This window comes from Megalops cyprinoides, chromosome 17 (genome assembly GCF_013368585.1).
Source record: "Megalops cyprinoides isolate fMegCyp1 chromosome 17, fMegCyp1.pri, whole genome shotgun sequence".
NCBI lineage: Eukaryota > Metazoa > Chordata > Actinopteri > Elopiformes > Megalopidae > Megalops > Megalops cyprinoides.
The window spans coordinates 25,678,346-25,822,524 of NC_050599.1; the positions used below are offsets into that span (position 1 = coordinate 25,678,346).

At 44.0% G+C, this 144,179-nt stretch overlaps 4 protein-coding genes across 9 annotated transcripts; 2 read left to right on the top strand and 2 right to left on the bottom strand.

Annotated features, from left to right (window-relative positions):
- The first annotated feature begins 3,666 nt into the window (after positions 1-3,666).
- On the top strand, positions 3,667-33,098 carry LOC118792185 (RAC-alpha serine/threonine-protein kinase-like). 3 transcript variants are annotated; one of them, XM_036549946.1, is made up of 14 exons: positions 3,667-3,812; positions 13,310-13,472; positions 24,892-25,020; positions 26,285-26,396; positions 26,612-26,732; positions 27,214-27,345; positions 27,470-27,535; positions 28,162-28,230; positions 28,520-28,645; positions 29,271-29,399; positions 29,663-29,877; positions 30,370-30,457; positions 31,140-31,242; positions 32,976-33,098. In XM_036549946.1, exons 2-14 carry the CDS (start codon positions 13,427-13,429, stop codon positions 33,053-33,055), a joined length of 1,416 nt encoding a protein of 471 aa, XP_036405839.1. In that variant the 5' UTR covers positions 3,667-3,812; positions 13,310-13,426; the 3' UTR covers positions 33,056-33,098. The 3 variants fall into 3 exon arrangements, with proteins under 3 accessions (XP_036405839.1, XP_036405840.1, XP_036405841.1); XM_036549947.1 differs by having other exon boundaries at positions 13,313-13,472; XM_036549948.1 differs by lacking the exons at positions 30,370-30,457; positions 31,140-31,242; positions 32,976-33,098 and having other exon boundaries at positions 29,663-29,881.
- Positions 33,099-37,976: 4,878 nt separating this feature from the next.
- Positions 37,977-71,907, top strand: LOC118792186 (centrosomal protein of 170 kDa protein B-like). The gene is made up of 19 exons (XM_036549949.1): positions 37,977-38,233; positions 42,533-42,670; positions 46,917-47,006; positions 48,745-48,823; positions 50,481-50,539; positions 51,175-51,304; positions 56,135-56,248; positions 58,754-59,266; positions 59,603-60,630; positions 62,609-62,785; positions 63,599-63,743; positions 63,903-65,465; positions 67,188-67,449; positions 67,829-67,970; positions 68,967-69,101; positions 69,751-69,839; positions 70,362-70,455; positions 70,564-70,615; positions 71,317-71,907. The coding sequence occupies exons 2-19, from the start codon at positions 42,566-42,568 to the stop codon at positions 71,520-71,522; spliced, it is 4,983 nt and encodes a 1,660-aa protein (XP_036405842.1). The 5' UTR covers positions 37,977-38,233; positions 42,533-42,565; the 3' UTR covers positions 71,523-71,907.
- Positions 71,908-77,659: 5,752 nt separating this feature from the next.
- Positions 77,660-91,353, bottom strand: LOC118792196 (adenylosuccinate synthetase isozyme 1 B). Its single transcript, XM_036549961.1, has 13 exons — positions 91,062-91,353; positions 84,358-84,460; positions 84,159-84,221; positions 83,977-84,027; positions 83,780-83,846; positions 83,069-83,176; positions 82,144-82,225; positions 81,846-81,972; positions 81,033-81,187; positions 80,329-80,453; positions 79,781-79,878; positions 78,669-78,818; positions 77,660-78,474 (listed from the first exon to the last, which is right to left on the bottom strand). The coding sequence occupies exons 1-13, from the start codon at positions 91,245-91,247 to the stop codon at positions 78,422-78,424; spliced, it is 1,368 nt and encodes a 455-aa protein (XP_036405854.1). The 5' UTR covers positions 91,248-91,353; the 3' UTR covers positions 77,660-78,421.
- Positions 91,354-92,846: 1,493 nt separating this feature from the next.
- LOC118791916 (inverted formin-2-like) lies at positions 92,847-121,891 on the bottom strand. 4 transcript variants are annotated; one of them, XM_036549442.1, is made up of 22 exons: positions 108,773-109,173; positions 107,752-107,867; positions 106,349-106,508; positions 105,442-105,475; positions 103,853-103,994; positions 103,044-103,176; positions 101,418-102,095; positions 101,068-101,207; positions 100,896-100,957; positions 100,706-100,808; positions 100,451-100,536; positions 100,185-100,285; positions 99,872-99,942; positions 99,179-99,286; positions 98,994-99,064; positions 98,750-98,870; positions 98,120-98,284; positions 97,759-97,861; positions 97,513-97,665; positions 96,589-97,251; positions 96,004-96,060; positions 92,847-93,328 (listed from the first exon to the last, which is right to left on the bottom strand). In XM_036549442.1, the coding sequence occupies exons 1-21, from the start codon at positions 109,158-109,160 to the stop codon at positions 96,005-96,007; spliced, it is 3,654 nt and encodes a 1,217-aa protein (XP_036405335.1). In that variant the 5' UTR covers positions 109,161-109,173; the 3' UTR covers positions 92,847-93,328; position 96,004. The 4 variants fall into 4 exon arrangements, with proteins under 4 accessions (XP_036405335.1, XP_036405336.1, XP_036405337.1 ...); XM_036549443.1 differs by lacking the exon at positions 96,004-96,060 and having other exon boundaries at positions 92,848-93,328; XM_036549444.1 differs by lacking the exons at positions 92,847-93,328; positions 96,004-96,060; positions 96,589-97,251; ... (12 more) ...; positions 101,418-102,095; positions 103,044-103,176 and adding exons at positions 121,471-121,704; positions 121,812-121,891 and having other exon boundaries at positions 103,591-103,994; positions 108,773-109,177.
- Positions 121,892-144,179: the final 22,288 nt, after the last annotated feature.

The window sequence follows — 144,179 nt, forward strand, 5'->3', positions numbered from 1 at the left end:
AATTTGCACAATGAGTTGTAACCACTGTAGATTTCCTGGTTGAATAGGAACTGATAAGCAAATGGGGAGTATCAGTTATCAGTGTAGCAGGATGCAAATCTTTTCCAGAAGAGTTTCCTGAAATAATCTTTCAATCCATGACCAGAGAGAATCTTCCAGGAAGGATTGTTCTATTTCTAGATGAGCACAAAACCCCATGAACTTGAAGGCTTCAGAGCAGACAGATTCTACCTGTATCTAGCCTGAAAGGCATGGTCTTGGCCATTCCAAGCATTTATAAACATGTCCAACAAAACAATTTCCCTTTTTTTTTACTCCTTCCTTACTGTTATTTGATGTGGGTGGCCAGAGTGGACCAGTGAGAATGTGATTTATCAGAGTATATCTAAGAATTCATTTCAATATGAGATGATACAATTTGATATGTTACAGTTCAATACAGTATGATTCGGCATGACCTTTTAAATTATTCTATGCTTTAAAAAATGTATAGAAGCATTAGTTCATCTATAATGACTATCAAAGTTTAAAGATTACTCTAGTCCTCCAAATTGTTGCATTACCATGAGTAAAAAGACATACATGAAAAAAATCAATGGTATGGATTGATTCTCACAATGCAACATCAATATAGCTGTGCTGTTGCTTTTGTACGGATGTATCAATTCAAATCAATGTATTGTTACATGTCTACTGTCATGTACATGTGCGGATGATTTCAATGCATCTTATTTACCAGATTTCAGAGAAAGCATCCTGATGTGAAGCTGTCAGTCTGACAATGTCACATTGGTGCTGGTGTGATCGGGAAATTGTTAAATTGTTTCCCTTATTATTTCTGAGCCAATAGTTGAATGGGCCCCAGTGAATACTACAGCGTGCTAGAGAGAACATCACTTCTCCCTGCATTCATCAATAAAATCACAGAAAGAGAGAGACCAGAAAGGTCCTTCTCTTTTAAAGCAGTGTAATGTAATGTACTTAATGCAAGGACCTTAGCAGCCATCCCAGCACTTTGTCAGATTTAATTGTATATCTGTGGTGGAGCCATGCTTGGATTCTAGAACACTAGGAAGCTACATCAGAGACTGTAAATCAAGGATTATGCACTGAACTGCTAGCTGGTTTGGGTCCAGCAGGTGAATAATTTTTGAACATTCAGAGGAAAATAACACTACATATATCTCAATGAAAATCATATTTTATTAATCTCAACCCTTGCCCAAACCCCATGTGATCCAAGCATAGACCTGGTATTTCACAAAAGCCTACAATCTTAGTGATTGCATATTTGAATCAGATAGTATTGCCCTAAGGTACCATTTTTTCTCAGGTAAAATTTTACAGGTGCTGCTAGTATGCTTGTTGGATCCCCAGAGAGCTATCACAGAATATGTCTCCCAAGAAAATTAAATGATATGCAGTGCTGCATGACTTTGTCTCTGGTTTTATCACATTTTCATCTGAATAGGTAGGGTATTCAAAACAAAAAAGAGAGCAAAGCATCAAAGGTTTTGTATTGATAGCTTGTGGTTGAAATGGTCTCTAGATTTTACTTACAGCGTTTTTTGTAACTTTAAAACTGATATTGCAGTAGTGAAGGGAAAGGACTGTTCTAGAATTTTACACCATCATAGATTCTGGGTGGAATTAACGGCAATTTGCTGAGAGCTAAAAATCACTGAAGAACGATGTTGACAGTGAACACAAAGACAATCATCCGTTAGCAGTCGCATTCGGGCTCCCCCTAGAGGATTCCTCTGGAGATGTCAGAACAAGTGATTAATATTGGTACGTTCAGAACACCTTCAGCATCATGCAATCCAGCCTAATTAAAGTGTGGTTATAACAATGGAAAAGTCAAAAAATGGTATAAACACTAAGGGGATGGGGCTGGGGAGTTGTAGTATGTGCTTATTCAAGAAGAAAGGCCTGCCAATAACTGTAGTGATAAGAGGTGTTGAACATGAACATGGCTGAGCCCAATACAATGGTGTTGACACAGTTTGGTGTCTAATTTGAGCATCTCTTGATTGCCCAGAGAGCTTTCATTTTAGGAATCTCAAAAATATTCAGCACTGTCCTGGGACCCACTTCAATGTGATGGCCCTGTGTTTTAGTAATTAGAAAGAACTCAGCTTCAGATGACCAAAATATGAGTCTCGATCGAACGATGTGGCAACAATGCAGGAAGAATCGATATCCAGGATGATCGAGAAAAGCTGACACCGATTGGTTTCGGCTACAAAGAAGAAGGAGAACACAAATGTTTCCACGGTACTGTAAAGGTCAGAGGGTTTTAAAGGGAAGTTGCGCTTTGTTAAAACATTGCGTTGCCACCACAGTTGTTGCTCAGCCATGGGGAGGAGGCAATAAGGTCTGACCAGTGATTTTTTAGCTTTATCTCAAAGGTCAACAGCATGGTGAGGTTTACATGAAATTGCTGGATGAAGAGGCACCTAACCCAGATCAACACAGAAAGAGGCTGGCTGGCCCCAGTGGCATTGCAGCTTGCCCTGAAAAAGCTTGTCTTCCATTAATAACTCCTCAATTTTACTCAGCGCGGCCTTGTGTTTTTTCACTTTTACTCGCTTTGTGGGGGCGGAGTAGCAACTTTCTGTCCTCCAGCGTCTGCTGCCCTGTCTTGTTGTTTACTGGACACGGCTGTACCAGGGGATTTCCTCTCATTGTAGAAAAAAAAACAGCTTCTCAGCCAAAGTGATCACCGCAGCTCTTTTTCAAAGAATTTTTGACTGAGGAGCGAAACTGAAAGTGAAAGAGCCTGTGCACCCTCCCACACACACAAGTACACACACACACTCCCTCTCTCTCTCTCTCTCTCTCTCTCTCACACACACACACACACACAGTCACACTCTGTCACAAACACACACACAGTCACACTCTGTCACACAGACATGCTCACTCACATACACATACACTTTCTCTCACACACACACGTACACTCACTCACTCACTGCTCACATACACACACACACACACACAAACAACATACATGAATACATATATGCGCATATAAATATCCACGATCTTAAACACAGCCACACATATGAAAATCTCATGTTTTTCTGAAGGGTAAAAATGTAATTTAAATATTTTCTTAAATATTTGATGACGTGCTACATTAATTCACACAGTACTCCTGAAAAAAATGCACAAATTTCAGTATACACAATGCAAAGCAACGTTTTGAGTTTTCAGTGTCTTTATTTGTAAGCAAAGCAAACCTTTTGAACTACACTTTTGAACCTACCAGCGCTGGATGAGGTTGAGGATGGCCACACACACGAAATACCTTACGCAGAAAATCAGTGACCACGTGTACAACATCTTGTTTACCTCTCAACATCACCTTTGAGAAAATTCTAGTCGGAGTGAATCAGATCTGGACATCTTGTTTATCGACCTGAATGCGAAAAGCCCCCTTAGTACTCAGTAAAATGATCAGATATGAATCACTGGGATATGCCATTTGCTGTGCTGTCATGTTTTGAGAATCTAAGCGGTTCGAGTAAGTTCATTCAAGATACAGCATTCTACGCTGTGCTCGACATGGGTGCAAATCAGGTAGAAAATCTCTGAACACGTCGGGCTTAAGACCCGGGAGGAAGCTCTGTGACACAGGAGCGGTACGGACAGAAGGCTTGGGAGATATAGTGGAAGAAAGGCAAGAGAATCAGAGAGTAAACGAGAAGCAATTTACCGGGAATACTGAAGGACACAACAGCCTAATAAGTCGCAGCGGGCTTCCATAACAATGACCCGGAGTCACTTCTGAGACATTCGTCCAGGTAAAGACTTGCACTTGGCTTCTCATGTTTTGTCGGTGCCCGACTGCAGATATCGCGAAGGTAGGTCCCATTATAGTCGATGGGATGCAGCTATCTTCAGCCAGCTGCCTTTGGTAGGCCGAGAACCCACTAAAACAAGCAAAATACGCCAAAAAGTGAATATCGAAACACACCCAAGCGCAGTTTGTTTCATTCTATTTTGTTATTCCATGGTGGAGTTAGTTAAGCAGGCAAAGTTTGCTCTACGGATACCTGTACAGTTTATCTTAGCAAGGGATTATTAAACACTTTCCGTGATCATTTTGTTGTTTTTATTGTATCGTGCACCGTGCTGCCAGAACCCCCCGAGGCCGTAAATGCTTATCTCCGTTTTCACAATTTTCCTTAACAGATTACGTTTCAGTTAGTCTCGATAAATCGTTGGCTAGCTTGACTCCTTCGAATGTAACAGCAAACTTCTCTGCAGTTGCTACTTTAAACAGATCACAAAGTACTTGGTAGGAGACACATTACCAGGCCGTTTAGATACATATCTTTTCCGTGCGCATCAATATGTTGACGACTTTGGTGCAGCAGGACTGAGTGATGAATTTGAGCTTTCGAGCTTGAACACAGTTTCGATCAAGATGTTTTTTCCCCTTAACTCTGAGAGTCTGAGAATAAAGAAGCAAAACATCCAAGGGACGCGAATACAATCTGACTGGCAGAGGAAATGGCTATTTTAGACAGCAAGAGGATACCATTGACGAGGTAGAAAGCCAGCAAGTTGTTCACATTGCTGCTTAGCTTGAAACAGTTGTAACCAGTTTCATATTTTGATTTTTGATCTTAATTTTGAAATACAACCTATTTAAAAGCTGTACCATTTGATAAAACGTTAGGCTGTCAGTATTGGGTACTCTCTACACAGTAACTGTTTTTGTTCGAGGAAGAGCAACTAATCATTACGTTTCAGCATTTTTCTGTGGTAGATTTTTAGTTGCCGTTGTTGTAGTGGTAGCCTACGATTTAATTTGATAACAGAAACATTTAGTTGTGCGACATGTCACGATGGCTTCGGAGAAAATCATGAAGAACACTGTATCGATAGGGCTAGTGAGACTAGTACGTCTTCCATACACGAAATACTCTTATTTTATTCCGAGACAGAACCCTTACAATAATCTTAAACCTGTAGTTTATTATTATTATTATTATTTTTGGAACGGTTTAGGCGTTGTTTGCCGTTTTTTTAAACACTGTTAGCTGATTAAAGGCATGGCTATCTCGACTGATTCAGATAGCACAGTAAGAGCAAATATTTAGTGAGTGTTAATGCTTTATTAAAATACACTGGCAACATAACCATTGATGCGAGCAATATAATAAACAGACCTTAAACAATCAAACAGGTCAAAACTAAAACAGCACATCTCTGTTTTGTCTTTCCGTGCTCACACTAGTTGAGTGCAGGATTTCTCTTCTGTGTCTATGATAGAAGGTTAATTTATTTAAGTTGTGGGTTATACAATGTGAGATTTCCTAGATGAAGGATAGATAGATAGAAGGATGCCACACTGTGCAGGACTTCAAAAGCCACATCAGGCAATAAAATATTGTCCGGTATAGTACTCATAGGTCTGTGAGTACTCCATTGTTTCTGAACAGAGGTGGTCCAACAACAAAGTGGCTGGTTCCATAATTTTGAAATAATGGGTGTTACAACCACAATGCTGGTATAAGGTCTAAATTGTACAAGGTTGCTGGGGTACACACAGAGGCATTTTGAGTCAGTTTATGGTACCTCTTTAAAAACAGGTTAAGTATAACCTAAATAGTTAGAGAAGGTGTCTCCAGTTATTGTCCCATCAGCATTAGTGCTAAGCTCAAGGACAGTGAACACTACGCTGTCTATTATTTACATCACACAACTTTGGCAACAAGGGAGATGAGAGATCAGATCTCCAATAGTGAAGTTACAGCCGCTGTATTTTTAACCCCACAGAATTGCTCTCCCTCTTTACTCATTAAAGAGAGAGAAAAAGGGAATCCCAACTGAGGAGGTGGACATTAGCATGTAAAGGCCCCCTTTAGCATGACTCCGGAAGGTTTTTTTCATGAACGCGGGGTACGTGCATTCCAACTGTGGAGATAAGCACAGAGGCAAACTTTTGCGCTCACATTTGAGGTCTTTTTTTGAGTCACGAGTAATTAATGTGGTGGTCTCTCCAAATCATTTATCCCCCATGAAGTGCAGCAAAGGTTGACCACTTCAAAGAATTATATCGTAAAACATCTAACACGCACCCGTGAAATTTCTGCCTCAAGGATTACAGCCGCAGTAGAAATGTGAGACCTGATGCTTAGATATGAGGCGATCATGCTTGCGTGTGTCTGATTTTTATGCAGAATGAGCTTCTTATGGAGTGGCATCCACAGACGAAATTTTACCACCTTGTGCCAACGCCTTGCAGAACAGTTTTGTAGTCGTGTTGTCAGTGGTGCCCCCTATCTTGGGACACAATGAAAAGGTCCTCCACCACCTTTTTTGGGGTGTATTGTCTGTTGTTTCTAGGGAATGAAGCATGTTCGTTTCAGGGAGTTTGGGGGGGAAGGGCTCCCAAGTTGGGGTGTCCCAGGTTAGAGAGTCGCAAGTTAGCTCTGTCACAAGCTGATGTCAGGTTTATTGCAGCTTCATTTCCGTGGTGGTAAGACACTTTCTCAAAGTGTTTTTTTTTTTTTTTTTTCCCAGCCTTGACGTTTTGTGATTTGAGAGGTGGAGGGGGGGGGGCTGACCTTTCTCATCGCGTTGGAAAGGTAATGGTCGTGATGACCATTTCCCATCACTTGGGGTGGGATCCAGAGAGCCTCGTTAACCTCCCACCCCCTTACCTTTAACACACCATAGCCACACATGAGAATCCAAAAGGATGATGTTTGAAACGGGCCGTGGCACAGTCGGGCTCATTGTCTGCGGCGGCGCGACGTTGTTGGGAAGCGTTATCCCGCGATCGGGGAGGAAGATCCTCACTCTGACCCCTCGGCTCGCATCATGTGACCGCTCCTTGAACGTCACCCTCGGGCCTGCCTGTCACAGCCCTGCTTTGTTTTCCCTCCGCGGTCGCTGTGAGGAATAGTCAGTTGCCACACTGTCCTCTCAATTCTGCGTAAGGCTACAGAGTCAGGGAGCACAAAGGGTGTCAGTCAACATTCAGGCTCTTTAAGTAGTTGACCCAACATCTACACAAGGCTGAACAGTGTCTGTCTGGAAAGGCTTTAATGACTTCCCAGCTCATGACTGTGCTTGGGTAATTACCACTATATTTGTAAAATAAATTATTTTAAATAAGACCTTAACATGTGAAAAGGACAGCTATATGGCACAGCTTTAGACATGGAAACAGGAGAGGGTAAGTGTGTTTGTTAAAGTATCTGTCATACGCTCACTGATCCTTCTGTGATGGAAAACCTTCCGACATCTCCATCATCAAGAATGGATGGAGTTAATGTAGCACTGTAGTCACAACCAATAATTTGATATATATGTGAGGTATAAGAAATATTACCTTTGAGACCAATGCTGTCAAAGCACAGTTAGCTCAGAGTGGGGCTTTTTTCCAAAATACAATTTCCAAATGTCACAGACTTTGACTGGAGTGCTCCTTTAAGTAACCAGGCAGAATCGCAGTTTAAAAGGCGAGGAGACTAACTCAAAATACCCAGAAGAACCTAGCAATTGCAAACAAAACCTGAAAACACCCCTCACCCACCCCCTCATTTTTCATGTTGGACTCAAAAATGCGGCTTCTTCTGCATGGTGGTCCATGTGAAACCGAGGGGATGGCGGTTGCTAAGAAACTCAACATTAAAACAAACAGGCTAAAAAAGCTGTAATTAGGAACGGTGCTCAACCGAACCCTGCTGTCCGAAGTCGTTTGGATTCATAGGATCGACCAGGCAGTTTCTGCTTGTGTTTGATTACAACTGACATTAACTTAGTGCACAATCTCTGAATAAGAACAATGTCTGCTTCAGCTCTAATAGCACGGTTGTCACTATGTACAATGCCTTGTCAGTAGAGGGTGTTAGTTCCTGTTAGTCTTTTTTTTATTCCTTTAAGAGACGTTTTTAAGGGGAATTTTTCAATTTTGCAAAACACTGTGTTTGTCTTACCCCTGAAGGAATTGAGAATGGAGAAGGATGGGTTTTTTTTTTTAAATATACATTTGCAAAATAAATTGGCAGTTGCTGTGTAGCAGTAATTCCCCATTCAGCAATGTAATTTTATTTGTCTGCTCTCTATGTTGCTATTGAAGTGGCACCCAGGGCTTGGAATATATGTGTCACCAAAATGGTGAGTTCAGATTTGATTAGGCCTATAGCATTAGGCCAGTGCTCTCATCCAGTCTCATCACATGGGATTTTTACTGGATTACACCAGGTTATTCTCTTATTTTAGAGCTATGAGGGGAAAAAATGGGCCATTGGAGGTTTGAACCCAGGTTGAGCAGGAAGTGAAGATGCTCTTGTGCAAGCAGTAGATTTGACTATTGTTTTTTTTTTTTTTTTGCGAAAGTGAAGACACTTCTCTCAGCCTTTTCTGAGAGAAAATCCACTAGGGACTTAAACCCGTGACGCTCTGATCAAGAGCTCCTTCCCCGCATGCCCTCACTCGGCGCACACAAGACAGCAGCTGCCTGAAAGTGATGATCTAGGACCATATTCCCCAATCACAAGTCTAGCCATAGCTGTTTCTAGCAAGACAGCAAAACTGGTCCTAGATCAGCATTTACGGGCAAACCTCTGCCTGGAGGCTTTGGCTCAGGCCCATTGAAGCCCAGCCTCGGTGACGCCGCTCAGCGGACGGTTCGCGGATGGCCCAGAGCCTGGCCCGGACTGGAACGGAAGTCTCCAAACATAGCGTCGCACCACAGCCCGGCATGAAGGAGCGGAGGAGACGGGCGCGCCACAGAGGGACGTGGCGATTATCACGTCCGCTGAAGCTGGCTGTGATCGGTAGCCCTAGAACGCGGATACACAAAACAGGTGGCCCCTTTGCTCTCCTATATGAGTTACGGGTGCTCGTGCAGTATTGCTGGCGATCACCAGGGGCCCTTGTTTCTAAAGGGCTACTTGCCAGTGGCCGAGCATTGGCTGTCTGTTTCCACTGCCTCTATTTCATATGGACCCCACCCATGCATTCATGCTGGCCTGCTCTCAGACACATGTTCTGGGGGGAACCTGTTGTCCCGGTGACAGCACCAGCAGCCTTACTACATAGCTGCCTGTCACAATCTGAGGGACAGCGAGTGACGCAGAAAGAGCCCCATTAATAACCACCAAACCGTTGGTCTCCATGACGACATTTAAAAAAAAAAAAAAACCTCTTTTCTGCCCTGCTTCACGTTCTCTTTCCCTTTTTTTTCAGAAGCTGGCCCTGACTTTTGTAAGGTGCTGCCGGGAGCCTTTGTTATATTTGTGCGTCATTCTTTTATCATTGCTCTGTATTGCAGGTGGGTTAAATGGGAGTAGGGTGAGTGGGGAGAGGCATTGCCCCCCCCCCCCGGCCTCAGGCCTCTGTAGCTGGGCCGCGGCAGTTTGCCCGCTGTGCGCCGCCGGTGGCCGCCCGGCGTGAGAGCCCAAACATCGGCTGCCACGTGACCCCCCTGCGAGGGCATCGGGTTCACCCCCGCGCCGCCAGCCGAGTGCTGGCTGCCTCCCAGCCTCTCTCCCAAGCCCACAGCGGCTTTTGGCAAGGGGGAGGCGGGGGCCGTGCGCGCGTGTCTGGGTGTGTGTGCCTGTGTTTGTGTGCCTGTGTGTGTGTGCCTTTGTGTGTGTGTGTGTGTGTGTAGAAGAGGGTCAGGATTTGTGTCTGTGAGTAAGAGAGTGTTTCTGTGCCTGTATGTGTGTATATAGAAGAGTGTCAGGATTTGTGTCTGTTAGTAGGAGAGTGGTTATGTGTGTGTGTGTGTGTGTGTGTGTGTGTGCTTGGGTGTGTAAGTGTGTGTTTGTGAACCATACCATACTGTGTGTGAATGAATGTGTAATACTATGTGCAGGAGACGTTACATGTGTGTAAAGGAGGGTGTCTGCATAGCAGTATGTGTGGATGTGTGTAGGAGAGTGTGTATAAGAGATGTCTATGTCTGTGTGATATGTCTGTGTAGAAGTGAGTATGTGTAAGAGTGTGCGTTTCTGCTGGAGATGTTACATCTGTGTTGGGGAGGTTATCTGTTGTTGAGAGCGTGCTGAGAGAGTGTGTGTTTGCCGTAAGCTGGGGGACATGTAATCCCTGGCATTTGATGGTGTTTTGAGAGGGGCTCTTGCAGCAGCGAGGCGTTGGGAGTCTGAGTGGCAGGAACGCTATGTTCTCCTTCAGTGGGTTTCCCTGCCTGGCTGCTTTCGGTCTGAACTGCTTCCTCTGTGATGCCACCGCAACAGCCTCTCTCTCTCTGTGACAAGAGAAAATCGAGGGCCAGCACCGCGGTGTAACCCAAAGGTTGCTGGTTCAAATTTCAGGAGGGACACTGCTGTTGCACCCTTGGATGAGGTACCTAACCAGAATTGCCTCTGTAAATATCCAGCTCAATGAATGGACAATGTATAAAAATGATAGGCTATATAGGTCAATACGGATGAGAGCGTATGGTGATCAAATGTAACGTAAAGATAATGTATATATATCTATCTATATATATGTATATATCTGTATGTTCCTCCTTATTCTCTCTCTCTCTCTCTCTCTCTCTCTCTCTCTCTTCCCTCTTTGACACACTGCATAGTGTTGCATTGCAGTGTCGCACCGGAGAGTACGCTGCGCTGTTGCAAATCTCACCATGTCGGTGGGCGTGACCAATAAGAAGACTTGATGATTCAAGATGTCCTATCGCAGCGAGCGTCGCTGGCTCTTTTGCCTCCCTCCAGCCCCGTCAGCATTCTTCCTGTTCAGCGTGCGCACTCTGCTGCTGGCATAGGCACTGCAGGGGAACCGCGGGGAGGGTGTCGCGAGGTCACCGTCTAGGGAGACTTCCTGTGAGGCAAGCTCCTTACCGTTGTGGGGCAAGCGGCGCACAAGTGAGGGGGGCGTTCCCTACAAAAGCCCTGTGCAGATTCCCTGAACATTACAGCAAACAGGCCTGTTAGCCATCTTAATCATGTAATGATGATCATATAAAATATAGCATGCACATGAATATCTAGAATGGACATGTGCCTCATTTTTACCAAGGATTTGCATTGGCTGGTACCTCAGTGTGCCAGCTTTCAAGTACAACTGCAGGAGGGAGAGCAGCCTGTAACTGAAAAAGTAGGAGGGAAAACCTGGAGGTTTATTGTTGCTGGAAGAGTGGAGATGTCTATAAAGTTGTGTCAGCATGCTCTTTGTGGCTGATTACATTGGAAGCTGATGCGGCATCATATTTGTATGTGGACACACAAGCAGTTATGCTTAGTTGTGTTAGAATGTTAGGGTGTATGTGTGAATGCAAGCATACATACAAATATGCATATTTGGCTACGTATATGTGCATATGTGGATTTGTATGTGTAGGTATCATATGCATGTACTCAGGGAAAGACAGTCAGTTATATAATTATGGTGTGTATGTATGTCCTAGCACGAGATTATGGAGAAGTATACTACATTACTGGTGTCACATGGCTTAGTCATTGTGGCTCTGATTTACCTGTTCCTAGTGTTCCTTTAGCATTTTACCACATCCACATTTTATTTGCTCCCCGTTTGAGGCTTTGAGTACAGGAAGGAAATGGCAGAAGCACCATCTGAAGACTGTGTTCCACATCTGGTCAAACTCTTCACACCTTCAATGGGGTGGCAGTGTTTTTTTGCTTCTCACAGACACCAGTAGAGAGGAGAGAAATGTAATTGTCAATCATAGCTTCTCATAATTTGTGTTTATGGTGCCATGGAAAGGATACATAAAAAAAAAGATCATGCCATCTGGAGCTAGTCCAAATTGGCATTACTCCCATTAAAAAAAAAAAGAGAACTTGTCAATATTTTCCCCCTGGCCTTGCTGACATAACCCTATGCAGCACTTTCGCTGAAATCCTCTTACTCGATAATTGACTGTGATGTGACTGACAGAACGAATTGTATGAAAGCCGCTTTTTATGTCCGGTTGAATGGGAGACATATTAAGCCCTGGGCTGTTTGATATGTGACTAATTCAGTACCTGGCAATAGCCTGGCCAGCCACCGTGCTTCCTGTTTATGCCCCCGGGTGTCGGTAATGAGAAAAGAGCCCATTGAAAATGTAAACAATGGGATAAGAGGCTAAGGGATGGGGCTCTTTTGGACAAACCGAATTAGCTGACGTTCCACGTATCCTCGCTGCTAATGAACAGGCGTATCTCCCACGCGTCACGAGCTGCGGGAAGATAGGTCCCAGAAACCTCCATCTCCATCAACCCTTTTATCCAGACCTTTCCATTGGTTGGTGTGTTTTGTTCTGTTTTTTTTCCCCCTTGCAGGCTCAGTGAATCTCAAGAATGACTCTCACATTAGTCACACCCGTAAATTGGGATATTAAGCTTTTAGCACGTTCAAAGGTGGCTGCAAACCTTTTGTGGAGGCAGCACAGCACAGTGGTTGAGAGCCCAGCCTTGTAATCCGATGGATGGATGAGTAAAGCTTCATGCTCGGTGCAGCACCTCTGACAAGGGGATCTGATAAGCAGGCGCGCACGCTTTGATTCTAGAGTTCGTTCTTTTCAGAAACTGTGGTCTCGGGCTTGGTGATGCAGCATGCCTGGAGAATGCAAGGGAAAGCACTGGTCTCTCTGCTGCTTGTAGCCCTTCTGTGCTCTTAAGGGCAAGTATTCATGTGAAATTTACATTTTAGACCTTGATGGCTTTAAGGAACAGCATGGTAACCACTGTGGCCACACATTCCCTAAAAATAGAGGAAGCTGCTTTCCATGAAGTTTCAGCTCTTTTACAGTAAGAAGGCACTATGTTACGCATAAGAAACAGAATGCCCCCCCCCCCCCAACATACGGCCTGTGTGAACTTTGCCTCGTAAAAGGGCCAGATTAGGATGGCAGGTATTCTATCCGCCACTTTACACACTGGCAGCACATATTCAATATTCTGCAATGACTTTTGTCCATAGTAAACTTTCAGCAGTGTTAGAATTTCAGTTACTGCTGAATGTGTGATGTGTGTGTATCAATGCAGTACTCTTGTTGTTAGATATTTCCAGGGGGTTATTTCGAGGGGTCAGGGACTAACTGTTCAGTTTTTCAGGACAGTCTGGTTTGAGATAGAGTCTGCTGCAAAATGCCCCTTGGTATGACAGCAGAACCAGTGAGAACAGACTGCTTCATTCTTGTACTCAACAGCACTGGGGGATCCGCGGGGTTTCTGTGCGAGGCCCTCCTAACGGATGTGTGGTTAATGTTTGGATGGGGGTGAGGGCCAATGTTTCACCTGTTGGTGGGGTTAATCTTTACCTGTTTTTTTTTTTCCTCCTCCTTCCCAACCCTTGTCTTGGGTAGCAGTCGTTAACCTGTGGGAAGAGGGCTCCCAGTTCTTGACCCGGTCAGAGTGAAGAGACCAGAGCGCCGTCTCCTCAGTTTTCGGATTCCGCGGACGGACTGCCCCCACGGGCCGCCATGAGCGAGGTGCTGATCGTGAAGGAGGGATGGCTTCACAAACGAGGTGAGCAGCATGCCACTACCTTAACACCACAAAGTTACCTTATTATGGTATGTGTAATCAGCAGGCGTCCCTTATCCACCTTACCTTTTACACGGTATCTGCAGGTGGATATTTTCTGAAGCAGGTGGGGTAGAGGTTGTGTCTGACATGGGATTTGAACCAAATGGTTGGGTACAAGTACAGAAGTTTAGAAATCTTCTGAAAGGTCTGTGTAGAGGCTGACCTTGTACCTCCGCCTTGTGTCTCCTTCATCAAGCGGCACTGAAATCTACTGTGAACTCTACTCTCACAGATAAGGAGGCAGGAAATGTTATTCAAAGAGAGGTTTTCAGGTAATGCTTTCCTTAAATGGAGCTTTAACTCAACACAGCCCTCACAGCGATGGTTATTAATTGGGGCTTCACCATTGGGAAAAGGAAATTCTGATATGGATAAGGATATGTTGCCTTTTAACATTACACACATTTTTCATTCTTTGAAATCAAGGAAATCACTGAAGACAGAGCCTCTCGTGACAGCACTTAGGAGGTTCCGTCTGCCGTTCCGGTCTGTCAGACTGGCCTTCTGTTCTTACTTGATACGTGTACCTTCTGCTGATGACGGATGTTTTCGTGATCTCTCCATTTCAGCTGAAAGGCGGTAGCAAACCTCTTTTGTTCCTTGTGGGTTGTGGGCTTCAGCAGTTCTCCTGGCAGCCTCGCGCTGCGTCCTCTGCCTGCGGAACTCAGGTAGAGATACGCATCAGCGCAGAGGAAGGGGAGGCTTCAGTTTTCGCCATGTCCCTTTAACGCGGGGGCATTCGAGGTCGCCGCGTTACAAACACATCGAGGTCAGCGAGTGCAACGCGTGCTACCGCGCGAAAGCGCCGCTCAAAATGCGCCACGTGCCCCCCGTGCAGGGGGGAGTCCGCCGCAACGCCGCGCCGTCCAGCGAATGGCCGTGGACTTCCTGCGCGACGTTTTCCCCTGTAACCGTCCATAAGCATTTTATTTACAGGCTGAAAGGATTAGAGTATGCATTGGGGGGGAGTTAAAAAAGATTACGTTAGAGCAACGTCATTCAGTCTCATTGCACTGCTATGCCATCAGCCGCTCTACCAGTAGAGAGACGGGATAAAGGACGGCTCAGTGAGTCTAGACGCAACAAACCAATGAGCGCTGTCAACTGGGATGCTTGCCGACCTCAGTTCCTCCTGTACCCCTACCAGTCATCCCGTTTAGAACAGCACTGAATGTCTACCTCATGTTGCAATCATACATATAGAATGCTTTATTTATGTGTACTGTGCTCACAATCATACAGATCTCTCTGCACCACGAAATTGAGCTGGCAATGTCCTGTTTGTGACTGTGAAAATGTCTTCTTGCAAAGTATCAGGCGTATGCCACTATGTCTTCTTGCAAGTATCAGGCGCATGCCACATTGTCACTTGAGGTAGACATTGACCTCAGTGTACAAACCATGACCAATTTGCATTGTTGCTTCTTTCAGAGCCTCTAAGCTTCCAGAGAAGTTGAACCACACAAAGCCAAGACTAGAATCCTGAGGGTTTGAATATTCCGCTCTTTGTGTGTGTTGACATAAGTAGTCCCTGCTGGTTGATTTGCTAAACTATGGACTGTAATTCCATTTGCTCTGTACGGGGGTCAGACAAAATAATGGAAACAACAAATGAAAAAGGACGCATGCTTAGAAGTAACTAAATTGCAATTAAAAGGTTGTCTCAAAAAATGTAAATATTATTTACCAATAGGTTTCTGCTATGAAAGGCATTTTAAACTCAACAGTAATGTACTTAATGAACAGTAATGAATATTTAAGATTCAAAGTAACTACAGATATCTAAAATTTTATAGCAGGTTAGATAGTTGGTGTCTGAACTTCAGGTATGTTAGTCACATAAACTGCAAAATCAATGTGTCGGGGAACAATGTTGAAAAGTCATGATGGCATACTGAGAAGGAGGTAAAACTGAGTCACAAAAGAGGAACAGTGGTCTCAAGTCAAAGCTCACTGACAGGCATAGACAGACACTTAACTGGGTAGTCGCTAAAAACCACAAAAAAGTGGCATAAAAATTACTGCAGAACTCAGTCTGCACCTCAGTGACCCAGTCTCAACAAATACTGTATGTCATGAGCTTCATAAAGCTGATATTTATGATAGGGCTGCCATTAGGAAACCACTTGTAACCAAGACCAATGTGCATCCAACATATAACCTGGTGTAATGAGCACAAAATCTGGACCTCTGAGCAGTGGAAAAAAATAATGTGGTCTTATGTCTTTGACTGTTTTTCCTACATCTGGATGGGTGTATGTTTGGAGAAAGCCAGAGGAAGCCTGCAACCTACATTGCCAGTTCCCAATTGTTAAAACATGGTGCTGGATCTGTTATGTTATGGGCAGCCATCTCATGGGGGTCATTGGGTTCGATTACTGCTCTGCTCGGTAGAATTACGGCCAAGGAATTTGAAGGCATTTTAGGTGACCAGGTGCACCCTATGGCATACACATTGTTTCTTCAAGGTGTTCCCATATTAAAGGTGATAACGCCCCCATACAGACTTCCAAGCGGGTTCAAGAAAGGTCCAAGTGGGTTCCAAGCGGGTTCAAGAGAGTACCAAATAATTTCTTTGAGAGCAGCAGTTTTTCAGCAGTTTAATTGTTAGTTGTGTACTTCTTCACATAATTGGTAATGATTGTAACTGCTAAAGATTACTGCGGAGAAAACATTGGCTTGAATCTGTCAGAATGGGCACTGGTGTCTCAACAAAATGCTGTATGCCTTGCTCTGTAGGTGTGGTATTTGCACGTGGGGTCCATGTCAGGTTTCTCTTGTTGTATAGTCGCTGAACAAGTTGAACAGTGGTCTGAATAGCATCTCATATTGCAGAGCCTCAGTGTCCTGTTACAAGTGGGCCACAGTCTAGGAGATTCCCCCCTGCCCCGGGCACTTATTAAGCACTCCACTCTGCTAATTGCTGCCTTAATTAACCACTTCAGTCCTGCCAGCTCTGAGACCATAAGTCACTTGAAGAGAGCTGGAAAAATTTACAGGGCTGTACGTCGGCCCTCTAGGAGCAAAGTTTGGCACCCTCTCTCCAGTCTGGTGCTTTAGTGCTGCCTGGTGCTAGGCCTGTTTGTTTTCAGCCAGCACCTGCTTCACCTTTGACCCCCCCAAGGCGTTCCATAAACAGAAAGAGCCGCGCCCTTCACTGCTGCCTAACCGTCGCTTGTCGAGCTGTGTGTCTGCGCCGTTGCCATGGTTATCTCCAGATGGAGAACAGACGGTTTTCGGAACAGAATGACCAGCAACATCTAGAAACGGGGGGGCCTTCTACTGTACAGCACTCCTTTTCTGCAGGTGCACTCCCCAAAATGGTCACTGATTGAATAGGCACAAGGCTAGAGGCTGATTACAGAGGTGGTAAAGCTTTTGAGGACACTCCTGCATTCTTGCTCCAGGTGGCGTTCTTTGAATGCCTTTCGGCTTGGAACGGCCCTCGATTCTGTCCCTCCTCAGCCTCGGATCCCAAACACACAGTACAGGAAGAGGGTTAAAATTCTAGGACGGAGAAGAGAAGGTGCGGTCTGCCGACGTGCAGAAACCCGGTGAGTTTGAGGGCGGCCACTTTGGCGGACAGACAGGGGAGCGAAGTGCCGTGGCGCATCCCAAAACAGTGTCCCGCGGGCGCGGCAGAACACTGGGGGGGGAGGGGGGTGGGGGGGGTCAAGCGAGTTCAGCTATGCAGACAGACACGGTCGGTAAGCCGTCTGGGCTGAGAAAGACCTGGAATGCAGCACGGCTTTTGAGTTTACACCGGTCGGCACGGCTCCCCGCCTTTTATTTTGGACACACAGGATTGGGCAGCTTTTGTGGCGCTGACATCATCCGTGGGGAAACTGCTTTCATAAACCTCAGGATGGTTCAGTTTGGTCGCGTTGGAAATTTACATTTGAGTTTGCACAGAGGCGTGGTATTTCCACTGGGCAAGCAGGTGGTTACTAATTGTAGCTGCACTGATTTGAAAAATGAGCAAAAATTCCTTGTCACATGTGTGATAAAGTGGACTTGTCAGTCACAGTTCAGAGGATTTAGAACAACCAAAAAGGTCTCAAAAAAAGCCACCTGCTGAAAAGAATAAGACCTTTTCTCAGGAACCTTTTTTAACTCGCTATAAAAAAAAAGTAATTTTTATTTAATTGCTCAGTTGGGCTTTTTTAAGTGAAGCTGATTCTTTGAGAGTGCTCCCTTGTTCATTTTTTTCTATCTGTTAACCCAAAGTCCATCACACCAAAGGAGCCTAAATTTTGCGGAAAATGAGGTTCTATTTCTTTCGATCGATAAAGTTTACAGGATGTACAGCTCATTCAGGGACTTGAGCGTTGTGTTCTTGCAGAGTTCTTGCAAAGCCTCGAACCCGGCATGACCGGTGTACCCTGTGTACTCATATCAGATGGAGTTGGGAGCAGTTTGAGGTTAGAAGTTTCATTGAGACCAGCTCTGTTAGCGTGAAGAAATCCCCTGTACCATGCACCGTGGTTCAGTTGTGCTCTTAATCTCTCTGATGAAAATGTACCGTAAGCCTTTTCCTCTAAATCAGTTTTTTTCGGTGCCATAGATAGCTGAGTCAACAGGATGAGGAAGTATGGGGGAGATGTTTTAAGACATGGGATCGTTCGATGTGAAATCAGACCCACTCAAAAAAAAAAAATGAATATCAAGATTTTCTTCATAATTTAAAATTTTAAATTCTTAAAATGTTAACCCTTATAAGACAGGCATTTTTATGAGCACAATGAATTTCACAGTGATTTCCGATTGTCTTTTAAGGTAGCTGAAAAAATACAAGTAATTTCGTCATGGGTACGGAGAGGGAAATTGATTCAGAGCAGCATGTACAATATAAGTGTCAATGTACTTCAAAGCTTTTCAGAACCCATCTTGGTAGGCTGTTTGACAAGCATGATTACATGAGCACAGCACATTTCGGAATGGGCTCTCTTGTAGTTGTGTAAATACAGCACATTTCTTAGGCTAAAGGGTCTGTAGAGCTGTAAAAGGTAAAGAACAGGACTCGGAACCCAAAAACGTTCCCAGTTTGATTCCCCAGAGGGGTTCTGCTGTTGTACCATGGGACAAGCTACTTAACCTGAAATGCCAGCCGTACAACTGGATAACATGACATCGTATGATATGTAAGTCACTGTGGGTAAGGGCAATTGCTAAGCTACTGTAAGCAATATAATGAAATTAAGACTGCGCTTCTGTTCCACCATGGTGCTTCTGTGCCTCCATGGTGCCATCACAGAATATCAGAATGGCCACCAAGATGATGGCGATGGTGCAACAAGCTATTCCTTCCCCCTGACAAGCTATTCCACAAATGGTATATGGCCCACCCCTTTAGCTGTACACAGTCCAAAACACATGACCACATGCGGTGGGCAGGGAGAGCCGGGCTGGCGAAAGGCCACTTTGAACTTCACTTCACTTTGTCACTTTGAATGGGAGGGGAAAGGGGGGGGGGGGGGGGGGGGGTGTCAGAAACACAAACCCTGAGTAAAGAGGGAAATTGATTCTGAATTTAAAACCAGACAGTTCCTATGAAACCACATCCTCTTAATAGCTGCCACTCTGCCAGCGTATCTTTTCGACATGTTTACTGTCTTGCTACATCTGGTTTCAGCGGAAAACAGGGGGAGGTATTACAGAATTACAGGCTGTTACAGAACTTACCAGAAGGTTATGGGTTTGAATACTGGGTAGGGCGCTGTTGTCAGTGTAGCATAGTGGTTAAGGAGCAGGACTCGTAACCGAAAGGTTGCCGGTTCGATGGGACACTGCTGCTGTACCCTTGGGCAAGGTACTTAAACCACAATTGCCTCAGTAAATATGCAGCTGTATAAATGGACAACATTGTAAAGAACTGTAACCTATGTAAGTCGCTTTGGATAAAAGCGTCTGCTAAATGAATAAATGTAAATCTGTGTGATCTCGTCTCAGATCAAGCGCAGCACCGAGGCGACTCACAGCGACGGTGGCTACCGCGGCGCGTGTTTGTTTGCGTTTGTTTGGCGCCTGTTTGTTCGCGCGGGTGGGCTCTCCGTAGACGGTGGCTCAAGCGCTGCCTCGAGAGGAGCTGGACAGTTTGGCCGAAACTGCGGGATGAAGCGCAGCTGAATCAGCTTGCTTTTCGGCGGCGGCTTTGAAGCTCATTCTCCTCCACTTTGATAAGCGTGCATCTCAAGTCCAGTCTGGCGTTTGCCATATAAATCTGCTCCTGGCCAGCCGTGGTGAAATGCAGGTGTTTTTCGAGTATTTGAGAGGACATTTTTATGTGCGTTGTGCTTGCGTACAAATCTCATAAATGTTTCACAGATGCCTTCTCAAAAAACTTTTCTAATTATTATTTTGTATTATTATGTATAGTTCTGTATGGAGTCTTTGCACCTGTGCTGGGCTATCAATGAAATGTAGCCTGTGGCTAACTTGAGTAAAATGCAAATAAACCTAACTTTGGATATGCATATCAGTTATGTTAAAATTGCTTCAAAAGAATTTTTGGAGTTCAGAAGGAGTAGCAAATATTTATTATAGTAATATAATTTAATTTAATATAATTTGGACATGGTGCTATTTGCAGTTTCTGCTCAATCAGGCGAATCTCTTTGAAACGCTGTTTTGGAAGTGATACACGTGAACACGGCTTTGCAATGAAAGTGACTAAGAGAAAATATGCAGTGCAGTACAGAATTACTCATGCTTGCTGGATCTATCTCAGTGCTGTATAGGTAAGGGATATTCCCTGCCGACCTATGGCTTGCTGGGTAGCAAACCGACCAGTCCAATACTCTCATAAACCTTTTCAGAAATGTTTTCGAATGTTCCTTGCAGAATGTTCAGTTACACTCAGGTACATTCTGAATGCATTGTCAAACACGTTCCTGAATTCAGATACTCCTTTCCATATGCGGTATTTCAAAGAATGTATTTCTACCGCATTTTGTAAGAGGAAAGTATCAGAAATCCCCGTGTCCAATACTCCACGGGGTTATAGGAGAAGGAGGCCCTCAGTTTCTCCATTACCGTGTCTCCTGAGGTCCCGCTCTTTTTAACTCCCTCTCACTTCTGACTCGTCCTCTGTCTGTCTGTTTCCTGTCCCGTGTCCCAGCATCACACACATGTACACACATGAGCATACTCGGTAAGTGTTTGGGGAAAGAGGGTGGACTCTCCGTCCCTCTTTCTCCATCACTCGCTCCCTCCCTCCGCCCTTGCTTCTACTTTTACACTCTGTCCTTTCATTTGTTCCTCTGCTATCACACATCCCGGCCCCCGGCCTTACAGGGTAAGGCCATCTCTCGAGGAAACCAATGCATTTGGCGATTTCAGTTTGCGTCAAAACAAATAAGGTCAGTTATTTTCAAGAAATGCCTACTCGAAAATGTCAGAGACCATCAGGCGATCTCATCTAATCTTTTTTCTTTTTTTTTCTTGTTTGATTTTGGACTGCACAGATGAGTCAGCTACCGAACGCAGGCGCTTAAAGTGGAGTTTTGTTTTTGATGTTATCTGCTGCTTGGTCAGGCCGTCTGGTGTGTTGCTTCCTGTTTTGTAGAATGCGCCTGTTGATTATCAGAAGCAGTGCTCTTTCTGAGTAGTGGCTGTAAACACACCCAGCGGCGGACTGTTTCAAAGTGCCACGCGCCGTACGTTTTCAAGCCTGCTGTTAAATATAGTATCGTTAGGGTGTAAGTCACAGACAGTATTCCAATAAAAGGCGTTGGCTCATTTCTCTGAACGTGCCTAACATTGGTGGTAGGTCTACACTGACTTTCATAGTGGGTGATTGAGAGTCTCGTAAGTGTGCAATTATTTAAATCCTTGCGGGGATCTACATGAAGGAATCATTGATTTGGGGGGTGGGGGGGCGGTTATGGTCACAGCAAAGCGACCTCTCTGTCAGTTAAATTTTAGCTCTCGATACTTGTCTAATTAGACAGTTGTAGTTTCAACCCGCCCTTGAAACTCAGGCAAGCTTTGGGAAAGATTTGGGTTGTGGTGCTGTCAGGGGTGTGGGGGGGTTGGTGAATATCTAAACTCTGGCTGGGTGATGTACGACTGATGTTTTGCACCAGGTGAGCATTTCATCACACATAAGCTGATATAGAGCATTGGGGACATTCCGGCCTGTTAACATGTGGCACGGTAACATGACTAGATGTAGTGAGCTGAATTTGGACCATGCCAAAAGCAGCATGGAAGCAAATAAATGCAGCAAGATCTTAAGTTAATAACCACAGATCACAACCAGAAAACTGCCCCCTAATGGTCCACCAACACGATCTCTAGCCGCAATCTGTTTTTCCCAGTGGGGTCTCCCATTGGAGCACTGGCCAAGCCTCTGCTTGGCTGCGATCATTAGACAGGATGGAGGCAGGAGTGCCATAGCTGCTGGCTGACAGACACCGAGGAGGAAGCGGTGAATGTAAAAAAGTAGAACTGATTAGAGTAAAGAAGGAGGAAGGAACCGTAAAAAGGAGAAGGATGAGGTCAGACGTGTGTCCATGCAGAGACTGCCCAGACTGGGCAGGGTCAGCATGCGCAAGTCTGCGTTTCTACACCTAGGTGTGGGTCACTGGATTAGCAATGCTATGCCGCGAAAGCCGTCTGCCACACTGTAGCTTGGCTTGGCCAGAGTGCCACATGAGTTTAGCTCAGTTAGAGCCCTGCACTGTAGGGTCGCTCAGAATGTTGAACTGTAGCTCAGTTAAAATGTTTACTGTAATGTTCTGTAATGTTAGCTTGTACTGTAATAGAGTGCAGTACCCTGTAGCAGGCTCTGTTAGAATATTGACTAGCATAGCTCTGTTTGAATGATGAATCGTAGCAAAGCTCAGCTAGACTCCCACACTGTAGGGTGGCTTGGTTAGAATGCTGCACTATAGCACAGCTCAGCAGGTGGCTGGAGATATGTCTGCGTCTGTCATTTGCACCTGCATGCAAAGAACTGACCATCTGACCAACTTTGTCAGCCTCCGTTTGAGCCTTTTTTATTTGCCGGCCGATATTACACAGAATGGAAAGGAAATACCTGCAGTATCTAACAGCTACTAACAGTAGCAGCCAGCACACAGGGAGGTAGATGCAAGCTCTTATGAAAGAGCCCTCTCTGAGTGAAAGGCTGTGGGAGACGAGAAGGGGATGAAAGATTGGCAACCTGGGGCTGACCCCCTTCCCGCACACACACACACACACACACACACACACACACACACACACACACACATGCACACGCACATGCACACAAACACACACAATCACACAAGCACACACACACTCCTCCGCTCTGATCCGTTCCCCGCAGCACGGCAGTTTTTTTTTAATTAACGTGGTAGCTCGTTTCAGGGGAAGCGCGCCTCTGACGCAAAGGCACACAGCCGGCGCATGGACGGGTTGCAGGATTTCTGAGAACAAGGAATTGGATGGAATTGGGGCCACTAAGTTAATCGACTGTCCTGGACCGAAAATGCGATTATTAAAATGGGCAGCCTCGCACTGGAGTGATGCGAGCCCTCGAACGGTTGAGAAACGGGGAGTGGCTTTCGGTAAGGAGCAGGCACGCGGCAGTGAAACTTACACAGATCTGTGGCAGCCGTAGGAACCTTCAGAGCTTCGCCCACTGCTTCTGCAGCGAGACAGGCTGCGCTTATCTGCAGACTTTCCCATCTCCGCTTATTGAGACAGCCGTGCTCCTGCCGTAATTTTAATCAAGAATATGCTGAGCGCTGCTTTTCGGGAGCCTATTTAGCTCGCCGAGCAATTTGCCAGTCAAAGTGAATCTGATGTTTTGCGATTTCTCTGCCTCCCACTCAGATGATTTCAATGTTAGTAACTGACATGAAGCCACGGTACTGCTTCCCCCAGAGGGGGCTCCTTTCATGTCCTTCTGAAGCAGGTCAAGGTCCTGCTCCGCATGAGCCCTTTCTCCTCGTGTCTCACGTCTCACGAGCTGTCATTTTACCATCACCAAAGTGGGGCGACAGCCTAATGCACTTTTCCCCCTTCAGTTTTCACCAGGTTTTGTCAGAGGGGCTTCGCCGCCTCTGACCCGCTGAAACAGGAGTCATGTGACACATGTGATGGAATGACTCCCGTTAAGCCCCAAAGACGAAAAAAGAAACAAAGGCTTGTCCTCAGGGGTTTCCGAGCAAAGACCGGGACTAGGTGTTCACGCATGTCTTCTCGAAAGGCGAGTCGGTGAGGAGAAATGATTCACTCTCGCCTAAACAGATTGTGGCCTTTCAGCCCTATAACCTCGGAGGCAGCCGCGCTCGTAATTGGGTGGCTTTTACTTCTGAGAAACAGGAAGTGAGGAGCGGGGCCTGGATTAGCTTGGTAGTTGCCCAGAAATACTGGGTCACAGGAAACCAGCCAATCAAGGACAGATTGCAATGGCTACAAGAGGTTTGCATCCTACCTCTGCAGTTAAAAGTAAATCACACCGCTCATATCTGAATAGCCAGGCCTCCTTCAGAATGAGCTCATACCTTTCTAAAAAGTACAGTAGCCGCTTGTTGTATTTCGAGATCATCCAGTAGGGTGTATCTTGACACACCCAGTAGTTCTGTTGTATTTTGTAAATGCGTTGGTGTTATTGCTTCGTCAGAAAGGATTAATGCGTAGGGGATAGATCCCTTTTTGGAATTCAGCAGGGTGGGAATGAATCACAAACTCCTCCCCATCATGCTAGTGTCTGAAGCGGAAAAACAGTCATGGACCTTGTGCCTTAAATTGCTTAAATCTCTGCCACTTTAACCTCATGTCTAGCAGGGCCAACACACCAGTGATGGCATCTTCACTGGGTTTAAAAAAAAAAAAAAGCCTATGCTGTTTTCAGTGTTATCCTAACCATTGCCATGTGACTTTCTTCCTGCTATACAACTACCCAACATTGCTTAGTACTTAGTATCTTACCCTGGTAAGGTAGTAAGGTAAAAATCCTTCATTGCTCATGGCCTAAACCACAGGCCCAGCTCAGAACAGCTCGTTTGACGATCTGATGCAGTGTGGCAATTGCTGCCATTGTGAATGCATTGACGGTGTGCATTGCCTTTGAATGTGTAGGAAAAGAAAGGGCTACAATTTGAAATGTGTGTCATGCAATATCACATGACACTGTTTATTTTATTAGCAGGTAATGTACTTTTCATTCATGGTGTCTTGCAGAAGTAACACTTTTAGTTTCCTTTTTTATAGCCATATATTCTGGAAGCAGGTCAAGTTAAGTACCTTCTGCAAGGGCATAATATGGTGCCCTTGTTTAGGTATGGAACCCGCAACCCCTGGGCTATGAGCCCAGAGGTCTAATATGAGCCACGCGTCCTAATCCCACTCAATCCTTGGCCCGCAGGAGAGTACATCAAGACCTGGAGGCCGAGGTACTTCCTGCTGAAAAGCGATGGGAGCTTCATCGGGTACAAGGAGCGGCCGCAGGACGTGGACCAGCTGGAGACCCCGCTGAATAACTTCTCCGTTGCGCGTGAGTCCACCTCCCCGTCCCCCCTCGCACCCCTTCCCTCAGGGTACCAGATGCCTCAGGGTTGTAACGATCCATCACTTCCACTTCCACTGGTCTATTCATTTACTTTCATTCATATCAACCCAGTCATTTGCATGAAACTTGAGAGCGTCCAACATTAATAGTCATGTTGGAACATTGAGTGTCATTTCACTGGCGTATAATTAACTAATACCCTACATTTGCTTAAAAGTACAGAATCATTTTGAGGTTATGTTGAATCATATTTTATCAAAATGTGTTGTATCTGAGTGAATTCTTTATATAAGGACATATATATATATATATATATATATATGTATATGTGTATATGTGTATATATATATATATATATATATATATATATATATATATATATATATAAAATATATATTCTGATATGTCTTTTTTATCTTTTCTTAAGTGCTGATATTGTGTCATATCAATGTTAAGCAAGAGGTTTACACCCCTAGACATAATTGCAATCCTGACAGAGAGGCTGTCAGGATTGAACACCCACAGAAGGCTGGTGCACATGAGATTGAACGAAACAGATTGACTGCATATTATATTCTAAACCAAGTGGTAGCACTTTTCATTTGGCACCTGAAACTCCTGAGTTATAGGAGACCTCCACATCTGAGGTCTCCACTGAACAGTGAACTGAACTGTGCTGTTGCATGTATTGAGGAAAGCCATTGTGGCCAGTCAGCATCGGGAGGTGGGTTTCAGTTTCCACCTGATCCAACCTGAATATCTTTTATCTAACATGCCAGAAAGTCTCAGGTTATACAAGCCTTTATAAAATGGAAGGCAGAGGGGAAGTTCGGCTCAGGAAGTTGGATCTGTCCACAAAGAAGAACAATGAACTGTGACAACAACAGGCCCTCAGAAATATCCAGATACATGGTCCATTTCATGGGCTTTGAAGGACGACCCCTTATAACAGGTTGGAGCTTTGAGTATGAGAGACCAGTAGGGACTGCTTTAGCAGAGGCGGATGTCTGACCCTGGTGAGGAATGTGTTAACATAATGCTGACAACCGAGATGGGCAATTTGTTCAAAGTGATGCAGATATTAAGTGCTAACGTAGCAGAAAGTGTTCAAGCCCACTAAGTAGCTCTGGGCGGCGACCTCTCCAGTGTCAGAAGGGTTTGCAGTGGTCCTGGTTGCACCGTGGTGACAGTGGGGATGAGTGATGGTGATGATGATCCCGTCTCCTCCCCCCTCCCTCTGATTGGCCAGAATGCCAGCTGATGAAGACGGAGAGGCCGAAGCCCAACACCTTCATCATCCGCTGCCTCCAGTGGACCACTGTGATCGAGCGAACCTTCCACGTGGAAACGCCCGAGGAGAGGTGACCACGCCCCTCTGTCCTTTCACCAAGGCAGAATCTTGCACCGTTGGTGCACACACACACACACACACACACACACACACACACACAGACACACACACGCTGACACTCTCAAGCACCAGAGATAACTATCCCTGTTATAGGCTGTGGTACTGTCAAAAGGTTTTAATCTCTCTCACTCTCTCTCCTCTCTTTTGCTCTCCCTCTCTACTCAGGGAAGAATGGACCAAAGCCATCCAGGCTGTGGCGGAGAGCGTACAGGAGAAACAGCAGACAACAGAAGACAAGGATGAAAAAGATAGGGACATGTCCCTGACCAAACCCCGACTCAAAGTGGTGCGTACCCCTCCCCACTGTCCTTCACCACCCCCCTTCCCAGCCCCAATGTTGCCCAATATCCTCCCAGCCCCCCCCCCCCCCCCCCCCCCCCATGCCAAGACACACTGACCAGCTGAGGGGTTGGATTACGTTTCCTTTCCACCTCTCTCTGTCCGAAATCAGGCACATGTGTGTTCTATTGTGGGGACACAAGGGTCCCCAGAGCACTACCATAACTGCATTCCACATTTGTTCAACTCCAAGGGGTCAAAGGTTAAGAAGTGAAGTATAGGCTAATGATGACCGAGGTAGTGGGGAATTGCCCAGTCAGCAGCTGGAGGATTTGGTTGCAGACTTAAAAAATATTTGGAGGTGGTCACGGCGCATCGAGCTGCACAGGGCTTCTTTTGCACATCTTTTGCGTGAATCCATAGCAGTAACCTGATCTCGCCCCCCCCCCCCCCCCCCCTTTCACCCCTGCCCCCCTCTCCTCACCCAGACTATGCACGACTTTGAATACCTCAAACTCCTGGGAAAAGGCACTTTTGGGAAGGTCATCCTGGTGAAGGAGAAGGCCACGGGCCGATACTACGCCATGAAGATCCTGAAAAAGGAAGTGATAGTGGCGAAAGTGAGTAGCACCCCCTGCAGTGAATGAATGACAGAGTGTGTTGTGGATTGTTTTATACTGGTTTTTTCCCCTTTGCTGTGCATTGTGGGTGACTCATGAGGTTCCCGTTTGTGGATTCTCTCAGGATGAAGTTGCCCACACGCTCACCGAAAACAGAGTGCTAAAGAACTCCAAGCACCCATTCCTGACGGTGAGAATAAACCACAAACTAGGCCTCACTGTTACTGAAGTGGACCCTTCCCCAGCCGGACTGAAGCCTCACGAGGCTGCTCTCAATACAAACATCTTCAGATGGTTTTCCTAAATGGACCAGCATTACGCACCCAGTCTCTACAGTAGTCATGATAAGGGAACTCATTTGACAGCTGTACCACGAGATGCAGTGCCAGTAAGCCCAATGTCCTCTGCTGAAGTGAAGAGTATTATGTTTTTAAAGTATTGTGAAGTCTTTCTGTTATTCTCAGCTGAATACTATATCACATGAGTTGGTTAGATCTCTGTGTGATACAGTATTATACTTTTTATTGAGTTTCTGATAGGGCAGAATAAAGATATAGATATGAGCAATAGTAGAGAATGATATAGAGGCACCAATAATATAGACTGTAGAAGTGCAATAGAAAGATAACACACCAGAATAGTTATATATATAATTATAATAAAAAATACATAGGTATCCACCTGTCTTTTAAAGGTTGATTTGCTCATTTGCCATTATGAAATGAATCCCATTGTATAGTTAACAAGACCGTTAGTTGGTTCATTGTCTGCTCCTTCTCTCTTTGGTGACACGAAAGGTCTCTTTCCCTCTGCCAGGGTTTGAAGTATTCCTTCCAGACTCATGACCGCTTGTGCTTCGTCATGGAGTACGCGAATGGAGGGGAGGTGAGCCGTGTAAACTGTCAGCCATTCTGGCTCTGCCAACACCCTGTCCCTGTTTTAAAAGTATGTGATATGCCAAGCTTTTATCAGCCACTGCCATTCTCAACTTCAGACTCTCCCGGGGGTTTATTTTTCAGATGGTGATTGGCTTTTTTTCCAAACCACGTAAAATAAATTCATTTTTGTCTCCATTTATACATACAATATCATTTGCACAGCAAACTACAGATAATTTCTTGGAGAACACCTCTAGATGACCTTTAACCCTGGCTCCTCCCCCCGCTCTCTCCAGCTCTTCTTCCACTTGTCCCGGGACCGGGTTTTTTCGGAGGAGCGGGCGCGGTTCTATGGGGCGGAGATCGTCTCTGCTCTGGACTACCTTCACTCGGAGCAGAACGTGGTCTACAGGGACCTGAAGGTGGGTGGGCAAGGCTCTGCCTCCTGAGTAGAAACAGCAACAGTTAAGACACCGAAATACATGAAGGAAGAACAAAAATGGTAATATAAAACTGTGTAAATATTTTGTGTGAGCTTCCTTTTACAGTATGCATATAGCCAATAACCTTTGATTGGTTCAGATGGTGGTCTATCATCATCAGATTCCTATTAGGGAACTAAATGGCAAACATAAATCTGGTTAGGTGTGTAACTGACAATTAATAACCAATCCACTTTAGATCAGAATCCACGCCAAACTAAAGGGAATGGAGTCTTGTCCTTGCCAAAAGCAGTTTATTCCGAATGTGCACTTGAATGTTGTAAGAAAACACATTCATTACAGGAATGTTGCTTTTTATCTTTAAAAAAACCCTCCCACAGACCAACAAAACCCTTTACTGATATATAGATCTTACCGATAAAGGGGCTAGGCTTGCAATGTGAAGGGTGGAGGTTGGATTCACAGGAAAGGTTACTACAGTGCTACCCTTGAGCAAGGGCTACTTGAGAGACTGCGAGGACTCTCAGGTAGACGGGGGTCCCAGGCAGCCAAGTGGATCTTGAGGCCGCATCGCTGACGATCTGGCCGCTGTTGCCCCTGACAGCTGGAGAACCTTATGCTGGACAAGGATGGACACATCAAGATCACGGACTTCGGCCTCTGCAAGGAGGGCATCAAGGACGGGGCGACCATGAGGACCTTCTGTGGGACGCCGGAGTACTTGGCCCCGGAGGTAATAATGACGATGACTATGGTAACGGTAATGGTGTGTTTCTGTCAGCCCTGAGGTCTCCTTGTCCTTCATCCTCTTTCACTCTGCGTCTAATGTGTGGAGCCTCAGGCTGCAGTGTATTAAGAGACAGGGGGTGCAATTTCAAAGCACCCTATATTTTTGCCTCTTTACCCAACCCCACCACACGTCACTCCACCCCACCTCTCTTAGACCCTTCATGTTGTGACCACCTTTTCGCGTGACCCCTTCCTCCACCCCCCCAGGTGCTGGAGGACAATGACTACGGGCGGGCAGTGGACTGGTGGGGGCTGGGCGTGGTCATGTACGAGATGATGTGCGGCCGGCTGCCCTTCTACAACCAGGACCACGAGAAGCTGTTCGAGCTCATCCTCATGGAGGACATCCGCTTCCCTCGCACCCTGGGCCCCGAGGGCAAGTCCCTGCTCTCTGGCCTGCTCAAGAAGGACCCCAAGCAGCGGTGAGTGGCTCCACCCCCCGCCTCTCCACAGCAGAAGGGTGATTGGTTATCACTCATTCGACTGAAAGTCCTGACAAATCAGAAGCAAACATGGTTCAGTGTGGGAGAATTTCTCCCATTCTATACAAAACAATATGACTGTATTCTACTCAAAAATGTGAGAAAGTATACAAATGATTCTTCCCAATATTATTGTTGTTCTTACAACTGCAATAATTTTTATTACCCTCTTCTTTTAACCCCCCCCCCCCATTTTTATTTTGTTCTAATAAAAATGAATTTTATTATTTTTTATTTTTATTATTATTTAATTGTACTGTATGACATTAGGGATAGAAGTTTCAGTTTGCTGATTTACAGATGGTGTAAGGCAGAGGAACCAGGTTGTTCCTGGGGTTGTAGTGTTCTAGTGGAGTTGCTGCTTGTGGTTTGTACCAGAGGGTGTGGCGTGCCTGCGGTCCACCTGACTCTCCTCCTCTCCACCCGCTCCAGGTTAGGGGGTGGGCCGGATGACGCCAAGGAGATCATGCAGCACAAATTCTTTGCCGGGATTGAGTGGCAGGACGTCTACGAGAAGAAGGTGAGGATGACATGCTCGCTAGCGACCCAGTCAGGGTGTCCGTAATGCTGTTGCTAACCCTAACCAGCAGTATAGCACATACTCGGGAGAATTGTTGGGGGGATATCAAAGCCTGCACTGACATGCTTGTTTGTCTGAGTCAGCTAGACCAGGAAGAAAATGCTGTCCCACTAGTAAGTATAGCACTACCGTTCGGGGCATATTTAAATGCTCTCCTCTAGACACCACCCTGTCAAGGGAGTTTACCTCCATGCAATACTGGTGACATCCCTGGCTCAATAAGTTGTGCATAGCAGTAGCCTCCACTGGCCATCCTGGAGACCCACGATCCTGAGTTGCCATTCAATCAGTAGTTGTAACCTGGAACAGTGGGGCATTAAAGTTCCCATTCAAACCGCAGCTGAAATGATGTGACTGAGCCCTGGAATGAAATGCAAGGCCAGAAATCCGTGGATGCACTGTGGCCAGCGCTGCTGTCGGTGAAGCTCGCCGGGTCAGGGTTGGATGATTGACAGGACCAGGATCCAGCCAGCTCTCATTACATTACATTACATTGTAGTCATTTAGGAGATGCTCCTGTCCAAAGTGACTTGCACAATTTTATCCATTTATATAGCTGGATATTTACTGAGGCAGTTGTGGGTTTTGACATCTCTCCCACTCTCCCTCTCTGCCCTCTCAGCTTGAGCCGCCCTTCAAGCCCCAGGTCACCTCGGAGACGGACACCCGCTATTTTGACGAGGAGTTCACAGGCCAGACCATCACTATCACCCCACCAGGACAAGGTACCGTTCAGTCCAGTAGCCCACACGCACACACGCACACACACGCACACGCATACACACACACCTCTTGTGCCTTCTAGCTTGTGGAGTAAGTCCACCCTTATGGTTTGGGTCCTGTGTAACATGGGCAGGGGCACACATATCACAGTGGACAGACCGTTAGATGCGTTTACCTCACCAGGCAAATGAACAAGGGTCCTAAGCTGAGCAAACCAATCATTCTCTTATCGTCTTGGTGACAAAGGGCTGAGGCCACGTTCAACCACAGACATTCGTGTGCTCACCTGCCCCACTGCACCAGCACTACCACGGCTGTCTGAAAAGAACAGCAGAGGCTGGGTGTCACTCAGGTACATTGCCACCTCCCCCCCTCTGAATTCCCAAAAGCAGCAGGAAGATTTCACTGCGGATCTAAATACCAGAGCACAATGCAGGCTTCTTCCTCGCCATCGTCAGTCTCCCAGTTTGAGCTGGCACGTAGCCCATCTGCGCTTGCCCGCATGCTAAGTGCGGATGGTGCCTGGAGTCAGTATGACTAAGTGCTGATCGCGATCGCTGTCGCACGGTAGCACACCTCCCACACTTCTCCCTCCGTCCTTCAAGCCTGTGAGCTTATGTGAGGGGAAATATTGCATGGGACTTTTCAGATTTGTAAAGGCATCAAACTCTTATGGTTTTTGAATTAGTACGAGAGAAAGGGAGAGTGAGCAGAATTTAAAGTCCCAGTTAATTTGCCTCCCTCTGAAGATATTTGTCAGCACGTGTAGTCACACCTTTGTCATACATTGTATTTTTTAGATGTAATCACTCAAGTCACTGAAACACAGCCTTCCTCATTCATAAAACATGTTACTCACAGATTTTACTCCCAGATTACCCAGATGACACTGGAATAGTTTTTCAGCAGTCTTGGCCTTGATCTTGCTTATTATTAACTAATGAATACAAAAGGCTTGCATCCGAATGATGTTTCCTGATGTGCCGTTTGATGATTATTGAAAACAAGGGGATGCTGTTGTCTCAGTGCCTCTGAAAAGCACATAACTGGAGGGGGGCTGCCACCTAGTGGAAATAATGTGTAGGACCATTATGGGTAGTTTCAGGGTGGAATTCAGTCTTGCTGCACAGTGGTTTGTGTTTTAGCTTGAGTAACAAATTTATGCTCATTCATTTCACTTAATTTATTATAAATATGGCAGATTTTGAAGCTTCTCAGTAATTTGAATTGGAAGAGGTGAATGCAAGCACAGTGTGGAGGCACAGGATCTGAAATGTACAAGCAAAAACCTCAATTTTGAAAGGAGAACTCCTATCCATATTAATAGTTTTAAGACATTAGATAGATTCCCCACTCTAGTCTACTGTGGGCAGCTAGAAGGGGCCCACATGAAGTCCTTATCAATCTGTTTATTGTAACATTTACTCAGAGAGGCAGTAGCTCCACACAGCATGTCACTTGCAAAGTATTGTACCATTATGCACACTATGCACCAAGATTTATGACAAATTATGTACTGTACAACATTGTATTTGATAGCACTGTGTGTCCTTGATTGGATTACTCAAACCGTTGGAAGGGTAAAGGTATGTTAGGTAACTCAACACTGATGTCAGCGATGATGTAAATGTTGCTAAACCTGTTTTTCTCTCACTCTGTCTCTCGTTTTTCTCCCTCTGTCATTTCTGCCCCCTCTCTACCGCTCACCTTCCCACCCTCTCTTCTCCTTTCCTAGATGAGAACATGGAACAATTCGACAGTGACAGGAGACCTCACTTCCCCCAGTTCTCCTACTCAGCCAGCGGAACAGCCTAGAGGGTCCTTTCCAATTCCCCCCGGCTCCTGCCATTTCTCACCCCCCCCCACACCCACCACACCCCCAAAAACCAGGTCAAAATCTCAAAGGGCATCTCTCACTCTTTTTTTCCCTCCAATGTCACATGTGTATCAACTGCCATTGTTCTGTGGGCACTTTTTCCTGGCATCTTCTTGCCCGGGAAGTCATTTGTCATGATCTTGGGGTGAGGGAGAGGCACTTAGACAGGAGCAATGGTTGCGACCGACCTGTGGCCTTCAAAGACCATCCTCCTGTGAAGTTTACGAGAGGTAACACTACCGTGCATTTCCTGCGTTCACTCACGGACTTGGCCGAACCCCACTTTTTTAAACCCGGAGTATGGCGAACCCAATAGAAATAAAGCCCCTGCAGCAAAACGGTGGCACTATGGCTGACAGTGGATGATGTATGATTTTTTTTTTGTAGTTTCTTTGCCTTCATGAATTGGATTGCTCCCTGTTCACAAAGTGGACCTTTTTTCTTAAGCTACCACATGCCATTACAAATTAGGAGAGCTTTTAAGAATTGTTGAACACCAAATGTCAGAATTAGTTCTTTTGCTGTTTGTGTGTTTAAGAATTGTTTGGACCAACCCTTTCTTTAGTTGGGATACCAGGTCGCTTGCTCTCAGTTTCTCTTTGATCAGAGGTTAATGTAATGGTTCAGTCCTGCTCGGGTTTCAGTTCAAAATGGAGCCATTTGTAAGGTGCCCCTTAAGTTGTCCTTGAATGTTTTTTTTTAAACAATAAAAAGCTTTAAGTACTTGTAACTCATACAGAAAATGTTTGAAAGGCACCATCACTTTCCCTTTGCAGAAACAAAAGAAGACAATATCAGTACTGCCTAAGTTTGCCCCCCAAATTCTTAACTGCAAGTTAAAGACTTGGCTTTTTTCCCCAGCGTGCACTCCCTCCTCCACCGGCATGCCATTAAGCCAAATGTGCTGGAGGGCTTTGGCATCACTGGATTCCCAAATGCTTCCTGAAGACCCAGTGCAGCTCAAGTCATGAGATGCGTCCCTGCAGGCAGTTTACAGCTCATTGTGATCCTTTCAACTTGCAGATCTTGGACCATTGTGAGACTTAAATTTAGGGAAATATGCTGGGTGACCAGATGACCACCATCAGTAGTATTAGTTTAGTCTGAGCAAATGACATAGATTGATAGGTTGTGCAATAACAGCCCAACAGCACATTCTCGCTGGAGGAAACGCAGACGCTGTTAGGAAGTTGCCCCCTAGAGGGACGAGGGTGGAAAAGCACCTAAAAGTCTCTTTTTAAATGAATGTGTTCAGATATAACTGTGACCAAAGTACAGCTAACAGCCTGATGTTTACCCCCTTATGTATGGCATAACAGATAAGACCTTCCTAGTCGGGCACTGAAACCTGAAACTCCTGGGTCTAGCTTTACCTGCTCTCAGGGTGGCTAAACAAGGCAGGCCAGACGAGCTGCTTGTAAGCCAGGCTGGGAACACCCTAAGCCTGAGAGGTAGGCCAATAGTGTATTGCGACAAACGCTCACGCAAGCCACACAAACTACCGTGGGTATTCAAATGACCCGTTCCACTCCCGCCCAATTCCTGCTCGCACTCCTGTACGGCCGTGTCCGTTCGCTCGGTATCTTTTCTTTCTGTTCTGGGATTCTTCTTGCGTCGGGGCACCCCGCCCCAGCGCAAACCGCACAGCCTCAGTGAGGTCATTGTCACAGTTTGCACGCTCCTTTTTGGAACACACACACACACTGAAGCTGCTCATCCGGGTTTCATTCACAGCAAACACGCGGACGGGTCGGAACAGCCTGCCCGTGTACTCCATACATTTCATCTCTCTTTTTTACATGTATATATGAGCAATCATACGGACAGGTCTGCAGCATCATGCATTTCCCAACTCCTCAGCAGTGATGCATTTGTATATTTATTGGCTGTGTTATGAATTTCTGCTGGAAGTGCAGCCAAATCAGACATGTACTGAAACAAGAGGTGTAAATGCCATCAAGAAGATCCTGTCATTAAAAAAAAACAATGATCTTTGGTTACTGATCACAATTTTGTAGTGATGGTTGAATACAGACGTGACTCAAAATTAGCCTTCTGTTACAGTTTTCACACTGTAGGGAAAAGCAGCACCATTTGGTCTGGATGTTTTTGGACATTCTTTAAATTATTCCTCTCCTATAAATTATTCTTATTCAGTTTTTTTTTTTTCCTGTCCGATATTGAGTGGTAATTATTCAGTGCATTTTGACTGGTTCTACAATTGTTAATGAATGTAAAAGCTTTTTGTGTTTTTTTTGTTTGTTTATTTGTTTTTGGACTCTACTCCATCTCATTTTGTAAGTTTTGTGTATTTACTTGTTGATGTCACTGAAAAATTATTATTTTTACTGAAAGTCCTGCTTATTTGACCTCCTTGTGTAACTGTTGCATGACTAACAGTTCCAGATTCATCTTCTCAGTCTCCCTGGTGCTCAGTTGGACCTTTGAAGTTCATAAACCTCTGATTTGTCATAGATTTCTCAGTGTTGTATGTGGGGAAGGGGAGGGGGGCCTTTTTAAAAATGTATTTAAAAGATATTTCTTTCTGCCCCTGCGCTCACAGTAACTGGGAGACCAAATTGAGAATATCATTTCCCCCACTTCAGGCTTATTTTGTTTCCTTTAAACTCTAAAATAAAGGGTTATGACTACATTGTCTCCCCGTCTGTTTTTCTTGACTTTTTATTCACAATTAACTTTGATTAGGCTTCCTTTGGAGATGCAGCATTGCCATGGAGATTATAATGATCCTGTCCCAGAGGGTGGAGTTAGAAAAGGAGCTGGACCCACCCTTCCCTTAGGATAGAGGCCCATATAGAAGAGTCACTAGGCAAGATGTCCCAGTGGCAGTACCCACAACGCACCGCTTTGTGTCTGGGTGTTTTCCTGCTGCCTCTTGAGCTGGGGTTTGGATGTGCATTCCAAGGGACCATATTATCTGTTCTGGTTGTATCAAACCACTGTGTGTGTGTCGTGGGTACTAGCCATAACACATGGAAATCAGTTCTTGGACTTAGATCAGCAGAAATCGTTGCAACAATAAATTGGATTTATTACTGTTATGCATTATAAGGTTAAGTGAAGGCCACATAGTGTGTGCCACTAGGTCTCAGTATGGAAACTGCAACCAGCAGCAGGTAGCAAAAATCAGACACTATGGAAAATTATTACCTAATCGATTGCTATTAAAGTCAGGTTTGGTTTGATTGTGTTCCAAGGCATATTAGACAAATACAGTCTTACAATGATTCCAACGATTTACAATGAATCAACCACCGGTTGTAAAAAGAAGAAAAGTGATTTGGCAATTGTAAGATCGTGCATAAATATGAATCTATTGAGTCACAGTATAAGCCTAGTTTGCTGGCCAACTATTTCATTTAATAGCGTTCCTAGGACAGTGTAATTTAGCCAGAGCAAAGCAAATTTCCACTGCGCGCAATGTGGCATAGTACCAGCACATCCAGCACTGAACACTGATCCAACACTGTAAAGATGTATGTTGGAATATAATTTTGATATCAGATGATTATTGAATGTTGGTCTATTTTGTGCAACCTGTCTCTGAATGGAAGTTCAGGCGACTTGATTTTTTGCACGCCGCACGAATGCAGAGTGACCCAATACCTAGAGCGTCACTCGTGAATACAGCGAAGGTGTTTCCTCTGGTGAGTTTGCGATACAGGTCCATGTAAACACTTTGCACACAGCGCCAAGAGGCAGTGATCTCGTGGATACAATTGGTTTAGAACACGAACATTTTCAAAATGTAGAAATACTGTGTTTTTCGTACGCTTGTTGGATTTTGAACACTGAACTGAAACTTGGACGATTTTTAAGTTTACTCCTCGTGGTCTAATGATACAACCATTCATATTTTGCCAGCGGGAACTGGTTTCAAACAAATTCTACGGAACTCTTCTTTCAATCAGGCACAACTTTTGTTCTCAATATGTAGCCTGTCTGACAAAATTTACATCAACAAACCAAATCTAGACTGTTACTGGATACAGCAATCCATATGCTAATCTGCTTGTTATACAATGTTACTTTACTGTTACCACAGTTTCTTTCATTTCAGTAAAATGTGGAATTATTATTCCTGATTATTCGATGAATAAAGGGATGTTAGTAATATAATGCAACATACGATATCGATGTAAGCATTAATTGAAATCAATGGCATGCAGTATTATAATGGTGATTATGAAACAGTTGTTCGGTGTTCGCTTATTTCTAAATTTAAAATATTCAAATAAGAAAATTATGTTCGATACTACTACTGTTACCACTAAAGTAATATTGTAATAATAATAATAATTGTTCGTTTTTCTTTAGATTGGCTAAATTAACTACCCAAGTCAACATGGGCTTAGATTAAACAGTACCGGATCAGTGCTGGCAAGAATGATGGTTACCCTTTTTGTGGAGTGCGCCTCAGTCAATACATATGAAATATGCAATGTAATAGGCAGGCTTGGCCACACGTCCTGTTGAAGACGCTGTGTGAGTCTGAATGAATTCAATTACTTCCTAATAATAATCAAACAACTACAGTCATCTACTCACCTACCCATTCTCATAAAATCATTAATAAGTGTCCAATAAATGATACAGCGTCTCTGATATATTTTGTTATTGAAAACAAAGACGATGACGTCATCACTCACGGTATCGGTTGGAACCCACGTGAAGTATTGCTAAAAACGAGACAAACTAATCCAAAGCGTGGGGATGGGCAGGATGTGATGGGACACCGTGAAACTCGCAGACCTGTTTTGCCTCATTCAATTCCCGACAGGTGCGGAAAGCATCGCGCCTGGGCGTTGGGGTTTGCCTGTGAGGTTGCGTCAATAACCTGCTAACCGGAGGCGGTGCTGCTCTGCGCGCGGTGTCACTTGCACAGTCAGAAAATGCATGGTCTGGCTGCCGAACGAAGGGTGTGTGTTTTCCACCTGGACTCGCTGTCAACGGCGGCATTCATTTTGTGCGTTTGAGAAGCGGATCGCGTTGCTTTCTCTCACGGTCGCGCTGACGAGAGGCTGCGCTTTTCCAGCGTTTTAATGCTGATATCCTTCGGCGCTTTTAACAGCAAAGTGGAATCTGGATCTATATAGGTAGGTCGCGGAATGGGCATGATGAGACGCTGGGTTGCAAAGGAGGAAAATACGTACAATACCTTCTATCGTGAATGGTGTTTGGCCTTCTTACATACAGACTGGACGTTTCCAATTCAGGTTTACCAATGGAAGTATAAAGCTGCATTTTTCTTACTGTTTTTTTTGATGAGGAATCGGGGATTTTTAGACGGGGATAGCTGGAATTCGGGAAGAAAAATCTCTGAACGCAGAAAACGCGTTATTTCGCACCTATCGCGTCTGGAGTGCAAATTGAGTAATGTGCACTGAAAGGAGAAGCAACTTAGCTACTGATCCCCTGTTCTTGAAATGAGGTCCACTGGGGTCTTTTTCCTAAGTCGAGTAGCTGGACTGCTGTTTCATAATACGGCCAGGGTTGGGCTCGCGAAAAGCCTGTGTCAGGGAGCCAGCTGTGTGTGTCTGTCTGTTGCGATGCGACTCTACGGGACCAGCAACACTGTCTGCTTGGCTTCCTACCATCCACGTCCTTTCCCAAGTGAACTGTATTGTGTGTTGCATACAGTCAGTGGCAATACCAGCCAAAGGCCACCCAGCCGCATATTACGACGTTTTAAATCTAACCGCAATGGTGATTTCCAGTTACTGACAATGTTAACGAAGCTATAGCCAGACACAGCAAGGAGATGGTATTCGGAGAATGCATCACGTGCATCGTATGACACAGTAATCCGTCGCTAATTGGGTGTGGATACATGTAAGACTCCGATATGAAAGATTCATGCGTGCCGTTTTAGAATTGGCTTGCCCGTACTATCCAGGTTTCTTTGTGGCTAGCAGTGTTTGGATTGCGGCTAATTACTGCTTGACGGAGTTTCAATGGGTTTATGCGACGCTATCTCATGACTGAGTACGCTGAGAATAATTGAGAATAATTGTGGTTTATCAATTGCTGTCTCACAGTTGTCAGCTGTTTTCGGGGTTTAATGATGTGATACGAATATCATATATACGTGATCTATCTTATCGTCTTTTAGGGGGAGACACCAAATTTGTATGAAATCTAAATATAGGCCTATATGTATGTTCAGTGTGTCTGTGGCGTCTCTCGAGCTAAACAATTGTATAATCTTATACTAAGATAAGGCTTTTTAGTCTTTCCTAGGTCAGAAGCTAAATGTAGTCAGTGAATGAAGCTATTTACAGATGTGCCATGTGTGACCAATTCCTTAGCTACTGATCTCTGATCAGTTTGGAGTGTATCATATTCATTGCCTGATTGCTGATCCAGGGTCAGTAGGGAATGCATATTGCCTAAGGGCCAAGTGGAGCGTAGTGAAAAATAATTACCAACGCATCCATTGGAAGTGACCCCCGGAGTTAGTGGTGTGGATTTATGTGTGGTTGCTAATTAAGATGTCTGGGGTTCTACACGCAAGACAAATTAACAATCAGTGCTTTTTGGTAGCACAGTTGGAGCTCCCTTTCAGCTTTTCATTTGGCTCTGTTAGAGCAAAGGGAAATATGTAGTAAATGTTTAGTTATAAAGTGGTTTTCAGTTGTCCACTTCCTCCTCGTAGATGAAGATCTTGTCCCTCTTCCGCCGATGAGTGCCTCCTCTGGTCTCTCTTATAGCTTCCACATCCTGTCTCGTTTTTGCTCATTGATAGATCCGTCAATCCTCCTTTTAAGTCTCTGTCATCTGTGGATTGACAGTACCAGTCATGCTGGGTTAATTCCAGTCATAGGCAGTGCTTGAAATGATCATTCTGGGTTTTTGAACTCTTTCTGCCAGAGCACTGCTTCCTTCCAATTTTGCCCTGTGCTGTCCACAAGGCATCTGCAAGTCTTTAGTCTTTGTTCTATCTTAGGGTCAATGGAGCCATATATTGGATGGTAACTTGAGTCACATGGTCCAGGTGTTGGCCACCCACAGGTAAAACCACCACGACCCAGGCCAGACCTGGCTGTTGTGGCCAGTTATCTCTGTATAGGCCAGCTGGGCCTATGGCATTATACACAGGATGTCCTTATAAGGACATTTCTCTCTTATGGGTCGATCAACAGGAATGTGACTCACCAATAAGTCAAGGTCATCTCATAGGGCTCCGTTCATTTTAGCAGCAGTTCAAAGCAACCTTATCTGAATGGAGGCCTGCATGGGAATTGCAATTTTCAGTTTGGGGAGTTTAGGTTAGGGCTGTTCTCTCGCTCAGGGACTTCACGATCAGTGTGAACTTGTGCTGATTTCCCCAGCCATTTCTCAGATTAATATTGTAAATTCACTTCCTGTTAATCCTTTGATGGATTCAGTCCCACAACCAGGTCTTTTACAGTACTCTGTTCTACCCTGGGGAATATTACATTACATCACAGTGATATTGTTATTGTTATTATTTGTCTTATTGTCACTATATATTATAACTAGTGCTACCACAAATACATATGATACAATACAGCCTTCTGACTAGTATCTTAACCAACACTGCTCTTCAATTGTATGTAATGAGGCCACAGTAGCTTCACAATTACAACACCTTTCCTGCATTGTGTTGTACATTTATTTAGATTTAATCTGAATTGGAATCTTTTTCTGTTTGCCATTTGGGGGCCCAGTGATGTCTTTCAGGTGACATCGGTCATAGAGTCATCTCTCATCACTTCCACCGCTGTTCACCAGTCTGCTCTCAGAGGGGGTCTGGGAGTTGTGTGTCACACACATGGGGAATCAGTCAGTTTTAATCTGGCAGCTGTAGGACTGAGCAGCCTTATTATTGAGTTCCACTTCACGCCCTTGAAAATCTCCTGTTGCTGTTCATAGGCAGCAGAGAGGCATCCAGGTCACAGATATTCTATAATGATTAGATATTCAGCTCCAGCTGTCCTTCCGTCCTCTATCTAGGGGGTTCCAGTTGGTAGCAGGTTTTCGGTGTTTTGGTGCTGTCTGTATTCCTGTGTGTGCTGCTTCACATCACACCCCTTCAGGAATGTTGGTAATGGATCAGCAAATCGCAAGAGTCAGCAACAGCAAAGACAATTGCCAATGCGACACTCACTGAGCCAACTATCTGGCCCATAGATGGCAGGAACCTGAGCCACCGCCCTAGTTTTAGGAAGGCAGAGGTAGTTGCTTCTTGTGAATTGATATGGCCAGCCAGACTTACTCACCACCATTGTGTGAGTCCCACGTTCTGTCAGCTTACATACCTTGCCTCTGGGTAGCCATGGTAATCACTTTTCTCTCCTCCTTGGACATGTGACGTTTCATTGGCTTCTTGACACACTCGGGACCTCTCCATACATTCCAAGTGACTGCTGTATGTGATTGCTGGTGACTCAGACGGTCACAATATGTTATCGCCCCCATTATTTTTGACACCTTTTAAAGGAATTAACTGCATTCAGTTCACAACTAGCCATGTCAGTAATTAACATGTTGTGGTATGCATTTTTAAAAGCCCGCTTCATCAGTTATTCTGCTCTGCCTGTCTGTGAGTGGTTGTCATGCAGCTCAGGAGCTGCTGCTTTGGGGAACATGCCTGTGATCATGGCCATTCTAATGCAAAACATTTCTTTGCGTGCCATTTTCTTTGTGTGGCATGTAATGAATAAGTCATTAATGGTTGCACGCGTGTCCTTTCAGAAAAATCACCATTCACATTGTCGGGAGTGTCTTCATGATGAGGCTCTGGTATACTGTAACTGAGAGTGTAGTATAATTACAAGACTTGACAAGATGGATTAAGCTGCTGTAGGAATGAACCTGGTTTGATGTTTTTGCGCAGTGAGGAATCTTAATTCTGCAGTGCCAGAATGTTAGCTGTGTAAGGACTCAAACCATCCTCATTAAACAGCACCTAGATGTAGTCAGATGAGCACCTTATTTCAGTCAACTGCAGGTGCTAACAATGGCTTAGAGGTGCAGCTATGTGCCTGAAGAGCATTAAGGCCTGTGTCACATATTATTGTGATAGGATTCATTTGTTTATAATGGCCCAAAGGCTTAAGGGCAGATGGTTCAATGAGACTGATCTTCACAGCACAATATTGCTGTATTTGAAAGTGTTTTGAAGTGATTTAATGTCTCTAACCTCACTATGAAGTCAGTGTCAGTGTGTGACTGACTGTATTTGTTATATCCCTCTGATTTTTTAAAGAGACAGATTCACTCCCAGAAACTGTCAGGAAAGTTGTGTTATTTTCATGTGTGGCGGTCTTTCCCTGTACACTGCTTGCCTGCTTCCGCTGTTAAAGTTGCCAGGCCTGCTCTTTGCTTCATGTCTGCTTTGTACACTGATGTGCATGTTCCATGTTTCCCAGGATGCAAAGCGGTTTCCGGGCGGGCCTCTGAAGATGAGCGTGACGTCATGGTTCCTGGTGAGCAGCTCTTCCACGCGCCACCGGCTCCCACGCGAGATGATCTTCGTGGGCCGGGAGGACTGTGAGCTCATGCTGCAGGTGGGTTATCTGTGTGTGGCCCCGCCCCTACTTCCACGCCCTACTTCCACATTTTACTCCCACCATGGTCCCCCCTATCACACAGGTCCCAGTGGTGGCCAGTGAGCTCTAAACAGGAAATGCAGACAACTCACATAGTTCTCCTGAACCTGTTTTTTTTTTTGTTTGTTTTGTGTGATTAAGTAGAGACAGTCTGAATAAGGATCACCCCTTTGTACATGCACCCATTTGTTTTTGCCTTTTGTTCTCTGCCTTTTGTGGCTATATATTCACATTTATTACTTTATACAGTTTTGATATTATTTAAATACTTTTATTTGTAGCATCTCCGATGTTTTAGTTACAATGAAAATTATTTAATGAAAATGATTTATTGTTATCCTTCTTCGTTGTCAAGTCCTCAAAGGTGACACAACCACATTCAACACAATTATGGACAGAAAAATGGAAAATCAGCTGTTAATGGCCAATTCTCAGTATAATCGTGGTGGTTGTTAAATCACCCAGACCAGGTTCAGGACCAATTATCGTTCAGAAGGAAGTTGTGCATCTCTGCTGTTTGTAGTTCCCTGAGCACCGGTGCCAGGAGCCACATGCTGCTGCTGTAAGGCTGTATCTCTTGCGCACTGGGCTGACTGTGCTAACAGAATGCAAGGTCAGGCGTTCGTATCTGTGCATGTGCCAGACCCTGTCACTTTAGAGTGTGTGTACATAAAGCAGTCTGTGGGAGAGTGCAGTGGGGATTGGACTGTGTGTGTGTATGTGTGTGTGAGTGTGTGCGAGTGCGTGTGCAGAATCAGCTTGCATGCCGGGAGATTTCCCTCTGGCATGGTTTTTAAACAAGGAGACAAATTTCACATGATGTCCTGCCCCCTCTCTTGTTCACTTTATGTTTGCTAAGCTAGAAGAACAGCTGTTTTAATTCATGGGCAGCTGTTTTTTCTCTCTGGGAGTTCTCTCTGTCCATAGTCATACTGCTGTTGCAAGGTTTGGATGAGCCTTGGTCCATCATTGTTAACAACAGTGTCAACTGTTCCAGTCTAGACTGGCTGAGAACATGTTAGCATGGGGAGGAAGTGGCCCCCAAGCACTGGAGGGTAAAGGAAGTGGCGTGCTCAAACAGGAACGTTTTGTAGAAATCACGTGAGATGCCGAACTGGTAAGATCAGCTTTGCCGACCTGAAAGTCTCGACCTGCAACCGTCTTGCAGGAATGTAATGTTCTGGTGACTTACAGTAGAGGTGACTGCATGCGATGGATCTCTGGGAATAGTTCAACCTGGCACTTCCGTGAACCTCGCTGTTTTATTGTCACTGAATTAAATCTTAATAGATGCACTTCGTTACGACGTTCGGTCACAAAGTCTTCATAAATCTGTACCAGAGGGTGAGTCTACATGTGAATAGAGGCCATTTGATCTGAGCTGTACCTGCTGGGTCCTCTGGGTAATGATGTCTGCTCTGGTGGGACTGGGCATGCCCCTACACGGTGAAACATTTCCCAAAAATGCGCTTTGTTTTTTTGGCGTTCACCAGTGCCATTCCTGTCGGTTGCAGCTGCAGCACGGGCATAGAGATCTCCTCTCGTGATGCAGAGCTGCTGATACTGAAGGTATCCCAGACAGCAGTTGCCAATAGCAACGAGACGGAAGGGCACTCACTTCAAGGGGGGGGGATAAGACAATGCGGTTTATGAACGAACCTGGGGGGCGATGGCACTGTGAGGAAATGAACCCAAAGGAAAGAGTTTTTTGGTCGTACCATGGTTTCACAAATCAGCCTCACTGATGTGCGATTGGCGCTGCTGATTTGGTACTTCTCCATATAAGCTTACATAAATTTTACGCTTCATTTCAAGTAAAGTGTTACTGAGAGTTGTGAGGTAGATTACTGCCGTTTTTAAGAGAATGACCCAAAGTTCCCATATGTACACGGGAGCAGAACGTTCCAAGTTTGCCTCCTACCCTTGGCTGTAAGATATTTAATGGGGAGACTGGGAGAGGTTTGGCCCAGGTTGTGAGTCTGGGTTACAGTGAATAGTGCCTAGGGTTCTGGAGTCTGATATTTTCTGGTTTCGTTTGCATTTCCATTTTAGCTGTTTAGCAGGCGATCTTATCCAGAGAAACTTACGTGGGTTACCATTTTCGCTTGATCCATATATACAGTTGGATATTTACTGAGGCAATTCTGGGTTAAGAACCTTGCCTAAGGGTACAAGAGCAGGGCCCCAGCAGGAAATCAAAACTGTTAACCTTTGAGTTATAAGCCCTGCTCCGTACTACTACACCACAGAACTGCCAGAATCCTGTTTCATGCTGTATCTTGTGTGGGACAAAGTCTGAAACTGCTTTCAGAGCCTGGAAATCACTGGTGTTGCAAGCCTCAGCCGAATGAATGATTGAATGGATGAATGAATGAATCAGTGTCAGTAATATACCCTCTAATGGCCCGTCGCCCTGCTCCTCTCTCTAATGAGCAAACTGAAGTGGGGGCTGAGTGGAAGAAGTACTTACCCTGGCTGTAATAACTGCTGGTCTTGTGTGTGCTGTTTGTTTGCCGCACACTTGAAAGGAATTCAAATTTGCGGACTAGTCTTGTCATTTGAAGCAGGGCCCCGTGACAGAGGCGATCTGATCAGTGTAGGTTCTCCTTTCATTGAGTGCTGTACGGATAGTGACGAGGCTGGAAGATGATATGTTCAGATGTAGAGGCAGCTGGATATTTCCCGTATGCCTAGTCATGCTGTTTAATGTCTTTTAATATTTAGGTTGTGTTTATCTTTTTTTCATTCTTGAGGTGCTATCCATGAGAATTTGGCTTCAGAGTGCACTAAGCCAGAAGGGTAATTGGGACAATGACTTGTATTAATTTTCAAAGCCACTTTCTCCAGGAAGTAGGTCATTTTGACCCTTTGAACAGCTTGTTGAAATTTTGCCCCTTGACAGCAGATCTTAGATCAGGATACACCCCCCATTCTCAGCCCTAAAATTTTACGTCTGATCCAGGATCAGTTGCAAAGGGCAGAAAGTGTCCATACCGTCTTAACAAGGGCAGTGGCTATGGATGGGGCACTTGCCCTGGGACCGATCAAGGCCGTTCTTAATCAAGGATTGCTGAGAGATGCCTACCAAAGCATTGCGTTGTAATGATGAACTATCGACTTGTTCCTGAGAGAAGTGAATCAGCTCTTTAACTCTCACAAAGCGAGCCTGCCATAAAGAAATGGTGCAAACCACCGATAGTGGCAAACAAGGAAGAAAACTGCTGTAAATTTAACAGAAAGCACTTGAATTTTCTAAAGGTGTGTTGAACTGTGTTTCACGTCATGAAGTAAATGCAGCATTTGCTCTGAGCAGCTGCTGTGAATTAGATGAGGAGTAGCTTGGAACTACTGTTGCCTAGCTGCTGGCTGTATCCCATCAACACAACGTACTCACCATCATGGTCAGGCCACAAAATGAAGCCTTGGCTTGGTGGGCAATTTCTAACAAATGAATCTGAAGTGCAGATGACCATTGGTATTGAAAGCCCTAAACGAAATACTGAAACTGCCAGGGAAGTGCATTGGTTAGGGCTTCAGCTTTCACGTGACATTTTTAAACAGCAGAGTCCATGGATGTATGCCCGTACAGCCGGGGAAGGGCAGGCAAGGTTATGGTTGAGGGTTTGGCATTTGATGGCCATATCTGGCATCTGTATGTGTGTTTGTTAGCACGAAGAGGACAGGGGGAAAGGGACCTCTGAATGTCTTTTTTGGCATCATGGTCCCTTGGGTGATCATTCTGCCCTCAACCAAGTGTGGCTCCTGGAAAGGGTTTCAAACCTGGCAGATATACAGATGAAGTTACTGTCAGGAATAAGCTAAGGCTGCTGGCGTTAAATCATGCTATGGGAGTTGTAGGCTTCCTCATTTTATTTCCATTCGTAGGTGGTACAGTTTAAAGACAGAGATCATTGGAGCATACAGTCTTATCTAAGGCCCTTTCCTTGCTGTGACCTGCTGGGTGTGGTTACTCTAAGCTTTGTGCTGTGTATGGATAATTACAGGTTGCACTTCACAATAATTACTGTAAGGTGTGTGCTGTATGTCTGTGTGTGGATTTCAGGGCTGCTGTTACCTCTAGTCACTATAAGATGTCTGTGTGTGCTTTGGGTGGATGTCAGGGCCTGACAGTGTGTGTCTGTGGGGGTAATGGGTTTACCAGAGGTGTGTTGAGATTAAAAGCCTGCTCTCCCATAACTTGCAGTCCCGCAGCGTGGACAAGCAGCATGCCGTCATTAACTACGACCCAGCCACCGACCAGCACCTGGTGAAGGACCTGGGCAGCCTGAATGGGGTAAGTCAGGAGGGGGCAGGGGTGGTGGAGAAAGGGCTCTGTTCTTTGTTAAAATAGGATGCTTTTTCTCATGCACCAGCCAAACATGGTATTGTGGATCCTTCTGTAGTCTATGTGTCCTCGCTGTAATGCAGAGGGATTAAATTAAACATTATTATTTAATGTGGCTTTCTAAGCCACGCAGTACAGAATGCAGTGAGACTCTATTATCCCACATGAGGGGAAGTTTGCTTGGCCTTGAACGAGACAGCATACGTCACTTGAATGAATGCAATCGAAATACCTACACATGGAACAAGAGGTAAGAAGCTTACAGTACATTGCATCAGCGCCGCTAAAGATTGTAAAGGATTACCAACAGATTCCATAGAAAAATATGCCCATTCTTTAGAACACAGTTTAATCTGTCCAGCTTCTCATTATACACTCAAAAGGCTTCTGACACAAGACTTGCCGTTTTCATCCTCCACTCGAGCAGTCAACCCCTTCTACTGTTCTGAAGGACCCTCAAGTAGAGTGTCTGATACCCGCCTGATAGCATTGGTGTAAATTTGTCTGTGATACCTGTTTTTTCTTCTCACTCTGGTTTTGAGTGACAGATTACCTGTTCACGCTTTATGTGGCACCACAGGTGCGTCTCCGCCACTGACTTCACACAGAGGCAATTTTCATCTGAGCCGCTGTACCTTCACAAGCCTTTTTTTACAGTTGGCATTTTTACCACACAAAACAAGTAAACGTGGTAGAAAAGGAGGCTTAAGAAATGGACTGAAAACATAAATCAAGGTTCAGGACACCACTTTCCTCCATATTCTGGATAAATGCTCAAAGCACCAGACAAGTCTGAACTGAGAGGCAGTGTGGAATTTGGAACTGAGTGCTGGATTCTACTGCGATCTGCCTGGTAGAGCTCATGGAGAATGACTCTGTCTCAGCTGTTAGCCTGGAGGGAAATGCGCTACTAAAAACAACCAGTAATGAAGCTAATCAGAAGAGCCCTGAAGTCCTTATCAGTATGTGGAAATTGGTTGCTTTTGATAAAGCAACTGATGCACCTAGAGAGCACGAGCTGCTGTTACATCTTGGGGCTAACAGGTGCAGCCGTTGAAAATTTGAGTGTGTCCTTTGCGATGTGCTGACACAGACCTTGTTGAGTTTGAAATTGACGACGTGGAAGGGATCCAAGTCGCTTTTGCTGTAGTCGGCCACATTATGTCAGCCACATATTAGTCGGTAGCATGCAGAGGTGGCAGAGATACAGGGCTTTGGCCCGAGGGGCTGTGGGTTCAATGCCTAGGACACCATTAGCAAGGCACCAGTAGGTTCCCCATCTGTGTACCTGTCAGCAAAATGAGGATAAACAATAAAATGGGAGGGAGAGAAAGGTGATGCTTTCCCCTTCACTGCCTCCTCTCCTGTGATTGGCGAGTTTGAGCCCCGCCCCTGCAACTGTGCCAACCTTTCATGCAGTACAATGGAATAAGTGAATAATGGGAAGTGTCTCAGCTGGAAAAGACTTTTCTTGGTGGTCAAACATCCTGCTGCTGTCATCAGCATATTAATTATTATAGTACCTTAGACATATAATATTTGACAATGTAGGGCAATGAACAGGCCCTTGTCACCCAAGCACTTTGTTAATAAATACGTTTACATGGAGATTCCTTTGCTTTGTTAATGCATGATGTGTATGTTTTTATCTTTATTTTTTAATTGCATATTTTTTTTTCCTTCACAGACCTTTGTGAATGATCTGAGAATTCCGGACCAGACCTACGTCACCCTCAAGCTTTCTGATGTCATCCGCTTTGGATATGATATCCTTTTATTACGCCCATGTTTGGAGACTCCTAAGTGGCTCAGCAAGTTGAGGTGCTTTTTCAGGCTGGGTCCTATAGCTCAGACCTGGGCTTGAGTCTGAGCTCTGTCATTTGATGACAGCGACCAGGAGTAGATAGCAACAGAGCACAACTGGCTTTGTTCTTCTGGGGGCAAGGGGGGTTTCATTGGCCAGGGTCCGCTCCTCTTATCATTCTACCACCCTCTGTTGGCTCATGAGGTGGCTGCGAGTCGCTCGAATATCTTCGAAGGCCATTCATCTTGCTTCAGCGCTCTTGCACTGGAAAAAGAGTAAAAAGAAAATACAGGAAAGTAGAGACGTGCGTAAGAGCTCATTTTCTATGCATGATAGTGTAGAGTCCCTCGCCTCTCTGGTGAGTGCATTAGAGAGAACCAATTTCTCATTTATTTCTTATTGCTAGTGTATAATGAAGTGCTGACAATGGGAGTTCTTTTTTTTTCGTTGAGAAGCCAGGACCAGAGCTTTTGCCGCCAAGCTAGTAGTCCTCAATGACACAAACTCAGTTCAGAAGAACAGTTGGTGTGAACTAGCACTCTTTTAAGCCTTTGTGTGTCTGTGAGCAAACAGATGTACTTGGTTTCCTGTTTGCGGGGGAAGAAAAACCTTTCTTAGACCTGTGCTCTCTTTTTTGCTATGTGAAAATTGGAACTGTGAGTAATTTGGCATGCGGCGGTCACCCAAGGGAATGGATTGGATTTTTTTTGCACAACATGTATATTTACTGATAAAAAAAACTTACTTTACACCCAACGAACGTCACTGTCTGAGGGCTAGAGGGGAAATCAGGTCCTGCTGGGCTGGATTCAGTGTGTAGATTACATACGGTCGTGATGGTGTGTGACCCTGGCTTGCAGTGGGATTTGTATTAGAAAAGGGAAAGCCTTATGGGGAAAATCATGTTAATTTCAGAGTGGGCAAACATTTGCAAAGATAACACTCTGTGAGCGGCCCTGCGTGGGAACTGCATTAAGCCTTCATAAGTGCAACGCTAGCATTGTGATACATTAATGAACACTTAGACCAAGTGACATAGGCAGTCATGTATCCCTATCAAGTTACGTCATTATGACGTAAGCCTACATTTTTACATTACATCATTGTCATTTGGCAGATGCTCTTATCCAGAGCAATTTACACAGTGCATCTAATAAAGTGGAATGAAAGCTGGACACCACTAATGACACAGGAACAAGCTTCAGCGCTGAACATAGTGCTGAGATCACAAATGTGTGCCTAGATTGACATGTAATATGTACAATTTAAGGACTATGACATTCCAAATATAATGCCAATACATACTACACACATGCAAGTAAACCTCCAGGTACCCAAATACATAAAACTCTGAAATACACTTCCACATATAAAATTGCACATACACTTATAGTAGCAGAATAGCATGGTATTGTCATTTATGAAATGAATAGTGACATAACATGCCCTGACAGTTGTGATAGCCCTATAATCTGTGTCAGGTGGCTTAAATTTTTCATGAAGGTGTTATGTAGCTTTTATGTAGGATACTGTAAGGAAGTATAGAACAGTGTAGTGTTTTTACAGAAGTATTTATGTTGCATATGATTCTTTGGATTGGGCCTTAACCTATTGCTTACATTCTCATGTGTACGTTCTGGAGAGGAGCCAACATCAGGTTCCAGAGGAGGCACTCAAGGTGAATGCACTTCCGTGCGTGTGTGTGTGTGTGTGTGTGTGTGTGTGTGGAGGGGAGGGGAGGGGAGGGGAGGGGGGGAGTTCACACGTGTGCACTTTATATCTGTGTCATTGTGAAAATCATAATTTTTCTTCACTTAATACTTTTCAAAGTAATTTTGACATTACTGATAAACTATTAATGACATGCTTTTTATCATTCTATGAAAAAAAAAATGAACCATAGACATCCCTCATAATGTGTCATCTAATGCTTGCCCTTTTAGCAGTTTTATTTCCGTTTTAAATTTGAAATCAATGTACAGCTGTTTGATATCAGTGGTTTTGCTGATTTGTTTTGTTTTGTTTTACGTCTGTCTTTCATTGTGTGTCATCATATTTGTATATTTTGAATGTCCTCTGGTTTCACCTTTTGTAATGCCACATTAGCTGTTCCCATAGTCTCTCAGTCATTCATTTGTCTGACTCTTCAGTGCTCTTTGTTGTTCTCTGAGCTTTTCTCAGACAGGGTTAGGACAGGTTGGGTTGTTCTCGAGTGTTCTGGGGTGTGGCTTTGGTTGGCTGGGTTGTTCTGAGGTGGCCAGGGTAACAGAAGTCCACTTGGTGTTAACTGCTGATTGCTTTCTGCCATTTCAGCATGAGAAGTACACCAGCCACCTGCAGATGGGGCTGAAGGCGTCCGAGGGGAAGAGGCTGGAGCTGTTGGATGGGGGGTCAGACTCCGCCCGGTCCAAACAGGAGAGGTCTGACCGCAGGGCCCAGCAGGGTAAGCCCTGCGACCGCGAACCCGACCTGTTCTGATCGTGACATATCACACCTGTTTGGTGGAAGTGCAGTATATGGCAAAAGTTATTAACAGAACCCTGACTTCTTGAGTACCTGAATTCTACCAGCGCAGCTGCTGGGTCTCTCCCACTCACAGTCCCCTTGTTTAGTTTGGGATTTCTTTGGCTTTCATCCTGCCTTCTCTGCGGTAGCCGCCATATGGCTGCTGCCACATCCAGATTGGCAGTAGCTTAGTCTGCCAAAAGAGTAGGTGAACCACACCGGCATCGTATGGTTGTGCCTCTATCTAGAGCCGGAATGCACACTGTATCTACAGCAAAGTGGAATATACTGAGGTCAATATGAATTATTATGCTTAATGCTTGTTGTAGTGGAAACATTATTTAGCATAAATATAAATTAACTACTGCATAATGAAACCCCAAACACAGGTCCCTGATGACGCTTTTCAAGGCATTTTTGAGATATTTAGATATTTGTTATTTAGATTATTATGGTTGTGATTTTCGCATCAGGCACCTAGTTTGAGCGCCTACATTAGTTTGAGATGGGTGAGCTCCCGTTAATGGTCGATTGGTTCATGCAAACGGTTTCCCCTTTCTTTATTTCATTTGATACATTAACATCTGACCCTGAAGAAGTGTGGCGTGCTTGCCTGAGGGCAGGTATTAACACAAAGTCTGTTGCTGGCACTGGCTCCTCTAGAACACTGCCTGTGTGTAAGGGGGTCTCCAGGGCCAGATCTAGGCCACATTTTGGTCCCCAGTGCAAACCTATGAGCCAATTAGCACCGCTCAGACAAGCGAACCAATTGCATATGTATATAGTGGCATAGTGGTTTGTGACTGTGAGGTTTCAGATTCATGTCCCAGTAGAGGCATTGCACTGAGTAAGGTCTTTAACCTGAATCGCTACAGTATAATCCATCTGTCTGACCGGATGCAGCATAAATTAAACTGAAGTTCTGCCTGCTAAGCAAATGAATAATTAACAGAGCTATTCTTTCACAGCACAAATCTGGTCGTGAGACACTAAAGTTTACAATGCCTTCAATATTCACTGTTACAGAAGGGGGTATCATGACTGCTGTCTAAGCAAGGAAGCATTTAGAGAAAGGAGAATAGCTTGGAAAATGGGGGTACGTTGCAGAGAGGGCCACCAAATGTGCAGCTGGCAGGTTCAAAATCTGGGGGCAAAAGGGGGGGGGGGTAAAATGGCATAAAAGAGAAACAAATAGGACACAGCTCCTAACCATTCCAATTTAATAATCCGTAATTAATTCTAATCAGTGTGCCAGTAACCATTAGATTGTGCATGAGATTGTTAAGCAGATATCATGGAAAGAATGGGTAAAATTGTAATATCTGGAACTGTGCACTATTTTTTAATTACTTTATTGGAATTGTATAGGAGTAAACCTTCAGGCCAATATTAACCAGTAAAAAGTGACTGACAGGTTTTGAACCAGAATGAATGAGCATCAGAAGGAACATCTCTGTCCCTTTGGGTGCATTAATGTGGCTCTCCTGTAAGTGTGGCTGTAGGAGAAGTGATGGCAGTTGCAGATTAATGTCTTGTGTGCCACACACTTGCGTGGTGGATCAGCCTGGGGCTTCAGTGCACATTACAAGGGCATTATGCGTTGTGTCCAAGACTCCTTTGATTGCCTCATATGTCTTCCACAATGCTGTCTGTCTGGATGGGGCCAGGTGGCGGTTCTGAGTCCTTCTCAACGTGCTGGCCGTCTCGGTCACCAGCCTCATCATCATTAGAGCTCCCGTCTGGTGACAGGGGAGAAACGGTGTCTCCTGTTTGCTGATGACGGTACAGCGCTAACCATTCGGATTCAGTCTGCTTCCCGCAGTGATGTGGGTGGGGGGAGGGGTCGTCAAGGGTGGGGTTTGGAGGATGTGTCAAGCAGGCTGCTCAGCTGGTCGGCGGGGCGCGTCTGTCACACTTTGCTGCTGTCCCGTCTCACCCCCCCCACCCCCGTCCCCAGGAAAGGACGTAAATGGAGAACGACCTAAAAACTGTGTAAAAATAACATGCAGACAGCAAATGATAATGTCTTGTGACGGGTGTGCTCTTGTATCAGCATGTCAAGGTGAAGCCAAAGAAAAACATGCAGTTGTTCTTATCCCTGCTGTTGCCTTAAATGAATGATCTACCATTGCTGCTTGCCATTGTAATGGTAACGTAATGACAGTAACATTTCTAAATGAAGTACCTGTATGCAGTCGAGTTACTCTGGTTTAATCTAATTGGATTTCTTAATCTAAGCATTTTAGTGGGTGGTATACTCTTTATGGGACAAATGATCAAGGTCAGGTTGTTCTCCTCTTCAAAAGGCTGACTCAAGCTTTCCTTCCTCTGGTGTAGATGACATGTTTGTTTCTCATCCCATTCCCCCCGCACACAGTGCAGTCCTATATTTTTCATAACCTGTAACATCAGCATTAATGTGTTTACTCATATTTGTGGCAACACTAACATACTACTCTCCTTAAATTCTTTTTTCTTCAACATTTGCAAAGGTCACTGTCTTTCTCCCTTCCTCCCCAAAACTCTCATGCTGCCCCTCTCTTCCTTTCCCCATCCCCCTCTCCTTTACCCCCCCTCCTTCTCCCCCGTCCTTTGATGTCATGCTTCGTCTCCATGGCAACTGCTGTCTCACCCAAAGTCTGTGTCCCGTGCTCCTGTTTTATTTCCTCCATCAAGCCTTTTTTGCCAAGGGATGGGAGCACACCTCATGGTGGTGTCCTGGTCCCCAAGCTGGTCCACAAGATGTTAGACATCACCAGAACAACAACAGCTTTTGTGGAATCAAACCCTTTGTGACGATGTTCAACCCCTCCTTTTGAATCACTGCAAAGTTCCTCTGTTATCTGCATCTCTGAAATTCATATTTAAATAATCACTGACTCAATCTCCTTCAATCTGCAGTCAATCTCCTTCTCTGGCAGCTTTGGTATTCAGTCACTGAAAGAATATGCCCTCCATCACAGTGACATGAAAGTATTGTCAACCATATCAGGAGATGATTTTTGAAATATGCCTTAGTTAATTTGCTCAGAAGAGACGTAATGCATGGCCTACAGCCCTGGTTTTATCAGATACTTTTCTGTCCTTCATAACTGCCAAGGCCATGTCAGTATTTGGCATAGGGACTGACATTTGGAAAAAACTGAGCTTCCTGGCTCACTGTACATAATTGAGTTGTGACCTTAAACACAGTCAAGTCTAAATAAAACAGGGCGGTATGCTCAGTGACTAAATGATAATGTTGTAATTGCATATTCCTATGTGTTCCGACAACACACTTTCATTAGAGTGCAGTGTCAGTACATATCCTGCTCTTTTTAATCTAACGAGGACGTAAAACACGCAAAGGACACATCTAACTGAATCACAAAGAAACCATCACGTAATTTTGCCTGTCTTGTGATGAAAATGTTTATTTTACAGTGAAAATGTAACATAAATCTAACATTAATTTTGACAAAAGTTGGTGAATATGATAAGATTTATACAGGAGAGTGAAAATGCACACACATACATAACATTCTTTGACATTTAAAACACCTATGCTGTGTGTCAGATTGCTTATTACAATGTCTGGATTTATGTTTGTAATTAAACCATGCAATAAAACATAAAGCATAACTACATTAGGTTTTTGTTCCCTGTTCCTAAAATGCTTCTTCATCCTTTCTTTCTAAAGTTCCATCACATTCAGATTTAAAAGAAAGTGTTGATCTAAACGTTAATAGATTGTTACCCTTCCTCCACTGCCATTGGCCCCACTGAAAGCTCATGGTTTATTTGACGTTGGTGTTGCAGTGCCACGTGGGGGTGAGCCTCTGACCTGCATTGATCTTTGAGGTCAGCAGCATGCAACCGTGTGACATTTGTCCATATGCATGTGGCACGGCCCAGCCCACTCCCTCCTGACCTTCGCGTGCAAAGTTCTTTGGTGGTAGAGGTATAAATAGATGCGCTCTGGGTGGACTTGGTGTGACAGGAGGCACATGAAGATCGATGTCCCTCCGTTTGTCTCCGGCCGTCGCCTCTGGGAGGAAAAGATTTGGTCTAATTACTTGCTGTTTCTCCTCCCTCTCGGCGGACTGTCTTAAAGCCACACTGTTTCTATTACCACACTCCTCCTTAATGTCACGTGAAACATTGTGTTTTCTGTTTTAAACGGTGTGCGTTAGTGGTCTTGTGGTTAGAGTCTCCCCTAACCCCAGAATGTGTAGGCTTAATTCCCAGCTGAGTCATACCAGCCTGCCTATTTGCCTCACTCACACTCAGCATGGCAAGAAATGGATTGTGGGTAATGACCCTTTGATATTGTCTAGGGGATGTACAGAATTCAAGATAAGCCCTGGCCCTGTCAGCCACTCAGGTTCCTTGCTTCCTCAGCCCATTTATATGACATGCAGACTGCATCCCCCCCCCCATTCAGATTGGAAAGGGTGAGTGAAGATGGCTTACTCCTTTGTGGCAGTCACTAGTCCTGGTCCCTTTAATGAAAACCCAGTCATGTGTGCCAATGGGCGGTAAAGTGTCAGTGTAGAGGATTGCTGCAGTGTGATATATTTATTGCTCTTCTGACACTTCTCTTGTGTGTGCGCGCGTGTATGTGTGCGTGTCTGTGTATTTGTGCATGTGTGTGTGTCTGTGTGTGCTTGCGCCTGTGTGTTTGTGTGTGCTTGTGTCCCTGTCTTTTTCCTTTTGTGTGTGTGTGTGTGTGTGTGTGTGTGTGTGTGTGTGTGTGTGCGTGTGTGCGTGTGCGTGTGTGTGCGCGCAGACCCTCCTGTATCCAGGCCCACCCCTCTGTATGGCCAGCCCTCATGGTGGGGGGAGGACGATGCTGGGAACAAGGTCCGGCACGAGGGACGCAGACCAGACGAGGGTCACCCAGGTGAGTCCCCGTCAGGTGGGGCTAAGCGTCATGTCACCCTTCCGGGAGGGTTTCCATCGCCATGGCCTCTCTTTTGGCGCTGTATAGGTTCAATGTCCTCCTGCCCTTCAGAATCCGCTCCGGCTCAAACGCCACTCCCCCACCAGCCCCTCACAGCTCAATCTCAGGGCCTTATGAAATGCCTTTAATCATTCAGCCCTTTAATCATTTTCTATCCGTTCACCTTCAATGGGCTGTTCGATTTCAGCTTGTTTCCTTTGGGCTGACTGCAGCCCCTGAAGTTTCAGTTTAACTGTCTGCTGGGAAAAGGATGAGCAAGACTCCTTCCACACCAAGTCAAAACAAAGCTGGGCTAAATCAGCCTTTAGCGAAGCAAGGTCACTCTCATGTATCTGAAAGGACAGGTTGCACTGCACCGCTCAGTGCACGCTAAACACTTTGGACAGTCTCAAAGTCAGAGTGCCATGATCTGGTTAGAGCATAATGTCCGGGGCAGTATTTTTTTGACATGCCTCAAATCTCTCAGAACCACTGAAACAGCATGAGCTGGCCATAGAGAACTAAGTTGCTGTGGTTGTGTTATAATGGTTGAGTAAACCACTGTTTAACGTGACTAATCGGGTACAATGAGAGGGAACAAATGTTGTACTATAAATGTTTGTATTCATCAACACAGACAGAAATGTATCAAATATATATCATATGCCCATTGCCTTGTATTTCACCAAATTAAATTTTAGAAAACTAACAAGAAAAAATTGTTGATCTTAAGTTCTCAGTCTCAAAACATGTATGTGGAAAAAAGCAATCCCACCAACAAGAACAGAAATCTGCAGTGTCAAAAAACAGCCAGAATAGGATAGATTTCATAAATCTCCCAAGTCTTCCAGCAAAGGTCCACAGAGTTCAATAAATATGATCCACAAAGCAACGAAAAAGATCATGTCAGAATAAGAGCAAATATTCTCCAATGAAATCTCCCTAGGCCTTGGTGAGCAATGCAGTGGCAGTCCAAAACTAAGCCTTTGGCAGGAAGCTGAATGCCAGGACAAGATAATAGGTTTCTTTTCTTTCAGCACATAGGTACAGTGAAAATTTCTCTTTTTTGCCACCTCCATTTCTACCACACGCTACTTATTTTTCTTCGTCTGCTACATGCGCATGTCTTTGGGCATAGCCAAGCCAGTAACTTGGGTGGGTCCCAAGGGCCCAGCCTACGTGATGAATCCTGCATACCCTGCCTCCACAAAGCAGGCTTGATTGAGGTGAAGAGAGGTGAACTGTCTACTCCTGTTGGACCACTGTTGGAAACTAAAAACATGGGCGTCCACTAACAAGTGAATATCTCACTAATGAGAATGGCAGTCCATAGGGTTTTCGCTTCTTTCATTGGGAAGAGCTCTTCCCATTTGCTGCAGTAATCTACAACCACTAGGAGGTTCTGGTATTGCCTTGTTTTAGCCAGAAAAATGGTCCCATTGTGTCCACTTAGGCAAACTTAAACTGAGGCATCTCTGCTTTATAGGCAGAGATGATCTCCTGTGTCAACATGAACAACACAGAACAAATCAAACAAGCGATCTCTAGCTCACAGTAGTTTTAATTACTGATGGAAGGCCTAGTGCAAGGTGGGCGGAAGTGTGGTCTACCTGTTACAGGGCTTATAAACAGATGGTTGCATGTTCAGTTCGAAGGCAAGGCACCACCACAGGTTGAGCAATTCCTTAATCTGAACTGCTTCAGTAAAGACTGCACTGTATAAATGGATACCATGTTGGATGGAAGCCGTGTAAGTCATTGGGGGGGTGGCATCTGCCAAGCTAATAAATTCAGTACTAATGAACAACATAACTCACCGCTCACTTACTAGCTGACGGAGACCTTCAAAGCTGCATAGTCTTTCTCGGCGGCCATAAGGATTCTGCATCTTTTTTTTTTTTGTTGATTTTTAGTAATGCAGCGAGAATGTTTATTGCCTGTATCTCTGCAGAATACAGAACACAGAATACAGATGCTCTGTTAAGCTAATAAACAAAAATGTCATAGCATAATGAAGGGCATATGCTAAGCATGTCAACAGGATGATTCACATCACATATTCTAACTGCCCAGCAAATATAAAGCAAGTCTACTGTGTAAATGATTGTGTGGCAGTGTAGCATAGTGAGAAACAGGGCTTGTAACCGAAAGGTTCCTGGTTCGATTCCACGCTGGGGAACTGCTGCTGTACCCTTGGGCGAGGTACTTAACCCAGAATTGCCTAAATAAATATCCAGCTGTATAAATTAATGACATACAAAAATTGTAACCTAGGTCAGATGCCCTGGATAAGAGTATGTGCTAAATGCCAATAATGTAATGGGTAGGGAAATTGCGACAATAGAGCAGTTGTCTGTTGATCTTATGCACTTTGTATACATGCCCTGGGAAGGTGAAATGTCACTTAGCTGAACCTCCTCAGGTCAGCCTATGTGCGATAACACCCTTTTTGTTTTGTCCCCACAGAAAGCCCAAAGGAGAGCTCTGGTCTTGAGTCGGACATCAGCGCCTCCCTCTCCGACTACCCGGTCTCCCAGGGCAAGTCCATATACTCCTATGGCCGGGAGCCCAGCTACTTCGAGATCCCCACCAAGGAGTTCCAGCCACGCCCCAAGTCCCCTGACGGGGAGGTCCAGGAGATCCCCACCAAGGACACGGATGCCCTGCCCCTGCCCACGCCCACCCTCACCAGCCCCACGCCCCCTGTGGTGCAGAGCCACGCCTCCTTCACCATCGAGTTCGACGACTGCAGGCCAGGCAAGATCAAGATCAAGGACCACGTCACCAAGTTCTCTTCCCGGCAGCACAAGCTGCCCAAGAAGCTGCAGGTCACCACGCCCACCGAGGTGATGTCGGCGGAGAGCAAGGTGGCCGATTGGCTGGTGCACGGCGACATCAGCATGATGAGGAGGAGGACCCCGTGCGAGGATGTGTGCAGCACTAAGAGTGACCTGGCCATGCACATCAAGACCCTCAAAGGTCAGGGCAACAAACCCTAGTTAGCATTATACTAAAAAACAATTTGTGTGTTGTTGTATTCTTGTTTGTTGTTGTATTCTTGTCAAGCACTGGAAGGTTTTTGAATGAAAGCACAGTACCACAGATTCCTGACAAACGTGACTTTATTGAGTGCATAGCTTCAACTTGTCAAGATTTACTCATCTCTGACTGTCTGGCTCTGTCAGTGTCAATATCAAAGCTAGGGGCATGATGTAGTGTATCATATGACCAGTCTTAAAGATATACAGTTAAGCATATTCCCGCTATGCCACATGTTCATTGTGATGTTAAACATATTTGCATCTTCATGTGCAGGACATCATCATGATGATGGGACCCAGAGCGATTCTGAGGACCCCATCCTGAAAGGGAAGCAGAGCAAATCGCAGCAGCCAATTCGGGCTCAGCAGACATCCCCGCCTCCCCGATCAGTCCCCTCCCACGAGCCAGCCCCGCCCCGGCAGTTGCCTCCGCGCCAGCTGACTCCGCCCACTCCCCCGGCCGCCCCGGAGGCCCCGTGCCGGTCCCCGCCCGAGTCCGGCTCGCCCCCTCAGAGCCTGGGCAAGCCGCCCCCGCAGGAGCTGCACAGCCAGCAGGCGTTCATCATCGAGTTCTTCGACGACAACCCGCGCAAGAAGCGCTCGCAGTCCTTCACCCACAACTCTGCCCACGCTGACTCCTACTCCGCCCTCAAGGCCAAGCTGGAGAGGAGGAAGGGTGCAGAGAAGCCCGTCCTCGCAGCGGCGGGGCAGATCCCGCCCACGCAGCAGGTCACCATCCCCCTGAAGGGCCACGGCCACAGCGCCCCTCAGAGGGCCAGCTCCCTGCACCGGGAGAGGACGGACGATCGGCTCGCCTCGGGCTCCGCCTCCAGCATCACCATCAAGCCTTTCGGCAGCGTGGGCAAGAACTCCAAGCTGGCCCAGGAGTTTGCAGCCGAGTTTCTGAAGGAGACGGGCCGCGCGGTCACCCCCACCAGGGAGAAGAGTCCACCCCCACCCATGTCCGCCCCACCAGTGATGGACACTCCCTCCCACATCCACCCACTGTCCCCCCCTCAACCCACTTCAGCCTCCCACCCGTCCACCCCATTCCACCCCCCCACCCCTGCCATCCCCCATCCCCAGCCCTCTGCCCGCACCCCTACGCAGGCCCCGTCCCCCATCCATGCCCCTGTGCCGACCCTTTCCCCTCTTTTGCCCCTGGGTGCTCGCATTGTGGACCCAAAGACCTCGAAAGTGCGGGGTGAAGAAGAGGACAGCTTGAGCGATGCGGGCACCTACACCATCGAGACAGAGTCCCAGGACAAGGAAGTGGAGGAGGCACGCAACATGATCGACCAGGTCAGCACAACCAAACCCATGTGATTCACTGCAGTTCCTCTGATTGCATGGTCAGGTCAAATACACTAGATCATTGAATAGCTTGGAAAACTTTGGGATAAGGTTCTTCCTAATCAAAGGCAACAAAATTCAACAGTGTTATATGGTGTTTACAAACCTTGTACATTTTTAAGCAGTTAGACCTCAGATTTGATGAATTAAAACTTTACACCTACTGCTCTTTGAAAAGCTTGACACGACACCTCATTTTTGTCTCATTATCTTTCCAAGATCACAATAATTTAACACAGAAGACAGTATCCTGAGCACCAGATATATTTAAAGAAAGCCATTTTGCCAACTCTCACCTCACACATTTCTCCCTGTTCTTAGCGAGCATTACCTCTGGCACAAAGCATTCTTTTTTTCCCTCCATGGATAGCATTTCATGCTAAATGTGTAGAGCTGCTACGTGGAGTTCCCCAGCCATTACAAGCACTGGGCACTTTAAGTCCAGTCATACTGCTAAAAGGACGCATGTGGTTTAGAGGTTTGCTCAGGAATTAAATTTAATCTCCCAATAATCTCCTGCTGACATGCGCAAGCATATCCTCTGAAGCATTTCTTTTCATGGGTCCTACACAGTCTCGCTTTTTTTTCTTGCTGTTGCAGCAGAGCTATTAGCATTTCAAGGCACGCCATGTGATACTTAGACTTCAGCACGATATCACTTTGTGTGATATAAAGAGTGAATGAATCCTTAAAGCTTTGGGAACCACCCTCTCCTTTGCACCCAATATGCACAACACAGAAATGAGTGTTTGTTTCAGATAGTGGTATAATCTCTGCAATACTCTTGAAAGGTTCTGCAAAAAACAGGTTTTAGAGGTGGGGAATCTGGGGGATCCTCTCCCCTGAGACAAATTGTGCACTTTGGATATTATTTGCTGCAAATTTCTGCCATCTTACATGCCAAAAGTTGTCTCTTATTATTTAATACTTACAGGAGGAGGTGTTTAAATTTAACTTATTTTTCTATTTTTGTTGTGGCAAATCCTGTAAGTGAGGAAACACAGACCAGTTATGGAACACATCTCTAACATATAATAGTGTAATTAATGCTCTAAAGGTTTCACCTTAAAAATTCTCTTGTGACTTTTGTGGCAATACAGCTGGTGAATGATGTGTGGCCCATCATGACATTTTTTCTTGGCTTGGGAAGTTATCCATGACAGTTTATGGCCTGCTCTTTTGGAGACGCTGCCCTCTGCCTGTAAATGGCAGATCTGCATCAGCTTGAAACAACATGATGTTGATTTATGGTAGATGTTAGACGGCTGTGATAGGAAATACAGTCAAGGACTAGACAAATTGCACCAATGCCAAGGTGAACTTATTGTATATTTATGTGAAATTGCACTCTGTATAATGAAAGTCGGGCCATCGCCTTGCAGCATAATTACCTCTTTGTTGTCTGCAGCTAAAAGTGGAGAGCAGCGCGTCTTCTAAAATCGCACTTTGCTTGACACTAACTTTTACACATTATCACCTTGTAAGCCATGCTCACTGCACTACATCCCCAGAATAACAGAGGCAGGCTAAATATATACCCTTCAGTTAATGTTCACTATCAAATCCCAGGGTATCCCAACGGTGTTCTGTGTGTGGCTAAGTGCCACTTGAAATGATAAACCAATAAAAATGGCATTTTTCTCTGTACCATTCCTTTGCTAAGAGTCCGTATTTTGAGAGTGTTACTCAATGTTGGGGCTTCTGAATGGACTCTTTGAATATATGTTTCAAAGATGATGCCCTGCAAAAGTACTTGTAGAATGTGATTGGTTGACACCCCGGGGGGGGGGGGGGGTAGGAGAGACTGAGACAACAGATGATGTAATCCACCTCTGCCCTTGCTCTGATTGGCTTGTCTTGCAGCCTGACGTGAGTTGCTTGTGGTTGTCCCTGCCTCAAGTACTAACAGACGTTTTGTGTCAAACAGGTTTTCGGGGTTCTCGACTCCCCAGAGTATAGCGGCGTGACCTACAGGCCTGTGATTAACGAGGGTGACCTCGGCAGCCCACGGCACAGAAAGACCAGTCCTTTGGATTTAAGGACAGTCTCACCGCAGGGGTTCAACTCTGCCTCCCTCAGTGGCGCCCCCACTGGCCCACCACAGGTATAGTCTCAGCATTCCTAATTTAAATTAAACTGGGCCAGACTCTGCCACACTGATTAAACAACCATAGAATCGGAGGGACATATGAATGTTGCTTATTTGTCAGCATGTTTTTGTCAATCCACCATTTTTCCCTTTCTTTACCATTCTGTTTCTTTACCGTTTTGTTGTTAACAATTTCCTCCATGGTGTTGGGGTCTTTTCTACATCAGAGAGAGTCACAGCTCTTGTAGAGAAAGTTAGGTAATTATATTGAGGTTGGAATGTTTTTGTAATTAAAGTCAGGGGTGCAAGGAATGTTATGGAATTTACTCATTTTCTCCCTGGAACACAGCCTGTACACATTTAGCCTGATTGGCACTTTGTCTTGGGGAATTAATGAAATCATGAATTAATTGGGGTTTATATCAGCATATTTGGAGCTTAATTAAGATTTTTTGCAGCTTGAAAGTGCAGTTTAGTAGCCAGCTTCAAAAGTCAGTATGGTGTTTATTGAATTTCATTTTACAAAATGTATCAAAGCGGTATCTCACGTTTATGGATTTGCATATAATGTTAATTACTCAGATTTATGGATTAGCTAGCACATGCATAACATAGCCTCTGTGAAACAGTCATCATGATATGGGAGATTTTTATTTGAGTTTCTTTTTTTCTTGAGTATTATTACTACATTTTGTGATGTGAACATAGTTGTGAAATCACATTTAATAACCATTGCAAGAACATTTTGGATCTTACTTCTTTTGGTTTTGTGAAATGAATCAGTCATCATAAATGGAGATTAGTCAGTTACACAGGTTTGCATCACAGTTGCAGGTTGACCCACCCTGCCCCGCGTCTCAGGGGGGCCCCAAGTGGGTGTCTCGGTGGGCCAGTCTGGCAGACAGCTACAGTGACACGGGGCCGATTGGGGGGAGCCCAGACACCCCACCTCAAGGGGAGCTGGCGGATGGAGGTGAGAGTCCAGGAGCCCACTGTTAACTTCAAACTGTAAAAGCAGCTCATTGTTTTAGTCAATATATTTATTTTTCATTTGTGTGTTTTTTGTGTGTAGACCTTTAACAGTGTTAAAAGTGGCTGATCATTTGAAATTCATGCTTGTTTCTTTGTGCAGATGGGCGAATTGTTGATCAACTAAGTCAAAATGGGGACGGCACAGAGTTTGAAGGCAGCCAGGCTTCCAGGATCAGAAGGCTGCTTCCACAGGTGCCGCCCTCGGACAAGTCCGAAATTCCCGCCACCAGCGTTCATGTCCGGCAGGACCCCTACAAGGGTGGTGAGGCCCCGGAGAGAGGGACGGGACCCCCCCTCCAACAGGACGAGCTGGACCCGGACAGCTTGAGTGACGCCAGCAGGTCCGACGACGGCTCTCTGGCCCGGAGGATCCGGGGGAACCAGGAGTGTGGGATAGTTGAGGAGGCGGAGCCAGAGCAGGGTGGGGCCCAGGAGGACCGGGTCGTCCCAGCCGTCAGGTCCACTTCCTTCTACATCGGGTCCGACCAGAGCTTCAGACGGGACCTGGCACGCAGTCCTGTGCTGTGTCCGTCAGAGAGGGACCAGGATCCCGCTCCCAGAGCACCCCCAGTGACGGTCCCCGCCAGGCCCCTGATGATCACCCATGAGCCCCGGAAACCAGTCAAACCCAACGCCTCAGCCCCCAACCTCCAGGCGCGGGACAGAGAGCCACCGTCTGTGAAGGAGCCTTCCATCATTCGGCAGGAGAGTTTCACCAAGGACCGGCCCAGCAACGACGTCCAGCTCAACCGCCTCCCCCACATCTCTAGCCACCCCGCCCTGACCGACTTGGAGCACGGGGGTCCCCAGGGGGGTGAGCGAGGGCAGGACCCGCAGTTCCTCTTCAGGGCGACAAGGCTGGGGGCCACCCAGGGCCATGCGGAGGACTCCCTGTCGGGAGAGTCAGACGTGGACACAGCCAGCACCGTCAGCCTGGTGAGCAGCAAGAACGCCCCCGCCTCGGTGCCAAAGAAGAGGGCACCCGCTGGTGGTGCACAGAAGGACCGGGCATCGTCCGGCCCATCTGCCCGGCAGCCTACGGCCCGTGAGCGGCTGTCCGAAAAACGCCGCGCCCAGGTGGCGGACGCGGGTGGAAAGGCGGAGCCGCCGAAGCGCTTCTCCCTGCGCCGGAGCGCGGGGAACCGGGGCTCCCTGGACCTGTCCGAGGAGCCACAGCACCTGCCCGCCTCGGCCTCCTCCGACCACGAGTCCTCCTCCCGCTCCGCCGCCCGGAAGAAGACCCCACCCCCCCCACAGAAGGAGGACAAGTCTGCCAAGAGCCTGGTCCAGCAGGCGCTGACCCGTTCCAACAGCCTTTCGGCCCCGCGGCCCACCCGGGCCTCCCTGCTCCGACGGGCGCGACTTGGCGAGGCGTCGGACACCGAGGGCACCGAGACCGACCGGGCATCCCAGGGTTCGGACGCCGGCGCGCCAGGCAGGCCCCCGGGCGATGGGCGCAAGCTGTCGCGCCTGGACGTCCTGGCCATGCCCCGCAGGAGGAGCGGCTCCTTCACCGCGCCCAGCGACACCGAGTCGAGCGGGGGCAAAACCCCCGTCGGCCCCGCCCGCAAGGCGCCGCCAGCCGAGCCCAAACCGGGCCCCGCCGGGAGGCAGCCCATCATTCGTGCCCGGTCCAGCAGCGCCAAGTACCCCAGCACAACCAGTGAGTGTCACTGCCGCACCCCGTCTCCGTGCACCACACTCTTACACCTCTCCAATTACTGTGCAGTCTGTTTCAAAGAATAGCCAATGTAATGATTAACTGCATACAGTGAATCAAAATGCCAGGGCCTGTGTCATCTGCTCATTCCAATTGCTTTGCTTTTGATGATGAATGCTGTATTAAATCAGCCACTGGGTGGCAGTGAAGAGTTGAAGTTAGGGAACTTAGGTCATCAGTAGAAGGTTTACATCACCTGTGGGAGCACTGCTGTTGTGCCCTTGAGCATGGCACTTAACTTCATTAGTTGCTCTCATTAATTAATAGGCTGTATGAATGGATAACATGTGAAAGGTGCAGTCTGTAGGAGCTGCCTTAGATAAAGGCCTCTCTTAAGCAGACAGAGGTAATGACAATGATATTAGCGTTAACATACAGAAGGAATTTTTAAAATGCAACCAGTAAGGAGTAAAAAATTAAGTCTGAAAGAGGAATGTTCAGAATGCATAGTCCACAAAGCCTGTTGAATGTTGTATGTGAAATGAGCAAGTGCCCTCATATGGTAGCCTTTTCCCAGCTTCAGAGTAAATTAGTTTGACACAGGCAGAGTGAGGTGAGAGGGGCCAGGAGGGGGCGGACAGTGGGGGTGGTGACGCACCTCCTGAGTGGACAGTCACACGCTGTGAGATTATGTCCAGGTCTTGATTTTGCCCAGCAGGGGCTCAGCTTGGTCGCAGCAAGTTGCTTGATGATTGAATCAGTGTTGCCCATTCGGGACCTTCAGAACACTGGTCGTCATGGAAACGAGGCTCCTGTTCGGACTTAATCAAGACCAGAGACAGCTTCCAACTGATGCTTGCCCTGTTGGCTGAGAATACTCATGCTTTGCTGTTTCCTTTAGCTAGCCACTTGAAAGAAGTTGAAAAAATGACCTTCAGTGATGGCTCAGAAATAGGAAGCTATGTTTTCTATGATTTAATATGTATCAAAAGATTGCGGGTACCTTTCATTCTTCTGGACATACTAACATCTTCCTGTGATATTCCCGACCATAACGCTCACATCAGACCTTGATTGACCTTGACCATCAGAACACTCTACTAATGTTTTTCTTCCCTTAGCTGAGCTGAAACAATGAATGGTAGCTTGCTGTAAAAAGCACCTTAGGATTTTCTTTGAAAAGATGAAACACAGGGAAATTTTTTCCACTTACTAAGCATTGATAAAACAACACTGTCAGGTCACTTGACTTGAAGTGTGGTCGATACGTCCAACTGAACATTTTCCCTGAATTGACTTATTCCAGAGCAATCTAAATAGTCATTTTCAATATCAAGTTAGATGTAGTGTGAGACCCTGGATGTCCTTTAAACCTTTTTATGTGTGGCTTAAGCTTTTTGCAAGGTACTCTTCTAAGTTTGAGACCAAATTGAACCCCATCTGAAGGTTATGCATGGAACACTCTGAATAAAACAGCTGCTACTGGTCTCTTACTGTTGGGTCTCCAACAGTAATGTAAGCATCACACTAACTTGGGGAGCCCCTCACCCTGCTAGCTGTCCTCTCCTTTCATAAGTGCAGACTGGTTATCAGGTACTGCAGTGTCCTCTTCTTTTCCATTTCCTTCATCTTCCTCCTCATCTTCATCCTCTCCTTAACCTGTGACCCCACCCCCCCAACCCTCGACACCCTAACCCTTTCCTCTAACCGAATCACTGGGGGAAGGCTCCCGGCGCCGGCCGAAGGGCTCGGATTACACCTCCACGTCTGAGGAGGAGTACGAGGCCAGCACCGCCTCCGTTAAACACAAACGCACCCACGCCTCTGCAGCCACTCAGACGCCCAGCTCCCAGAGGCCCGCCCTCGGCCCCGCCCTCGCCCCGCCCAGAGCTGCCCCCCGCAAGACGGAGGAGGAGGAAGAGGAGGAGCCCGACAGCGAGGTTGACCCCTACCAGCACTGGTCCACGCACAGCGCTGAGATCGCAAGGTACACAGGGACAGCTGGGAGGGGCTGTGACTTTCTTTACCACTGTTGCACGGTTAATAGCTACACAGTACCATCAGAGTCAGGGCAAGTCACAGCCCTGCATGGCTGGTGCAGCTGTTGGTGTTGTAGTAAGCAGGTCCTTGAACTGGTCCTCGGTTTCACTGACTGCAGCCCCATGTGTTGCGTGATGACGTGTTTTGTGCCTCGTTTTGATCAGTTTCTATTCTAGTTGCACTGGAGGTACTTTTTAATGGTCTGATTATGTATTTGTGTGCATATGCGTGTGTGCACATGTGTGCGTGTGTGTTTATTGGGGTGTGTGTGTGTGTGTGTGCATGTGTGTGTGTATGCGTGTGTGCATGTGTGTGTGTTCCTCCAGGCTGAGCCAGGACCTGGCCAAAGACCTGGCCATCCTGGCACGGGAGATCCATGATGTGGCGGGTGACGGCGACTCCCAGTGTGCCTCTGCCATGGCCACCACCCCCAGCACTCCCGCCTCGACCATCTCTGCCCGGGAAGAGGTGAGCTACCCGCCATGCACCTACAGCCACACACCTTTATTACCCATAATGCAATGTGAATGACATCGAGGGCAGCATGTGGGCATGAATTCGAACAATTCCAGCCAGCTTTCACGATTCGTTTTGTGTCCAGCGTGCTATGTGACAGAGCAGTTATGGAAGCTAATGCTGTTGTTTGGTTTTTAATCTTTGTTCGCTTTAAAGTGGCTTGGTTTGGTTTGCTTCCCAGTTACAATCTGATGCTCATGCTGCTGCAGAAACAGACTGTAGCATGAATACACTCTGGGAGATGCTACTCCTTTAAGGCCAGTGCTGATATCATAGTAACATAAGTCCAAGGTGGTGCAGAGCAGCTGTTGGTGAGAGTTAGTGCTGTGGGCCTTGCCATGGTCATGTGACGGATTTTCATGGCCGTCTCTCTCTCTCTGCTTGTGAACAGAGGACATGTCCATCCTCGCGACCTGCCCGCTCATCTCAGGTGCAATCGCCATTCCCGCCGCAGCCCCCTCTCTGCTGGGCGATCTCTCTTGTGCTTTGCGTGAAAACTTTTCTCCCTTCGTGTCCTTCCGAATGTCAGACCAAGGCCATTTCACAATGTGATTCCCTCTCTTGGTAGCTGCCTTTGTCAAAGGGGCGGAGCCACAGTGCTCTGGACTTTGGTCCTGAAATCATTTAAGGAGCAGAAGTTTTACTGTAGACATAGAAGTAGAAGTGTAATTGGGGTGTCTTGCTCAAGAGTAAAGCAGTTTCCTGCCAGGTTTTGGAGCCGCTACCCATAAGTCCAGAGTGCAGCGCTCTGTCTGCCACACCATGCGTAACTTGAGTCCCGCCCACATTGTGCTGTCATGCTAACATTCTCCTCACTGTCCAGCTTCCTGCTTATTTCAAGATTAACATGCAAATGTAATCCCGCGTCTGTGTGCTGAGTGTTGTCATGGTAATGCACGTGGCGGTCTGGTCGCAATTGGTCACTGTGTTGCTCCTGTTGGCCCGCAGCTGGTGCAGCTCATTCCCGAGGCCAGCTTGAACTACCAGAAAGTTCCGCCGGGCTCAGAAGGGGTGAAGGACCCAGACACAAACATGAACGACCAGGACCCGAGCTCTAAACGTCGACCATGGAGTCGCGAGGAGGTCAGTGCATTTGAATTTCTTTTTTCTGAACTCAGTCAATGGTATATCTGAATAATAATTTACAACTCAGCCTTCCATGGTTCCCTTTTTTACTTGAGGCTATAGAATGTTTACACAGTATGCTATACAGTATATTATTATTACTGTTATTAATGTCGGCATTGTAGCATTGTAGGGCGGCAGTGTAGCATAGTGGTTAAGGAGCAGGACTCGTAACCAAAAGGTTGCCGGTTTAATCCCCGCTGGGACACTGCTGCTGTACCCTTGGGCAAGGTACTTAACCCACAGTTGCCTTAGTAAATATCCAGTTGTATAAATGGATAACATTGTAAAACAACTGTAACCTATGTAAGTCGCTTTGGATAAAAAGTGTCTGCCAAATGAATAAATGTAGGTGTAAAAATGTCATTGAGCAGCAGGTTAATTTAAGTTTGACTTTGTTACAAGACTACATCAATACACTTGAAAAACAATATCAAAAACAGTCGTAGCTAAATTGGAAAAATAAAGCTTGAAAATTCATATGCTCTATGATCATACAGAACAACATAATGCAGGTGTTTAAGCTAGTGCTAAAGGCTAATGGCGAAATGATGCTAAGGGCAAAGCACTCCTTGATGGTGTCTGAAGAGTGCTCTTCATTCCCCAGGTAATTCTGGATAATCTGATGCTGAATCCAGTTTCCCAGCTCTCCCAGGCCATCCGGGAGAACACAGAGCAGCTGGCGGAGAAAATGAAGTGAGCCATAGCTGCATGCGTGTGTGTGTGTGTGTGTGTGTGTGTTTGTGTGTGTGTGTGCACGCGCATATGTGTGTTGAGAGAACTTCAAATTCGTTTCAAATTCATCAGCCTCTACTTGCGTAGGTATATGCATGTATTGATCAGCTATACACCAAAAAACTGGTGAGCATACAGGGAATTTTTTTATGACAGTCCAATATGACCTTTAACACCCAAAAAATGAGAAAAGCACTGTTGGGTGTCTCTGCGTGTTCAAAAATACAGAGACATTGAAGCAATCTCAGGAGTGTCTCTTTAAGCATCCAGGTCAGTGTCAGATTCATTTGCAATGTTTTTACTGATACTCTTGGACATTGCAGCTGTTTAAGCACATACAAAGGCAGATTTGCTGCTTTGCTGACCAGTTCAATTCTGAGCAATTTAGAATTCAGCAGTAGCTCTAGGGCAACTGTTTGTCAACTACCAAGCCACGTGTTCTCTCTGTGTGAAGAGTGTGATCATCGCTCCGTTTTCTTTCAGGGCTCTGTTCCACAACAAGACCGAGGTCTGGGAGGAGATCGAAGCAAAGATCAACGCTGAGAACGAGGTCCCAATCCTCAAAACCTCAAACAAGGTTGTCCCATCTTTCCCCACCCAGCAGCTATTTTGAATCGCTGTGCTGCCTCTGCAGAATTCTTGCGTGAAAATGCTTTGTAGTGTAATGCCGTCTTTGATGTTTTAGGAAATAACCTCCATTTTGAAGGAGCTCAGAAGAGTTCAGAAGCAACTTGAAGGTCAGTGTACGAAGGCTCTCATAGTTCATCGCTGTCTAAAAGCATAGAAAAACTGTATCACCTGAGATGCCCAATAGGTTTATCTATCTCAAGATGGTGGACTCTGTTCTTAGCATTACTGAAATGTCCTTACATTAAACTGTTTAAATAGCAGAGGAATACCATGAGTTGAACCAGGAAAGAATATAGAGTATCTCCATTGTCTTGTATGATCTATATGGTATTGCAGTGAAGATAAAAGTCTTGCTTTTTTTCTTGTGCATTGTGTGACATGGCTGAGATCTGTAGGGGCAAATTGAATGAAAAAATGACGAATGACAAAAAACCCTGACAAAAGCATCATGCCTTTTCACAAGACAAAAACAATTCTATTCCTCCTCCACTCTTGCTCATTTTCTTGCCCATTAATTTCAGCAATCCAGATACCACTGTTTACTCTTAAATGGCCTTTTTATGATGCTGAGAATGTGCTTGAAAACCACGTGTCACTGAATGCTTCCAGTATAGCCTTATGGAGACAATTTTTGGTTCAACTCCTCAGTTTGCAGTTTTGAGCTCCTCAGAACTGGGCATACAGCCTGTTTTTGAATGCGTAAGCAGATTTGTGTCCAAAATTAGTTATTCTCTGACTGGACGGTTACACACCAGGGAATTTGATTGGTTCTGCTCACACTGGTTCTGTATTTTTCTCTCTTTCTCAGTGATTAACACCATCATCGAGCCTGGCGCCGGCCCCGAGGCAGCTCTGAAGGCCGCCGCAGGGAAGACCCGGCCGTCGGCCAAGGAGAGCAGGCCTCCGCCCCACTCCCGCCGAGGTGTGAGCCCTGGCACCAGCTCCTCCGCCAGCATCAGCGAGAGGGCCAAGGGCAGCGCGGCGGTGCCCGACAGGGGGAGGTTCGCTGTCTAAACTGGCCATCCGTGGCGCCCCCTTGTGGCGACTTCCCTCCCCCTGTCGCCACGCCACAGCTCGTGAGCCGTTGTTATGTTTGGAGTGTGTTCTGACGTTGCTGTACAAAACCGCTGACCTGTTACACAAGCTAAACAGTAGACAAACTGAAGTAGAAAAGGCTAGATTTAAAAAAAAAAAAAAAAAGTGCTTGAACGTGCTTCGCTGAGTGAGTTGTGCAAGAGGTGACATGTGTACGCGTTCTTTGTTTTCTGTGAAGGCCAAATCTTAGCGACGGGGGGCATGTGATGCTTTAGGCTGGGTTTCCACGGAAACGGAGTAGTAGAGGCAAACATAGTGGTGCCATTCCTGAATGATGTTTTTGTGTTTGCATTCTGAAAATGTACATTGCTGGGGTACCTTTTGCATTCCCCGTCTGTGACATGGATGAATTTGTTACAAACCTTTAATGACAGGGCTCAGCAGCGTACTTTTTACAGCTTGTCGCTGCGAACCAGCTGATAAGGTTATTGCAACATATATGGAACATGATGGAATCGGTACTCCCCCTGAGTGGTTTGCTTATCAGAAAGCTGTTGAATGGCTAAGTATGTGTTGCTTTTTGATTACAGTATTTTCCCTCCATTGAAATAAATGCTTAAGAGTAGTGTAAAGTGAATGTTGTATGACTATGAAATGTCAGGTTGATGCTAAAGAGATTTTCATTTGCCGGAGGGCATTTGATGTCTGATTACTTCTACAGAATGCAGGACCTCACAAAAGTTTGCAAAAACTGTATGGTATTATTCATTCATTTTAGCATAAAATGCATGCCAATTTTATCCCCTCTCTTCTTTACAAAGTGGGCAAGTTAGATCAACAGAGACTCATCTACACTATTGCAAACAGGGTATGGTTTGTATTCTCTGTAATATTATAGTGGTATTTCACATGGTGGCATACTTAAGTGTGAAAATAAGGGGCTTCTTGGTTGTGTGTTGTAGACCAGGGCTGGGTAGGCTTTTATTCCTGTTTACAGAAATACCTTATTATGAAGATCCATGTGGGACCACAGCATGCTGGGAGAGTTTTTCTTCAAACTGCTAAAACTACCTCCCAGAAACATTTCTACAGGTCCAGTGAAGTTAAGCATATTATATGAAGAAAAGCTTTTGTATGAATGTATGTAGTTAGATTTATTTCATAGTTGAATGAATTGTGTGATGACGTAGAATGGCGTTATTGTGTGTTGGGGATAGCAGGAGCATTGATTTCTGTTGTTCATAGATATTTTTGCATTTTTGGTCTCAGCCTCAAAGGAAGGTTTTTGCCTTTTGGATAGGTGTGGGTGACCTCCCCCCAGGTGACCTCAAAAAAAAAAAAAATAATAATAAATCAAAGTACGAAGCAGAAAATAACTTGTAAACATTTGTGGTTGTCACAGTTATTGTGTAGCTTTACAGGCCAGGAGCTAACACAAAGCACTTCATAGATTTTGAATGACATGTGGGTGTGGCTATGCATGAAGATCCAGTGCAATTTTGTCGTGTGGGCTCTGAAGGAGAAACCGTGTGCTTTATTGCCTAAGTAAGAGTTCAGTAATCCAGTACTACTTTGCCTAATTGCCGTAACAATAGGGCACAATATGGTGTGTTTAGCAAGACTCATTTCTCTTTTTTTGCATTCAACATACTTTTCTGATTGGACAAAATTTGTGGCTATGTGGGATTGATGGAATAAACCGATAATACCTCTGTGGTGCTCATTACATTTGAGGTAGCCAGTTAGACAGCTGGTCTATAACATAACCTTCCAATGCTAGTTCTGTCTGTTGGGCTCATAATAGTAGTATTTCTTGTTGTTTTTATGTTTTTTTTGCCAAGTTCTTCAAAATGTAGCTGTATGGCATAGGAGGTTTTTCACCTGTGCCAAGGTTAGATTTACTCAAACTGACATTTTGTTCAAAGTAATGGGAGCAGTAGGAAGTAAAATGGGTCTGTATTAAAGTTAGACAGTCTGTGAGAGTTTACACTGAATTCATGATTTTAGAGTCTGCATGGAATGTGTGAGCACAGAGTTTGTAATTTGTTCTACATTAACACACCTCCTGATTCATGTCAGCCAATGAGGGCTCTTTGGAGATGGGACATACGCACAAGTAGGAGGCGTGTTTTTCGGCAGCCATCAATTTCAGCCTCCTCTTACATTTCCGTCCCAGCAGTAGACCACTGGGGTCACCGAAACCATCAACTATGGCGATGTCAGAGTGGGCCTTAAGGCCAAAGCCGCTCTATTGGGCCAGGGCTCATGGGAGTTTGTTTGAATGTGACAATTAAATCTGTAGGGAAAACCATAAAGCTGTACTGCCTAGCGTTCAAACAGCTGGCTGAAAAGTTATCAAGGATTTGTTTACTTTAAAGGTAATCAGGGCAATACTGGTATGGTCAGACCATTTACAGTCAGACATTGTGAGGGGGTATGTATATGTTTGATTGACTTGTAAATGAGGATTGGTCTGAAATATGTAGGTGTGCATTACTCAGGCTGTTGAATGTTTAGACTATAAAGGAGAACACTTTTCAAAATCTATCATTTGATTTGGCCTATTGTATGTATATGTACACTCGAGGGAGCATTGTGAACTGAGTCCTTTTCTTTAGACACAGTGCTGAAAAATGTACCTTCCTGAATTGATATATTCATAAGGTAATAATGCTGTGTAAATATCTGCATCTGTTTGTATGGCAGAAAATAAAGCAGTGGTCTTGCAGACATGATGACATCACTAGATTGGTAGCACACTCCACACATTGCGGGAAGCCAGTCACTCTCGCTGTCTGAAATCTGAGCCACTTCCGGCTCCTTAGCAGAATTCTCTGGTGGCTTAAATGCATCCAGAATGTGACAGCAATCCAATGCATTGTCACATTGTCATTACATATCAGGATCAAATCACAGACTGACTGGTGTTCCCCTTTAAGATTTGACTTACATTCCTGGCGAAAGGCCACAAAGTCCAGGTTCGGCACGGCTGTTATGCCCGTCACCTCATTAAACCGGAACTGTGTTTCATCCCGAGCGGCAGCAGGGGTTCTGGCCACTTTGGATGAGCAGTTCGACATATTTTCAGCTTTAAAACAGGGTAGCACATCGAGCAACTTCATTGGTTTGCCTTACTGGTACCGTAAAATCGTCATCTTTTGTTTTGTCAGTTTTAGGAAAGGTTCCGATTTCGTCCACTTGGTGTAAACGGCCGTAAAATGGTCGTCTTTTGTTCCGTCAAGCTTGCGAAGGGTTCAGATTCCGTCCACTTGGGTGAACCATGTGATTTTGAATGTTTGTAAAGGCAGCCGAGGTGATGGCGAGGAGACGGCGCCCAGTCCTCTGATTGAAGGGTCGCCTGTGATTAAAAAAAAAAAAAACCATCACGGTAGCGCTATAGCCAAAGAGCAACATTCTGCCATCTTCTCAACAGCCTTAACATGGGCAGCGAACCCAGCTGCCTTTTCAATCAACACGCACCTCGTTACTTTGGCCTGCCATATCCCATGGGTCTCTGCTCTACATAATGTGGGTAGGGAGCAGACTATTGCCGGTGATCTTGTTGATGCCCGCAAATGCCTCATTTATCTGGCTCAAGAACTGCAAGGCGATGCAGTGCTCAAGCACCTGGACCTTGTAACCATGGGGTTGTGGGTTTCAGTCCCAGGTATCACTCCCTCTGGGGCCGCACCCCTGAAGTGAGAGCCAAGGCTCCTAGCTGCGATTGCCACACTTAATCATGAGGAGTGGAAACAGCAAGTGTATAGAGGTGCGTTGTTACCCTGGGCAAGGGCCTCCATTAAGCAACTAAATAATGAATCCATGCCTTTCAGTCCTGAACCTGGAGTCGAGCTTTTGCTACTTGTTTTTCTTTAAAAACCTGGTTTTTCTGTGCTCTGTGGTATTAGTTTTTGTAAGATCACGGCATCACATGAAGAGGAAGTGGGGCTCAAAACTGACCACGATTGCGAAGAGTTCTTTGTTGTCTCCTGTACTGTGATATCCTGTTTGTATAAAAAAAGAAAGACTAAGAGATGTTCTATTAGCCTACTTTCTTTCTGCACTGAGAGAGCACCGCTGTGTCCTTTTTGGTGTTGTGTGTCTAAGCTACGCGTCAAACTGTTAGTTTGCTTGTCACTTCACTTAGGAAAGCGGCAGAGGTTATCAAGATTGTATGTGATGAATGCTGTAGTTTTTTTTTTTTTAAGTAATAACGAAAAACAAAACTATTTTGTGAAAATGCACACCCACCACGCAGTTTACATGTGGCTTGTTCACCAAACGTGCACTTTTCGTTTTTGTTTAAAGTACACCTTACTGTCAGAGCGGTCTGTGAAAAGTACAACAGTATGATTAAAGTGTAATTGTGTTTGAAGATCTGTTCCAGAGCATTTTAGCTTTAACAAGGGGGCAGGCTGTTTTTGGGAGCCATCGGTTGAATTCCCACTAGGCTCTGTGGCCATTTTCGAGTCCTCTGATTGGCTGTGACGCTGATGATGTAACCGCTGCTGCTAATGTGATGTCTTTTTTCCCCAGTTTTTATTTTCATTTTACGTTTACTGCTCTGCATGCAAGTCGTATCAGATTTGTAGACAAAGAGAAGAAGAGAAAAAAACAGTCATTCCATACATCACTTGAAGTCTGTTCACCAGACCGGTCTGTCTGTTTCTCTGTCTGTCTGGTATTGTGACTTTCTTGTTCAGCCACCACTAACTCGGCTGTTGGATGTAGTGGTTCAAACACCATATGCAGTGTAATTCATTCTCCATGTTAAGTTCTTCCATATTTGGTTATTTATTTGTCATTTTTACAGACATTATTTTTGAGATTTATATTACTTGAATGAAGTTATGCATATTTTGTGCATCGTTCAAAAAATATTTATCGTTTTTCTTTATTTTTTGTAATAAACTGTTCCAAGTCACTGACATTATGAAAGAACTTTATTTGTTGTATGTAACATACTCTTATCAGTGCTAGTAAAAATGTAAAAAATGTGATTACACTGGCCATGTACCTAGAAGAGTCACAAAGTGTATATATTAACCAGAAATGGTGGTAAAGTATTTATGTTGATTGTTTGAGGCAGCAGATTTTATGCCCTCAATAATAAATGATGAAAAATCCAATGACTTTGGCTTTTTTTCCTGAACAGAATATGGCAAGGCCTGTTTTTTTGTGTGGTGTGTCACCCTGCAAACACACAGCTCTCAGGTCAAATGGCAGGTTCAGTAACTGTTTTGGTTATGGCTCTGTATTGGTCAACAATCACATGTGTTAGTACCATGGAACTTGCTAATGTCGCCTGTCTTAAGTGATCTCGTATTAATTTGGCCCTCCACTCATAAGGACTTCAATAAGCCTTACACTGTAAGCACACACGCATGAAAAGGACACATTTTAATGCAGAATAAAAGGAACAGTCCAGAGAACATTAAACTTATTGATTTATTTGCCGGTTAGATGTCCTCTTCTCTAACACAGAACTGCAGTCTGCACTCCTTTCGAGCACCAGTAGAAGGATTAATCATTTCCCTTTCATCGATCCACCTGGCAGTGGGGTTTTTAAAGAAAACTCAGCTCTCTGGCCATTGAAAGGATATACATTGTTAAGCCCAGTGTCATTTTAAGATGAATAGCTTCATTCAGTGTATAGCAGCGGTATACTATGATTAAATTACAGTAACAGTACTTTCTCCATATAGTTTGGACAAAGTAGTATTATAGCAGTTTTTCCATACACCATATAATACCTGTCATGTCCATGTTAAAACATCACAATTACAATATTGTTGACAAGCACACTTGACAATGACAAATGTGAATGACAAAAATGTCACCATAACCATGGAAATGAAGACAAAAGCCTCTACTTAAGCTGTGTATTTGGCAATGGGTACTGGCCAAGTTTTATTCAAGTCAATGCAATCTACGTAAGATTACTTTTTCTGGGGGACAGCAGCATTAAAAACATAGACCTAAGTGTCCTGATGGCAAAACACCACACTGGCACGGACAGCACCAATCAGCCAACAAGCACCTGGATGGTAACAGTCTTTTTTTTTTTAAAGGCAAAGCAAAGAAATCTGAGCATTTGGCCTCTGGTGCTCACTGGCTGTTTGCTGCTGCTGAAGAAACAAAAAAAAAACATTCACACTTGCACATGGACAAAACTATTCTGGCAAGACTTGAGGAGATAAGAGAGAGAACTGAAAGAGTAAAATAATCACAGTGATACATGCTGAAGTAGTTTCATACTTTTGTGCTGAGCAAACTTTCAGTTGGGTTTACAGTCCTCAGCGGACTTACTTGAAAACTCGAGTCAAGACATCCCTGGCAACTACAAAAAAGCCATCTTTGTGTGGTTTGAGATAGTTGCAATATATCTGGATGGCTCTGGCACTTGCTTTAATGCTTTGCAGAGGGCAAACAATTGCCTGGCTTTTATATCTGAGATAAACATAGAATACTTAGGAGCCATATTTGCATTACTTGTAATCAACTTGCTTCATGCTCAGCATAAAGCTTGATTTGAACTTTGACCCTAACTTCAGTGTGTAGCACCAGTACCAGAGACATGCATGCGAATGAAATAGAGTTCCTGGCAGAATATAATGTGCCAAATCCATTTAGATCGGCAGCAATTAACAGCCAGGTACCACATATGTAATGAATGGCAAGCTCCAATATCCTGTCCTGTCTCCAAGTCTCTCGTAATTTTGCTGAGGATCATGTGGCTGCTGGGTATTTGTGCGTCTGTTCTGGCATGACAGTTGGCAGTCTGCTGTGTGGTTAAAAAAAGGGGAAATCCGCTTGGAGCAAATGCATCGTGGGTATCTCGGCTGACGTCATCGAAAGAGAGAGGGGGTTTTCTGTGCCTAGAACATCTGGATCATGGATTCCCTGGACTTTCCGACACCAACCCACTTAACTGTGGAGAGAGGACACAGAAATTATGCTCAAGAAAATCCCAGTGCTTTTTTGTGCATGCATTGGAATTTTGGGTCACACATTTACTGATTGAGGAACATGGGAAAACTGAAGTTTATGTGATCTGTGCTCCTGGGAATCGTATGACGTGATTAGCCGAGGGTTGCCGGGGCTGCTGACATGTGAGAGACTTACTGGGGACCCCAATGTGGTTCTCCACGAAGCGGATGTAGTTCTGGGCTTTGGGTGGGAGGTCATCCCACTTCCTGGCAGCTGTGGTGTCGCTCTTCCAGCCCGGCAGCTTCTCGTACTCCACTTCCACTTTCTGTAGGATGTCCATGTTAGCTACGGGTGGGAGAGAGATGGAGGCAGGGGATGGCATTACACACACATTCATTTGTTGATTAGTTGTCCACTTTGGGCTTGAACCAGGATGGCTCACTCAACCCCTTTCCCACAGTAAAGCTGCAACTGGCTTTTCATTTGGAAGCAGTTCAGTATACCCCTTTCCCAGTGTACAGCTGGAACCAGGCTAGCTCCTTAGACCCCTTTCCCACTGTAGAGCTGGAACCAGGCTGGCTCCTTAGACCCCTTTCCCACTGTAGAGCTGGAACTAGACTGGTAAATTGTACCCTCTTTTCCTCTGTAAAAGTGGAATCGGACTGGCTACTGTGATTAGTTAATAGGTGTGTATTCATTTTCCCCCTCTGGCTATCTCCTCAGTGTCTACTACCGGTGCTGATGGACTGCAGCCTGTCAGCTCTGCACACTGCTTGTGTGTAAGTGGGCCAGCTGCGGAGACAGCATAAATCTACATAGAACAAAGTGACCAAGCCAGCCTGGCTCCAGCTCCACAGTAGAAGCGTGGTTGATAAGGTGCTCCACATCATTCATGAGGTGCCTTCAGGTGAAATCCTCCTGTGTGCTCTGTACATACAGTGATGACACAGCGTAAGCACAAGGTCATCTGGATTCATCTAACCTTACTTACGATACAATTAAAGTCTTGGAACCTTATGTAAACCTGAGGTGCCTCATGTAGAGAATCCACAAGACCAGCAATGCCAACCACTGACCAGCCCCTGATCAGAACACCAGGCATGTGTGTTGGGGTTTTCTTACACATCTATTGAATACCCCTTTCTCAGTAAGGATGCTGGCTAATAAGCTGTAACTAAAAGCTGCTGGACCCATTCACAACGAAGGCAGAATTGAATCTGTAAAATTGCTGGTCAATTGGCAAGATATATGGCAATGCGGGAAGCGGGCTTTGATGTAAGATATGTAGGAGAGATTGAAGTTCTTACCTGGGAAATAGGGAATTTTTTTGCCATTAAGTTTATAGGCCACTCCAACTTTGATTTCATCCAGCACATCAAGGATATCCAGTTTTGTTAATGCAAACCTGTGATGAAAAAAGGAACACTGGTTTTAGGAATACATTCGATCAAAACACATCAATAATCCATCCACTTTGTGTTTATCATGGACAACCCGGTTTGTCCAATAGATGGGGCTAGAGTGCCTTCTCACAGCTGGTGAGTGGCGCAAACAGGCAGGGATCCAGGATCCATTCTCTGTCCTGATTGTTACCATTTTGTATAAAATCTCAATACAGATCCAGGATCAGTCTGTCAATTCTTCATCTTTATCCCAACCATTTTGTGTATAAGCTGGCTGCAGATTCAGGATCAGCTCATGCATTCTCTGCCCTTGTCCCAACCCTTTTGTGCAAAAACCGGGTACAGATCCAAGATCATCTCATGCATTCTTTGTCTGTATCCCAACCATTTTGTGTGAAAGCCTCATACAGATCCCAGATCAGAGAGGAGGATGAGAGGGAGGGGGCTCTCACGCAGTGAAGCCGTTGATCATGTGGGCGTATCGCAGGATGACCAGGTCCAGCCAACCACAGCGCCTCTTCCTGCCTGTGGTGACGCCCACCTCATGGCCTCTAGTCTGGAGCAGTTCACCGATCTCCTGAGGGGTGAAGAGATCAAGGGCAGTCTTACTTTAAAAGCATTAGCTACAGATCCCTGAGGTACCGTGAAAACCATCAAAACTACTCCCCAAACTGGTTCAAGCACTTCTTCCAGCTTATGACCACTAGACTGCCACCTCAGTCCAAGGCTTCAAAATTATCTTGGTACGATGGAGTCTCACTCTTTGATTTGATGCCATTACAAGGGTGACACAGTAATCCTTTTCACATATAATCCATTTACACATCTGGATATTGACTGAAACGGCGGTTCAATACCTCACTGAAGTACCAATGTAATGCCCTACCCAAGTTCTTAACCCATTACCTACTGGTCACAGTCTCCTTTGGTCTCTAACTGAAACACTTCCTGCCTTTGTTCTTGAGGGTTCACCCTCTGTAATACAAAGGCTATTACATGTGAGAGTCAAGTGCTGTGATAGATAGCCCTAAAGTCTATATCAGAACCTCCCCTGTCCTGCAGTGGTATATGTACCGACTATGCTTCAGACTGAATACTCTATCCATAATGATGCTATTACTGGCTCTGGGAGTCTCTGTGAGTGGGCGGGACTTACGTTGAGCTGCTCTGTGGGGAACGCCCCAATGCCCACCCTGGTGGTGTAGGCCTTCACCACCCCGTAGACTTCGCCCACATTCTGGGGTGGCACGCCCAGCCCGGTGCACACCCCACCAACGGTGCAGTTCGACGACGTCACAAAGGGGTACGTGCCTGAGCAGAGAGAGAGAGAGAGAGAGAGAGAGAGAGGGGGGGGGAGGAATGAAGCGGAGCCCCTCACAGCCTCGCTCCTGTCAATCTCCCTCAGAGGCTCCGTCCCTTTACCAGCCTTTTGACGTCACACCCCTGTGTGCCGTGACACGCACGCCTGTCTGACCAGTGGCTGCTGAGCTCTTTTTAAAACTGCCAAGGTGCGGGCCACTGATAACTGCTTTAATAGCAGGTCATGCACTCCCAGCTCCAAAACCTGCTTCTCTTTAATGTGTTTCCACAAAGGTGACAGCAGCACCATGTCTTCATCAGGGTGCTCTAAGACACGTAACAACTAGAAACAGGCACACGACAATAAATTGTATAACTAATTCTTCTATATAATACTGTTAGACTTAATTGATTACAAAGGGCTAATTCCAACTGACTTAATTACATGTTTGTGGTGTAATGTCAGGGCTAATGACCCACTGCGCTGTAGCACTAAGGCTGACAGTGTGTAACACTCCTTTCCTCCTCAGTTAAGCTGCAAGTCTCCTGTCAGGGCTCCAGGGGGTGACATCACAGTCTGCAGAAGTGTGAGGCACACCCTGAACTCTGCTAAACCCGCCTGTGCTTTTCCACTCTCTCCTGGTACACCCAGCGGGGGGTATTTGCTTACCAAAGTCAATGTCAAGCAGGGCAGCGTTGGCTCCTTCAACCAGGATTTTCTTTGGGGGTCCGTGAAGTGCCTCGTACATGAAATAGACCCCGTCTCGGACCATGGGCCTTATCCTGTCAGCGTATTCCTTGAGGGGGTTGAAAACAGAATGTCCATTTCAGCTTCATGAAAAGATATTTCTTTTTTATTATTGTTTTCATTAAGGTTGTTAGTTTTAGGTTTGGTTTAATGATGAACACCTTACCTGACACACACATAAACACACACACACACACATGCACAGAAATTATAGGTCCACCTTTAATTTTTTCAGCTGAGCGTCGACATCAATCTCCAGAGAGGGGAACATGGACTGGTACTGCTGGGCGAGGTTCTTAAACCTAAAATCAAACAGAAACCAAACACTCTGCCATCACTGCTATAATTACCCCAGATCTTTAACCAAACAGAGACCAAACACGCTGCCATCACTGCTATAATTACCCCAAATCTTTAACCAAACAGCGACCAAACACGCTGCCATCACTGCTATAATTACCCCAAATCATTAACCAAACAGCGACCAAACACGCTGCCATCACTGCTATAATTACCCCAAATCATTAACCAAACAGCGACCAAACACGCTGCCATCACTGCTATAATTACCCCAGATCTTTAATCGAGCAGTGACCAAACACGCTGCCTTCACTGCTATAATTACCCCAAATCATTAACCAAACAGCGACCAAACACGCTGCCATCACTGCTATAATTACCCCAGATCTTTAATCGAACAGCGACCAAACATTCTACTGCCAGGGTCCTATCCCTGATGAAAAAATATGGTTATATGCCACTATAATACATATTGATAATTTAATCTCTGAAATTTTATACAGATACTACATAAAATATTTCACCATCTAACATTTCTCCTAAATATGTGTAACATTCTAATATATATTCTTCAGATTTAGGGTTAAATATTTTTACTGATATGCTGATTCAGATGCTACATCTCCTGTTCCCCAGCATTGCATTACATTTTTGATCTTATCCAGAGCAACTTCCATAGCTTACAATTTTTATGCTGTCCATTTACGTGGCTGAAAATGTACTGAGACAATCTGGGTCCAAGGGAAGACCAGCAGTGGCCCCATCTGGGAATCAACCTGGTAACTTTTGGGTTACAAGCCTGGCCCTTCACCTCTATGCCAGACTGCTTCTGGTTCTGTCTTTACCTGGCTGAGAACTCTTTGAAGTCGGCTAGCAGGTCACAGATGCGCAGGCCGGTGCGAGATGCTTTGCTGGAATAGGTGGGGCCGATGCCTTTCTTGGTGGTTCCAATGCTGTCGGAAGGCAAAGGCAGCTGCAGATCAAGAGGGCCACACACACACACACACGCAAACACAAACACACACACATAGGATCTCTGTCTTTTTATTCAGCCCATCAGGTACAACTGTATTGCGGCTGGTGCCCAACTGGCAAAACAATTATACTAATTCATTTCTATACAGGAAAATAGGTACAGGGGTCAGAGATCAGTGAATCTGCTCAGGCAAGAAATGTGCCCATTAAAAAGCTGGAAAATATGAATTGAGAGTATTGTTTTTACTTTTTTGGTTATTACTGTGAATAATATCTAAGGATAATTTTTTACAAATGGGATGAGAACAGAGGACAAGTGAAATGAAATGAAATGAATTGAAATGAAATGAAAGGGCGATTACTGAATGGTTGCTACACTATCCATTTTATGGTTGTTGGCCTTGTCGGCAATCACCAAAAATGACCCTTTGTCCTCCAAGATGAAATCTACCAACCCTACTGGCTCACAGGGTAATTAGGAGCTCTCAGAACTTTGCTTACATTTCAGCTGTTTTACATTATTAGCATTGGCTACATGGAGAGAGAAACACAGCATATTAACCCTTTCATCATAGACTCACTTTTTTCCCTCCTGTGCTTGTCTCTGCACCTCCTGCAGTCCATCTACTGCCTGGTGAAAGTCAAACACTGCAAGGCAGGAGAGAAATGAGCACTCTTACACTTACACACACACACGCACACACACCCTTATCTACCATCTAAACTGTACACACGCCTCAGTCAGTCATGTGTCGAAGATGGTGCAGTGTAAACATACCAATGTGAGCCCGGTCAGAGATGACCAGTCGCTTCTCCCAGTCTTTGAGGCCTGTCAGACACAGGAAAGACTGTAGTCAGTCAAAGGGCACTACAGCCTTGGCCATTTGACCCTCTGTGAAATACAATCCCCCTCCACTGTGCGCTACATGACTCAGAAAGGAGAAAACCACTCCTCCCTACCTTTCTTTTCATTTTTATCCCCCTCTTCAAACAAGCCTGGCAGATGTATGACAACCCCGTTGCCTGTAGAGGAGCAAAGGTTGCTGGGTAAGAATAAATGTTGAGCTCTGATTGGCTGGCGTCAGAATAGTGGATCCAGTGGGGGCCTTGAGACTACAGAGTCAGCATTCCAGGTTTCTGAGCACAGACAAATACCCACCAATGAAGGAGATGGCTTTGGAGTTGATAATCCCGCTTGGAAGCAGGTGGAAGTCATATTCCTTCCCATCCACGACCACTGTGTGTCCTGCATTATTGCCCCCCTGCGACAAGCAAACAGGTCAAGAAAAGAAAAGTCATTTGAGAAGCCTTGGTCCATACAGATCAGACAGCTTCTTTAGGCTGGTGCCTTTTCCCAGCATGCACATGCCACTTGCTTAGGTCAAGCACAAAGGCTCATCAAGGTGACTATAGCAATATGGCATGACACGCTATTACCCATAATCCCATGCTTGAGGGAACAAAATAGAAAGGATAAGATTACTGTCATTTCAGAACTGTCTCAGATTGTAGCACAAAGTCCTCCTCTGACTGGAAACCTTTTCAGCAATGGGAGGGTGAGGCTTCACAATCCCCATAATGGGTGGTGCTGTCAACCACTGACTTGTTTGATCCAATCAAAAGGCTTTTCCTCTACAGCAAAATAGTATAAATGCCTATCAGTGGGTTACTGTTTACACAGGATAGCCCCACCAGTTTGGGTTTCAGGAAGATCTCCCCAAAATGTTTTTTTTCCCAGAATGAGGTTTGATTGTTGCACAAATAACACACAAAGAGCGTAGTGAGTGGATGGCAATTCTTATAACAAATTCCAATTATATTGCAATCATATGACCTTGGTTTGTCTTTGCCAGACTGGCCTGTTGCTATTGGTAACATTGTTATGTGTCTGAAGGCATAATCAACCAGCATCAAGCAACCTTTCCCCTAGAGAGAATCATAAGTCTGGTCCATTGCCTCCATGGGGTACTGTGACACTGTTCCCCTGTTCCCCTCCTTAGTGGAAAAACGGCAGCCCCCCGCCCCAGGCATGACCGGGAGAAACCACGGGCAGGTAGCCGGGAGCTGTGAGGGAGAACCCGAGCCGGGAGCGACACCAGAGACCGCTCTCCGGAGTCAGGTCTCCCCTGTGGTGTCCACCGTCAGATTTATCATTTTGTTTTCCTCACTGGGTCAAACACAGCAGGTTCTGTGGGCCGTTCCCCCCAGAAGTCACATGAGCAGTGGGCAGTCTTGGAGGCAGGTGTCTCCCCCACCTCCCCACCAAACAGGGTCCCCCACAGAACAATCTATTTTAGCACCCATGACAAGCAAGCAAGGCGTGACCCCCTCCAACTCCCCCCTTCCCCCCCCCAGTCTGATTCTGTCTTGGCCCAGAAATTAGGGGGGAGGCGGGGGAGGTTTTGGTCCTGGCTGCCCTTCTCACATGTCATGAATGTGACCTCTCCTTATGCCTGTCGGCCAGGCGCTGGGGGGAGAATGTCGCGGACTGCCGCCGGTTGGCACCTCTTTCCCTGAGGCCACAGCCAAATCCAGAATGAGAATTAAAATCCAATTTCCTCAAATATACAAGTTTTTAGAAAGGAAAAAAAATCTTAACACTAATGGCTACTGAAAGCCAATGGGTTGTCTTTTCTAGAGGATCACATGTCTTACTCTGTGCTTTCTCTCTGTCATTCCCACTGTCTGTATGAAGGCCAGGTCTCTAAATCCCTGCAAAGTGTGAATGTTGAGCATGCAGTGTGCAGTACTGTGTGGCTAGTTAGCTAAGCTCTTCCGTCTGTATCAATGTACTGAAATGACAGCCCGCTACAGAGCAACCTGTCATCTGCTGAGGGTTTTTTTCAGCTTTTTCTGAACATTGTTCTTATGACTGTATGAAAATAAATGTATGAATCTGCTTTGGTTCTACTTGCAAAGCTCACCGGTTCACCAACATAACTTTTTGCCACAGTAGTGTGGTCACATGAAAGAAACTGATTTCATTGGCTCCGAAAACTCAGAAACTCCATTTTTACAAATGGCAGCTTCTACAACAGATGTGGGAAGTGCAGAAATCCAAGACCAGAAATCCTATACCTTGAGCAGGGGTTCCCTAACCATGGGTCAGAGCCTTTAGGAGGTTTGAGATGAATTGAACTCCTTTTCCTCATGAAAATAAAATTGACATGTGTTTTTAAAAACAAGCATCCAGTAAAAAATTTCTTTCCAAATTCTATAAGGAATTACAGACAGGAACATAATTCAAGTTAACGTCTTGATGCTTATTCCTCTGTTGTAGTTGTGACTATTCCTTACTTTTATTTCATATATTTAGCTGCTGTTCCCTCAAAACAGTAATAAGTGTTAAGGCAACACCAGACATTGTTTGGGTGTAGAATGCTGATGTACACAATTAGAACTTGGACTGCACAGTGGGTATTTTGTGTATGCTAAAAAACAATGTGCCGGTTCCCACTAATGGTGGGTCACAAATATACCTTGGCAGAGGAAGTGGGTCACGGGCTTTAAAAGTCTCAGAACAGTATAAGGGGGCAGCCATCACACAAAACAATGCCCCTGAGTAATTTAAATGGTCATCTTTCCTCCATCCTTCCATCTTTCCTCCTTATTCCTCAAGTTAATCGTACTCAAGCCTTGATTGTATTAACATTGTGCTCTTTACAATCAATTAGAGCTGCACCTGGACTGTCACAGGACTGTCACCATTCAAATGACTGGTTTCATGAGCATGGTGAATCACAGTGCCAAGCTGAGAGTCGAACCAGGAGCAGGTGTGTTCCACCTGGGGTTTGGGCCCCAAAGCTACAATAATGAGTACATCACACTTACATTTACACTGTATATTTACTCATTTAGCAAATTCTTGTGTCCTGAGCCTCCTACATACAAAACGTCAGGGTTAGGCATGAAGCCATACAAGTGCTGAATTGCTAGTGTCATTGTTATTGTGAATGTCATTGAGGAAATCATTGCCATATACCGCCTACTACCTTCACCATCTTCATCCACCCAGCTTGTACCGCCACAAACCTCTGTCACCAAGAAGTTTAATCACCAAGCTTTTTCCTGAGCAAAGGCTTATACTGCCAAGGGAAGACTAGATGACCAGAAGAAGAGAAGTGGACTGGTCATGCAGGAGTGTAGGTGTTGAGGATACCCCATACATAGTATGCACATCATCCACTACTTTAAGTTTGCTGGACCTGCATGACATAGGCCATGTGATCCATCCAATTTAATGATAAATATGTTTTACACTGACAAAAGATATTCTGTCTTGCAATGAGAATGTTAAGATGCAGTTACCTGAACTTCCCCGAGCAAGTGTGGATTGTTGCATGAAGAAAAAGAATGAAGTTGCAATTATGGTGGGTGGTAAGTGGTATGAGAATTGCCAAGTGTCATCATGTGACGTCTGAGAACTCAATACATGTTCTTCCCTTTTCTTAACTGGCAACAATTACTCCTTATTTAAATTGTAAATCAGTCTAACAGACACACAATTGACCACAGATTCATAATGCTGCCTTTCAGCAAAACAACTGCATAGCTGGTAAATTAATCTATTGGTCAATTCTTCCAAATTGTGGTCATGGAGGACAAATATGTATGCGTCTTTTGTTCCTTCTCATGTGTCCATGTATTAGAAACTCAATGTTACCAATTCCTTGGATTGGGCTGTTGTTATGAGGCAGCAATGCAATGTTCACTTGAAATCCATTGGGTGATGCTCTTCATTTCAGATCATGTCTTAACTGCTAAATTGAGTTTCTGATTGAATAGGAACTTAGGTCACTCGTCGTGGCACCTGTCAATTAGCTACTGGTTGTCAAATATCACAAAGAGTCTCAGGATTGTGGATCTCCTGGACAGGGATGGATTGTATATGCACATCCAGTTCTAAAAGTCAGGGATCCTCCAGGTTTTAGAATTAGCTTTCAGTTACTGACTTATTAACACCTGCCGTGTCATTGTGGAGTTTTATTATTCTAGATATGACCTCAATTTAACAATGAAGAACAATAACCAGCAAAGGGAAACAGGCATTACATTATGTCCAGAGCAACGTACATTAGTTAGTTTTTTTTAAATGTTATCTATTTATACACTGGATATTTACTGAGGCAATGGTGGATTAAGGGTACAGCAGCTGTAGTCCAGTGGGGAATTGAAGCTGCAACCTTTCAGTTATGGGTCCTGCTCCTTAACCACTATGCTACACTGTCACCCCCTGAGGCATCATGACAATAAAATGGATGAAGCTACTATGTGCAAGTCAGTCACTGACTTGCAATCAAAAAATCTTTGCTCTCTAAAGAAATATGATATGATTGGTTCATATCAGTGAGTCACTGATAACAACATAACAGCTCTGCCCATTTTAAAAATTCGTGAGGTCTCTGTCTCCCAACAGAACCAGCAGACACTACAGCCCTCCAGGACTGAAACTGGCAAACCCTGCTTTTTATAGACTCACTCTGATTCCCAGCAACATAAGTCAGTGTTTCTCAATCTTGGCCCCAGAGAACTCCTGTCTGCTGCCTCTTTTTTCAATATGAGTGCTTGATTAGTTATGTCTAACTGATCTGTAGTTGGAGGTGTGCTTGTGCTACTACATATGTAACACATTGTTCAAATCATTGTGTTAATATTTCACAAATACACTGTTCTAATTCATATTACCAGTACAAGTTTACATAGTTATTCAATTCATCATTCTAGGTCCTACATTAATTAAATATGTTGTTAATCATAAATAACTTATCTTGCATAGAATACAGTGGGCATGGAATACATTTTTCGTTCAAATGATTTATACTACATAACTGCCAAACAATATCATCCATCTTAAATGAACACAACGACCAAACTTGGGTCATCTGCAAAAGACGTCATTCACAGGGAGATTTTACGGGATAATGGTGGAGTGAACCCTTACAATTGACCGGCCAGCCTCAACAGCATCCATCACTTATCCATCACTGCTTGATCTCTCTATTCAAACAGAAATAACACGGATCTGAGAGGAGTCAGTTTCAAAAAGAATGATAACACTGATTTCCTAAGTATATGAGTACTACACTATAATAGCTTTTAGATCAACACACACGACACAATATGCAATCACGTCTCCATCATCATAGTGCGATTATCCTCGCATTTAAAACCAGAAAGGTACTCTTCAGCAGTCACAATCAACTACAAATGGATACATGTTCATTTCTTTCCATTATATTCATCTCAATAGTGAATTGCATTATAGTAGGCCTATATAAAACAGTAAAGCATCTACCTCAGATCTGGTTGGATTCTGCTAAATTTACATACGGCAGTAACTTATGAAAGCCAGTGTTTTGAACGAGTGTCTCTGTTAAGGCAAAGAACCCTCCTCCTACACGTTACTAGTTTTGAACGACACGAAAACAATCCACACAGACCTGATGAATCCGCCGGGGCCAATCGGGGAAAAAAACTCAATGCAAGGACAACATTCACTCCAACTCCTGTCGATCAGTTGATCTAAGTAATAAAGACTGGCGGGACAAGCTTGGGGGCAATAAAACAGCAGTAGTAATGTGTGTGCACCGTAAAACAGCATTGATTTCCTTTGCGTCAATATTTCCAACAGCAGCACAATAACATTATATTACAGCGATGTTCCAAAGATTCATTATCTATAGACTACTGATCTAACCCAATTAAACGCGCTTTTAAATCGTTCCAGAAACAGCGTCTGACAAATGAATACATATAAAATATAAATGTAATCAATTCAAGTTCTAGGCTAGGTATTATTACTAAATCGACATATTATTAATCATACTATTATTATTTCCATCTTATGGACTGGAAGTGTTTTTTCACCTGGTGTGATATTTAAAAAGAGCTGAAATTATACTAGTTATTAGTATATATATTATTACTAGTATATAAACATATCGAAAACCCTCTTCCTTATCTTCACAGTGCTTGTAAGAAAACTCCCTTCGTAGAGATTCAAGGCTTTTAAAGAACTGCCGCTATGCGGCGCAACTGAGCACGCCACCTCAAGATCGCTATCAATAAGTGCTGACATTTAACAGGGATGGGAATGCGGCGGTAGCTGTTGACGTCCCGGAGACCTTTAGCACCCACGCTGGGAGAAAGTTCAGCGCACGATGGCAGCCGGTAACCGAGCCGGCGCAGATACCCTTACACGCATCGAGAGAGCTCCCCGTCCCTTCTTGTGACGGTGTCGCTGCGCTCTGGTTACACCGGCCGATCATTTGCTCGTATTTATAGTGTCCAGGGCACTTTTGATGCAGCATTCCACTGCACCCAACCCGGCCGAAAGCACACGCACTGGAAAGCTAAGTTAAACTTAACTACTCGAGCGAATGCCTCCAGACAGTGCTTATAGTGCAATGTTTCCCACCGATTCTCTTATCAACTGTTTATTGTTCTCGAGAGACAATAAAACGTTTCAGAACTGTCTATAAAACGTATTCAAAAGTGAGTCTAAGAAGCAAGCTAGTTACACTCGAACCCCTAATACAACAGAGTAAAACACCAGTTACGCCGCAAAACAAATGTATCGATTTAAAATAAATGCAATTCAGACCGAATCGTGTCTTCAACTTTGTTTCCTATAGACTGCGATGGGTAAGTCTTGTGTTTAAGTCTAACAGTTTAAGTCTTCTGTTATCAAGACAATGAGTAAAGACTGGCGTACAAAGATAATACTTTGCAGGGCGCGGCAAAACTTGTGCCCCTGTATCTCGCAAAGCCGTAACATCCAATTCAAACCCAGTAGGTACATCGTCAAGGAAAGAGTTAACCGTTCTGCAACACGGTCCGGTAACTTTGAACTCATTCTTTTACCTGGCATCTGCAAATAATGTCGGACTCTGTCGCCAGTAAATCGACCACTTTTCCCTTGCCTTCGTCCCCCCATTGCGCTCCGAGGACAACTGTCACCCTGTTCCCTACGTCGTTGCGAGGTCGCTTCACCCCCGCGCTGGGGTTCGTGTAATTCTTGTGATCCTTCACCGACCAGCCGCCCGACATGTTTAAAACCAGCGCAGTTGCAACTGCTGCCCGTCGAAATGAAAGGGGAAAAACCGTCCTGCCAGTATCTGAACTCAGTCCCTAGAGCCACCAAATACGGTTCACTGGTCAGTGATGTCATTACACACAGGCGCACAGCAAACCGCATGTGATACGGACTGTTTTGGGGGGTCGTTTAACCGCAAGAGAGAGTCAAGTGAACCATGTCGACAGGGTCCAATCGGGAGGCTAAAGACGCGACCGAAAACTCCAAAACGTCCATCCTTGCCACGCTGCGTTCATAACTCAACGACACAGGCCTGGGCAGAAGCGACCGGTCTAAAATATGACAACGGTGGCCTGTTTTCCTCAGCAGAGACAGGCAGCCACCATTTTGGAAGGATCGAAAACGTCATAGGTTTATGGATATGTTCCTTATTTCAACGTTTACAAAAAAACCTGCGATCGTAGCAGAAGTAGCGCCGTTTTCTTTAAATTACAAATACACATAGCCTAGGAGTTTAATTAAACAAAAGAGCAAACAAGTAATCCGGAAGGTGTTATTCCTTGTTTAAATCAAAGAATATCAGTCGGCTCGGATTGTCTCAGATTCCATTTTGGGCAAATTCGAGTGATAAAAACTTGTTCAGATTAATGAGTGGAACAGCATCCATCAGTTCTGCAGAAGATAAATGAAAAATATCTTATACCTACACTTTACTAAACGCTGTTTAAAAAGACGTTTAAACAAATTTGATTACATACCAGCTTGTATATTTTGTGTTAGCCTATATAACTACATATGTAAACTAAACAGACACGAAAAATAGATTTTGAATTATGCTGGCTATAACGGTAAATAATTCTGGCGTTTCAGTTGACCATTACATTCACCAGGACCCACATCTGACACGCACACTCTCCTCAGATTTGCAGCAGAGCCAATCCGCGGCGAGTGCGTGTTTTCTGTTGAAAACCTCTCTTAAAGTAGAGGTCTTCTTATGTTTTTGTTTCACTTCCTTTATTGCATTTTGTTGTCTTGACTAATTTGATGACACCGTCAGAATATCGACTGTGTGGCCGTAACATCAAGTAAAAAACAAACAAATTAAAAAAAAAACTTTAAAACTTACGTATGACAACATATGCGCAAATAAATTGCTTTAAATTGTCTAAATTGCTTTAAATATTTTTTTGTCTGTAGATCACATAAATTGCTTATTTCATGATAAGTTCCATATATCCTCGCACTATTAAGTGTATACGCACTTCTCGCTTCAGCCTGTATGTGAAATTGATCAATTTTCTCACCATTTCACTTATATGTAATTACTTTATGAATTATATTTTATCATTACATTCTAAAATTGTATAGTATTATTTTAATTTATATCAGTAATATAAACTATTATATAACTATATAATGATTACATTATATATTTTATACAATTACTGCTGATTGCTGATATATGAGTATATAGTACTTCAACTGCTGTCTAACTGTGAACATATGCTCAGTTTCTTTTTACAGTACAAAACAAGGCAAGAGACTAACTCAATATCAGACATTTTTACAAACTCTAGACAAATATCATTTCAGCATATCATAAAACATTTTATTAATTACAATCTCAATGTAAAAATAATCCTTTCTGATCCTTTTTTCTTCAAGAATGAAAATGCAGAGTAAGCTGGTGTAGTTCCATGTCACGGCTGATTGGTTGCACTCCACGAAGGTACGTGTACCATTACCCACAATTCCACAGGGCAGCGCTGAGGCACTCAGAGTTAGTACATTCTGTGTCAATGAGGAGACTTCTTGCTCAGGTGATCTGAAGGCAGGGAGTGCTTTAACACTGAGCTAAAAAATGGAGAGGCGGAGATACCATCCCACATTGAAACGAGCCCCTTCTTTGGACACGCCTGCTTTTAAAGTACACTATGCACAAAACCTGCTCCACAAACATGGCCGATGTTACATACGTAAATGTAAAAGAGATGATGCTGTGATTTCAAGCGGGCAGGGCTCAGTTCATTGTGAAAAGCATTGCGAGAGGCTCAGTATTTCTTTCGTCCTTTGTGCTTCTTCTTTCTGGAGCCACCTGGTGGAAGTACAGAGAGACTGAATCAACATTTTTGAACAGATCACAGGCATTCAGTCTGTGAGGCTGCTGCCTAGGAACAGTCCTCAGAAGATTCACTGTCACAATGTGTGCTGCCCCCAACAGACCTAGAAAGAGGAGCTGGAGGATGAGTTTTTGATCAGCAAAAAATACAGCTGTCAAACAAGGAAAACTGAAGACTGGTTGCCAGGTATGTGGATTAATAGCTCATCATGAGCATCATATAAAACATATTTTAATGTGTGGGTGAAGCTGAGAAACTCAGAAACTCCAGAAGGTCAAAAAAAGATAGCCAATCATATCAGATGAAACACATCACTTCTGTGGGGTCACATTCTCATTAAAAAAACAATTGCAGGGATTTTGGCAGATCCATGTTCTCTGAACTGATAACTTCCCATACATGTGACTCACCACTAATGACCACATTTATGTGCCTTTTAAATGGCATTAGCAGATTAAAATAAGACGACAGTCACTGTTGATCTTGGTAGATCTTCAACAAGCCATGGCTATGTGACAATGGCATTCCGCACAAACTGCTAAGCTTTGAGAGTAAAAGACTCTGACTGATTTTAGCAGGAAAAGCTAGCCCACATACTAGTGAGCAGACAAAAGGACCAATAGGTGATTTTGCCATGTTCTCAACCTTTGGGTCACAGGTTCTACACCACCTACGATTTCAGATCTCTGAGGCATACAGGTATGGAGGTAGGGATGAGGAGCCTAACCACAACATGAACCAGGTTGAACTGGTTCTTTTTTTAAAATGGCAAACACAGGGGTGTATATTTACTGTACTGACCTGACACCATGGGGGTAGTGTTCCCCGCTAACAGGCAATGTACACTAAAACTTTGATTCTGGGTTACAATTGAAGATATACTTCTCTTTTAGATGTATAGCTGAGTGGAAGAATTAAAGAACTCCATCCTTTCTATTGTCACTGAACCACAAATCTAGAATTGTTGCTTCTTACCTTTTACAATTTGTGATTACAAATGTTTACCATAAGATCAAACAAGCACAAAAAACAGGATTCTGTTAGTCTTGCTCTGTATACCAAACACAGTGCACTCCGATTATAAGAAATAGTGATATAAGGACCAACCATTGAGATGGAATTAGTCCTATACTAATACTATTTAAAGAATCTACTTGGGCTCATTTATAACATGTAATATGGTACCCTCTGTCTTTCTGACTGTTAGTGAAACCAATGAAGGAAACACACTTGAGTGACTGGACACTCAACAGCCTACACTGTAAGATTCTGTGAGGAACTAAGAGGGCACCACATCATGAAAATGAGCCCAACCAGGCAAGGCACCACAGTCTCAATTTTCATGGAGACACTAAAATTCTTAATGTGAGTCAAATTTTTTTTTTCATTTAATTAGGGATATTGACAGTGCAAAGGCATTGTAGCCCACAGTGGCAAAAATTCACAAGGTGACATACTGTGTCATGTTTTTATTTTAATTCATATAGGATTCTATAAAAATACTAAACACTTCTAGTATGCCTTTTTCCATGTCTGATGAACTTAGGTAAGGACAATTTTCAAATCTTTAAGAGAAACACTTAAAATTTTATAACATAAACATTACCTGGTTATCAGAGCCAAACAGCACTATATGAATGTAATTCTTATAAGTGAAGTGCACTGTACAAGAAAACCCACACCCCTGGACACTCAACAGCCTACACTGTAAGATTCTGTGAGGAACTAAGAGGGCACCACATCATGAAAATGAGCCCAACCAGGCAAGGCACCACAGTCTCAATTTTCATGGAGACACTAAAATTCTTAATGTGAGTCAATTTTTTTTTTTCATTTAATTAGGGATATTGACAGTGCAAAGGCATTGTAGCCCACAGTGGCAAAAATTCACAAGGTGACATACTGTGTCATGTTTTTATTTTAATTCATATAGGATTCTATAAAAATACTAAACACTTCTAGTATGCCTTTTTCCATGTCTGATGAACTTAGGTAAGGACAATTTTCAAATCTTTAAGACAAACACTTAAAATTTTATAACATAAACATTACCTGGTTATCAGAGCCAAACAGCACTATATGAATGTAATTCTTATAAGTGAAGTGCACTGTACAAGAAAACCCACACCCCTGATGGAAGGAAGTTTGCAATGGTGATACATTTTCCAGTGAGTCAGCAATCTGGACAGGGACACCAAGGAGGAACATACAAACCCACTCCTTCCAAGTGTGGTTAAACCCAAACAACCTTTAGCACTCCTAGTGGAAGATCGAGGTGGTAGAGGAACTGACTTTTGAGTGGATTTTATGGTATTGCTGGTTGATACTTACAGTACGTATGTGGAGTCACACCGCCGATAACAGAGTAAGGTCTTGTAGCTGTTTGAGGGGGTCTTGCCCCCTACAAGTCATCATATCACGACTGCAGAAGCAGAGAGACTCACTCCTTCCAAAGAGACACCACAAGAAAGAGCACATACCCACCCACAATGCAGTTCACCAGCGAGTGGGATTTAAGGAGCCGTTAGGGAGAAAGTGATAAGCAAAAAGGGCGACAGCAAGCTAGTTCAGATGGACAGAGAATCGACAAGGGCCTGGTTAGATCTGTTAGCCTACCACCTCCCAGGGGGCCCCCAGGGGCCCAACCTACCTCACTGCAAAGTGCAGCTCTTTCTGTGACGTTTGTGCTTCTTGCTTTCACGACCGTCTGCTTTCAGAAAATTAAAGACAGGGAAAGACGACTGAAGGAAACTGCATTTTATGCAGTTAATTTCTGTACAGAATTATATTCTTTTGCCCAAAGCCTCCTTTTCAGCAGTGCAGTGGTCAGTTAATCTAATGAGAAGCTGGGTAGACAAGCTCCCCAGTGCTGATGAGAAGACTAATGATATGGGAGGGCAGTAATCACGCTTTTTATAAAATTTTGTAGGGTGGATAGCTTCACATACAATGAAAGGTGTTGGTTTCAGTAAAGGATTTAGAGAAAGGATGAACTAATTTCCTGCTGAAGGATTTACAAAATTTATAAAGACTAGTTATTTAAATTATGTTATAAAAATTAAGATAGTCTTAAAGATATAATAAGAAAATTAAGATATTTCTAAGATACTCTTAGGGAGTTTTTGTTTTTTCCCTGTCTCCTACTACAATCCTGAATAAAAATAAGGAGATGTTGTCATTCCTTTTTCCTCAGTTCTCAGACTTTACTGGACTGAACAGCACTGTAAAACATTACCTTCGCTGCTGTTCTTTTTGCCCCTTTGGAGTGGTTTTTGTTTATTGGGCTCCCCGTCCGTGAGGTCCTCGGTGGAGTTTGGATCCTGGTTGGGCGTCTGCGGGGCGGGGTCCACCGAGCTCCTCCCCCCAGACGAGTCACAGGAACTCCTGCCCGGGTCCTCGGAGCCTCCGTGGGGGCGGTCGTTTTGCCTGTGGTCAGTGCGCTCGTTTCCGTTACCGCTTTCGATCGCCCCTGCGCCGTCAGGAATGGCGGGTGTCCTCATGTCCGTGGCGGAGTCCTCGTGACAGGCGTTCACGTCCTCCTGTCGTTCCGCGACGCCGCAGTCAGATGACACAGAGCACGCCGCCTCCTTGTTCTTGTCTGTGTCCTGCGCAGGCGTGTCAGGGTTTCTGACTTCAGGGGAGGCTGAGTGGTCGGTTTCAGACACTTCCACTGGTGATGGTTGCTCAGCAGGGGGGCTAGGTGGAGACCCGCCCCCATTCACTACTCCAGCTGGCTCAGCACGTTGCGAGTCAGCAGTCTGTGAGGTGTCCGCTGTTTCTTCCGTTCCAGTGGTGGGCTTATTCTCCACCGTGCTGTTGTCATCGTGGGTGTCACCAGGGGGCGAGGAGGCAGGCCCTGCATCTGAGGGCCCCGCCTCTTCCTCAACAGATGTTAGCCCTGCGGACACAGAGAGGGAGGGTCCGGCTTACCCATTGGCCCCTTTCACTGGACAGTGACTCCTGTACAATAACCAGCCAGGTTATTTGAAGCACGTGTGGAGAACATCAAAGAAGAACTTATGCAACAGCAAGAGTGAGGGAGAGAGACCAGTGAGCACAAGAACTAACAGAGGAGAGGATCGGCAGCTGATACTCCAGACAGATAGCAAACGACCAATGGCTGAGCAGGGTGCTGCAGCAGGAGGAGTCATTCACTTACCCGTCTGTCCGCTACTCCTGCGTAACTCAGTCGGAGGAAGACTCTCTCGCCTGCTCTTCGGCCTCGTCTTCCTCAGAGGGAAGCCCTTCCGGATGTCAGCCAGCAGGTGGTCGATTATACAGCCCTCCTCTTGCAGCGGGATGCCCTTCCTCTCTGGAAGAATGAAGAGATTCTCGTTTAAAAAAGCGGGCGGCTACATCTCTGATGTTTCTACAATCTCTGGCAGTGACAGGCAATGATGCTCACTTATCTGCCCGCCCTCCCCCGCCTGTCGCTTGGACTCCTCCTCGGCCTGCTGCCTCTTCCTCCTCTCCACCCTGGCGGCCTGCTCCTTGCGAGCCTTGTTCTCCTGAGAGAGAGGAAGAGGGCGTGACCATACGGCAGACCGTTCCATTCTGGAGGTCAGCATTGCTCTCACTGCCATTGTAACCTCAGGAAAGGTACTTACCCCAAACTGCCTCAGTATGCCCCAACTGTGTAAGTGGATAACACGTTTTACTAGCTATGTAAGCCACTCTGGATCAGAGCCTCTGCTAAGCATGTGTAGCCTAATGTGGTACAATGCCATGTGAGTCCGAACAGGAAGTGAGTGGTTTGCCTCTCCCACCTTGAGGGCCTTGAGGAAGAGGCCGCGGAAGGTCTTGATGGTGCCGAAGAGCTCCTCCAAGGACAGCCTGGCCGCATCCTCACACAGGTACACCGCCAGGTCAGTCTTCTTCTCGTCGATCACTTCGAAGCGCTTCTCCAGCTCGCTACAGGCTTCAAGATTTTCCTAGAAGATATGCATCAGCAAGACCCATCATCAGCACAATTACACATACCATTCTACTTCAATGGGATTTCAGGGTGCCCTTCGTCCACGACTGTAAGGTCTACCCCCTAGTTTCTAGGGGCAATACACCCCAATACTAAAGGTCGTTTAGCAATTATATAAAACTGATCGGCCCTGTGTGTCAGTCTGTTTGTCTGACTGTAAAAATTACAAACTTGAAAACATGATTAACAGATAAAAAAGGTTATGGACTGCCTTGATCCTTAACTGGCTGTCTATAGGACAAGGAAGATACAGCTCAGCTTTAGGCCTGCTACAACACTCGTTAAGAGTGATATTCTATTTTTTATGTGATTGTTTACCTCAGTAAACATTGTGTTAATGTGTTGGTGCCCTCCTCATACACAACTCAGCTTGTTGCATGAGAAAATAGAATTGAATGAGGGTGTAAATTTGAGCTCCAACCTCAATAGCGGTCAAATATTGCTGCTGGATGTCCTCTTCTGACGAGGAAACCTTCTCTTTGGTGTTTTTCAGTCGTACGTTCAGAGAGCCGGCCTCTGTCTGAATAGAGTCCAGGTTAACTCTGCAGGGGAAAAAATTTTCAAAAGAAAAATTGATAAATTTTAAAATTATTAAAATGAAGAAACAGCATTTGTCCCCAGTCCTGCAGTCCTGCATTGCATTGGATTGCATGATTGTAACTCACCCGGCGGCCTTTTCGCAAACCTCAATGTCATCGGGGAGATTCAACAGGTCAGAGTGGTTCTGCTCTGCCTCCTGCCAATCAGACACATTGGAGGTCAGAGAAACCCTGCATTGTGGTCACACCCCCCCCCCCCAACCCCCCGCTCTCCCAGGAAGTGATGTCACACATTCCACCGCCCATCGTACCTCCAGGATGTGATGGAGGAGGGTGATGCGGGATTTGTTGGCCTTGGTTTCGGTGAGCTTCAGCAGCGTGGTGATCCTGAACCCCTCGGCATTCCCTGTGTGGCTTCCCTGTAAGAAGGGAAAATAAAAACATAACAGGCAAATAAAAAGTGATGAATAACACAAAGAACACTACTCAAACAGCAATGGCCAGAAACAGGCTCTCACTGGCTGTAGTAACAGTAACAGTAATAGCAACACTAACAGTAATAATAACAGAAGCAGTGGTGGAGTAACAGCAGTAGCAGTATTGGAATTTAGCAAAGGCATTGGGAATAAATTCTCCCAAATGGATAAAATGACCTCAAAAATTTTGCCTGATTAATTCAACATTACACATTAAAAATACAGTATACAGTATACAAATACTTTCAATCCACACACATTTATTTATGCGATAGGATATGTGTAACATTTACAGTCATCATATTACTGCCCCAGAACTGCAAAAAATGCCCCCAATTATCATTTTAGACGGGAAAAAACAAACCCTGGAGAAAAGTTTCAGTAAGCTTCAGAGAGAAGTTGCAGTAGTTGTAATAGTAGCATTTGCCGTGGTTGTGAGAAAGTAATATCAGTAATATCAGCAGAGACAGCAGTAGTAATGGCAGCAGTACTGTTAGTGGTAGTGGTGGTATTAGTAAGGACTCTTACGTAGTTGAGGAAGTTTCCGACATCGAGGATGAGCTTACAGAACTTGGAGAGCCGGGTGCTCTGCCTCAGACCTAATGAGAAACACACACGCACACACACACACACACACACACACACGCACACACACACACACACACACACGCACTGAAATGAATGCGCACAACATGACCAACACTTTGACCACAGCACGAGAATGGAAAACCGAAGGATGGACGACCCTGTCAGCGGTGTTTATGATGAGCAGTATCGGGGGCATGGGAGTTAGGAAAGGGAAAGGTGGGCCTCAGTCACACCCAGGAGAGGCAGGACCTACCATCGCACGCCTGCACCACCAGCTCCGCCTTGGGCCTCATCATCTCCAGCACAGAGGCAGTCTCCTCACACAGCAGCATGCAGTCGATCCGCAGGGTGTAGCTGAGGCACAGAGACAGCACAGACACTCAGCTGAACCCTACCTTTAAACTCTAACCCCACGTTTGTGACACATTTAAAAAAAATTAAAAATTGCAAAATTTCTCCTTCATGCCTCCATAGTTTCCAACAGATTTTTAAACAGGATGGAGGTAGGCCAGTATTCACCTTGGGACAGCTATGAGCAGGAGGTAGAACTGATCCACATTTGCCAGTTTCTCTATCTCCCCCTGGTATGACTCCAGGGTCTCGATCTGAGAGATGACAGAACAGTGAGTCGATAAGTTGCCAGCATGCCAGCCATTCCCACCTATTGGATGTGTACCAGGTTGCTGGATATATACTACAGCAAATTTTCCTCAAACGTTACAGATGGGATCGATGCCCAACAATCCCAGTTGCTGAGTTGGGCTCAGAACGCACCTCGTGTTTCTCAGGGAGTAATTTTTGCAGCTGTTTCAACATCTCAACATCGAACTTGGAGCGGTCCCCTTTTTCCACCATGGCCACAAACTCTGCATTCGAACTGGTGGGAGAGAAAGAGGGTCAAAGGTCATGGCCCGCAAGCTGCTGTCAAAATGCTCTTCTGACAGGAAAAAGAACTACAGCTTACCATTTGAACTGCTTCAGGAATATATTCAGATTCAAGCTTTTCTTTGCATCCACGAAGGATATCTGTGGACAGAAACACCAGAATCCATTCATTCATTTAACAGAGAAGACTATCCACAGGAAAAGAGAGAAGTGGTGGCTTTTGCACAGGGGTCCGAGGGGTACCTCCTTACCTCTTTGGGCTCCTTCTTGACAGGAGCAGCGTCCTGGCTTTTGAGCTCAGTCTGCGGCAGGCAGAAGAGCTGCTCGATGCTGGAATAGTCTGGCTCCAGAGGACTCTCCGTCTCCACTGAGGTCCACATGGAGCAGCTGTCTTTTAAGGGAACAGGAACACACAATGATGGGTAGAGGACAGGGAGACACGGACACACATGGTGACAACCGCACGCAAATGAGACAAAATGGAATAAAAGCCTGGTGGACTGTGGTGGACTGGACTTAAACCTGCTACCCACCCAAGCTGAAGGTGGTCGAGTGCTAATTAGGCTACCAGCTGACGCTAATGATACAAAGTGCTGCTTACCTGTGACCACTCGGGAGGGCAGTTTCTGCCAGTTGAGTTTCTTCATGCGCAGGGTGGGGCAGCGGCCGGCCTTGTGTGGGGGGCCATAGGAGCACCCCAGCGACTGGACGCTCTGGGCCACCACAATGCCGCCCATGCCTGGGGGAGGAGGAGGGGGAGGGGCCATTCCGGGCAGGGGTGGAGGCGGGGGCGGACCTCCTGGCAAGGGTGGTGGTGGGGGCGGTGGTGGTATACCTGAGAATCCGGGCAGAGGGGGTGGGGGTGGGGGTGGGGGTACACCTGAAAATCCAGGCAGAGGAGGTGGGGGTGGAGGCGGGGGTGGCACCCCGCCGAGTAAAGGCGGGGGTGGCGGGGGGGCTGCATGCACCATGGGTGGAAGAGGCGGGGCTGGAGGGGGAGGGGGTGGAGCCGGGGGCGGGGCCCCCTGGGCAGCGGAGGGAGGATGAGGAGGAGAAGGAGGTGGTGAAGGTGGAGACGCCGCCGCTGTGACAGACTGAGATGCTGTGACCAGGGATTCTGAGCCTGTGGTCCCGGCCCCCTGCCCGCTGTCCATCCGGTCTGTCTGCACGGCTCTGTCCGTCCTCCTTGGCTGAGCTTCGTCCGGGGAGCGCCGGTCGCTGGAACCCGCCTTGGAGAAAACCAGACGCTCCATGACCCCCTCAGTGGAGTCTGCAGGAGCTGCGGTGCACAGAGCACAGAAAGACCACAGCCTTACCTACAGTACATCAGCATTCTTTCTTCACAGGTGGGGCACTGCTGGTGGAGTACAACACCACCAAAAATATCATCACTTTCATATGCACAAACTTGATATTCACACTGTCTTATTTTCCAGGAGTCTCTTGACTGCTTTTTCCAGGAGTCAGAGAATAATTTTCTAGCTTCTTCCTCAGTTGACCTGGGTTTCTGTTTTTTTTGTTTGTTTGTTTGTCTGGAAAATCCACTATGCTACATGTACAGCACTTTGTGACAGTGGTACAAATGCACAACAAATTGATTGGTTTGATTGACTGATTAATTATTGTTTTATCCTTTAGTGCAAACCTTAATAAGTCCTTATTTAATATATAATTGAGTATGGCAGACATAATGGAGATGAATGTATGTGTAACGAAAGAGTCAGAAGACCCAAGTGCAGAGGTCCAGTACTTTTAATAGAGTCCACAAATCCAAAACAGAATCTTCTAGAATGGTCCAAACACAAGCCAGGGTCAAAGAACTTGGAGGGCAAACAGTAATACCAAACAAACAATCCAAACCGCCAGACAATAAGCAGGGTAAAAACACAGGCAAACAGGTCAAAACAGGAACAGAGCAAAGCACAAACACCAAGACACCGGTTCAGCATGCAAGTGCAACACCTCAAAAAGAGGTGCCTTAAATCCCCAGTGGTGATTAACTGAATTTGCTGCTGGTGTGGTTAAAACTCAAAGCGTGGGCGTGGCTGAACAGGGAGTTGGCTGGAGGCGGGTCTAACAGTATGGTGAGGTGGAAGCTCTGAATTAAACTCGTGAAGAACACTAAAGTGATGCTGTGGCACAGCTATTCTTGCCCAGAGGGTCATTGGGGACAGTCCTTGGGGAGAGTCCTCTAGCTGGGCACGCGGTCACTGACACAGTCACTCACCATCTTGGGCCAGCAGGGTGGCCCGGTTGGTCAGGGCCTCCAGGGCCTGCCACACATCAGCGCGGTCAGGACCCACCAGCAGCAATGCCTGCAGCATGGACAGCAGCTGGAGAGAGGACGGGGAGCTGCTCACCTGGAGACGGAGGGAGGGAGGGAGAGGAGGAGAGGAAGAAAAAAAGAGAGAGACAGAAAAGAGAGGGACAGAGAGACAGAGACAGAGTGGAAGACAGCGAGAGGGACAGAAATGAGAGGGGGAGAGAAACGGAATGGGACAGAGATGGGAAGAGGGAGGGTGGTAGTAGATGGGAGACAGAAAGCAGAGGACAGTACAGTGAGAGGGAGGGAGAGACAGAGTGGGAAGGGGGAGAGAGACAGTAATGGAGACAGAGAGGGGGGAGAGAGGGAAAGAAAAAGAGAGACAGAGAGTGGGAGGGGGAGAGAGAGGGAGAGGGGTAGAAGGAGAAAAAGAGGCAGATAGCAAACAAAACAGGGAGAGAGTAGGAGGAAGAGGACAGAGATATAATTACATTGAGGTGACCACAGAAGGAGGCCTAAAGTTTCAGGTGTAGATAACACTGCTCACTTAAAAGCAGAAACAAGAGCACTATAAACAAACTGCAGTATGGCTATACAATAACAAACGCAAAACTCAATTAAAATTCATCATCACACAGATCAACCGTCCCTGTCATTATTATTATCATCCTTGCTGCAAAGCCCTGAAACCATAACCCACACTACAGTACTACAGCTCAGACACCCCTTCCCAGCATTGCAGCGGCGGTATCTGGTGCCACGGGGCTGCTTACTTTGTTGAAGAGGGCGGTGAACACCTCCTGGTGGCTGCTCATGTCGATGCCACCATACACCCTCAGCAGCTCCTCCTCATCCTCCGCCATGGTCTCCTCAAACGCCTCGCACTGGATAATCAGATCTTCATCCTCCTGTTCCCTGTCACACACATGCACACACCAATCAGCCATGGACATATTCACCGAGCTGCTCCAGCATTGGCTACTCCAACTGGTGGCTTATTTGGCTTACCCTGGTGACTGCACTAACTTACTAGCTAGTAAGCTAAGGAGAGCACAAAACATGCTTTACTATATACTTGCAATAACAATACATCTGACTTAGTGCAGCACTTCCATAGTTAATCACAATGAAGAATTCCTTAAACAGAAATAGTTAAGGCAATTTAAGTTTATTTTAGCATTTTAGCAGTGCTTATCAAGCTAATGCCTACGTAATGTAGCCTAATTCTGCTTGCTGCGCATTGGATAGGCAAATATGAAATATATAAATCAGAGTTGAAAAGTTGAAAAACCTCGAGCTGAAAGGTTAAACATTTTGCAAGTTCAGCATTTAGTGTTTCTAACCACGTTGACTGGCCCTTATCCAGGTACGATAGGTTATTTAAAATTTCAACGCGCCAACCAAAGTGATTGAACAGTCTTAATGAGGATCCTAGTCATATGCGTCATTTATTTTTAGCACTTCAAAATGGTGTTCATGCATGTATGTGTATATTACCTATATTTCATAATACACCTTTTATATATTTCACATAGTCCCATGTTTGCCTTATCTTAAGAATTAAAGTGTGACTGTTAAAAGCTAAAGGTGTAATTTAGAATGGCACCTATATCTTTGATCTAAAGTCTGACTGTGATCTTTGTTTATACGCCATATTTCAATAATCCACGTATTTAACTTGGTGACCATCACATGAATTGACCTTAGACCGAAGGCTGATAAATATTTAGAGAAATACGTTCACGGCGTTTTACTAGCAACGAACGCCAATGCAGTCGGTAATGAAAGTCATAATTCTGGTCACAAAAATGCCTAAAATGTTGTTTTTGAACTGATGTTCCAGAAGTATGTGCGACGTGTACGCCTTGTGTTGTGCCACTCAGTACAGTGTTCAAGCTAACAGCTGGGTTAAAAAAAAAAGCCATGCATACCCTTTGTCTTTGTTTAGACTGCAACCGGAGAAATTTGTTTCCGTTTTTTTGTTGTCAAGGTAACGGATGCTGTAGGTAATTGAAGGACCATCGCGTTGCGAACGTTCGCCGTAATAAAGACGAAACACACATGACTCGTATTTTCTTTTCTTTAGATTAAGACACGTCACACATTAATGTAGCCTACACGATTTCAACGTTGCGCACCCCTAATCAGATATTCGAGAATGGCTTAAGTCTGTAATTCAATGACGTGTGGACTGAGGGTTAAAAAACACACATTACCCGGTCCTTCTTCCTTTAAAAATTGCGCACAAAAGTAAATAAGGTAACGTTATTCAGTTGTAGGGTCAACACTATCAATCGTGAAAACAACGCCTAACAAATAAAATAAAGCAGCTTCTCCGATTCTGGCAAATTCCAACACTTACCTTAATTTTGGCAGTATATCCAGTAACTGTAGTCCTGCAAGACAAAAGTTGTATTCACCTCAGTCAGTCTTAGCTTGACATTTCTTCGCTTGAAATTTCTGTGATTTCACTTCGTAAATATATTTGTTATACATTTTTTTCGTGCCAAACGTTAATAAAAGTGCCTTATCACTTTATCACTGCTGAAGAGGGACAATTTTGCTCAAGCTCAGTGAGACAGTTGAACTCGGTTTCTTTAGCAATAAATGTAGGCTATGCGTCGCACTGCAGTGAACACGTCGTTGAAACTGATGGCGAAATAAAGAAAAAAATGTTAAAATGCAGACGTTCCAAAAATGTAATGTTACTTTTAATGACAAAATATGTGCGTGTTACATGTTGGATATATCTGAGTAAATGAGAATGAATGTATGTCTTTTATGCAACTAACCTCTAAACACCTGCTGGCTGTCCACAGATATCATAAATAAGTCTGCAACTGGCAAATCTATGGCTCCAAGTAAAGTCTGTTCTACAACTTTGTTCAGATTCAGTGATATCAATCACAACAAACCAGGCCTGTGTTGAACTGTGAACCTGTTGAATGTGGTTGTACTTTGAAGGTTTGGCCACTTATTCTAGCTCTATTTTGGATGTCATCAACATAGCCCTCTTGACCTGGTTCTGACCAGGCTGCAAGAACATGGCCCTAATTTTCAACTGCCTTCTGGGGGGGTTCAGTTATCTTTCACAAGGCAACAAACTGCCACATCAAAGTAAACCTCCAGTGTAACTACCTTTGTCTCTATCTCTTTCTAGTGAAGCTTAATTTTAGAGCTGGCTCTGCATAAACAACCCATTCGCACGTGTGTCCTTTCTGTTTTTTTATTGGTTGAACAGATGGACAAGAAGTTAGCAGCGAGCATACCGATGAACTCCTTGCGCAGTCTGTCCCTCTTCCTGAGGTCCTCGGTGCCAAAGATGAGGGCGTTAATGACACTGAGGAGGGTGACCATGTAGGGCACGTTGTCAGTGGCCTGCAGCTCGTTCATGATAACGCTGAAGCGATACTGCTGGGTCTTCACACTCTGAAACGGTTAGCATCAGACATGTCAGACATGGCACCAGTTTCACACCGATGGCCCGGCAAATGCATGCAACTTAAAAGTCAACCAGGGCTGTTCTCTGAAACATCAGCAGCAACCTTGAACTGGGGGTGTGAACCTGGGTGTTTCCTTTTAATTTTGTAAGTGATAAATCATTGGGATCATGATTATGCACTATGCACAATTTGCAGCAACATATTTTGGGCAATTAATGCTTAGGTATGTATGGGTAATGGTTAAACAGGATAAAGAGGCTAACAGGAATAAACCAGTCAGGTGACCTGGCCTCCCAGGAGTTCCACGTGCCATGCTTTAAACTGGACTATCATTGGTTTAATTTGGAAAGTGGTATTCATTCAGATGAGTTTTTATCTACTTGAAAATGAGCCACAGAGAACAGTTTTACATCTTATATACATAAGATGTACCAATGCCTGAAAGAAGGTTTATAAATGCTTGGTACACAGTCTATATTTGCTTATGAAATCACCTTAATGCCTTCAAAGCCAAAGCAAGGCATTTCATCTTACATTACATTATTGGCATTTAGCAGACACTCTTATCCAGAGTGACTTACAATAATTACAGAATTTTACAATGATTTCATTTATACAGCTGGATAATTACTGAGGCAATTGTGGGTTAAGTACCTTGCCCAAGGATACAACAACAGTACCCACCAGTACTCCCATGAGGAATCGAACTAGCAATCTTTTGGTTATGAGTCCTGCTCCTTAACCACTATGCTACACTGCTGCCCCATCTATGGTCTATGATCTATGGACAATTGCCTCAATATTCAGAGGCAAACAGTAGGACAGAAAAAACATTCTGGTACTTACACAGATGATTGCTAGATTTTCAGTAACAAAGTACATGGAATGTGAAATGTATTAATTTAAAGGTTCTTCCAGGTCCAGAGAGTAAGTTGCTTGTTTGCTTGCCATGACTTTTTTTGGTACTCATGTATTACATGCAGTGTACACTAGATGGCAGCACAACATCAAAGAGCAGTGAATATAGAAATGCACTGCCCAGGTAATGCCATGGTATTTTAAACTTTCCTGAGCAGTTCTGCTTAACTGTGTATTGCATACAAGAAATGAGTACAGTTGAGTATACACTAAAAGGAATTTACACATTTTACTGATTTTATGTATGACTCTGTAAAGTTGCTTGTCTTGTCTTTCTGACTGGCATTTGTGGGCATTTGATTGACACCTGCCTTGTAGTGCTCCAGGGCATCCAGGGCCAGACTGTAGCCATCTGTGGAGAACATGCTGAGAGCAGCCAGCAGGTCAAACACCTGCTTCTTCACCATAACATTGGAGGTGTCCAGGGCTGGGGAAGATAATTGGTGTCATTATCTTTCTGACTCTGTCCCTCTCTGTTTTTTTCTCACTCCCAGTTCAATTCAGTTCAGTTCAATTTTCAATGCAAATGCTTTATTAGCATGGAAAACAAAATACATGTTGCTGAGGCATACAAAACAATCAAGAAAACACAGAACAGGTGGAAAAAATAATCACAAACAATTTATCACAATTATGGTACTGAGTAATATGAACGATAATAACAATGATAATAACACACATAAAATACAATGAAGCTATTTTGGTGTCACCCACTGTCTCTTGGGCTGTGACAGACTGAGATATGTAGAGAGTATATCTTAGTAGGGCTCTCTTTCAGGGAGGTCTTGAAATTTTGGCCCAACTTCTGATACTTTGGATATTTCCCTTTAATTTATCTTTCATATTTGTATTTTTGCAGCTAAATAATTTGAGAACTAAAATAAAGCACTGTTGTATCTTTAACTGTGCCTAGGTATCGTGAACATAGCCCTTCCTCTTTGGGAAACCATGTCTGCCCATAACAGCTACCCTCTGTTTGGCCGAGCTCTGGCCGTCTGCCCGTGTCTCAATGGCCAGGCTGTGCTCACTGAATCTGTGCTTTGACAATAGTTCTCTCAGTGAAAACAGCCTAGCAATACTGACCCGTTTCCAGTGCTTGCTGATATCTAGAACTTTCAAAAATATCTGACATTATTTCAGGGCATCAAGTAGAATGAAGCTTCTGTAGAGGTTGTCTGTATTTTTCTTATTTTACTCAATAATTCTTCTTATTTATTCTGTATTCGGCAGACCCCACAGCAGTCTAGGGACCAGCAGTTCATGGAGTGAGCTGTGCCCAAATCAAGCTGTCACATGATCTCCCCTCCCCCAATCCCACTTAGCCCCACCCACCTTGAGACAGCTTGCGCACGTAGCCGCCCTCGTTGTCCACGATGAAGTGGATGCCGGCGGAGGAGTTCATGACGGCGCGCACGCAGCCGACGCAGGTGAGCTGCAGGAGGGCGTCGGAGATGCGGGAGCAGCCGCGTCCGGACAGGCGGTCCAGGGCTTCCAGCAGCAGAGCCAGGCCGCTCAGCTCCAGGAACTGCGCCATCCAGGCGCGGTCGCTGTGCTCCAGCCGCTTCTTCAGGCCCGAGTAGTTGACCACCGTGGGCACCTGCAGCAACCGGATGCACAGCTCCGGGTCGGCGTTCTCCAGGTTGGCCTCCTGCGCCCCGTCCACATCCTGGGGCACGCTGACGTGGTCCTTCAGGGCCACCCACTTCCCTTTGGCGGTCATCGCGATGGAGGATGGAGCTGTGGAGGAGAAAAGAGGAAAACTGACACGCTGTCGGTGGGAGCAGTTTACAGTGATGTCCTTCTCTGCTAAGATTAGCAGTGTTGCTTCCCCATGTGACCCTGTATAGTGATTCATCTGTGCAACACACAGACCATGTAACATTAGAGATAATCACAGAAAAACTTCAAAATAAACTAAGAAATGCACAAGGATGGCTGACTGTGGGATACTTTGCAGGATTTTACCTATAATCTTCTTGGCTTTCTGAACAAGAAAAGAAAAAGAAACCTTTGATTGCAATACTGACAGCCTCATGCTGAGTGGAAAACTAGAAAAATGGCAGCATTGTTTCAATATTTAATTATCCAGGAAAAAATATGTCATGTGTCATGACAAAATATGTCAAAAAACATGTGAAGACTGTCACCCACTGTTGACCATTTCAAGCTTCTAAAGGAAGGAGGGAAGCACACACAGACAGCATGGAGGTTATATGGGTGAAAAGGTCGATGGGACCCCTGACATGGCCTGACGAGAGTCTGCTCCACAGCGCCTCCTAGAGGAGGCTTGTCCAGACTGCAGCTGACCCCTCTGCCTTTGAGGTCAATCGACCTGCTCTGTTTCGCTGAGGCAGTGAGATTGAATGGCAGGTAATACAGTCAGGGGCACCAGTCAGACACTCCGACAAACAGAGAAACGCAGGAACCAAGGACAGAGGGAAGTAGAACATATTTAATATATGACAAACCATGGAAAAGATACCATTCTCCTTCAGCCACCCTCCTTTGACCCATAATGTCCCTCTCTCTCTCTCTGCATATATGTATATATATATATATATATATATAGTCATTGTATAGTCATTATATATATATAGTCATTATATATATATAGTCATTTGAACTGCAAAGTCACTGTGTGACACTGACACTGAAGTAAGTATGAACAATTCACGCCGGATTCATGAACCATGTGTGAACACCCAATTTTGTTGCCACACTTTAATGACAACTCCCAACTGTTCTTAAATTTGATGCTTGAGCACAGTATCTCTGATTAGCATAAGAAAATGCCCCAACAATCCTATATAAGGACATTATTCTGAGATGTGGGTATTTTATCTGATTAAGTGACATAAACAATTCTGATAGGAGCAGATGCAAGTAAAACTACATTTTGTAGTGTGAGCAGTGGAGTGTCTGTGACATTCTCAAATCACTGGCCAAAAACATGCACGACTTTGAAAGGACTCCAATGTCTAAATGAATTTCAGATCAAAAAGTTTGTACTTATCTTGTCAGACATTTGTGTTTGACAAAATTTGTGTTTGACTTTAGAAGGTATGTGGAAGCAGACTTCACAGTTGTATGCTGGGGATAAATAGGTGCATGGTTATGGGTAATTCATACTCTTATTCAAAGACGGTTAGTTCATTCAATGCAAGCCTGAATCTTAGCCCTATTCTGTGGAGTGCTTCAGGCATAGGGTCCTCCCGTTGCTGTTCCCCTCCTGGCAAACGAATTCTCTCTTTCATGGCCATATTGTGCCAGCATCATCTTGCACAATCATATCTGTGGTGTACAAAAGAATGCCGTCTGCTGTGTCCAAACAAATCCACCAGCCTTTTAGCACACTGATACTGCGCTCTATCACCAGTATGTGTGTGTATGTGGTTTTATGCAACCTCCTGTGGTATCTGCCAGCAGTGTCATCAGTCAAGGTTTCAGCACTTTGATTGGAATGCCAAAAAATCATCATCTTGTTGAAATTTGTGTGCTTGCATATGTGAACAAGAACAAAAACAAAAGAACATAAGAACAAATTCCAGGTACCAAGAAACTGATGAATTCCTAAATGTTTGTCATTTTTATGTACGCACACTATATGCACTAAAACATGTGTGCACACGAGTAGTGAATCTGGTCCAATATGTTATCTTACACCAGACTATGCTCAAGGCACAATGTGTCGAGCTCCAGTTGCTCTGCTCCTCTGGAGGCTTGTGGTTATCAGATTGCCAGCCACTAAATAAGTGCCTTTTTCTGCCGCAGAGAACATTTTGAGGGGGAAGTTAACAGCTCGGCAAATTTGAGGAAGGGTGTGAGATGTGCCAGCAGTCCTCTCAGCGCTGGGCGTGCCAAGGACCGAGCCCCAAGCTGTACTTCGGGGGGGTGGGGGTGGGGGCAGGGGAACTCCGTCAGCTATTCATGGTGGAGTGTAAACAGAGCCACAAGCCTAGCAGTACGGTCAATAAGAGCTTTCACCGTATGGTATGTTGCAGTGAAAAATATTTGGCACAATGAGTGATGGCTGACCATACGACAATGAAAGCTTTGGTTGCACCTCACCTCACAGCTTTGGCCACACCTCGCTTCACAGTGTTCCCATAAAGGGGAACAAGTATAACACAATTGACCCCACAGTGAAAGGATTGTTACACAGAGCAAAAATGAGCAAAGGTACAACTACACTCAAATTCTATGGTATCAGAGCTGTGAAACAGACTACTAAAACTCTGCCCCAAGAAGAGAGTTATTGGTTATTGTAATTTCAGCTATCCAACACCTCCAATGAATGAGGGCAAAGTATGGAAAAGTGTGACTTTTTTTTGTGTGTGCTTTACAAAAGTAACCCCTCGTGGGCAAGCAATACTATGTAGGTGAACCATGAATACCTCATTTTTGACATGGTAGGCCAAACTGAAATAGGGCAGCCAACAGTGAAATAAGCATCTCCTGCTTGGTAACTTACTCCTGACAGATAGCACAGTCATGGAGGTTGAGGTGAGCCCTGCCTACTACTGTAATGACATTAATACATGTAACCCACTAATTATTAGGTCCAGATGTAAGGGTGAGCCACCTAATAAATGTAGATGCTTGAAAGAAGTTTCAGTTACAAAAGAGTAATCCTGCATGGAGCAAGTATTGGGCATGGTTATAATTTCAGTTTGGCTTGTTAATGCTCACAAACCAAGCGTGCACTACTACCATGCTAAAACAACCCTGGCTGCGCAGTGGATTACTGCACAATGCCATGTGATTTCAACAAGCTTCGGTTACGGATGCCATGAGACGGGCCAAGCTGTGTACCTGAGTAAGGGGCGTGGTTGTGTCAGTGATGAAACGTGTGTGTGTGTGTGTGTGTGTGTGTGTGTGTGTGTGTGTGTGTGTGTGTGTGTGGAAGACGGTCTTATCAAGCTGAGCGAGAGCTGAGTTATGCAACATCACAGCACCATGGCAGACGAACTCTACACCTCGCTACCCGCACGGCATGAAACAGCATCAGCAAGTCAGGTCAGGTCAAAGAAAAGAGACTGAGCCAGGAAGCAGAAACATGTCACGTCCACCACAGGAGCCAAAAGCATGCTGTGTTCACAAAAAGCGCGTCTGGAAAGGGTCAGAAAGCTGCATTTCACTTCTTGTTCTACCCACACTCTGCCTGGTATTAACGGCTGTTGGTTTAACACATCCTGATCATCTTACACCTCAGTCTCACTGACAGGCACAGTCTTGCATCAGAATTAATGTGTTAAGGAAAAAGATCCCTGGCATGCTAACTAGAGTTACTGCAAAGACAAATCGGTTTGAGCAGTACAAAGTGTGAACCTGTATGTTTATAGTTACCACCGGAAAGATGTCCCTCCCCCAAATTTGGACATCATAAACAGGGAAAAGAAAGGGGGAGGGTGAAGGAGGGATGCCATGAATAACTCACACAGAAAGGAAGTGGTTAGTGAGACTTTTGTAGCTATGGATGGGACCAGTTTGTCTCGGTTTGGTTAAATGTGTAGGGATTGTCTGAAAATCGTCCTCCTGAATCTATGTTTGGAACCTCAATAGCTTGATTCTGATGGTCAAAGCTTTAATGAGCATGTCACTTACTGTAGGACTGGATACGCTAAAACAAGGAGGGCTACTGAGCCTATCCCAGACTCCTAGCAAAAGCACAGAGGCACCTGCTTAGCTAACAGGAACCGTGCAGATGGCTGATTTTCTACAGTCCATATTTCACCATAAATGATAAGTGATTTTAACAATGTACTGTCTAGTCACAGCTCCTTCTCTTTCAGGAGAATAACGCCTGTTGAAGTACAGGATGCCACTAACAATCTAAAAGTTAATAGTGATCCTGGGTTAGATGGCATTGAAATTAAATTCCTCAAATTATCGTCCCACATTCTCATGTACCCTCTTTGTGATCTCTTCAGCATGTCTTTATCTATTTATGAAATACCTGCCATATGCCAAAGGGGGCAATATGCTTGAACCAAATAACTACACACCGATTTCAATCATGTGTTCTACTGCAAAAGTATTTGAAAAATTAATCTATGATCAATAGTCATATTACCTTAATAAGTACAATATCCTATCACCTTTTCAGTCTGGCTTTCGATCTAATTATTTCACAACCACTGCCTTGTTAAAACTCACAAATGATATTTTCTCCACATCAAATGATAGTAAATTAACAGGTGCAATTTTCATTGACTTTGATATGGTTGATCACTACTTTCTGTTACATAAACTTCACTCAGTTGGTCTGTCACGTAATGCTTTACTTTGGTTCAACTCTTCAATCTCTAAATCTTCATAACAGAAAACAATGTGTTGTTATACAAGGTAGCAAATCTGATACATTAGTACAGCAACGAGGTGTGCGTCAAGGCTCAACTCTTGGTCCACTTCTTTTTTCCATTTTTATTAATGACCTCCCCTCGATTTGTACTAAATGTTGTGTTCAACTTTATGCAAACGATACGGTTATATACACATCTAAACCTAACTTGATACAGATTGAATCAGCTCTGCAGTCTGATTTTAACACCCTACAACACTGGCTTGTAGCTAATAAATTACAACTCAATAAAACTAAATCTCACACTATGATTTTTGGAACTCGCCAAAACAAATCTAAAGCTTATTCATGTGCTATTGCCTGTCTTGATGGTACGCCACTGCAAAGAGTTGAACACATCAAATACCTGGGCCTATGGCTTGACTCTCATATAAATGCCATGGTAATTATATTATGAAGAAAATGAATCTCGCTATCAGTGTTCTTTATTGCTCCAGAAACTGCTTTTCATTTACTGTTAAAAAGAAGCTTGCATTACAACTCATCTTACCAATATTGGATTATGCTGATGTTGTTTATCAGACTGCATCTAAAACTAATCTTCTTCCACTCAATACTGTTTGTAATAGACTATGCAGATTTATTCTTGGCTGTCCTTTCACAACTCATCATTGTACAATGTATGAAACTCTTAACTTTCCCTCTCCCATCATAAGAAGACAGTGTCGTTGGCTCCAATTTATTTTCAAATGTATACATTTCAATTATCCTCAATATTTAAAACAGTTTATGGCACCTTTTTCCTCTGATTATCAACTGAGACACTGCATACAGCCCTTTTTTCTGTACCTGTAGTCTCTAAGTCAATAGCCAAGAAAGCCTTTATGTTTAAAGCTCCCTCTGATTGGAATAATCTACCCGTAAATATTCGGTCTATATCATCTTTCCGCTTGTTCAAAAATGCCCTGTCTTCTTATTATAGGATCATGTCCATTTTAACACCTCTGTAATATTTAATTATGTTATAATTATGTTTTATAACTTTATTACTTAATCCTATCACTATCACTAATACCTGTCTATAATCTATACATGAATGATCCATTTTTATGCCCTGTCTGGAATATGATTTTGTATGTCTGACCTGATATTTATTGTTTTTTGTTTGTTTGTTTGTTTTTTTTCTGTCACATTTGGTATTGCCTAATTATCTTGTTATTTTGTTTTGTTGAGTGTTTTGTGTAATTGTGTCTATACTGTATTATTGTCGTTTAGGACCCCCTCGAAAATGAGATGGTACATCTCAAGGGGTTACTCCTAATAAATTTACTTATTCATAAATGGCGTTACCATGGTACCATGGCGGACAACAGACCCTCAGAGAGTGTCGTATGACCTTGAGACTGTAACAAGCTATTTTAATTGGCCACAGATTGAGAGGAATGAGTCTGCATTTTGCTTGGCAACATTCTTTCTCATCCCGTGATATTACATTTGACACTCAAGGCTTGCCTCCAGGTCAAGTCTAACAGCTGTTGAACGGTGCTTCCGCCTGAAATTAAGTGTATTAAGTGCCAATCTTTTCTCCAGTGATTTTTGCTTATGTGAAGATAGTATCACTGATGTTGAGGGAAAGGGTTCCAGCCCTTCCAGGGGATTCCTGGGAAGGCTCCTTCTGTTGAACCCTCATTTTTATGAGGATCATGCCCTTACAAAAACCCTTCAGCTTTCTCAGTCTACTCATGCAGGTGACAAATAGGCATAGTACAATATTATTATCAGCTATTTACTGAAGAGAATTGATTCATTTCGTTCATTTCATATGGTCATAGTTTTGCTTATACTATACCACCATCTAGGACAGCTTTCATGCTAACCATTTCCTGACTATCTTAAATGGTTGTCACTGTACACCTATCTTAATTTCTTTGCAGACATCCTTGTCCACAGAAACTTGGCATAGTTTTAATCCATAATTAACACAGTGTACTTAAGGAGGCAATATGCGTTAATATGCGAAATCCATCTGGACTCAACAGCCAACCTACGGTCCCCAAAAGCCTCTTGGTGCTTGCAAGCAAGTTATTGAACTATTATTGCTGCTATTGGAAGCTAATTACATCTGGTAGAATTGAATGGGGGCATTGAGCGGCATTTAAACTTGTTTGTTTTGTGAATGACGATCCATTAAGGATCAGCTGGTTCCTTTTGATTGAACTGTGACTAATCTAATACTACCTTTGGCTGTTCCTTATTCAGTTATTTTAATTGTAACAGAGAGATCTGCTATGGAGAGATCTCCACAAAATGATTTTGACTGTCATGTTGCATTGACAGATCAAAGATTTGTCTGTAACTTAAAGCCAGCTCTTATATTAAAAAAAATTAATTCAAAGTGCCTGCAGACAGAGCTACCACATTTGGTGCGATTAAATAAAAACAAATCCCTTGCTGACAGTCAATGGTTATCAAGAGCAATATGCTTATTAGCAATGCAAAAGCATTAAAAAAGGTTCAGGATTTGACCTTAGCGACAAAAGGTCCAGAGGCTTGCATGACAAGGACTCAAGTGACACAGTGAGTGGGGTCCCTGAAGCACTGTTAACGCAGCGAAGGACAGTCTAATTTATAAGGCACTCCAGTGCAGTGAATCAGCTCTGGAAAAAAATGTCGCTCTCTCATGGCCAATCAATGTAGTTAGAAACACTAAAAGTTCAACCTGCAATGGGCCCCTTCCTGAACTTTGCGGGGTGGGCTGGGATTTTGTGGTAGGCCACTGATAAGGCCAGTTCCTCCCTGCCTCTCCTACTTGTTGCTAACCAGCCACCACTGATCTGCTCACTGGCAACTGCTGGAGAAATACTTCAATTGCCAGACATGGGGTTCCACAACAAAAATAAACTACTGTAAGATGTGAAAAGTCTTGTGTTTTCATATCATCGGTCATAGACCTTTCAGTTCTGTCTGTGCTACTTAACAGCAGTGTTGAGGCCATGTTGCCATGGGTACGGGAACTTCTTAAAAGGGGTTATTATTGCACACACCCGCCTGATTCGTCAGGGGGTTCGTACAGAGAAAGGCGAGCCTCAGGCAGGAAGCGCTAACTTCCTGCATAAAGAAAAAGCAAGCAATGGACAAGGTACTTCTCCCCTCCCAGTTTTGTTTGTCCCAAACTGATCCAGGGTCAGCAATGAGGACCAGCACATTAGTGCTTTTGCTGACAGAGCAAAACATGAGTTCCTCCCTGTGATGAGAAGAAATAGGAGGCTTTACCATTTGCTGGTGGCAGTGATGGGATTTTGAAAGAAAGGTCACAACAAGGGTCACAAAAGGTCTCAACCAGAGATAACAGCCTCAACCAGAGACAGTTACCCACTGTGGACTTTGTTAATTTCAGTTTACATTGCCGTGTTCTGCTGTGCCGTTATCACATTGATCGTACAAAGGTGTTTTGAGCCACCTGTGTATCAACATGGATTCTCCCATTTAAAACCTGTGTCACGATCTGCTGAGTTTATACCAAGGCCACTTGCTATGAATTGGCAGGAAAATGGAACCACAGCTGCAGGTGCCAGAAGTAACCCTCCTAATATCTGATCTCTGTCCAGCTGAGGGTGACCCCCCCCCCCACACACACACACACACACACACACACACAGACACATACACTAATTCAGAGGGCCCACTGTGACAAAAGAGGATCATGTTTCTAACTTGTCCTTTGGGAGAAATTACATCAGGCAATCTGAATTGGATTTGAATTTCAGTTTGATAAGATTGTGACTGGAACATGTCACCCTTGTCTTGTAAAGAGCTCTGTGGTAGTCTGCTGCAAAGGGGAACTACATCAAATGAAAGGTGGTTCATTGATTGATTTGGTGATTAATTGATCTATTTATTGATTTATTGAGAGTGCTTTTTCCTACACGTGCCCACACACACACACACACCTCGTCCACTGAGTATACAAGACTGGTATCCTCTGGAAACTGTCACTCATGATGCCCGCAGAATCAGCTGCTCTCTCAGCCCGACATGCCAAATGCCTCCACCTATGAAACCATGTAAAACCTGGAAGGGAGAAACCAGTTCACACAGACATACTTTCATCCATGCCAGGCCTCCTGTTTCTCTTTGTAGTGAACTGAACGCCTAGAATGTCTAGAATGAGCCATGTTATTGCATTTCTGGTTCTACTGAGACAGTGTCACTTTTCAAGCAAGCAAAGTCTGGCTCCCACTTGTCTGGAAAAAAAGCATTTCATCCTGGACTTGATGAAAGTTCATCAAGGGTCAGTATTAGGTTATGCAACAATAGGGTTCAATAGTTCATGTACTGAACTGCTCTGCTGCTTTGCATTACATCAGCTATCTCACATTAAATTCTTGTGGGGGCCAATGAGAACTGAGGAAATTGGGAGAACTGGGAAATCTTCTGCCACAGTCTGCAAACTCATCTGTTAAAACTACCGCTTGGTTCCACAAACCCCTTTGTCTGAATATTTGCCCTCTATTCTCAAATATGTTTGCTAAATATTTAAACTTGGCAGTTAAGAAAATGTGGAATGTTATTTAATGACTCCTGCCTGTGGATTGTGCTATTTATGATATAGTATCATCCCTACTCATTGCCTAAGCTTTTGTGTGCACTTTTGTAATCCTCCTGGAACACTGATGACATTTCATGATTAAGAGGTGGCACTGACAACATTTGCATATGATCGCAGAGCCTTATAGGACTGGGAATAATGACATAAAAACGTTTTTATGTTTGTTAAATAAGGACCAATTTAGGGTTGGTGATATTACTTACACTTCACTCTTTGATCACTTTTTTGCTGTTTGGTATTGTGCATTGGAAACAGCAAAAATGCAAGACTGTCTATTCAAATATGTCAGCCAATTTTGTTGACCGCTCATTATAAGACTCTTTCTGTTCAGCGGTCAGGGACAATCCCATAAAGCAACTTAAAAACTTACTGTTTTTTAAGCATGATGCTCCCTCGCAACAGTGAAACGTGGTTCTATTCTGATATCTGATATCAATGGAACAAAATCAAAAGACTTTGCATTTCAGTGACGCAAGTGTGACCCTGTAAAGGCACATCTTTATCAGCTAACAGGATTAGTTCCAGGAACACTTGTGATTGATTAAAGCATCCCACTTTAAATGAGTATCTTGTCTGGGGACTTTAAAGCTGATTGCACAAGGACTTTTTAAAAATTTCATGTTAAACCTGTAATGAAATCACAAACCTCAATGAATACAGTGAAACACATGCCACAAATGCTTTGTCATGCATGACTCTTCATTCTCAGTTACATCACACCTACTGTACTGGTAGGTTAAGGGAAAAATCTTCAGGCACTAAGAAGATGCTGTGTACCATCAATCTAGTTTAGTTGTATATGCAAATTATCCCTTTGGATCTTCCTGTAAAGACCACGTCAGAAGTCAGCCATTTATGGTGAATATACTGAAACCCATCATAGTAATAATTCAGCTTTGCTAAGCTCAAACTGAAAGATATCACCTGACCAATTCATTAGACCTTTTGGGGTAGGATCAAAACTGGCTGCAGTCTAATATTTATGAGCACTTCTATAAGTATTTATCCTGGAATGTAAATACTGGAGCCAAACTATTCATTGGCAAACTCTACAGCACATTCTCGCAGTATTGCCAACTCTACAGCCCACAAAGCAGCCAGACTATTGTCCAATAGTTGCTTTTTGTTGACATAAGTTGCCATGGGTGACCCTTGTGTTTCTGCAGAGGGAAATGTTTCTATCATATAATATAGATGTATAAATATCTTGGGGTACAATAAATGTCTGCAACTTGTGAGAAAACCACTAGGTTGGACACACACTAGATTCTCACCATCCACAGAAGTATACTGCAGGTCATTATCAGAAGCACAAGCATGTTGCCTGACTGGTTGTTACACAACTTGGACTTCTGCAGTGTGTGACAGCGAATAGTTGTTATAAATAGCCTGTTGGATCCTAGTCCTACAGAGCTGAAGGCTTTCTGGCTTTCATGTTGTCCTTGATGTGACTGCATGAGAACTACCTCTCGAGCATTTACATCAGTTCCTCAGGGATGATCCGTTTCATCGGCTGGATGTTAACTGAGGCGATGCGGTACCATCCTCAGGAGTACATTCAGCTGTTTCCGCAGATGGGAAACAACTTACAGCTTGCAACTTCCTGGCGATGAGTCCAGTTCTCTTGCCATTACGCCACGTTTTAAGAAAGAAACACATACAAAAGTGCGGCGATAACACCAGATCACACGCACACGGAACGCATATTATGCGGAAGAAAAGACCGGTGAACGCTACGGTGATTCTTTGTCTCAATGGCATTCATTCAACCAGCCGCTCCTCCCTTTCGCTTCCAGGACAGTACTAGCTTCAGACAAGCCCCTGAGTCTTGTTTTGTGAAATGCTTTTCTTTGCTCATTCCATTGTTGTTCTGGCTTTTGATAGCGCCAGAGAGACAGAGAAGTGGGACATGTTGCATGATGCCCGGGTAACGTCAGAGTAGGTACGCCTAGACTACATCACGAATATTGACTTGTGGCGCTTCAGTCTTGCTATCTCCCAATTCCAATAAACCGCAATTAATGGCAAACAAATCATGCGTAAACAGGCAAATGACCCAACCGCTCTTTTACGTAACTTGTCATCCCACAAAACACATGACGGAGACACACAGCTTATAAGGACTAAATGTAGTTGACGTACCTTCTGAAACTAATTTGTTGCTTTTTAATCCAATAAGCCGGGTATGATTCAAAACATACATTAAACTTGTAAGGCAAATTGCATTGTCTCGGTGTGTAAGGCAATTTACATTGTCTCTGTGTAAATTCAGTCAAATCCAATATACGACATTATAGTGGTCATGGGACATGGGATTCGCCAGCTTCGAAAAAAGAATCTCAGCTGCTGTCTCACTTGTGTTGTAATGCTTATTTCAGAACGTCTTCATACTGATGACTGTTCATAACCTTAAGCCTTATCGATCAAAGTTGACTGGGTCTACAAAAGATATGCGCGTAATTCAGCCTAACAATAGGAAGAGATGTGCCTGGCACAACTCTAATACCATTCATAACTCACGTTCCTCAATTATCAGAAAAGAGTCATTGCTGGAAAATGACGGAACCCTTTAGAGCAGAAAAACGTGAATACCAACAACACACACGCGAAAGAACAAATTCAGGAATTCCGTAAATCTGTTCTTAGTTCTACTGTACATACACCTGAACTTCAGCCAACAGGGCTGAGAGCAGTCATACCGCATTAAAATGAAGTCTTTCTCCGCATTTCTGACACAGCATTTCGAGAAGTCGCTTCGGCCAAGCATAATAAGCGTCTGAACTCTATGGCGGCTTGCATGTCGGGGAAAAGGCGAATAAGTTGTACAGTAGCTTTGAATTTCAAGATTGTAAAATTAATGTGTAAAATTAAACCCCGCACCCGCAAAGGCAACACACTACTCTGTTTCGGACTTGTAAGTGCGTCAGCCGCGAATTGCAGATGTAACAGCATTACAGCAACACTCCGTGTTATGGCATCAGTTTAGAGTAGCCTACCAAAGTTAATTTTTGGAATAGTTCAAGTACTAAATTACTTGAGTAGTAATTACCAACCGACAATTCTGATAGCGCACTGAAACCGTTTCTGGGTCGGTTTCGGTACTGAAAACATTTAACTTACCTTGTTAACGTTTAAGCCATAAAGTGGTTCTGGAACGTATTTTCTTTCAATGCTATTGCTTTGTCGTCACCAGGACTCCTTAACAAAAAGGGAAAGTGGAAAATTTCCGATTTGTCGACTGCGCGAAAGAAGGAGATGTGCAGTACCCAGCGGCTCCAGCTTTTCTTGTCTGTGCCATGCCCTAGCGCGGGTGTGCCGATGTCAGAGATAACCTCCGTGCTGGAGAGCTCCTCCCTAGATGAAACACGGGCAGTGATTAAACACTGTGATATCTAATCAGGATTTTCACCTCTATGTACAGAAATAAATGAATTATGTTTTAAATATATGCGAAACCTTACATGAACTTTACACATGAAGCGTTTTTTTCTGTGATGCGATGTCTTACACGGGCTTTCCTCACTGGCTGCAGCACATTTGATCTTGGGAAATGTAAAGGTAGTTTTTGGCAAACATCGTCGATATTGCACAAGGGTACCCGCGTACAAAGAGAGAATATTGTTGGGTAAAGGCATGTTAGGACTGTTCACGCTGAGTGTCCAAAGTCTGGACTGAAAAAATGCGACCGGGGTGACGGGTGATGGGGTCGTCATGCAGCCGAACGCTCACTTCTCATACGTGCTGGTTGAAAATTACTAATACCATTGGTGCGACATTTTTCTTCGTGTAACTGTATAGGCTACTTGTACAGAAAAGTGCTGGAAATGAATTTTATTTTAACAGATCCTCAATGGTTGAAATAACTGTTCACACTGCAAGAACAAATACCCTCAAACGCATCCACTTTGGGCACGTGTAAAATAAACCGTTCGTTGTGTAAATTTGAGGATTTGACGATGCCTGTCTCTGTGTGTGTAAAATCAAATGCAATCTGAAATACATTAAACACGTCTGTTCTTTCTCAATTTTAAGATAAATAATACTTTTATCGCATAGGCCTATTTAAACATTTCCCCGTATTTTTATGAACCGTCAAATATTAACTTTAACTTTAAATATACACGTTGTCTCAAAAGTATGACAAAAGTGAGTATTTAGCCTAAATGTTTATCATTTTGAAAATGTTATTAATGTTTTCTTATACCTTATCGTTTAGCATTTTGTGGTATCTTGATTTTTTTTTTTTTTTTTTTTTTTTTGAGCAACACAACTTTAACCTTTTGCAATCATTTTCTGTTGAAAGGACAGATATTGATTCGCTCCGTTATCAGTGCAGGAAAGATAACGTGTTTTCGGGAGGTTTGTCCATAAGGGTAGGGTGAAGATGCAGCCAGAGAGAGCAAGAACAAACAGGTGAACTTCACAACGCTTCAGAGCACAGCGCAACTCATGCATTCCATCACGGTAAACGGCGTTCCACCCCGCGCTGAAGTCACTTCCTTGGAATGTGAGCAATAGCTGAGCTCCCACCCAGAGACAACAGGAAACCAGGCCATGAACAACAGAAAATACGATCAGACAGGCAAGACGACGTGGTGCAAGCAACGCTGAAAAATAAATGCTTACCGTAATCTTGGGGAAACAACTTACCGTTCAGTACAAACAGCTAGCCTGTCCTGGCCGCTCTTTATGTATTTTGGAAGTACCTGCAGCTTGGCATTTGTAGTCAGGTTTGCACATGCCTCTAAATCCCTCTGAAATGTAAATCCAAGTAGACAAACCAGGTTGATTTTTGAGGAGTTTAACTAAAAAAGGGGTATAAATTGTGACCCCTCTGAGTAGGTTATGGTTGGCCTTAAAATATAACTATTGCCAATCAACCTGCAAACTTCAGTTCTACTCTTTTTGAAGGCTTTCTTTGAAATGTTATAAAATGTGAATGGGGCGTCTGTGCACTGCATGTCTATAACTTTGCACCAACAATATCACCATTTTTCAATTATCAGATTTAAGGGTGCATATGACTTTTTTAGACCTACAGTAATGTGATTTTCTGGCATTTCCATTACATTCATAATAAAATGTTACAGGGCTGGCATTATGACGTTGTGTTGCATAGTGGTAGACATGTTGAGTCAAACATAGTTACAAAACCCACACAACCCATGCAAAAATGTGTATGTTGAAAAATATATGTTTAGAATCAATGAGTAGAATCTATAGATAATAGACTAGCCATATGTTTAAAGCATGTAAATAATTGCCTTTTTCATATATTGCAATATATTTTTTGATTTGTGTTAATATATTTTAATTGTATTTGCAATAAATTATTGGGCCGAACACCATATGTATTGGTATAATACAATATATTTCATTTCTGTATGGGGAAAATTAATCGCAAATGTTATTCAGAGATGGACATCTTAGGTAAGAGGGTGGTTGAATAATATTATGCTGTGAATGAGGCTGTTTACCTTTCATGCCAGATTTGGCTGCTTTTGTACGACACTGCTTCAGCCTTGACTAACATCTTCCACAACCAAAGCCTGATTTCGGTAGCCAGTGTCTGTCATTGAAAAAACAAAAACAAAATGCTGTGTCTGAAAGAATGGGCTTCATGGACTATGACTCTGTGTAACCTTGACACAGAGTCATAACCAACCAGCGCATATAAACCTTATTTCGACAACTAAATTTCATGCATGCATGCATGCAAAGGATCAGACAGCTTTTAGCAAATCCAAGTGCTGGCATGCTGATGGTATGTTGATTTTGGTTTGACAGCACATTGGCATGCTGTTGACAGATAAATATTGGCCCGCAAAAGAAAACTTGTCAGCTGGGTAATGTCAGCAAGCTGAAATCATTAGACCACAGATTTTCCATTGTTGGAACCAGAGACAATCGTGACCTGACACCATTAACTCCTGCCACGCCCAGCCTATCAGAGCTGACCGACAGATAGCAACTGGAATTTCTGCTCCTTAGAGGAAGAACTTAGGGACAGAATAGAATTTCATGCACCATGGACAGGCCCTGGAAATAATGAAAATGCCCACTGCTATTTGAGGATGTAATACTGTTGCTTTTGTAGTGTATTAAAGTCAGGTGGCACATGCCATATCTGAATCGATGTATGACATGCAGAGTTAACGCGGGTGCATTCAAGAGGCTCATCTTCTTCAGCACCCATATCAGCAACGTTCCCCCATGTCCTTTCATGATAAGCACACAATCATATCACCGGTCAGCAAATCTCAGAGCTGCCTCACCTTGGCACAGCACTAACATGCGCCTTGCCTCTTGTCAGCTTCCTGTTTCCCATATAAGGGTGCTGTTAACAATGGAATCCTTTGTGATGACTGAATCACTTCTCACTGTTTGCTTCTCAAACCCACATCCGGCTGTCCAGAGCACTGACTCATCTCATAAATGCACAAATTTAAAAGCCTGCTCTACCTAAATGAAATTAGAAGTGCTCACATTAATTCCTATGAGCCTGGCAAGCCGATCTGTTCATGAGATTTTATTAATTAATTTATTTATTGCGTGTATTTTATTTCGCTCTATTTGCATAACCAAGGCACCCATTTTGCAAAACAACTTACAAATAATTTTTAATTGAGTGTCTCCCGCACACTCATGACTCACGAACATGCACATAAGCCAGGTAAAGTAAATTGCTTCTGGGTGAAATAGAAATATCAAGTGAGATTCATCTGTGTTGACGCCTTGATGGAGGCGTGACTGGAACATGATGTCAAACCCACACCTGTCAGTGTTCGCCTCTGTCTCCCACGTTCCGCAGTGCAGGTTGCCACTTGCTCGATTCCACTATTCAGGCAGGGGCTCCAACCCCCTGCTGCTTCTGACAGATTTCCCCTAACAGGCAGATTCTCGCTGCTCCCAGAACGGTTGCTTCGCTTGGTCCAGACCGTAATTACATCCTACAAAGGCGTCCCAGGTACAGAGCTCATCTGCTCACTGCTTGTTCAAACTGCACCTTGGTTCAATTACCTCTGAAGTCTCAACATTCATGCCATATCCTCCAGCACATTTGCTATATCCTCAAAACTCCTATCGCACCTACTATGGCACTTAACAGAATGTTATATGTTATGTAATAACTCCTACTATTGTGACACTTATGATTTAGTATCCGCTCTGTTCTTAGCTTAACCTTCATGTGTGCAGTTTTGTAAGTCACTCTGCATGTATGATAAAGGACTAAATGTAAATGTAAATGTGCTCTTGCCGATCTTTATAACTGGACTGTTTAGAGTCACAGTAAATAGCGTTTTTAGAAAAATACAGGGTATATTCACATTTGCAAGTTTGCTTCAAGGGGAATATTAATTACATTCTACTCTTCAAACACCTTGGCATATGTGAATATTAACTGTTGTTTTCTTTGAAGAGAAATCGGGGCAATTTGTGTCAATTAAAAACAAGATATGCAATTCTATCACAACCATGCTAACCCCCCTTTATCTCTCGGAAGAGGATTGTGGGTCAGTGTTCTCACAGTAGATTGAGCAGGAACCTGCACTCTGCATTTGTTTTGTCTTGTACGAGAAGGAGGAATACGTGATCAGTTGATACTCATTGTAGTAATTAGCTTTTTTCCTCTACCTCTTCCTATTTACCTTATGGATTCTATGTGGACTTTGCCAAGGTCATGACCTTTGCACTGTGATATAAATGTCTATATAAAAGGAAGACACATCAAGGGCTCTGGCTGTGATTGAACTGAACTTGGGTTGCATTTTCTTCACACAAATCCTTTGGGTAATAATAAAAAAAACTACTGAATTTGAAGAAAATGGCAAGTACAAGTTCAAAGTGAATATTTGAATGCACCCAAAAGTAGAGCATTAAAGAACCCCACAGCTGCATAGCTTGTCAGTAATTTTTGATTACTGTAATAAACTATCATTTGAAGTGAATTACACATCATCACCCATTAAAATATGTACTCAGATCAAAAGTTGTGTTATTAAGTTCCTCCTAGAATCTTGTTACATCCTGTACGCTTGCCCACTTCCCTGTCTGTCACTTTGTGTAGATATCCTCAGGAATATTGTTTCTTCTGTGAGATAAAAATCTTGCTCACTGATGTAATGTTGCCACCTAGTGTTGAAACTACTGTATGTGACTCTTCATCCTTTTTAGGAAGCCATGTACATTATTTGGTTTGCATGAGATTACTGTGACTGAAGATTTGAATTCATGTCATTATTTGATGACACTGGAATGGAATTTTGCATGAAGCATTTGAAGTACACTCATTTTCTGTAATAATCTGTAATAATTTTTAACACCTGGGACTGTATTCACAGACAGCAAGCACGTATTGTGGAATCTCTCAGGCTATAGACTATTTTCAAGGTAACAGGGAAAGAATTTGAGTGGCCTGTCACCTGAGTGTTAGTGAAAGGAGGCTTTGATTTAAGGCTTTATAAGGGATTAATAAGGTGGCATGCAACAGCAATTCCCAGATAAGTTCTATCAAGGGATCCAGAGAGCACAGTGTGAAACTGGTTTGAAAAAAATCTGGCCAAAAAATACAATTTAGATTTCTGTTATGCATCTAGTAAGGGAAGCTTGGCTAAGTAGTCCATACTAAAAATCCTGACCCTCTTCCTCAATTTGATGAGTCAGTCCAAGTACAATTATATTTAGAGCTCATGGAAAAATACATTACTGTCAGTACTTCGGCCCCCTAGCTGTTGTTTTTGGTGTTTCTCCCAGTCTGTCAGTGTCATCCATGTGCTTTCGTTTACAGTTCCCATGTGTTCCAGCCCTGCCCCGCTCTCCGCCCTGTCCCCGCCCACCTGATTTCCTGATCGCCTCCACCTGCCTGCCTGCCCACCTGCATCCCATCTCTTCGTCAGCCCAGCCCTTTATATACCTTTATATACCCTAAATAGGTTCCCCCCCCCTCTGTTGTGTACCCACCTGATTACTTGTGTTGTTGATCCTGTGCTGACTTCTGCCTGACTTCCAACCTTGTCCCTGCCTGCTGCCTTTCCTTGGTTGCCTGTTCTGCCTGCCTGCCCGGTTTGACCTAGCCTGTTCCTGTTTTTGACAGCTTTTCCTTGTTTATCCTGCCTCGGAATGCCTTCCTGGTTTTGACCCTGTTCTGCCACTACAAACTTGCCCTGTGATTTCTCATTCTAATAAATGGGAACCTGAGTACGCCTGGGCTGCATTTGAGTCCGTGCCTGTGCCCTGACAGATTACCATATCCTAGATAGCTGCCGTTAGAATGGATCTCTGACTGTGTAAATACACAAACATGATAAAAAAAATTGCTGTGAATAAATCAACTCATGAAATTACAATTTTACTTTTGTTTGTTTCATCATTCGTAAGAATTTTGGTCCACAGCACAATGTCATGTTTACCATCAGACATGAAGGCATTTTACCTGAACAGTGAACAATATTTGCATTGTGATTGACTGTTGCATGAAGCCAGATGCATGAAGATGAATTGCTGTCATTGTTGTGCAGCTTGGTTGCTGTTGAGTTGCTGCTTCATTGCAGGGGGTGTTACACCATGCAATCAAGGTACGATTTTTTTGCAAGTGATAAAAGTCGCATGTAAGTTGCTTTGTATAACAGGGACATGAGGGTTTGACTTAAAAACCCATTTTTGCCAGCTGCTTTACTTTACAAGTCCTTTACTTTAGGAGTGTAGGACATTACAATGACTCAGTCTATGAAATGTTGTCTGGCTTATGTCAAGCTGAATACATTTCATCAGTTTTAATAAGTTTTAATTAAGATGGGTTTTTTTTCACAAAGTAATAAAATTGCATTTGACATGATAACAATGTCAGGATGCTAAACCTAATTCGTGTATATTGTGTCCTCACAATGCAATGTGTACATAAAACCCATCTTTTTTTAGTGACTCCTCTTTTTTACGGCTTTGATTCTTCGTAACATCAAGTTACTGTTGCATGGTCATGTTCTGATATTTTAGCTAGCATACGTCTCTGCTCAGAGCACCTTGATCTCATTAGAGCACCTTAACATTTTCTAGAGAAAAAATGGACAAAATTCACACAAGGAAATTGAATAATTATGTTTATTATAATGAATAATTGCATGCAAGAGGAAATATTCTGTACAGTATATGTAAATCTGATCTACAGTATCTTCCAGCTGCCGACTCTTCTCAGACGTTTTTGGGTGATTTGAGTCTGTTCTTCAGGAACTGCAGTTGTCTTCTACCTGCATCAGAAAACAAAACCCTGAGTCTCAACTGTTCGTAGCCTGTGTACTTATGTCTATAGCTAAAGATGACACTGAGAAATAGAAATCAACTGACGTTGTCAAAGGGTAATGTGTGGAATTCAGCCATCCGATCCCAGACGCTGTCCAGCCTGCAAAAATATTTAAGAACACATTCAGAAAATGACAGTCCACGTCCTGCTAGGAACAAAGTAGCTGTTTAGTTAAGCAGGGAGGATGTAATCCAAATTTACAGTCAAACCCACACTGCACATTCAATTCATTGACATTCCAACAACCGAAGGCTGTTGAAGGTAGACCATCTCTCCCTTCTCTGAATCAACAGCTTTTTAAGGCACAGACTTTATGAATGTATGAATGAGCAACATTTGACAGTTCTACTCCTAAACACTTTCAGTCATTTGAAAAACAATGAACTTACCATTTCATAAACAGCAGAAAACGTTGTCGGGGCGCCAATATCTACAAGACAGAGACCATATGATGATCAGGGAGAACACTCAGATTACAGAATTAAAATGTTCCTGATGTTTGGAGTGGGAAACCATGGTTTAGGTCCCTGGCAAGTAAAGTCTGCTTCCTTGAACACTCCTATTCACGTCAATACTGTGGATACTTATAATTTAAGCCATAGTATAGCAAATTACCAGTTGGTCATTTCAGTGTGGCCAGTCATGAGCTTGTTCAACAATCTCACCAAACTATATCAGACTGAGAGACAGAACATTGACTGCCGTGCAATCTGTTGCATTTGCAAGTTGTGTGGGTATGTCTGCCCACAGGAGGGGAGCTCTGTGACTTGTTGTGACGTGTTAAAATCATTTAAATATTTAACTTTAATTACCACGGGACTTTGATAGGAAGGATGAAACCTCAAAAGGCAAGGGCTCACCTCTTTAAGAACAGGGCAGCTGAGCTGCTGTTTAAAGAAGTCAGGGGTTGGCTTGCTGACTGGTTTCTTCAACTCAGCTAGTTCAGCTGTAAGTTCATCCAGCCTGCAAACCAACAGAAGCACACCATTCAGACAATGGTAATCCATGTGTCATCTAGAATCATCAACTATTTGGTTCAACAAGGAAGATGTATTCCAAGGTTAGACTGGAGCTAGTGAATATGATGTCCCCATCTCCACTGCTGGTAGTGCTTTTATGGACAGTGTTAAACGTGCACTTCTATTACCCATTCATATGCCTTGTAATGGCCCACATAGCCTAAACAACTTTCAGAAGCAAATGAGCTCACCTCTCCTGAAGATGGTCCACCTTTCTCTTCTCTGCTTCCACAGTATTTTGTAAGGCAGTGGCTCTTGCCTAGAAGCAACGACAGAGAATTAATATTCTGTCACAGAAAATTATTCACAAACCTGCTGACTGTGTCCTGCTTACCTTTTTACGCACACCTTCCATCTCAAGGAATGTGATCTGAGGAGGGAGAAAGGTAAGTCAGCACAAGACCTAATAACTGAAGTCATGTTAAGAGGTACAGAGATACATCTGCATAGTCTAGCTAATGCAGCCAAGATGCACTGTGTGTCAATCTTAAATATGACATAGAGGATGTACAGGAAGACAATTAATCAAAAGAGTCAACTGTTTCTGGCAATTCAAACTTTTACCAGAAACCAACATTAAATATTTAAATTTAAATTATATTGTGAAAATATACATGAAAAGGCAATTGAAAGTATCACATAACACTCGATAAATATGGCTCCTCTAGAAGAGACTGTACACTTTGAGTATTGGCGGGAATTGCTTACCTGGCACATGTAGAACTCCTCCTTTCTCAGATGGTCCTCCTCCATGGCCTTGATCTTCATGTTTTTAAGCATAATCACATCCTGTATTTCTGCATTTGTCTCTTCCTGCTCCAGTTTGTCCTGGGCCAACCCTCTGCAATTCAGAGAACCCAACAGCTTCAGCCTTCCACAGCACAAGTCATCCTTTACATGTCCTTCCTTCTGTTTACGGGCTTCACAGCTTGGTTATATACGACTACAGTTATGCTAATATCAAGATATGGTACTTGTTTCCTATGCAATGCTGTGTGTACAAAGCTTGCTCTCCTTACTCAATATCTTGCTGGACACTTACTGCTGTAGAGCATTGTCCTTTGCTTGGTACAGGTCATTCATAATGTCAAGCTGAAGCTGAATGCTCTTAGTACGATGTTCCAGAAGGTGTTTTTCTTCATTAAGAGCTTCATTGGTCTGCTTCAGGGTTTTCATTTGCTCTGGAACACAAAGGGTCACAGTTCAGATCCAGGGAAATGAAAAATTACCAGCAGGTAAGAAATACTCTCTGTGTGACATACCCTCCAGTTGATGTCTCTGTCTTTCCTCGTCCATCATTTTCTCCTTGTAAGAAATTCTTTCCGCATCAACAACGGTGAGTGTCGTCTTAATCTATATCACAAACACAAAAGTGAGTCTCAACTGTTCGCTGCATAACCTCTGTAGCTGTGTCTGCTGTTACACAGATATTTGGTGTGAAAACATTCAAGAAACTGGCATGTTTCAATACATCAGACTTGGTTAAATCTGAGATGGAACAAACAAAGAGATCCTTTTGGATGAGTATGAATGAGTGTAACATTTTGTCATTTATACTCCTAAACACTTTCATCCACTTCAAAAAGAATTAACTTACCATTTCAATCAATTCATCCAATGCACTGTCAGAGGATGCCTTTGGGGCAGTAATATCTACGAGAGAGGGAGATCATACGATGATCAGGGAGAGTGATCACATTACAAAATTACAATGTTCCTGATTCTTGCATTGGGAAACCAGGGTTTAGTTCCCAACTCTGCCAAATAAACTCTTTGCCTCTGTTTACACTCATGTTCACCTCAATGCTCTGGATGTGAGTGTCATGTTTCATAACTATTTATCTAAATTCATCCATAGACCGCAAAAGTGAACACCTGTTGCTTGCTCTCATATACTTTCAAGAAGTTGACAAAATTTATCCAGCTTCAACGTTAAGGTAAGAATAGTTGTTCAGTTGTAGTATGGTTGGGAAAGTCCTTCATCAAAAACTAGCAAAGATGGTGCCTCAAAGTTTAACGATATGGCTAGCTCGTAAGTTACCTAAACTGTACATCATTAACAACAATGAAAATAAAAACACTCCTAATATATGACTGTTGCACATATGTTTAAAATGAAGCTCCCAAAGGCTATAACAATGGAACTGCTACTTCTGGACATCGTGTAGCTAAGTACCAGTTGGACAGTTTGTTTTGGCCAATCATTAGACTGTTTAGCAATCTACCAATACTGCACAAAGTGAAAGTCTGAAAAATGATTTTCTTACAGTCTATTGCATTTGTTATTTGTGATCTGGTATGTCTGCTCACAGGAGGGTGTGCTATATGACTTGTGTTGAAATCATTTAAATGTGAAATCCAGACTGCAGTCTCAGAAGGCAGAGTGTACTTTAATAACCATGTGACTCCTGTAGGAAGGATAAAACTACAGTAGGCAAGGTCTTACCTCTTTCAGAAGGGCACAGCTGCTGGTCAGAGCAGTCAGGGGTTGGCTTGCTGACTGGGTTCTGAAGCTCAGCCAATGCAGCTGTAAGCTCATCTAGCCTACAAACAAACAGAAGCACACCCTTCAGACAATGGTAATCCACGTACTGCTAGAATCATCAGCTATTTGGTTCAGCAAGGAAGCTATATTCCAAGGTTGGACTGTAGCTCAGCGAATATGATGTCCCCATCTCCATTGCTGTAATGCTTTTATGGACAGTGTTTGAAAAGTAGTTCTATTAACCATCCAGATCCCTCTTAATAGCCAAAACAGGCTAATCAACTTTCAGTGGCAAATGAACTCACCTCTCCTGAAGATGGTCCACCTTTCTCTTCTCTGCTTCCACAGTATTTTGTAAGGCAGTGGCTCTTGCCTGGAAGCAGTGACAAGAGAATTAATATTCACTCCTTCACACCGAATATTATTAACAAACCTGCTGACCGTGTCCTCTTACCTTTTTATGCACACCTTCCATCTCAAGGAATGTGATCTGAGGAGGGAGAAAGGTGGCAGTTCGCACAACATCTAACAACTGAAATCATGTTAAGACATAGGGAGACACATTTATACAATCCAGTTAATGTAGCTGCAATGTGCATTTTGCACTGTGTCAATGTTAAATATGGCATACAGGAAATACAGTGTGCCCATCAATTGCTTTTGAGAATTGAAACCTTTGCCACAAATCAGTAAAAAATCTCCATTAAATATTTAAACTGCATTGTTTAATAGGGACTGTATGCTGTATTCTTCTAAGAGGGATTGAATTGTTCACCTGGCACATGTAGAACTCCTCCTTTCTCTGACGGTCCTCCTCCATGGCCTTGATCTTCATGTTTTTAAGCATAATCACATCCTGTATTTCTGCATTAGTCTCTTCCTGCTCCAGTTTGTCCTGGGCCAACCCTCTGCAATTCAGAGAACCCAACAGCTTCAGCCTTCCACAGCACAAGTCATCATTTCCAGGTCCTTCCTACTGTTTACGGGCTTCACAGCTTGGTTATGTGTGACTACAGTTATGCTAATATCAAGATATGGTACTTGTTTCCTGTGCCTGTCTCCTCATTCCTAATGTGTACAAAGCCTTCTCTCCTTAATATCTTGCTGGATACTTACTGCTGTAGAGCATCGTCCTTTGCTTGGTACAGGTCATTCATAATGTCAAGCTGAAGCTGAATACTCTTAGTATGATGTTCCAGGTGGTGTTTTTCTTCTTTAAGAGCATCATTAGCCTGCTTCAGGGTTTTGAGTTGCTCTGGAACACAAAGGGTCACAGGTCAGATCCAGGGAAATGAAAAATTACCGGCAGGTAAGAAATACTCTCTGTGTGACATACCCTCCAGTTGGTGTTTCTGTCTTTCCTCGTCCATCATTTTCTCCTTGTACGAAATTCTTTCCGCATCAACAACGGTGAGTGTCGTCTTAATCTATATCACAAACACAGAAGTGAGTCTCAACTGTTTCTTTGCATAACCTGTGTAGCTGTGTCTATTGCTACACAGATATTTGGTTTGGAAAATATTCAAGAAACTGACATGTTTAAATATGGTGGTTAAACTTGGTTAAACCTGAGACGAACAAACAAAGAGATCCTTTCGGATAAGTATGAATGAGTGTAACATATTCTCACTTCTGCACCTACACGCTTTCAACCACTTCAAAAACAATGAACTTACCTTTTCGATCAGTTCGTCCAATGCACTATCAGAGGATGTCTTCGGGGCAGTAATATCTAGAAGAGAGAGATCACATAATGATCAGGGAAAGTGAGCAGTATACAGAATTACAATATTTCTCATGTTTTGACTGGGAAACCAAGGTTTGGCTCCCAAGTCTGACAAGTAAACTCTTTGCCTCTGTTTACACTCCTGTTCACTTCAACACTGATGTGAATGTTACGTCTCATAAATATTTATCTGAAATCACGGACAGCAAGAGTAGACAGCAGGCAAGACAGCAACCATGGACACCTGCCTGCTCACATATACTTTCAACTGGTTGACCAAATTTTGCCAGCTTCAGCATTGAGGTAAGGACAGTTGCCCTGTTGTAGTATGTTTGGGAAAGTACTTCTTTGACAACTAGCAAAAGAGGTGCCTCAGATTTTAACAGTCAAGCTAGTTAGTACATTGTCCTATCTATTCATCAGAAACAATTATGAAAAAACACAAAAATATGGCTTTTGCACACCTACGTTTAAAATGAAGCTCCAGAAAATAATAAATACTGGAACTGCTACTTCTGGACATCGTGTAGCTATGTACCAGTTGGACAGTTTGTTTTGGCCAATCATTAGACTGTTTAGCAATCTAACAATACTGCACAAAGTGAAAGTCTGAAAAATGATTTCCTTACAATGTGTTGCATTTGTTATTTGTGATTTTATATGTCTGCTCACGGGAGAGGTGCTATGTGAATTGTGCTGAAATAATTTAAATGTGAAATCCAGACTGCAGTCTCAGAAGGCAGAGTGTACTTTAATAACCATGTGACTCCTGTAGGAGGGATAAAACTTGAGTAGGCAAGGTCTTACCTCTTTCAGAAGGGCACAGCTGTTGGTCAGAGCAGTCAGGGGTTGGCTTGCTGACTGGTTTCTTAAATTCAGCCAATTCAGCTGTAAGTTCATCCAGCCTGCAAACCAACAAAAGCACACCCTTCAGACAACGGTAATCCATGTACTGCTAGAATCATCAGCTATTTGGTTTAGCAAGGAAACTATATTCCCAGTTTGGACTGTAGCTCAGCGAATATGATGTCCCCATCTCCATTGTTGTAATGCTTTTATGGACAATGTTTGACATGTAGTTCTATTAACCATCCATATCCCTCTTAATAGCCAAAACAGGCTAATCAACTTTCAGTGGCAAATGAACTCACCTCTCCTGAAGATGGTCCACCTTTCTCTTCTCTGCTTCCACAGTATTTTGTAAGGCAGTGGCTCTTGCCTAGAAGCAACGACAGAGAATTAATATTCTGTCACAGAAAATTATTCACAAACCTGCTGACTGTGTCCTGCTTACCTTTTTACGCACACCTTCCATCTCAAGGAATGTGATCTGAGGAGGGAGAAAGGTGGCAGTCAGCACAAGATCTAATAACTGAAATCATGCTAAGAGGTACAGAGACACATCTGCATAGTCTAGTTAATGCAGCCATGATGCACTGTGTGTCAATCTTAGAGGATGTACAGGAAGACAATTAATCAAAAGAGTCAACTGCTTTTGATGATTCAAACTTTTACCAGAAACCCACATTAAATTAAATTGTGAAAATATATGTGAAAAGGCAATTGAAAGTATCACATAACACTCGATAAATATGGTTCCTCTAGGACAGAGTGTACACTATGAGTATTGGCGGGAATTGCTTACCTGGCACATGAAGAACTCCTCTTTTCTCTGATGGTCCTCCTCCATGGCCTTGATCTTCATGTTTTTAAGCATAATCACATCCTGTATTTCTGCATTTGTCTCTTCCTGCTCCAGTTTGTCTTGAGCCAACCCTCTGCAATTCAGAGAACCCAACAGCTTCAGCCTTCCACAGCACAAGTCATCCTTTACAGGTCCATCCTACTGTTTACGGGCTTCACAGCTTGGTTATGTGTGACTGCAGTTATGCTAATATCAAGATATGGTATTTGTTTGCTGTACCGGTCTCCTCATTTGTAATGCTATGTGTGTACAAAGCCATCTCTCCTTACTCAATATCTTGCTGGACACTTACTGCTGTAGAGCATTGTCCTTTGCTTGGTACAGGTCATTCATAATGTCCAGCTGAAGCTGAATGCTCTTAGTATGATGTTCCAAGTGGTGTTTTTCCTCTTTAAGAGCATCATTAGCCTGCTTCAGGGTTTTGAGTTGCTCTGGAGTACAAAGGGTCACAGTTCAGAACCAGGGAAATGAAAAATTACCAGATGATAGGACATACATTCTGTGTGACATACCGTCCAGTTGGTGTTTCTGTCTTTCCTCGTCCATCATTTTCTCCTTGTAAGAAATTCTTTCCGCATCAACAATGGTGAGAGTCGTCTTAATCTATATCACAAACACAGAAGTGAGTTTCAACTGTTCTCTGCATTTCCTCTGTAGCTGTGTCTATTGCTACACAGATATTTGGTGTGGAAAATATTCAAGAAACTGACATGTTTAAATATGGTGGTTAAACTTGGTTAAACCTGAGACGAACAAACAAAGAGATCCTTTTGGATGAGTATGAATGAGTGTAACATATTGTCACTTCTGCTCCTACACGCTTTCAACCACTTCAAAAACAATGAACTTACCTTTTCGATCAGTTCGTCCAATGCACTATCAGAGGATGTCTTCGGGGCAGTAATATCTAGAAGAGAGAGATCACATAATGATCAGGGAAAGTGAGCAGTATACAGAATTACAATATTTCTCATGTTTTGACTGGGAAACCAAGGTTTGGCTCCCAAGTCTGACAAGTAAACTCTTTGCCTCTGTTTACACTCCTGTTCACTTCAACACTGATGTGAATGTTACGTCTTATAAATATTTATCTGAAATCACGGACAGCAAGAGTAGACAGCAGGCAAGACAGCAACCATGGACACCTGCCTGCTCACATATACTTTCAACTGGTTGACCAAATTTTGCCAGCTTCAGCATTGAGGTAAGGACAGTTGCCCTGTTGTAGTATGTTTGGGAAAGTACTTCTTTGACAACTAGCAAAAGAGGTGCCTCAGATTTTAACAGTCAAGCTAGTTAGTACATTGTCCTATCTGTTCATCAGAAACAATTATGGAAAAACACAAAAATATGGCTTTTGCACACCTAAGTTTAAAATGAAGCTCCAGAAAATAATAAATACTGGAACTGCTACTTCTGGACATCGTGTAGCTACGTACCAGTTGGACAGTTTGTTTTGGCCAATCATTAGACTGTTTAGCAATCTAACAATACTGCACAAAGTGAAAGTCTGAAAAATGATTTCCTTACAATGTGTTGCATTTGTTATTTGTGATTTTATATGTCTGCTCACGGGAGAGGTGCTATGTGAATTGTGCTGAAACCATTTAAATGTGAAATCCAGACTGCAGTCTCAGAAGGCAGAGTGTACTTTAATAACCATGTGACTCCTGTAGGAGGGATAAAACTTCAGTAGGCAAGGTCTTACCTCTTTCAGAAGGGCACAGCTGTTGGTCAGAGTAGTCAGGGGTTGGCTTGCTGACTGGTTTCTTAAATTCAGCCAATTCAGCTGTAAGTTCATCCAGCCTGCACACCAAGAGAAGCACACCCTTCAGACAATGGTGATCCACGTACTGCTAGAATCATCAGCTATTTGGTTTAGCAAGGAAGCTATATACCCAGTTTGGACTGTAGCTCAGCGAAAATGATGTCCCCATCTCCATTTATGTAATGCTTTTATGGACAGTGTTTGACATGTAGTTGTATTAACCATCCAGATCCCTCTTAATAGCCAAAACAGGCTAATCAACTTTCAGTGGCAAATGAACTCACCTCTCCTGAAGATGGTCCACCTTTCTCTTCTCTGCTTCCACAGTACTTTGTAAGGCAGTGGCTCTTGCCTGGAAGCAGTGACAAGAGAATTAATATTCACTCCTTCACACCGAATATTATTTACAAACCTGCTGACCGTGTCCTCTTACCTTTTTACGCACACCTTCCATCTCAAGGAATGTGATCTGAGGAGGGAGAAAGGTGACAGTCAGCACAAGACCTAACAACTGAAGTCATGTTAAGAGGTACAGAGACACACCCATACAATCCAGTTAATGTAGCTGCAATGTGCATTATGCACTGTGTGTCAATGTTAAATATGGCATACAGGAAATACAGTATGCCCATAAAGTGCTTTTGAGAATTGAAACCTTTGCCACCAATCTGTACAAACCCCCATTAAAAATTTAAAATGCATTGTTTAAGAGGGAATGTATGTTGTATTGTTCTAAGAGGGATTGTACACTATCAGTATTGGCTGAAATTGCCCACCTGGCACATGTAGAACTCCTCCTTTCTCTGATGGTCCTCCTCCATGGCCTTGATCTTCATGTTTTTAAGCATAATCACATCCTGTATTTCTGCATTAGTCTCTTCCTGCTCCAGTTTGTCCTGGGCCAACCCTCTGCAATTCAGAGAACCCAACAGCTTCAGCCTTCCACAGCACATGTCATCCTTTACAGGTCCTTCCTACTGTTTACGGGCTTCACAGCTTGGTTATATACGACTACAGTTATGCTTATATCAAGATATGGTACTTGTTTCCTATGCAATGCTGTGTGTACAAAGCCATCTCGCCGTACTCAGTATCTTGCTAGACACTTACTGCTGTAGAGCATCATCCTTTGCTTGGTACAGGTCATTCATAATGCCCAGCTGAAGTTGAATGCTCTTAGTATGATGTTCCAGAAGGTGTTTTTCTTCATTAAGAGCTTCATTGGTCTGCTTCAGGGTTTTCATTTGCTCTGGAACACAAAGGGTCACAGTTCAGATCCAGGGAAATGAAAAATTACCGGCAGGTAAGAAATACTCTCTGTGTGACATACCCTCCAGTTGATGTCTCTGTCTTTCCTCCTCCATCAATTTCTCCTTGTAAGAAATTCTTTCCGCATCAACAACGGTGAGTGTCGTCTTAATCTATATCACAAACACAAAAGTGAGTCTCAACTGTTCGCTGCATAACCTCTGTAGCTGTGTCTGCTGTTACACAGATATTTGGTGTGAAAACATTCAAGAAACTGGCATGTTTCAATACATCAGACTTGGTTAAATCTGAGATGGAACAAACAAAGAGATCCTTTTGGATGAGTATGAATGAGTGTAACATTTTGTCATTTATACTCCTAAACACTTTCATCCACTTCAAAAAGAATTAACTTACCATTTCAATCAATTCATCCAATGCACTGTCAGAGGATGCCTTCGGGGCAGTAATATCTACAAGAGAGGGAGATCATACGATGATCAGGGAGAGTGATCACATTACAAAATTACAATGTTCCTGATTCGTGCATTGGGAAACCAGGGTTTAGTTCCCAACTCTGCCAAATAAACTCTTTGCCTCTGTTTACACTCATGTTCACCTCAATGCTCTGGATGTGAGTGTCATGTCTCATAACTATTTATCTAAATTCATCCATAGACCGCAAAAGTGAACACCTGTTGCTTGCTCTCATATACTTTCAAGAAGTTGACAACATTTATCCAGCTCCAACGTTAAGGTAAGAATAGTTGTTCTGTTGTAGTATGGTTGGGAAAGTCCTTCTTCAAAAACTAGCAAAGAAGGTGCCTCAAAGTTTAACGATATGGCTAGCTCGTAAGTTACCTAAACTGTTCATCATTAACAACAATGAAAATAAAAAAACTCCTAATATATGACTGTTGCACATATGTTTAAAATGAAGCTCCCAAAGGCTATACCAATGGAACTGCTACTTCTGGACATCGTGTAGCTACGTACCAGTTGGACAATTTGTTTTGGCCAATCATTAGACTGTTTAGCAATCTAACAATACTGCACAAAGTGAAAGTCTTAAAAATGATTTTCTTACAATCTGTTGCATGTTATTTGTGATTTGGTATGTCTGCTCACGGGAGGGGTGCTATGTGAATTGTGCTGAAATCATTCAAATGTGAAATCCAGACTGCAGTCTCAGAAGGCAGAGTGTACTTATAACAGAGTGTAATAACCATGTGACTCCTGTAGGAAGGATAAAACTTCAGTAAGCAAGGTCTTACCTCTTTCAGAAGGGCACAGCTGTTGGTCAGAGCAGTCAGGGGTTGGCTTGCTGACTGGTTTCTTAAATTCAGCCAATTCAGCTGTAAGTTTATCCAGCCTGCACACCAAGAGAAGCACACCCTTCAGACAATGGTAATCCACGTACTGCTAGAATCATCAGCTATTTGGTTTAGCAAGGAAGCTATATTCCCAGTTTGGACTGTAGCTCAGCGAATATGATGTCCCCATCTCCATTTATGTAATGCTTTTATGGACAGTGTTTGACATGTAGTTCTATTAACCATCCAGATCCCTCTTAATAGCCAAAACAGGCTAATCAACTTTCAGTGGCAAATGAACTCACTTCTCCTGAAGATGGTCCACCTTTCTCTTCTCTGCTTCCACAGTATTTTGTAAGGCAGTGGCTCTTGCCTGGAAGCAGTGACAAGAGAATTAATATTCACTCCTTCACACCGAATTTTATTCACAAACCTGCTGACCGTGTCCTCTTACCTTTTTACGCACACCTTCCATCTCAAGGAATGTGATCTGAGGAGGGAGAAAGGTGACAGTCAGCACAAGACCTAAAAACTGAAGTCATGTTAAGAGGTACAGAGACACACCCATACAATCCAGTTAATGTAGCTGCAATGTGCATTATGCACTGTGTGTCAATGTTAAATATGGCATACAGGAAATACAGTGTGCCCATAAAGTGCTTTTGAGAATTGAAACCTTTGCCACCAATCTGTACAAACCCCCATTAAAAATTTAAAATGCATTGTTTAAGAGGGAATGTATGTTGTATTGTTCTAAGAGGGATTGTACACTATCAGTATTGGCTGAAATTGCCCACCTGGCACATGTAGAACTCCTCCTTTCTCTGATGGTCCTCCTCCATGGCCTTGATCTTCATGTTTTTAAGCATAATCACATCCTGTATTTCTGCATTTGTCTTTTCCTGCTCCAGTTTGTCCTGGGCCAACCCTCTGCAATTCAGAGAACCCAACAGCTTCAGCCTTCCACAGCACAAGTCATCCTTTACATGTCCTTCCTACTGTTTACGGGCTTCACAGCTTGGTTAAGTGTGACTACAGTTATGCTAATATCAAGATATGGTACTTGTTTCCTGTGCCTGTCTCCTCATTTGTAATGCTATGTGTGTACAAAGCCATCTCTCCGTACTCAATATCTTGCTGGACACTTACTGCTGTAGAGCATCGTCCTTTGCTTGGTACAGGTCATTCATAATGTCCAGCTGAAGCTGAATGCTCTTAGTATGATGTTCCAGGTGGTGTTTTTCCTCTTTAAGAGCATCATTGGCTTGCTTCAGGGTTTTGAGTTGCTCTGGAAAACAAAGGATCACAGATCAGATCCAGGGAAATGAAAAATTACCAGATGATAAGACATACATTCTGTGTGACATACCTTCCAGCTGGTGTTTCTGTCTTTCCTCTTCCATCAGTTTCTCCTTGTACGAATCTCTTTCCTCCTCAACAACGGAGAGTGTAGTCTTAATCTGTCACAAACATAGAACTGAGTCTCACATGTTCACCACATAACCGGTACAACTGTCTAAAAATATGAAATAATACATTTTGTGGATATTTCATGTGAGAATTGAAATGGGCATATCTAAACATCAATAAATTAAAACAAAACAATCAGATTACTTGATATGAATTAGACTACATTGTATGAATGAACTTCATTTCTCATTCAAGAGAGAAGACTGAGAATTCTGTCTTGAACAACGTCACGAGTGCGTTTTGCTGTAATGTTTGATTATGTCCTTCTTACCCAGTTCTCCACTGACTTCTTTTTGAGAGATGGGACCTGTGTAAAGACAGGTGACAGTCAGGACAGAATGTGACAAACAGAGTTATAGAAAAATATACAGGTACTCACCCAACCAAGTTAGTGAATGGCACATTTGTAAAAACTGTGCATTGTTTAAATGTTTGATGGATAGCGCAAATCTATTACTTGTATAACAAAAGCTTTTGGACAAACCAAGACAACGTGTAGAGGAACAGACACTCAACGAAAGTGAATCTTGTAAGGGCTCTGCCATGTTAGCGCGAGGTTGGTCTTCTCACCTGGGCCTTGTAGGAGCTTTCCGTTTTGTCATGCTCCTCCTCGATTAATTGCATCATAAGCGTGTGGGTCTTAAGCACGCCTTTTACTTTCATATCTTTGTCGCAGTCCTCAGACTCCAAATGAACTGCAATCCTTCAGCACAGAGAGCAAATGGGCTTCAACATTCTGCTGCACAATTCATCAATTTCACATCCTAAATCCTGTACATTTTAAGCATGGGTCCCCTTAGCATGTAGGACTTAGATTGTACTCTGAAGGAGCCCCAGCACTCAATCCTGAACCAGTGGGGAGCCTCAGCAGTAGATTCTGAACTGCAGGGGAACTAGCTGATTAATATTAGTTTAGTTAAAAACAATCAAAATTGGTAATGATAATTTCATTATTATTCATAAGGTTTATATTAGTCTAAAATGCATAATCTAGTAATGTATAAATGATAAAAACATTTCTGTATTGTTGGACTGTTGAGTATATAAATATGACGTCACTGTTTAACAGTGACTCCGATTGGACGTAAAGTTGGTTAGTTTGGAGTCAGATACTGTTGAAAGCAACAAAGTTTTTTGATCGTGCGTTTGACATTATAATTTTATGTTTTCAAGTAAACATTAAAAAAAAACAAAAGAAAAGTTATCTTGTCTCGTCGCTCGCGTTACAAAGAACTGTTTGTTAGACTTACTCCAAAAAGTGGTACAGTTTCGGGGAAGAAGAATGACACGGAGTACCACCACACTCACCAGTGCCTTGCTTTGACACTTACTGCTGTAAAGCCTCCTCCTTGTGCTGACACAGCTCTTTCATGTTTCCCAGTTTGTTCTGGAGGCTGGTAATGTGCATTTCCAGTTGGCACTTCTCTTTGCGCACAGCAACATGCTTCACTTCCCGTGTGCTGATTTTTTCTGAGGGACAAATGGCCACACATGGTAAATGAAAAGATTGACTAAAATAAATGGGTGATGAGAAACACGCTTTGTGCAACATACCTTCCAGCTTCTGAATATGAAACGCATCAGCTATCTGCCTCTCCAAGTGTGAATTTCGCTCCTCTTTAAGAGTCTCAAGTGTGGCCTTCACCTGTGCCAGAAAAATGCATGTCTGATTCTCGGCTGTTCACTGCCTGAGTGAAAGTGTCTACAGCTAAGAAGAAAGAATTTACGCATTTTACAGATCATATGGAGTGAGAATAAGCCAGCAATTGACATCTTCATCTCCAACCTCAGTCATTTAAAATGACTTGGTTAAAATCACATTTCTGCTGTGTAAGACAATACATGGTATTCATAGACATATTCATGCAATATGTCAAAAAAATGTATACAAACCTGTGAATGGTACAGAAAATCATCAAAAACTTTTGACACAAACTAATATAAACCCCCTGTAAAGCAGACAGCGTGCAAGAAACTTGTACAAGAGTCACATCACACCAGGCAAATGCCATTATTCAAAGGGGAGAGCGGGGACTTGCTCACCTGGTTTTTAAGGCTTTTAAGGAGGGCATCGGTTTTCTGATGCTCCTGCTCCATCTCCCTCATCATATTTTCCTGAGCCCCCAGGGCCTCCTTTATTTCAGTCTCTGTGCCATGATGTTCAGACTCCAGCTTCCTTTAACACAGACAGCACAAAGGGATTCAGCCTCCAAACGTCCAAAAGTCTTCATTTTCAGATCCCTGATGCCTACAGTATTTCAACTACAGCTCTGCACAACTGCACAGTTGTATGTCCAAGTCATACACTGTACAATACATTACTTTACTAAATCATTTGAACAATTTCTTATCTTAAAACATTTGGATGCAGTTTATGGTGTTATTTATATTGAGTTAATGTTTTATATTGATCAGTTGAGCTTCTTTCTCCTTCATAAGTATTCTGTCTCTTTTGCACATAGAAATACATGCGCAACAAATTGACAAAAGCCCACCTTTTCCTAACCAGGCTCTTGCGTGACACTTACTGATGTTGAGTGTTGTCACTGCCCTGGCAAAGCTTGTTTCTGTCTGAATTCTTCATGATTCTCATCTGTTTTTCCAGCAGCCGTCTTCCCTTCTTCAGAGCATCTCTGCCCTGATCAAGAGCCTTGATTTGCTCTGTGGCACAAATGGTCACAACTCAGACACGGTGAAGTTGGGAAAGAAAGAAGTGGGAATAAACCACGATAATAAGAAATACTGTGTGCAGTGTACCTTCCAGCTGCTTCCTCTGATTTTCATCATCTTTCCGACCT

Bases quoted from the DNA above. Each gene is read 5' to 3' on its own strand.
- LOC118792185 (XM_036549946.1), top strand. From the start codon at position 13,427: ATGAGCGAGGTGCTGATCGTGAAGGAGGGATGGCTTCACAAACGAG. The intron at 26,397-26,611 runs GTGACCACGCCC...CTCTCTACTCAG, and splicing joins GTGGAAACGCCCGAGGAGAG to GGAAGAATGGACCAAAGCCA. The intron at 26,733-27,213 runs GTGCGTACCCCT...CTCCTCACCCAG, and splicing joins CCAAACCCCGACTCAAAGTG to ACTATGCACGACTTTGAATA.
- LOC118792186 (XM_036549949.1), top strand. From the start codon at position 42,566: ATGAGCGTGACGTCATGGTTCCTGGTGAGCAGCTCTTCCACGCGCCAC. The intron at 50,540-51,174 runs GTGAATGCACTT...CTGCCATTTCAG, and splicing joins TTCCAGAGGAGGCACTCAAG to CATGAGAAGTACACCAGCCA. The intron at 69,102-69,750 runs GTCAGTGCATTT...TTCATTCCCCAG, and splicing joins GACCATGGAGTCGCGAGGAG to GTAATTCTGGATAATCTGAT.
- LOC118792196 (XM_036549961.1), bottom strand. From the start codon at position 91,247: ATGTCGGGCGGCTGGTCGGTGAAGGATCACAAGAATTACACGAACCCC. The intron at 83,847-83,976 runs GTATGTTTACAC...CCTGCCTTGCAG, and splicing joins CTCTGACCGGGCTCACATTG to TGTTTGACTTTCACCAGGCA. The intron at 80,454-81,032 runs GTAAGTCCCGCC...TTCACCCCTCAG, and splicing joins TCCCCACAGAGCAGCTCAAC to GAGATCGGTGAACTGCTCCA.
- LOC118791916 (XM_036549442.1), bottom strand. From the start codon at position 109,160: ATGACCGCCAAAGGGAAGTGGGTGGCCCTGAAGGACCACGTCAGCGTG. The intron at 99,943-100,184 runs GTAGGTCCTGCC...GTTTCTCATTAG, and splicing joins GGTGGTGCAGGCGTGCGATG to GTCTGAGGCAGAGCACCCGG. The intron at 98,871-98,993 runs GTGAGTTACAAT...TTTCCCCTGCAG, and splicing joins GTTTGCGAAAAGGCCGCCGG to AGTTAACCTGGACTCTATTC.